We start from the raw sequence: 144179 nt of genomic DNA, 5'->3' as shown, positions 1-144179 counted from the left end.
TTCCAGAGGTTCACCACCCTTTGAGTGAAGAAGTTCCTCCTCAACTCCGTTCTAAACCGCCCCCCCTTTATCTTGAGGCTGTGCCCCCTAGTCCTACTGTCTTTTTTGAGCGGGAAGAGTCTCTCCACCTCTATCCTATCCATCCCATTCATCATCTTATACGTCTCAATGAGATCTCCCCTCATTCTTCTAAACTCTAACGAGTACAAGCCTAGTTTATTCAGCCTCTCCTCATAGCTCAACCCCCTCAACTCCGGTATCAGCCTAGTAAACCTCCTCTGCACTCCCTCCAAGGCCAAAATATCCTTGCGCAGGGGAAAATGGGGCTGAGGTGGAGTTGAGACAGAAGGCCAGCTATGATGTTATGGTGAAATAGGCTTGAGGGGCTGTTTCTACTTTTAATATTCATTCTGGTTGTATCACAGTTTTGTATGGCTCCTGCTCTGCCTAAGAGTGCAAGGAACTACAAAAGGTCATGAATGTAACCCAATGCATCACGCAAACCAGCCTCGACAAAGCAAACAGCATAATTAAGGACCCCGTGCGCCCCAGACATTGTCTCTTTCATCTTCTTTCTTCAGGAAAAAGATACAGAAGTATGAGGTCACATACCAAACTACTCAAGAACAGTTTCTTCCCTGCTTCAGACTTTTGAACGGACTTACCTTTCATTAAGCTGATCTTTCTCTACACCCTAGCTATGACTGTAACACTACATTTTGCACTCCCTCGTTTCCTTCTTTATGAACAGTATGTTTTGTCTGTATAGTTTGCAAGAAACAATACTTTCACTGCATGTTAATACACGTGATAATAATAAATCAAATTATATCAAAATCAGTGTTGTCACTGGTTGAGAAACTATCTATTCTGCTCTGACCACGAAAAGGACAGAAAATAGCACTGGCTTTATTTCAGAATTTTACATCTGTAGAGAACTTGCAGCACATGTTCATTATTACCAGGGAGAACATATTGCTTAGTTTATGATAATGATTGTTTTCAACTGTAGCCATGTCATGTTTAATAAATAAGCTCTCATGGTAGCTTTGACAGAGGCAAATTTGATTTATTTTCCAAAATTAATGCAATGAACCTTTTTTGGTTCATCTATTAACTTGTGCCTCTAGAACTTGACATTATGACGTATTGCCAAGATTATTAACTACAAACAAGGACCGAGTTCAGAGTTGTGAATTATGGTTACCATAGCATAACCCTTACAGAATTGTTGTTACATAGTACATTGGTATAATGCCTCTGATTAATGAACCTACAACTTCTGCATTTCATTTTGCTGAAATTTATATCAAAATTCTGTTATTTCATCTGAAGGGTGGGGAGGATATTACTATTAACTGACAAAATGAATTAATGAAAGCATTCAGAAAATGATGTAATACAGTCTTAAAGTGGGCAATTGGAGTAACTACAGAGGAATTTCCCTGCTGTTGGTCAGAGGGAAGGTCATCACAAGAGTCTCCCTGTGGCTGAAGAGCCCCTCCTAGAATTGCAATGCAGATTCCACCCACTAAGGGACAGTGGACATAATCCTCCCTGCATCACAACTAGATGAGAAATACAGGGAACATCACCAACCCTTGTACATGGTCTTATTTGACCTCACGGACCCTTAGGGCTGTGATTCACAGACACCCTCAATGCTTCCTTGAAAAAGTGGAACGTCCCCACTGATACCTGGGAATCCTTGGCCCAAGCTGCCCAGAGTGACGGATCAGCATCTAGGGAAGGGCTGAACACCTTGTGTTTCATCACCTTAAGCGAGCTGAAACCAAGTCAATGAGAGGAGCATGTGGCAACTTGGGCACCCTACCCACCCGGGCATCCACCCTCCCATTCCTCCAACATCATCTGCCCACTCATGACAGAGACTATAGATCGTGCATTGGACTTGGTCACCAATGTGAATTCATTTTTAATGTATATGCAAGTCTTCCTCGAGTCCAAGGAATTGCCTAAGCGGAAGGACAAATGAACTTAAGTACCCAATGTCAAGTTCTTACCGTTGATTCTTATCTATGTATTTTCTTTTAATCCAAATAGTCTAAATCACTTTTGTTAAATGGATAGTCAAAAAAGTATGGTACCCAAGGTTGGGACAACACAAGCTTACCTGAGGAGATACAGTAAAGGAAAGCATTGGGACAGATATGTTGATTGAAGGAGCCTTGATTGATGGAAGTTTCCATGAGGTAAAAATTGATAAGTTCTTTAACAAGACACTGAAAAGTTTTAGATTGGATTAAACCAACTGTCATTATTTATGGAATATAAAATTGCAGAAATAAGACACGAACAAGGACATATTAGAGAACTCAAAAAATGCAAACATAATTTGAAAGCAAGTTTGTTTAAAAAAAATTGAACTATTTAAAATTGTAAGAAAAGCTAATGATAAAGCTGGGTCCAGTTCATTCACAAATGCCGAATCATTTTGCTTTATTCGATTTTATTGAAACACTTGCATTAATATAGCACTTTTCATAACCATCGGATATCTCACGGCACTTTACCGCCAAGGAAATACTTTTTGAAGTGTAGTCACTGTCGAAATGTAGGAGATATGACAGCCAATTTCCACACAGCAAACTCCCACAAATCGCATTGCGACAATAACCAAATCATCTGGGTTTTTTTTGTGATATTGATTGAAGGGTGAATATTGGCGAGTATAACTGGGATAATTCCCTGCTCTTCCTTGAAAGGCTGCTATGGAATCTTTTTTATCCACTCAAGTAGACACATGGGGCTTTGAACCAAAACATTGTGACTTAGAGGTTAGTGTGCTGCCAGCTGAACAATGGTTGACACCAAGGAAGCAAAAGCAGATGAAGAAGAGACCCTCATGTCAGAAGGAGAAGGTCAAGATAAGACTGACGTCGACTTAATGTTAATGAAGTCTATGCCCAAAACATAAATGTGACAAACGCTATGCCACCATCAAGATACAGTGATTAGTGACAGAGCACACAAAGCAGATACATCTAGGGGGCAATCTTATCAGTTCATCCTGCCGGTCGATTGGCAAGGTGAGCCAGTAAGATCGAGCGAGAGGCAAAAAATCTCTTGTGATGTTACTGGCCCTGTTTTGCTGGTGAAATCTTAAAGGGAGTGAAGCTGATTCAATATTTTTCAGATCAGTTAAATGTAATTAGTGAGTTCTGGACAACTTCATCCAGGTTCACTTAACCACACCTGGTTGTTGGTCGAGGTCCTCACCGGCGAGGACTACCAATAGGGACCAGACGTGGTGGCCTCGCTGGTGGACTGGAGGCCATTGAAGCCCTCGGGTGGTCAGGGACTGGGCTGGGCCATGAGGTTCCAGCCTGGCACTGCCAGCCTGACATCTTTGGCAGTGCCCACCAGGAAGCCTGGCACTGCCTGCCTACCACCCCTCCCCCCCACACCGCTGGTCCCAAACATCACTGCTCAGATGCCCTATGACTAGCACCCTCACCATGCTCCCCCTACTTCCCCTGCACCACACACGCAGGCACCCCTGCCATCCCGAAATACAACATTGTTTCTTTGGTGAACGCCCCATCTTCCCCCCAAAATTGAACATTGTTGCTTGGTGAAGCCCCCACCTCCCCCTAACCCACAACATGGCAGATGGTCAGAGAGACCTACCTCTTTTCTCCCCTTTGATACAGCTATGCCTGCAGCAGGTTTTTATGGAGCAGTTATTTTACTCGCCAGCATGATGCTCCCCGATGAGGTTGTTAAGGTAAAATGGTTGGGGGTGGGGGCGGAATAATTGTGAGTATTACATGTTCATTATACTGAGATGCATGGAAATTCATGCAAATTGATATCTTCTCCAATCCTGGGTGTGCTCTCCTCATTGCAATAACACAGTGAGATGGGAATCAACACAAAAATGGGTGTGATTGCCCTTTTCTGTTGCTCTCCTGCTCTTACAACCTCACCTCGCCGAAAAACTGGCACAATGAAGTCCTAAGATTGCCCCCCTCCTTGTCCTCTTTGCTTCATTGAAATAGTCTCAATATTCCAAATCTCTCCTCATGGGTGGCATAATGGCACAGTGGTTGGCATTGCTGCCTCACAGTGCCAGAGACTGGAGTTTAACTGCGTCTTTGGATAGCTGTGTGGAGTTTGCACGTTCTCCTCATGTCTGCGTAAGTTTCCTCTGGTTTCTGCCCATAGTCCAAAGATGTGCATGTTAGGTGGATTACCCATGCTAAATTGTCCCATAGTGTCTCAACATGTGTAGGTTAGGGGAATTAGCGGGGTTATAGTGATAGGGTCTCGGTAAGATGCTCTGTCAGGGAGTCAGTGCAGACTTGATAGGCTGAAAGGCCTCCTTCTGCACTGTAAGAATTCTATAATTCTACAATTCTCTATCTGTCATCAGTGTATCAGATATAAGAACATAAGAACATAAGAAATAGGAGCAGGAGTAGGCCATCTAGCCCTTCGAGCCTGCCCCGCCATTCAATAAGATCATGGCTGATCTGTCGTGGCTCAGTTCCACATTCCCGCCCTCTCCCCATAACCCTTAATCCCCTCTCTTATCAAAAACCCATCAACCCGCGTCTTAAAAATATTTAGCGAGGCAGCCTCCACCACTTCAACGGGCAGAGAATTCCAGAGATTCACCACCCTTTGAGTGAAGAAGTTCCTCCTCAACATGCAAACAAAATGTGCAGGGAAGGGCAGCATCAGGGGTAGAAGCCTTACAGTCACATTGTCTTCATTCAGAGCTGACAGATTTGCTGCAATTGGTGTAGATGCCAACATTCATGTGATAGAGAGGGACCTTTTAAGTAACTTGTCAATGCTCATGTCATTCAGCAGAGTCAAGATTGTCCACCCATTGAACAGGGGTCATGTCTTGAAGTGGAGTAATTAAATCATAAATCCACCAAAAACAGCACAGATAACAACGCATAAGCCTCAAAAATATGGAATTCAAACAGGTAAAATAAATGCAGCAAAAGCCCATTGTCATCTATCTGTTCCTTCACCATTGCAAAGTCAAAATCCTGGGCTACACCTCCCCCTCCTGCTGTACTTCAAGAAGGCAGATCACCATCTCAGAGGTAATTTGGGGTGTTAAATGAATGGTTTATTAATTTATTTCTTAGTGTCATAAGTAGCCTTACATTAGCATTACATGAATGAAGTTAGCGTGAAAATCCCCGAGTCGCCACACACCAAAGCCTGTTTGGGAACACTGAGGGAGAATTTAGCATGGCCAATGCTCTTAACCAGCACGTCTTTCAAACTGTAGGAGGAAACCAGAACACCCAGAGGAAATCCATGCAGACACGGGGACGATGTGCAGATTCTGCACAGACAGTGAGCCAAGCTGGAAATTGAGACTGGGTACCTGGCACTGTAATGCAGCAGTGCTAACCACTGTGCCACTCCTGCACCTTGCCAGTGACAATCACGTCCCATGAATGAATAAAAACATAAGAACATAAGAAATAGGAGCAGGAGTAGGCCATCCAGCCCTTCGAGCCTGCCCTGCCATTCAATAAGATCATGGCTGATCTGTCGTGGCTCAGTTCCACATTCCCGCCCTCTCCCCATAACCCTTAATCCCCTCTCTTATCAAAAACCCATCAACCCGCGTCTTAAAAATATTTAGCGAGGCAGCCTCCACCACCTCAACGGGCAGAGAATTCCAGAGATTCACCACCCTTTGAGTGAAGAAGTTCCTTCTCAACTCTGTTCTAAACCGCCCCCCCTTTATCTTGAGGCTGTGCCCCCTAGTCCTACTGTCCTTTCTGAGTGGGAAGTGTCTCTCCACCTCTATCCTATCCATCCCATTTATCATCTTATATGTCTCAATGAGATCTCCCCTCATTCTTCTAAACTCCAACGAGTACAAGCCTAGTTTATTCAGCCTCTCCTCTTGGCTCAACCCCCTCAACTCCGGAATCAGCCTAGTAAACCTCCTCTGCACTCCCTCCAAGGCCAAAATATCCTTGAGTAAGTGCGGCGACCAAAACTGCACACAGTACTCCAGCTGCGGCCTCACCAATGCCCTATACAGCTGCAGCAAGACCTCCCTACTTTTATATTCAATCCCCCTCGCTATGAAGGCCAGCATCCCATTCGCCTTCCTGACCACCTGCTGTACCTGCAGGCTGGGTTTTTGCGACTCATGCACAAGGACCCTGAGGTCCCTCTGCACCGTCGCCTGCTGCAGTTTTTCGCCACGTAAGTAATAGCCCTTCCTACCATTATTCCTACCAAAGTGGACCACCTCGCACTTGCCAACATTAAATTCCATTTGCCAGTTCCTGGCCCATTCGCCCAGCCTATCTAGATCCTTCTGCAGACTCTCCACACCCTCCGCGCAATTTGCTGTTCCACCAATCTTGGTGTCATCAGCAAATTTCGACACCATACACTCGGTTCCCTCCTCCAGATCATCTATATAAATGGTAAATAGCTGAGGCCCCAGCACCGACCCCTGGGGCACTCCACTAGTCACCAACCGCCAATCCGAATAGCACCCATTAACCCCCACTCTCTGCCTCCTATTTGACAACCAATCCTCTATCCACGCTAACACCCTACCCCCAACTCCATGCCCCCTTACCTTCTGCAATAACCTCTTGTGAGGTACCTTGTCAAACGCCTTCTGAAAATCAAGAAAGACCACATCCACCGGCTCTCCTCTATCCACCGCCCTAGACACATCCTCATAGAACTCCAATAAATTTGTCAGACATGACTTCCCCTTAACGAAACTGCTGTGTCTGCTCTATCAAGCAATTCCCCTCAAGATGCCTCGCTATTTCCTCCTTGATGACGGATTCTAACATTTTACCTGCAACAGACGTTAAACTAACCGGCCTATAATTCCCTGCCTTTTGCCTGCCACCCTTCTTAAACAACGACGTAACATTAGCCGTTTTCCAATCTTCCGGCACTTCCCCAGAATCCAGCGACATTTGGAAAATAACCACCAAGGCATCCACTATCACCTCCACTATTTCTTTCAGAACCCTTGGATGCATTCCATCCGGTCCTGGGGACTTGTCCACAATCAGCCCCTCCAGTCTGTCGAGCACCGCCTCTCTAGTAACAATAATGTCACTGAGACCCTCCAGTCCTACCACCTTTCCATCACTAACATCCGGCAAATTATTCACGTCCTCCTCCGTGAAGACCGAAACAAAAAAGTTATTCAAGACCTCAGCCATTTCCCCATCCCCTACCACTAAGTCCCCCCTCTCATCCTCTAAGGGACCAACGTTCACCCTAGCCAACCTCTTCCTTTTTATATATTTATAAAAACTCTTGCTATCCTTTTTTATATTAAGCGCTAGCCCAGCTTCATAGTTTCTCCACCCTTCTTTATCAACTTCTTTGTCAATCTTTGTTGACATTTAAACCTCTCCCAATCCTCTTCTCGCCCACTACTCTTAGCTACTCTAAACGCCTCCGCTTTTAATTTAACACTTTCCTTCACCTCCTTCGTTATCCACAGCTTATTACCTCTCCTCCTACGGTCTTTTTTAACCATCGGAATAAATTTCTGCTGAGCATCAAGAAAGATCTCCTTAAAGATCCTCCACTGCTCCTCAGCAGACCTACCTTCCAACACGCTCACCCAATCAACATTCGCCAATTCCTCTCTCATCCTACCATACTCCCCTCTGTTCAAACAAAGGACGCACGTCCAGGAACCCACTTTCTCCTCCTCCATCTGCACCAGAAACTCCACCATACAATGATCACTCTCCCCAAGAGGATCCTTCACCACAACATTGAAGATTAAAATCAAAGGTGGAGTTTCATGGTTCTGTCCTGGTGGGGGTGGAGCTGGAAAATGCAACAAGCCATTCAAAACCTCATTGACAGCGACAGAACCAGATGATCCCGTTGGTGGGAGGGACTGTAAAAATCAAACCTGATTTGCAACAGGATCCTTAATATATGTCGGTTCTCAATTTTCTTTTTATAATATTCTCCGGTTAACTAATAAATTAATTTTAATTCCTGAGAACAAACGCTTGTCACTTAAGCATGTAAGTAGCTATTAAATTTTAGCATTTAAAAGCTTTCTTGTCTGCCAATTGGTCAGCCCCATCATTCCCTGCTGTCCCTTGCCTTGTTTGACCTGCTGGAAACCCAGCAAATCCGTGTGCCCAGAGATGAAGTTAGAGTCCAGTTCAATTGCTCTTTAACATATTTAAATCATACTTAAGTAGCAGACCCACTTGTCCTGTAAAGGTTTCCCATACACTAACAAATGCACATGATTTAAATGAGAGAGTGGGCAGGTTCCTGCAGGTTTCCCAACAAGCTGACACTCTTGGCAATTTTAAACTGCTGCTCCCCTAGAAAGCCATCCATTTCATCAGATGTACTCCCCACAGTCTCCGTCTTCACTCACTTTTTTAACAATTTGACAGTGAAAATGTTCTTCGACATTAAAAATGCCAGCTTTGCTAATTGATTGACCATGGTTATAATTTTGAATAAATACTCATGCAACAATTACATGTTCCAGGTTGATACTAAATAAGTGTCCACTAGATGGCATAATGTCATGTATCTTTCACCTTACCTCCAGTAATGGGGAAGGCAAAACAAAGTCCAATTTCAGCAAAATATCTGGAGAATTCCTTTGCTTTTCATAAAGTAGTCAAATGAACTTCAGGGGACTACTGCAGCTGATGACGCATCACTAGCTTCATTTATTTCAACCCTCTCCCAGGGATTTACCATTTATATAGATGATCTGGAGGAGGGAACCGAGTGTATGGTGTCGAAATTTGCTGATGACACCAAGATTGGTGGAACGGCAAATTGCGCGGAGGGTGTGGAGAGTCTGCAGAAGGATCTAGATAGGCTGGGCGAATGGGCCAGGAACTGGCAAATGGAATTTAATGTTGGCAAGTGCGAGGTGGTCCACTTTGGTAGGAATAATGGTAGGAAGGACTATTACTTACGTGGCGAAAAACTGCAGCAGGCGACGGCGCAGAGGGACCTCGGGGTCCTTGTGCATGAGTCGCAAAAACCCAGCCTGCAGGTGCGGCATGTGGTCAGGAAGGCGAATGGGATGCTGGCCTTCATAGCGAGGGGGATTGAATATAAAAGTAGGGAGGTCTTGCTGCAGCTGTATAGGGCATTGGTGAGGCCGCAGCTGGAGTACTGTGTGCAGTTTTGGTCGCCGCACTTACGCAAGGATATTTTGGCCTTGGAGGGAGTGCAGAGGAGGTTTACTAGGCTGATTCCGGAGTTGAGGGGGTTGAGCTATGAGGAGAGGCTGAATAAACTAGGCTTGTACTCGTTGGAGTTTAGAAGAATGAGGGGAGATCTCATTGAGACATATAAGATGATAAATGGGATGGATAGGATAGAGGTGGAGAGACACTTCCCACTCAGAAAGGATAGTAGGACTAGGGGGCACAGCCTCAAGATAAAGGGGGGGCGGTTTAGAACAGAGTTGAGAAGGAACTTCTTCACTCAAAGGGTGGTGAATCTCTGGAATTCTCTGCCCGTTGAAGTGGTGGAGGCTACCTCGCTAAATATTTTTAAGACGCGGGTTGATGGGTTTTTGATAAGAGAGGGGATTAAGGGTTATGGGGAGAGGGTGGGAATGTGGAACTGAGCCACGACAGATCAGCCATGATCTTATTGAATGGCGGGGCAGGCTTGAAGGGCTGGATGGCCTACTCCTGCTCCTATTTCTTATGTTCTTATGTTCTTATATTTCATGGTGTCTAACACTGTGAGGAACATCCATTACAGTGTTTTCAGAATAAGTATTTTTTCTCACTTTAATGAAACAATTTATTCAATTTGTAGTTTCACATCTTCTACAATGCAAACAACTCAACTTTATTGTACCAACGTATTGCCCATTGTTTTGCACCATCATCACCATTGTACTCGACTTCCATACCTACTCTAGGAGTGAAGTTACTCCATGCAATAGTACTAATGCAAGTTTCAGGTCTGCATTACATCTACTGCAAGAACGTTAAGGAACTATTGGCATACTTTTACTCATGTGCCTAAAATTCATGCCAGGACTGAACCAGTTTAAACAGGTGGACGTTAATACATGTGTTAATACAAAGGGAGGTGATGGGGCAGTGGTATTGTCATTGGACTAGGAATCCAGACCTGTGTAGATGGTGAAATTTGGGTTAAATTAAGAGAAACTGATGATCATTGTCAAAAACCCAGGTTCCGCATGTCTTCTCAGTGAACACAATAGATCCCATGCATTATTTTGAAGAAGATCAGAAGAGTCTCCCCTGCTAAGTTGGTCAATATTTATCCCTCAATTCACATCATTAAAATATGATTTAGTCATTAGTTACTTGGTGTTGTTTGCAAATTGGTTGCCACATTTTCCACATTATAACAGAGATTGCACATCAAAAAAGTGCTCAATTGACTGTAAAGTGTTTTGGGATGTCTGAGATTGTGAAAAATACTGGGGGTAATTTTGAGCTTAACTTAACCAGGAGCTTAAATGGCGACACAGGCCCAAAGCATCTCACCGGCAAGATCTTGTTCTCTGATTTCCCCAAATCTTTTTGGGTGGGAGCCTCATTTAACATTATTTAAATAAGTTTACATGTAGTTATCAGGGAACCTGCTGGGGATACAAAGGTAAATATAGCCTTCAGTGGGAGAGGGACGTGCCTGGGCATTGTCCTTACACCCTGGCAATGCTAATCTGGCACTGCCAACCCAGAAATGCCAGGGCAAGCTCTCTTGGGTTGCAAACAGACTAACTTAATCTCAGTCTATTACCAGGCAGAGAGATAGAGTTGCTTGCCACCCGGCCTTTCGGGCCTGCTCCACCATGAGTAAGATCATAGCTGATCTGATTTTAACCTCAACTCTACATTACTGTCTATCCTGGTAACCTTTCACCCCTTTTCAGGACACTATCCACCTCTTATTTAAAAAATAAGAGGTGGATATCCTTTTGAGGGAAATCTTTTGATGAAGAGAGATCCAAAGACTCACAGCTCTCTGAGAAAAAAAATCCTCATTTCTGTCTTAATTGAGAATCCCTTATTTTAAACAGTGACCTCTAGTTCTAATTCTCCCACATGAGCAATCATGTTAATTAGCCAATCTTCAATCCATGCCAATAAATTACTCCCTACACGGTGAAATTTATCTTTGCAATAATCTTTGATGTGGCACTTTGTTAAATGCCTTCTGCAAATCTATGTATGATACATCCACCAGTTTTCTTTTATCCACCGCACATGTGACTCCTCTTACCTAATGGTTACTGTTAGACGTCCTGTATACCCACTCCCACAAGTGACTTCTTGCCTTCTGTCCTCAGGGACAGAGGAGGGGAACTATGCTTGGAGCCTGGGGGAATGGGGGAGATCCTGAATGAATACTTTGCGTCAGTATTCACGCAGGAGAGGGGCCTGATGTCTGGTGCTGTGCTTGAGGAGTTTGAGGATCCGTTGAGGGATATAGTCATCACGAGGGAAGAAGTGTTGGGACTCTTAGACAGTATAAAGACGGATAAATCTCCAGGGCCTGATGGCATCTATCCCAGGCTGTTAAGGGACGTGAGGGATGAAATTGCTGGGCCTCTGACGCAAATCTTTGTCTCTTCTTTGGACACAGGTGAGGTCCCAGAGGATTGGCGCATTGCAAATGTAGTACCGTTGTTTAAGAAGGGTCAGAGGGATAACCCAGGGAATTATAGGTCGGTGAGCTTGACTTCAGTTATAGGCAAGCTAATGGAGAGGATCCTCAAGGATAGGATGTATGAACATCTGGAGCGCTGCAATCTGATCAGGGATACGCAGCATGGCTTCGTTACAGGGAGGTCGTGCCTTACGAATCTAGTGGAATTTTTTGAAGAGGTGACAAAAACGGTTGACGAAGGACAAGCCGTTGATGTTGTCTATATGGATTTCAGTAAGGCGTTTGACAAGGTCCCTCATGGTAGGCTGATAGAAAAGGTGAAGGCTCATGGGATACAAGGCCAGGTATGTAGATGGGTGGAGAACTGGCTTGGGAGGAGGAGACAGCGAGTAGTAGTGGAAGGCTCCTTTTCCGATTGGAGGCCTGTCACCAGTGGTGTGCCGCAGGGCTCGGTACTTGGACCTCTTCTATTTGTGGTATATATTAATGACTTGGAAGAGGGGGTAGGTGGTGTGATCAGCAAATTTGCTGATGACACCAAGATGGTTGGATTGGCGGGTACTGAGGAGCAGTGCCTGGCAATGCAACAGGACATAGACAGGCTGGTAGATTGGGCAGATAGATGGCAAATGGAATTTAATCCGGAGAAATGCGAGGTGATGCACTTTGGCCGGAATAATGTGGAGGGGAGTTATACGATAAAAGGTAGAACTATCCGGAGTATAGATACGCAGAGAGACCTGGGGGTGCAAGTGCATAAGTCCCTGAAGGTGTCGGTACAGGTGCAGAATGTGATGAGGAAAGCGTATGGTATGTTAGCCTTCATAGGAAGAGGTATAGAATATAAGAGTAGGAGTTTGATGTTGCAGTTGTATAGAACATTGGTTAGGCCTCACTTGGAGTACTGTGTCCAGTTCTGGTCGCCGTACTACCGGAAGGATGTAGAGATCCTGGAGAGAGTGCAGAGGAGATTTACCAGGATGTTGCCTGGTATGGAAGGGCTGTCTTACGAGGAAAGATTGGATGAACTTGGGCTGTTTTCCCTTGAGAGACGTCGGCTGAGGGGGGATCTAATAGAGGTTTATAAGATTATGAAGGGGATAGATAGAGTAAATGGTGGTAAGCTTTTTCCGCTACAAGAAATGGATAGAACGAGGGGTCACGGGCTTAGGGTGAGGGGGGCTAGGTATAAGACAAATATTAGAGGGCAGTTTTTCACGCAAAGGGTAGTGGGGGTGTGGAATGCACTGCCGAGTAAGGTGGTGGAAGCAGGCACGCTAGGGTTGTTTAAGAGTCACTTAGACAGCCATATGAGCGGGCTACATATAGGGGGATATAGTAGGCCTTACTGAACATTGTAGGCTTGGGAATACGTTTTGCCTCAGGAATGTTAGTCTTTGCCTGTTTAATAATGAATTTTTTTGTCTCCACAGGCATTTAAGTCCAGCAAGGGGCATGCAGGCGGCAGGTTGTAGTGGGCTGCTCTTGGATGTTGCTTCGGGAGTTGCCTATTGCTTCATGTCGTTAGTGTGCTTAAACTGGACCATCTCAAGGGCAACATGACAGCTCAGAGACTATCTCTGTTGCTGTGCGGACACATGGATTTGGGCCTGTGTCTGTGGGAGTTTGCACGTTCTCCCCGTGGTTGCGTGGGTTTCCTCCGGGTGCTCCGGTTTCCTCCCACATCCCCCAAAGATGTGCTTTTAGGCTGATTGATTGGGTACTAAAATTGTCCCTAAATTGGACCTCCCTGATCCTCGCACGTTAGGCGTAGACTAAAATCATGAATAGGTCACTGAGATAGTAGGACGGCGGCGCGGGCTCGTTGGGCCGAAGGGCCTGTTTCCCGTGCTGTGTTGTTCTTTGTTCTTTGTTATTATCATTCTTCACCTCTACTCAAAATGCTTTTACATCCTGGTTTCTTGAACTTAAATCAAGCCTCTCAATTGTGCTAATACCATTTTAATTAATTCATTGCACCCTTCAACCTTTTTCTAACTTCCTACCCTTCCTAAATATCACATACCTTATAATATTGCGATCTCAATCTATGCCGTTCTGCAACTCTGTGACTGCTTTTAGGTTATACTTATTTACCTGTATTTGTATTATCAGTTAATATGTTCTGTTTCAAATACTACATGCATTCAGGTACAGAACCTTAAATGTCGTCCTTTTGTTATTTTTATGACCCCCAGCCTTATGTGCTGATTTACTCTCAGATTTCTGCCCCTTCCCTCACAGTCTGTTAATCATTTCTCGGATTCCCAATATCTTCTTCTCGTCTTAGTCTCTAATCTTTTAAAATTACATTATCCCACATTTGATCCCCTGGCCCCACTATCTAGTTCAAAACTCTTTCCTCATCCCTCTTAATTTTTTCTATCCTTATCATTCTAAATTATTTTGGTTATTGTGCCTTAGTTTACTCTCAGAAATGAGTGCTAATTCTAAGTTGCTGAACTCTGAATCTTAATTCAAGATTACCTGTTATTACCATGAGATCTAATTGCATTTTCAGTAACATGTTGAAGAATGAAAGGATAGACAGAGACCTGACAGCAATTTCTAAAAGAGGGAGAGAGGACGTCCTGGAGACGTAGAGCAGCATTTTAATCTCTGGAGAAAATGCAACAATTATTGCATGTTGCTGTTATAATAATTTAAAATGTTTTTGTAATGTGTCTTTCAGAGATTTTATGAATAAAGTACACTTTTGGAAAAAAAAATCTTTCAGAGAAAAATCAAAGTGGTCATCACTGGAAATCTGGTTAGTTGTTGAGTATTTTATTCCATTTTCTTTGAAAACTTGGGTAAATTTATTAATTGTAAGGTATTATTGACAGTGTTAAGTATTACTAATTATGCTAAAGTTTGTTAGATTGGCTGGTGAGTATTTCCTATTTATTTCAGTTGGGATAATAGGACATTTATTGAAATAATAAGAACATAAGCCAGGACTAGATGCATTAATTAAAATTTCATCAAGAAAATAATTAGTTAATAAACCATTATAAAGATGGCGAGGCAGGTGATGTTTGGCAGCTGCAGAATATCCAAGCTCATGGACAGTTGTGTGGTCTAAGGCAAACACATCTGCAGTGAGTGGAGGAACATCAGCTCATGGTCATTAACCTGGAGCCCAAGCTTAAAATCCTGTGTCACATCAAGGAAGAGAATGTTACCTGGACACTTAGTTCCAGGAGATGGCCCACTCTTTAAGATGGAATTATTTGATTTGATCTGTGGGCAGAGACAGAAGGATGTGACTGTGAGTGAGGCAAGCAGGGGGATCAAGAAGTTAGACATGGAGGAGCCTCAGCCTTTGCATTTGTCCAACAAGTTTGAGGTTCTAGTAGCCAATATTGTGAAAGCGAGGGCTGCAAAGTTGTTGAGTAAACCAATTATGGCACTGTAGTACAGAATGCCATTCAAGTGGGGAGAATTATTACGAATGTAATGGTAGCGGGGGGCAGTCAGGAGGGTCAACACACTTCTCTGCAGTTGAGAGTGAGAGTTCCAGATGGTTGTACTGTCTGCTTGAAGGGTTCGAGACATCTGCTCTTGGCAGGAGAGGAATCTAGAGTGGGAGGGGGAGGATCCAGTTGTTGTGATTCATGTAGGTACCAACAACATACATAAAAGGGTCTATATGGAGAGCAGGGGCAGCTAGGGCCAGAGCATACAAATTTAACAACATGCTGGTAAATAAATTAAGAGGTGAAAAAGTAATGAAAAAAATCAGCAATTAAAGACAATCTGTCTGAAGGAACACGGCATTCAATATTCTTGTTCTGATTGGCAGGATGGAACAATTACACAGCAGACAGGAGGTTTCATTTCATCTTTTCTAACATTACAGTTAGGAACAAAACCAACTACTCGAGATGCATTGGTGAAAAGAGAAACGAACAATGCTCCTGTCTGATGTGTAATTGATCCAACCTGTTAACCAAAGGCTAATTACAGGTATTGGAGCATGAATGAACCCAAAGCTGTCCAGGCATTTGAGCTTTCCAGGAAGACTCAGAGACCTAAACAAAGGCAGTGTTAAAAGAATGGGGTTGAATGAACAGGTCTGGTGAAATGAGAAGTTTCCTGAGGCTTACTGGATTTTATCAATAATGAACTGTGTGATCTGCTCTGGAGTTGTCAATCAGACCAGTTCAAATTGGCCAGGCTGCACCTTTTGCTCATTCAGGGACTCTGTCAAGTAAAACTGACATCTCCTGTCAGTCAGAGGACTTCAAAACTGTCTTCTCACACCTGGGGCTTCTGAGAGAGAGCAAAGGCAATCCCTTCCATAGAATTGAATGCTGCTGTGATTTTGCAAGCTTCCAGATGTCCAAGAGACATGGATGTTAAAGTTATCAGGCCACTTCAAAAGTTTTACAGTACACAGACAAGATCTCCACTTTTCCCAGAGCTGGAAGGGACAGTCCAGCCACGGAACCTCCATCCTGGGTGAAAGTCCCGAGGTCAACACTTTCACCACAGCCTAAGCCTACTGAACTCTCAGGTCCCTTGGAGGACCCTCCCTCAATAGTTTGACAGCAGCAGAGGGGCACTTGGACTAAATGCTTAACTTCTTGCCCCTCCTCAAAGTCCAAGATGCCAGGCCAGGGTGTCAGTCCCAGGGCTCCAGAGGGCAATGTAGGGTTGGCATATAGGCTCTGGAATTACAATTATGATACAGTGCATGAACATTTTTCAGACATACCATGTGCAAAGCTCTTACTAAACTGATTCATTTTACTTCCCTCTCCACCTTTTAGAAACATGCTCAAAATTCGTCTTTTCCATTAAGTTTTTGATTTTTCTCTAACAGCTTGGTGTCCATCTTATTCTTGCCTATTCTTTTCTTTTTCTCTTCTCCTTTGTAAAGCACTTCAAGCTTCCTACACTAAAGGAATTAATATTAGTTGTCAGAATTTTTTTTTGTTGGGGTGTTAACCCATTTATTTTAAGGACTTATTATCACTAAAACAGCAGCAAGAGTCTGTTCAGGTTAAAATATTCATAAGATATTCTACGTTGTAACTTCAAGGCCACAGGATTTTGAATCCATAGTTTGTAATGTAAGCATATACTGCAAATTGTGAATTGTTTAATGATACAAATGGCTGATGTTTATCAAGGCTGACATTTTTCCCTCATTTAACCAAATGATAATTATTCAACAGTTTGCCCATGCAAGAATGCATTTCTGGTCTGCAATATCTAAATCACTTGTGTTTCATACTTCTAACAACATTCTGAACTGTTGCAACAATTGTTTGGACTGGAGTATGAATTATGTGAATTGTCTTTGATTGGAGTGTTGAAATGGGATAGTAAGGTTCTCTGCCCAACAGCGCCATAATCTTCACCACAGGTAGGACAAGAAGGAAGGCCCAACTCCATCCAGCTAGAACAGTGATTGAAACCCTTGCCATTTGCACCAATCTGATCCACAATGGCAGTCCAGGCAACTACCACTCACCAGCCTTCTGGCCCCCACAGACATTGCCTGACCCCCACAACATAACTGACCCCCTTATCCTCCCACACCCCACTACCGAGATTGGTCGCAACTCCCTGCCCCACTTCTCCCCCACTGACTGCCCACAGAGTGGCAGCGGACATCCCTGCCCTCCCCCCTCCCCACCAGAGACCCATCTGGCCTGCCTCCCTCCTCCTGTCCCCGTTCCATCAGCGAACAAGCGGGCCTCCCTCCTCCTCCCCGCCAGAGAATGATCTGGCCTCCGCCCGCCCCACTCCCCCCACCAGAGAATTACCTGGCTTCCCTCCTCCTCCCCTCCCACCAGAGAACGATCTGGCCTCACTCGTCCTCCCACCCCCCGCCCCTCTCCTCCACCACCAGAGAACGATCGGGCCTCTCACCTCCTCCCCCCTCCACCAGAGAAAATCGGGCCTCTCTCCTGCTCCCCCCTCCACCAGAGAATCATCTGGCCTCACTCTTCCTCCCTGCCTCCCCCTGCAAAAATGATGGGGCCTCCCCGCTCCCAGCGAACGATCTGACCCACCTCCCTACGCCCCCCTCCCCCACCAGAGATACATCTGGCCCATCTCCCTGCCTCACCAAACACTGATGTGAGTCAGAGAGCCGCTGGAAGCTCTGAACTTACTTCCTCAGAAGCTGGAGCATCCAAATTGGAATTTTGAGGATCATGTCTGTTTCATGCCAAATCTGGACAGGCGAACGCGGTGGTAAAGGGGGAAGTGACAGTAAGGTTGGGCATCCAGTTCATTCAGCCAATTTAAATGCATGCAAATGCATTTACATTGTCGTTGCGCCTGTTTCGGGCACAGTCACAATCACATCCATTTTCAAAGGGGAACTGACGCAGACGCAGATGCGGATTACGCTATTCGCCTCATGCCCTAATTTACCAAATTTTTACAGCCAAAAATGGGCACAACGCAATGATAAAATCTGGCCCATTGTGCTACAAGACTTCCATGTAGATTAGGGTGGGCAATTGGTCTAAATCTCCTCCCACTGGTTGGTTAGCTGCATGTTGTTCCTAATAGCTGTCGATGTGATACTGCCAATGGTATGCCACAACTTTCTCCTTCATTAACCAATAGGTGTGGAGAACAAAAACTGAGGCTCCTTAGTTTCTACTTCTGAAAAGAGGGAAAGGCAATTACAGTGTGTTCTTCAAAAGACTGCAGCCAGTTAAAGCGCACTATCACTGATCAGCAAGATAGCAGAAGCAGCAGCAGCCTGGGGGTGTCAGTAGCTGGAAGACGCTCCAACAGCCCTAATTCTCCCAAGTCAATTTGCCCAGTATTGAGGCTCTATTCACTGCTTCATAGGTAGGATAGGTAAATCAGTAAGGGTAGGCAACAACGCCTCCGCCATGATCATCCCCAACACTAATGCCACACAAGGCTGTGTTCTCAGCCCTCTACTATACTCTGCACACATGTATGACTGCATGGCCAAATTCCCCTCCAACTCAATTTTCAAGTTTGCTGATGACACCACCGAAGTGGATTGGATCTCAAACAATGACGAGACGGAGTGTAGGAATGAGATAGAGAATCTGGTGAACTGGTGCAACGACAATAATCTCTCCCTCAATGTCAACAAATGAAGATTGTCATCGACTTCAGGAAACGTAGTGGAGAACATGCTCCTGTCTACACCAATGGAGGACAACTTAGAAATGGTTGAAAGCTCCAAGCTTTTAGGTGTCCTGGTCCCCCCATGCCGACACGCTACTTAATAAAGCATACAAAAGCCTCTACTTTCTCAGAAGACTAAGGAAATTTGGCATGCCAGCTACGACTCTCACCAACTTTTACAGATGCACCATAGAAAACATTCTTTCTGATTGTATCACAGCTTGGTATGTCTCCTGCTCTGCTTAAGACCACAAAAAACTACAAAAAGTCGTGAATGTAGCCCAATCCATCATGCAAACCAGCCTCCCAACCATTGACTCTGTCTACATTTCCCACTATCTCGGCAAAGCAGCCAGCATAATTCAGGACCACAAGTACCCTGGACATACTCTCTTCCACCTTCTTCCATTGGAAGAAAAATACAGAAGTGGTCACGGACCAACCGACTCAAGAATAGCTTCTTCTGTGCAGTCATCAGACTTGTGAATGGACTATCTTGCATTAAGTTGATCTTTCTCTACACCTAGCTGTGACTGTAACACAACAATCTACACTCTCTTGTTTCCTTCTCTATGAATGGTATGCTTTGTCTGTATAGTGCGTAAGAAACAACACTTTTCACTGTAATACTTGTGACAATAATAAACCAAATCAAATTAAATTTCATACAAACACCCGATACCAGACTCCTAAAGCAACTGTTCTACTCAGAATTCATATGTGGCAGGAAACTCTTCGGAGAGAAGCAATAAATCTTCAAAGATGTCCTAAAACCATTCCCAAGGGGTCAAACATATGCACTGACTGGGAGACCCTCATTAATGACCAACCAAAATAGAGAAGATTGATTTGGAAGGGCTTTAAATGATTCAAAATGCATCATTTGGAAAGTGTAGAAGTGAATTTGAGGTGTCAGAGACACCTCTAAACCATGTAACAAACCCCTGTCCTGCACGTGATAGGAATCTGAAGATTTTGCATTAGATTCACCAGGCATTTCAGAGCCCACCTAACCAAAGTGGAAGCAAGTCAACCCGAGGGCATGCCTAAGGAGGAGCAGATACATGACAGTTGCTATTCTATAATTTTGGGCATTTACAGATCCACATTGTCATGAACTCTGACAGTATCAGCACATGGTGCCCACTTGAGAAGAATTCTTTTCAGTCAGAGTGGTTGTCACTGAGCACCAGTAAGGATGAAGATCTGGGAGTGGATGAGAAGGAGAGGACTGTTGAAACTAGGGACCCAGATCGTCGGGGTCCAGTCTTTAAAAGAACTATGATGTGGGAGCATTGATCTAAAGTGCAGAGTTAAAGTGCAGAATATATCAGGTTCCCACCTCTACCACCTTTCAAGTAACAGTCTCAGCATCAAAATTAATACAAAAATTGTCCCTCTGACTCCTGGACTGGAAGCTAAGTATTAGTGGAAAGCGAGATCGTCTCACTTTTCTTTCATCTGCCTTATGTTTTTTATTAACAAATGCCATAGTATGAGAAAATATCTATGGCATTTCATTATTTTGACATAAACAATGATATTAGTACATTCTATTCTCAGTTGAAATATAATCACGCTCATTAATTTTGACATCAACTATAGCAGGAATGTGGAGTGTGGGGTGTAGGTTGATCATGCACAGAATGAAAACTGATTCATTATGTACACACCCACTAAGGGATTAATTTATTGAAACAAAAAGTTCCATTTTTATTCAATACAAAAACATGCTGCAAAAATCTATCATCTAAAGCCAAGCTAAAAGTTATTATCGAGTCACACGAAGTACCACATTCAACACAAAGAACTCTCTTTTACTTGAGTAATAAATTATTGAGAGCCGTATAAAAACTAGTTAGGGTCACATCTACACCAAAAACATACAAAGTTATCACACTTAAACTATGGGAATAAGGTAATATTCTGAAAAAAAATTCACAAAAAAGGGATGAAAACAGGCCATGTACATTCTCTTTTCTATATATATATATATGTGTATATTGTGTGTATATATATATATATATATATATATATAGAAAGAATAGCGGCAATAATAAGCATCCCTCAATCTCTTTGTAACTTTAATGAAATGATCATGTTTTTGAACTGTTTTGAAGGGATGGCATTTTTAAACAATCACAGTACAGGTTAAAGTGTCTTGTTTTTCATTTGGAAGTACTCTATGCCAAAAAAGGTCTGCCAATGTACTATGACACCAATTGTGTTGAAAAACATAATTAAGTTACTTGTGTGCAATGTCATCAAGATGAAACCATTCACATTTTTTAGTTCTCACCAAACATAGAGACAGTTAAACATTTTTTAAATAAAGATAGCTTTTCCTTTCAACACCAGACAAATTTCTATCTACACAAATTGCAATGAGTATGGTCTAATGGAAAATCAGTTTAGAAATTACACTTATTCCTGATACCTTATTCCCATAGTTTAAGTGTCTTGTTCAATATTGTTATACAAATGTTTATTCTGTTTGTCTGACACTGCCACTATAATTGATGCATTAATGTTTCAATAATAAATGGAATAAACTACCATTAAAATAACAAAGGAATGTATTAAAGAGTATATTTTCCACTGGTGGATTTCAAGTACAGATGGAAAACACATTCAGGGCATTCATGTATGTGCTATTTTTAAAATAAACAAGCTAATGCCTGGTTAAAAATACTGCACAGATTCAAGTATTACAAACTAGCAAATACAGGAACATGATGTGGAGATGCCGGCGTTGGACTATGATAGGCACAATAAGAAGTTTCACAATCCAACAAGTTTATTTGGCATTGCGAGCTTTTGGAGCACTGTTCCTTCATCAGCACTCACCTGATGGAGGAACAGTGTTCTGAAAGCTCATGATTCCAAATAAACCTGCTGGACTTTAATCTGGTGTTGTGAGACTCCTTACAGTACATGAACTTAATTGATAGGGAAGAAACACTGTCTACATACTGATACATCATTTGGAGAGTGTAGAAGTGAATTTGAAGTGTCAGAGATACCTCTAAACCACATGGGGTTTTTCAGTTACTGTAATACGGAGCTGTAGCATGTTTGAAGCTTTACAAGACTTGCAATCAAATAAATTGGATGGTCTCACGGGTTTTCCTTAGGATTACCAAACCCACCACTGCCTCGCTGCAGAACCAATATCAAGCAAAATTGCAGAGGTGCAACTAGTTCCACACATTAGAGAAATTCAAATATACTCACGTTTTAATTAGCATTAGTCAATTAAAATCAGATCTACAGCTGACATATCCAAAAACTCACAACTGCATGAATCTTCAATTAGAAATTAAATACATAAAGTTCAGCAAAATGACTTCAGACCACCCAGCAATGTAGGTTTGTACAAAGCCTGATATTGTTCCCACCCCATCACCCTCCCACTCCCAAATGGATCAGTTGCTGAACAGTTTCTTGGTTGTTGAGAACAGGAGTCCAGTTGCCCTTTTCAAAAACTAATAAGGATTACTTTGGGTGCCCCAGGATTATTAATACATAACCAATTCTGACTGTGTTCCCCCTTCTGTAAAAAAAAGGCATAACTAATAAAAGAACTTAATAACAAAAGAAATGCTCAACAAAGCAAGGTAAACTCATAAAACTAAATGATAGTATTATCTATGAGACATACCAACTAGTCTCAGAAAGTCTCGAGAGCGCAGGTGGGCACTACATGGATCGTCTCTAGGGCCACCCAGACATGGACAGGAACACAGAAGAGGCAGGAATCAGTATGTGACACTGTCTCATGGGCTACATCAATTCTGGATGCATAAATGGCTACATCGGCCAAGTCCAGAAGCAGGCCCATAAAAAAATTTCCTCTGGCTTGCCTGTTCCCTCTACACCATGTCATGTAAGTCATTTAAACGAATGGATTATCTAAAAATGAAAAATCATCCAGCATTATTCCAGAGGCGAAAAAAAGCAATAGTGCAATTACTTTGTAACAGCTTGAGGAACTGCGGCAATTTTGTGAATGACACTCACAATTTGAGTGGTCACCACTCAAAGTTTCTCCATTTTGTTTATGACATGCAGCTGTACAGAAGCAACAAATCAGCCTATCAGAAAAATGAGCGTAGTATTGGTTACTTAAATATCAAGCCAAAAAATCTAACATTTCTTTCATCAATTCAAACTGTTTCCCCACTTTTCTCCTGAAGGTGATGATTCATTTTCAAAAACAGATCCATGGTTATCAGCCAGATTCCAGAACCTCTCTCAACTGGTAATTATCTCTGTACTAGAGATGAAACAGTGTTAGCAATTAGGTATTTGACTGAGCACTACATCTAAATCCATATGGCACTTTCTAACAGGATTTATTGGATCAGAACTGGGAAATGAGGCTTGTTTTGACCTCCTTCTAATTGGCTTGATTGAGACTAACTACCTCAGCTCAGGCCAAAGCTTGGATCTTGTTTAATAACCCCCTGTTTTAATTATACAGGCTCTATTAAAATACTGAATTCTTCAGATTTTGATCTGAAAAAGAGTAGATTTTATATTTACTTAGTGCATTTGTTACACTAGATAACCACACCCTTGATTAATCTACATGATTGCTAACTCATAATAATTGTACTTTAAAAAAAAAGCTCAGAGTTAATCTCTAAGCAGGAACCATATGTGCAGTGGATGAAGTGGGTTACGATGCGCAGAGAGTGATGCCTATTCAGTATTCCTGCTTCTCCTAGCACACAAGAAATACACTCAGAATTTCCAAAAAACCTGACCTTGGTCTGCTGTGTATCTCAATGCATTCTTCAAGGTTCTACTACTGGCTTTGGCATTGTGCATGCCTCCTAATTTCTTGAATTAAAATTACATTGTAACTGCATTGATGACAAGATCAACTTTAGCGTGTTAGTAGGAGTCCACCAGTCTGGGATAGCTAGTTGGCCCTCCTGTGCCAAAATTCTGCTTGGTTAAAATAGATAGAGGGAATAGTCATGTCATTAAGTCAGACTTTTACACTAAAGAAAGAGACCATTTGGCCTATTCTGTCTGTGCCAGCCATCAAGCACCTATCTATTCTAATCCCTTTTTTTAGCACATGGTCTGTAGTCTTTTATGCTATGGCATTTCAAGCGCTAATCTTAATGCTCCTTCAAATATATCAGGTTCCCACCTCTACCACCTTTCAAGCAGTGAGTTCCAGTTTCCCATCACCCACTAGGAAAATGGTGCAACTAAGCCCACGCCTCTACCCCACCTCAATTTTAGTAACCTATCTGTCTTGTTAATGCCAGGCATGGCTCAAAAGCAGTAAGTAGCCTGTACTGCAAGCAAATGTTGAGGTAACACAATGTGTTACTGACTACCTTGCAGTGCAAAATGAGTTTAAGAGGCATTGACAGGCATAGTGAATTTCGTAGAATCATAGAATCCTACAGTACCAAAGGAGGCCAATTGGCTCACAAAGTCTGCACTAACCACAATCCCACCCAGGCCCTATCCCCATAATGCCATGCATTTACCCTAGCTAGTCTCCCTAACGTTAAGGGGCAATTTAGTATGACCAATCTACTGCACATCTTTAGACTGTGGGAGGAAACCGGAGCACCTGGAGGAAACCGGAGCACCCAGAGGAAACCTACACAGACACGAGGAAAATGTGCAAACTCGTTATAGACAGTAATCCAATCCAGGAATTGAACCCGAGTCCCTGGTACTGTGAGGCAGCAGTGCTAACCACTGTGCTGCCCCCATAGATTTCTAGAAATAATTTATATTGCATCAGATCTAAATCTACAAAAACCTTTAATCACAGAGCTTTAAACTGGAGCAATTCAATGAATATTTTTTAAAAGATCTCTGGTATTTCTTGTCTGCTTCACCAAAGGGAAACAGGAGCGGTTCCTTCATTCTCCACTTCTGGGCAAAATAATCTTAAGATATAAATAAAAAAAATAATTTTGCATATTTCGTTATCTGTATTATGAGAAAGGTACTGGTTGATTGTTGCACTCTAGGTAAGATGTATTCTCTGAGGTGAGATTCTTTGTTTAGTTTGACAAAAACATACAAAGCTTTTCTCAGTTGAAAAAGATCCCTAAAAATCTCAGATGGAGTAGTTTAACATTTTAAGATGATCAAAATATTTGTAGCTTTGATGGAGTCATTTGTTGTTATTGACTAACCAGGCTCCAATTTAACAAAGAGGTATCCACGTCATTTAACTGTGTCCATATTCTTCATTTTCTTGAATGCAATGAACATGTAAATCTCAGGGTGGTAGAGGTTATGGCTTGCCTGTTCACCTTCCTTGCTTGGAGATACTTAGGTCTTCTTGTAATCAGAAGATGAATGGTGAGGGCAGTAGCTCATTCAAGCAATTTAAAGCATGTCCTTCAGATTATAATTAATAATGTGAATCATAATAAAACAACAGATGGTGATTGCAACCAATGTAAAAGACTGATGATTAAATAATACTAGTAAAAACTGCGCCTGTAGTCACTTAGTTGAATATTTAAGTTATATTTCTCTGTTTGAGGCAAACTGTTCACTCAGCAGTTACAAGATAGTTTTTATCACCTTCACTTTGCAGGTGATATACTTAAATACATTCAACATGAAAAGCTGAAATCTATTATTACAAAAAGAAAATATCAGTGTTTATGCTAATGAGTAAGAAATACTTAATGAATCAGACATTTTGAGCTGCTACCATTGTAAGAAAATTGGTCCTTTTTTACCTCCAATTTTGGGCAAAATAGTGTGGTGATGCACAAAAGCTAAAGGGGAGAATTCAGCCTTCGGTCTCACTGTCATTCTGCTCTGTGCCATTTCGGTTAGAGGTTACAGAGTAGGCAGCCAAAGATCCCTCCAGAGACAGTAGGAAACACCATTATCGAATACAATTCAGGGTGCTATGATCATTGGATGGGGCTTGGTCTTCTGTTTATTGGTAGAGGATGTGGAGCAGCACAACCAATGGCCTTAAAGGGACTTCATGAGGCCATTCTAAAAACAAGGAGGTAGGTTTTAGTGGCATTAATGCTCCTTTAGGCCCCACAAAATTGGTCCCATCTGGTGCACAATTCATTGAAACCCTCTCCCATCATTAAATTAATAACTCTGATGAGTCACCAGTTTTCCAAACAATGAAAATCTGGACAGCTCATGAAACTCTGGAAATTAGCCAACCATCAGAATGGTTCTGGTCTCTGACTGCTCTCATCATGCGGGTAACTGGCCTGCTTCTCCTGCTGCCTGCCTGATAAAAAAGGTTTGCATTAAAATTAGTCCATATAATTCTTACAATTAACTGAACGCCAGAAAAGATAAAAAATAGTTTTGAATTTTGCATGTCATAGCATAAACATGTACATCAATCTTTAAGATAATAATAATTAAACAGCGGTGCTAAAATACTGACAAACCTATTTACTTTGAAATAACAAATAGTCAAGTGAATTTTAGCTGCAGTTTTGTGACTATGTATAGGAATTGTTTGAACATTACTTAGGCCAATCAAAATCTAGATGATTCAATAATTCTTTGTATGAAGTACAGTTTAGTTAGCTGTCAGAGCCTCGAGTGACAATCCATTGATTACTAATGCTCAATGTGGTGCTGGTACCATAGGTTAAACTCCCGGATTTCCTTCTCATGTAAACGACGTGACTTGCTGGAACGGCTCGACTTGGTAGACTGCGCCGACTTAGAGCTTTGACAGCGGGACGATGTTCTCCTCATCAAGTTCTGAGAGATTGATCGGTGGAGGTTTTTCATAGAGGACGAAGCTGCCATTGTCACAACCCACGGATGTTTCAAAGCTTGTGCAGCTGCCATTCTCTCATTAGGATCTAGTGTGATTAGCCTATCAATGAAGTCCTTTGCCAGGTTAGAGACATTTGGCCATGGCTGTAAGGAAAGTAGAAAGTAAGGAAAAATCAGTACTAATGCAGAATGTGACGTGAGATAACAATTCATTAAATATAAAAAAGGACCTGAGCATCTATAGCAATGGCATCTCGTCCTTCCCTTGCATGCCACCCTGGGAGTTTGCCAAGTAATCAATCCTTGGTCTCCTCCTCTTCCTACCTGCATGTTATCCTTTAACATTGTCATTGCAGACATATGTAGTAATGACATTCAGACTTACCTCCACTCATACAAATGTGAACTTTTCTTTTGTTCTTTTCAGAGCTCCTCTTTGCTTCACTGCTTCTGTTACGTAAGACTGCTTGCTGAACAGCAAGACTCAGACAAGCTGGAATTTCCTCCAGCTAAATATGGGAAAAACTGAAACCATTGACTTCACCGTAAACTCTACGTCCTCATCAATAGCTTCATTCCATTTTTAAAGTTTTGGGTTCAGCCTTTAAGCTCATGTTTTCTTTATTACAAAGAATATCTATTTCCATAAAAGCAAAATACTTCAGATGCTTGAAATCTGAAATAATGTGTGTTCATTTATTGAGACTAGACACACAAGGACAGATGTTTATGGGTGTAAAACCTGTAAAAAACCAGCAGGAAAGCTGTCAGCGTGTGCTCGGCTTAAAAGTAAAAGTGAAACTAAAGCTGGGTTGCATTTCTGGTGACTTGATATGTTAACTCTCCACAGATGCTGCGAGGCATGCTGAGTTTTTCTAGAGTTTTCTGTTTTCATGATCCACCTATTTCCACCTCTGTATCACTGCTCATCTCCACCCTAACATCAATCCAACTGCTGTTGAAATGTCATAACATGCTGCTAAGGGTTGCAGTATGACATGAAAGCAAATGTGTCGTGCAATCCAGCTTTAGTTTCACTTTCACTTTTAAGCAGAGCACACGCTGATAGCTCTCCTGCTGGTGTTTGTTCACCCATGATTATCAGTTCGTATATGGCAAATCTCAGTCTTTAAATGCAACCAATCCATTACCGTCAGGGCTCATGTTTGGCAGAACAGTACTTACCAATATAACTACTCTTACCCATTCTACACACAGACACCAGAGAGCAAATTTTAAATCCACAAGCAGAGGTGTCCAACGTGCATGATAAAAATGCAGGTACAGAACTGCCACATTTATGGTTGGGACAAGTTCACATCCTGATCCCAAAGAAAGCAAGTGGCAACCAGTCAAGGTGATAAGGATTATTTTGAACCAATGTCCTATGAAGTCAGTACATACAAAGGCATAATGGTGACAGGTAACCTAGGTCAAACTAGATCCTCAATCATTGTACCATCCTATTATATCTAGGACAAATTCCCAAGCGCAACCAGGAACAACATCCAAGAATGACAATTCCACAGATCACTGTGAGCAAGAAGCCCCCAGACAAGGCTACCAACACAAGATCTGAGCATACCAGCAGTTTACTTTTCAGTGTAGAGACGCACAGATTAATCAGTTCTATACACTGATGTAATGGTAACTAAGCATGAATGTATACTATAAATCATTGTACTTCTTTGGAAAGGAGGAAGTATCTTTATAAAGAAAGGGTGATTTTTAAAATTCATTCACAGGATGTTGGTGTCGCTGGCTAGACCAGTATTTATTACCCATTCCTAACTGTACTTGAGAAGATTGTGATGAGCCACGTTCTCAAACTACTGCAGACCATTTGGTATAGATGTACCCACCATCTTGTTACAGAGGAAGTTCCATGATTTTGATCCAGTGACAGTAAAGGAATGATGATATATTTCCAAGTCAGGATGATGAGTGACTTGGAGGGGACTTTGCAACTGGTGGCGTTCCCGTGTGCCGGCTGTCCTTTCCTTCTGGATAGTCGTGGTCACGGATTTGGAAGGTGCTGCCTTGGTGAGTTCCATGTTGTGGAGATGCCGGCGTTAGACTGGGGTAAACACAGTAAGAAGTCTCACAACACCAGGTTAAAGTCCAACAGGTTTATCTGGTAGTAAAAGCTATCAGTCTCTGCTCAGCGACTCTGCGCTGTCATGTGTCATGAAGGCCACCTTGGAGAATGCTTACCCGAAGATCAGATTTGCCGAGCAGAGACTGATAGCCAAGTTCCGCACACATGAGGACGGCCTCAGTCGGGATCTTGGGTTCATGTCACACTATCTGTACCCCACGACTTGCCTGGGCTTGCAAAATCTCACAAACTGTCCTGTCTGCAGACAATACATATCTCTTAACCTGTGCTTAACCCTCTCTCCACTCACATTGTCTGTACCTTTAAGACTTGATTACCAATAAAGACTCGCATTCCGACCATTATTTTGTAAATTGACTTTGTGTCTTTATTTGCCCTGTTTGTGAACTGAAATCCCACTCACCTGATGAAAGAGCAGCCCTTCGAAAGCAAGTGGCTTTTGTTACCAAATAAATCCATTGGATTTATGAGACTTCTTACTGATGAGTTCTTGCAGTGCATTCTGTAGATGATACACACTATTGCTACTGTTAGGTGGTGGTCGAGGATATGAATGTTTCTGGATGGATTGCCATCCTGCTTAGTCCTGGACGGTGTCAAGCTCCTTGAACGTTATTGGAGCTGCACTCATTGGAACAAGTGGAGAGTATTCCATCACACATCTGACACGTATCTTATAGATTGTGAATAGGCTGCAGGCAGTCAGGAGCTGAGTTACTCACCATACTCTGACCAGCTGTTACAGCCACAGTATCTGGTCAATGGATGTTGTTAGTGGGAGATTCAACAATGGTAGTGTCATGAATGTCAAGAGGAGATGGTTATGTTCTCTCTTGTTGGAAATGGATATTGCTTGGCACTTGTGTGGCATGAATGTTAATTGTTCCTTGTCAGCCCAAGTCTGGATATTGTCCAAGTATTGCTGCATTTGGACATGAACTGCTTTGTGGATTGCAGCATGACATCACCTGAAATGTCATTCAATCCAGCTTTAGGCCAGGACTTTCTGGCCTTGTTGTGGTAGGACCTGCTGCAAGAGATTGACTTTCAGAGGAACGAGACAATACTGGTGGCAAGTGGGGCTGGAAAAGTCCACCCTTGGTTTCACTTTTACTTTTTAGCAGAGCACATACAAGACAGCTCTGCTCCTGGCATCTTCATGATTTATACTATGTAGACATATTCTTATGTGCTTAGTCTCATGGGGGAAGGTGATGGCATTGTATGTTGTCATTGGACTAGTAATCCAGAGACCCAGTGTCATGCTCTGGGCACCTGGGTTCAAATTCCATCATGGCAGATTTAAATTCAATAAACATCTGGAATTAAAAGTCTAACAATGACCATGAAACCATTGTTGATTATTGTAAAAATCCATTTAGTTCACTAAAATCTGCTGTGGAAATACATACCTGGTCTGACCTACATGTGACTCTATAGTGATGTGGTTGACCTTTAAATGCCCTCTGAAATGGCCTAGCAAGTTAGTCAGTTCAAGGGCAAGTAAGGATGGGCAACATTTGCTGGCACATTCTTTGAACATAAGAACATAAGAAATAGGAGCAGGGGTAGGCCATCTAGCCCTTCGAGCCTGCCCCGCCATTCAATAAGATCATGGCTGATCTGTCGTGGCTCAGTTCCACTTTCCCGCCCTCTCCCCATAACCCTTAATCCCCTCTCTTATCAAAAACCCATCAACCCGCGTCTTAAAAATATTTAGCGAGGCAGCCTCCACCACTTCAACGGGCAGAGAATTCCAGAGATTCACCACCCTTTGAGTGAAGAAGTTCCTCCTCAACTCCGTTCTAAACCGCCCCCCCTTTATCTTGAGGCTGTGCCCCCTAGTCCTACTGTCTTTTTTGAGCGGGAAGAGTCTCTCCACCTCTATCCTATCCATCCCATTCATCATCTTATACGTCTCAATGCGATCTCCCTTCAGTCTTCTAAACTCTAACGAGTACAAGCCTAGTTTATTCAGCCTCTCCTCATAGCTCAACCCCCTCAACTCTGGAATCATAACCCATGAAAGAATAAAAACAAATGATCACACAATGTGGTTATGCTTGTAAAAGATTGGTACTTTTATATCATAATAAAAACATGACACCTTCATCAATGACTGTCACATTCAGAATTGATTATTCACGTGCTGTCCTGGTTTGGCCTCCCATTCTGCATTCTCTGTAGATTTCACCACATTCAGAATTCTGCTACCCACCCTATCCCATACCAGGTCCAAATCATCCAGCATCTTTGTTGTTGATTCGTGATTTCCCACAACATCAAAATTTTGATAATTGTTTTTACTCCTTTGGAGTAAGGTCACCTTTAGTCCCCTTTATAACCCCTGCAACCCTAAAACTCTCCCATCCCCAAACTCTCCATTATTTGGACGTGGATTCTTATATATCCCCTCTTCAATTCCAACCCCTCTCACTGCCGTTGGTAACCACACCTTCAGCCACCTAGGTGCCTCTGTTTTCACCTTCCTCTCACTGTTCAAGAATCTCTTTAAAACTCTGCTTTCCAACTAAGTTTTGGTTGCCCTTCATAATGTCTCTTTCTTTGATGCCAAAAATCATTCCAATGAGTTTAGTAAGCAGAAAATTTAGGTTAATATTTTTAGTGGTACATTTAACTAAAACTTTAATGGAGAGCTAGTCCCAAAGTGCTATTCTCCCTTCGTTCTTTCTGATGTTGAATGATTAGCTGTGCATTTTCCCTTTATTTAATTAGTTTGCTGATTTGACATAGAAGCATTTCAACATTCATCAAAAAAAACTATGGACGGGACTTTCTGACCACGCTCGCATCAAAACCATAAAATCTCATCCAAGGTCAACAGATCTTTGCACGGTCCACCAACCCCCTCACCCCCCAAACTACGGTTCTCATGGCAGACAGGGCAGCAAAATTCCTCCAAGCTTGTTGCTTAGTTTCAACATATTTGCATTTGTTAATAGATCTCTATTAACAATAACAGATTTTTAAGAAAACTAAACAAATCATTGTTTTGATAATAGTCATAATGACGACTGAAGTGAACACTTATTTTGGATGGTACAGTGATGCACTGAATGGTGGAATGTGAGTTTTGACCCATGATTTCCAATTTAAGAAGGCAATTACAGGAATGATGTGGCCTTTTATAAATAGTCTTAAAAATAACAATAATTTCAATTTGAACTGTAAGGCCAGTAGCATTGTTTAATCTTAATCAGTTTAAAACATGAAGAATTATAGTATTAGTTGAACATAATATAGAATATAATCCATAAGTGAATTAAGTTCATGCAGTGAGTCCATCATAGATGTATTGTTGAACTAAGAATTGGCGACATTGGCGGCTTGTATCGTAACTTCCTTTGGGTATTATGTGCAAAGAAATCCTAAACCCATTCTTTACAAACCATTTTACATATTAGGTACATCACACAAAAGAAATCTTCTCTTGCAGTTTTAATATAAAGTCTTGGTAAAATAATATCATGTTAATGTTGTAATGTTGCAATATCAGAAGCAAGTGCTTTTCTGAAACAGGATATGAAATACAGTCAGGAGATTACTTTAGATAAACAAAGATGAGGAGAAAACAAGCAATGTGTTCCCAGGCTACATGGGGTGATTTAGGCAGAACTCCAATTCATCAGTATCATACCCTTTGTTACATTCTTCTGTGTGTATGTGTGTGTGTGTGTGTGTCTGTCCTGTCTGTGTGTGAAGGAAATAGGTGGGGGTTGGAGAGGAATGCTGACAGGATGAGTTTCAGATTTTTATCTTTGAGAGCTATTCTAGCCACACTGCTGACACTGTCATGGATTACACACAATAATCATTATATGAATAATAAGGGACTTTTTAAATGCTCCCAATATTTTGGAATAATATTACATAAGGAGTAGAGAAAAGGGAACAAATGGTGTGTGGTTCTTCTTTGTATAATACAGGATGGGCAGAACCTTGTGAAGACCCTGGAAACAGAAAATGAGCTTGATGGTCGCACTTTATTGTGTGGGAGGCAAAATGTTAGCTTCCCAATGGCAAGATGAAAGTTGGGTATTACATTGGCAGCAGATTGATGTTGGATCTTCTGTTCTGATGGCAATTGGCAGGAACCTAATTTTAATACATTTGCATGTCGTGCATACTCACTAAAAGACAACTTCACCAGATTAAATTGTACCTTTGGAATTAAGAATGCAGCAAATGAAAAATATGTGCCCTCAAGTTCATGGCTGGTTAAAGCTATAGCTGGTGAAGTAGTCTTCCTGATAGATTTGAACTGAATAGGGGCTGTTTTTTCTTGTATGGGGAGCTCTGTTGAACCAGGAATGCACTGAGGTCAGGTGAAAGTGGCTGACCAAGGTAGGGAGCGAGCTGGCTATGAAGGAGGAATGAAGTATGCTTTATTAATGGATGGATGGAGGTTGCAGTCCGACAAAGACTCAGAGGCAGAGGGAAGAATCTGGACTACACAGCGAAAGCCAATGTCTACAGATGGTATGTCAAGTATGATTGTGGGGAGATCAAGGGTTACAGACAGCAGATCAATGGTAAGGTCCTAAGGACAGTAGTGGGGATGTTTGCTGATGATTGCACAATGTTCGGCATCATTCATGATTCATCAGATTCTGAAGCAGTCCATATTCAAATGCAACAAGATCTGGACAATATACATGCTTGGACTGACAAGTGGCAAGTAACATTAGCGCCATACAAATGCTAGGCAATGACCATCACCAATAAGAGACACTCTAACCACCGCTCCTGGTCAAAAGTGCTCAGGACAGGAGAGAGGGAATTAAAGATGATGCTGGCCAAACATTTGCTTGCTTTTTGTTCACAATTGCTCTCAAGCAGGAAAAATGGCTCAAATGCACCCATTGCTTTTGATAGTTCTGATGCAGCTGGCGAGAACCCACAGAGAATAGCCCTTGGGCAGGAGCAACAAAGACCAGAGTATCAGCAAGGGATGGCAGAAGAGATTCAGGCAGCTCAGGATGCTGGCAACCAGAGGCTACTGAGATGCCGAGTATTGGCATGTAATAGAACATACTGTAGGCATCTGTAAATATCAGAAGGGCAACATCAGAGATAGCTGAGGATGTCAAAGGCTTCCATCACTCACCTTCTGGAAGATTTAGAAATTTGTGGACAGGGAAGCAATCCAGTGGCTTTAAAAGTCACCATGGCATTGAATTTCCCTGCCACTGGATCATTCCAGGTTTCCACTGGCAATATGTCTGGCATCTCACAGTCATCCATTCACAAATGCATCAGAGGGGTCACAACTACCTGTTCGGAACAGCCAATAATTTTAAACCAGGCAGTCAGAGCTGTGGGGTTTGGCACCATTGCTGGATTTCCACAGGTACAAGGGGCAATTGATTCCACATAAATAGGGCTGAGAATTACCTGGGAGCAGCTAGTGGCTTTCATAAACTGAAACGGTTTTCACTCTCTGTGTTCAGCTGGTCTGTGACCAACACAAGCAAATCCTTCAGGTGTGAGCTCACTTCCCAGAGAGTTCTCTGACTCTTACATCCTCACTCACTCATTGGTGCCATACCTGTTTGCACTCCCTCAGCAAATGCTGGGGTGGCCCATGGATGATAGGGGGATATCCATAGAAGATCCGGCTCACGACACTTGTGTGGAACCCAGAAAGCCTGGCAGAGGATAGGTACAATGCAACCATGCCTCAACAAGGGCAACAATAGAGCAGACCATTAGCCTGCTGAGATGAGGTTCTGTTGCCTGGATTGCTTAGGTGGAGCGCTTCAGTAGCTGCCACAGAGAGTCTCAAGGATCACTATGTTCTGCTGTGCCCTGTGTAGCCTTGTACAGTAAAGGTCCTGAGGAATTTGTTGACTGTGAGATGGAGGAGCTCAATTTCCTCTCAGATGAGGAAGACGTAGAAAAAGCCCATGTTCATGAGAGAGAGGACAGCATGGTCCCAGCTGCAGATGTCAGGGTGAGGAGGCAATGAATAAGCCTGTGACATCCTCACTGCATCCAGCTACTAGCCTGAATGAAGCCCTTAAAAGATCACTTGATCTCCCAAAATACCAGTGTGTAAGTGTCACTTCATTCCCCTCAGACCAACATACAAGCCTGTGCCACCTAGAAAGGAAAGTGCTGTAGGCTCTCGTTATGACCAAGCCCATCTGCATGTTTCAATCAAATTCAAGGAGATCACCTATTTCTCAATGACACACTCCAAGTCCTGGCAAGGTCTTGCTAAGAACTCTTTCATGCACTTGCAACACATGGAATGTTTTAACTTCAGATGATAATCCATCAAGCAAAGCAGTCTCCCATCCATTGACTCTGTCTACACATTCATTGCCTAGGAAAAGCAGCAACAAGGACCCCACGCACCCTGGACATTCTCTTTTCCACCTTCCTCCGTTAGGAAAAAGATATACCAAAGTCTGAGGACGCGTACCAACTGACTCAAGAACAAATTCTTCCTTGCGCCATCAGACATTTGAATGGACCTACCTTGTATTAAGTTGATCTTTCTCGACACACTAGCTATGACTGTAACACTACATTCTGTGCTTCTCCTTTCCTCTCTATGCACGGTATGCTTTTGTCTGTATAGCGTGCGAGAAACAATACTTTTCATGTATACTAATACAAGTGGCAATAATAAATCAAATCAAATGATGAGACAACAGTCTATGATGGATGAAAAGGGAGTGAACATTACACGCTGGTTTACCAATCAAATTCCAAACCCCTGAATCAACAAGGGACAAACATAGAAAATTAGAAATTATATGGTTTGACAAAGGGTCATTTGGACTTGAAACATTAGTTCTTTTCTCTTCTTAGAGATGCTGCCAGACCTGTTGAAATTTTCCAGCATTTTCTCTTTTGGTTATAGAAAAGTACACACATTAAGAGACTCTAAGATGCCACTTCTTTTGAGACTCCATAATAAATAGTATTTGCTTAGCCCCACATCACCATCATCGATATCTAATGTAATGCAACCCCTTTAAAAAGCCCCATCAGTAAGCAAAGCTTGAAAAATCATGAACATTCAACACGTAAGAATAAAATGATTTGATATTTTCAACATGATTGAACACATTCATGAGATGCACAGATGCATTGCCTTCGGCCCCATCTGCTGGAGGTACTGAGGTCACTGGCAGAGGAGAGGAGGAACGCCCTGAGGTGATGTCCTTGGGGCAACCCGTTGGCACTCCTCTTCCTTGTGGAATGGTACCTCCCTGAATCCTGGAGGAGAAGGGGCACCCGGAAGTCATGTGGTTTGCATGCCCAAGCCACGACAGAACCTAGGTCATAGAAACTATTGTTCACTCAAATCTGCATGTGGCCCTGGACATCTCTGTTAGATATTTCCTTGCTTGTTTCTGCACCACCATCTCGTTTCTTATGAGTGATTTTCGCAGCACATCGTCAGCATGGAGCTCAGCATAGGTCTGGTCCCGAACAGTCCTCTGACTTTCAGAGGTCTTAGCTGCCACATCAATCGCTGCAATATACCTGTGACATGATCTCCAGATGTGGACTTGAGCCTGATCATAAACAAGTACCCATCAAGATGAATTTCTCTATGCTGGTGGAGGGTGTGGGGACATGATGTGATGGTGCATCCTCTGAGTGGTCAGTGTCATCCTCAGAGACGGAGGACGGATTTGCTGAAGATTGGTTTGGGTGTTTCACCTTGCTGTGAGGATCTGCACTGGAGAACACAAGGAGTAAGTTCATGGTTGTACATGGTAGTCCATCAATATATCATATCTATCTTCTTTTGCCCAGTTCTCAAAACCAGACAAGAGGCATCTCATTCTGGTGTCTTGAGACTCCTGCCTCTCCATCTCCACAGATTTTTCCAGCTTCCTCTTCAGCAGGGATCAATATGTGCTCAGGTACTCTGCCACATGTCTTTGACTGCTCCCTGGTATTATGCATTCTTTTGTCCTCGAGGCAAACAGAAAGATTAAGCGTCCTCTCAATGGGCACAAAACCCCTTTAATGAGCAAGCATGGCTATGACAGCTCCTGTGCCCTTCCTAGTTACTGTTCTGCATATGCACTCCCCTGCAGTTAGTACAACTTGCACAGCTTGAACAGACTGCCACCATATGTTCATCTGATGCTGAGATCCAAAATCCAAACTCCTGTCTGACATACTTCTCTACAAACACATTTACTATGCTTGATATCATTATGAGTGTCACTTTCCAGCGACTATACTGTGCCACTTACAGTGGGGAGTTGCACAATGGTTTTAGTCTGAGCCTGAGAAAAGAGGTACATCTTACCTACTGAGTGTTTCCAACATTTTCTGGTTGAGGTTTAGTTTGATGCCACTTACACCCGCTGAAGACAGGGGAGCCAATAGCTCCCTCCAGCACTAAAACAGTTTACAATTCACTTCCGGAACAGAGGCTCATTTTGGAGTACAGCCAAGAATGTGCAACCTGCAATCTGCTGTCAACTCCACTGTTGTAAAAGTGGAATGGAGCAGAGATTGATTTTTAGTACAACAAAATACCTGTCTCCATTATTGCAACATGCATGCTTATTATCTGTATTCCAGAAAAATCTAGAAATGTCGGACTTGTTAGTAAAGGCTATGCTAATTGTATTGAATACAGATACCAGTTAAAAGCTCTGTAATTACCAGCGTAGTTAAATACTTGAGATGAGCTTGTAATATCACAACTCATTTTATTGCCAGTTTTAATAGATGGAAACATATTTCTGACCATTGATGACTCAGGTTAGAACATTCCAATCATGAATCCTCTTTGGATTTGCTATTTTATAAAACTATATTTTTGCTCCTCTCACTTTTCGATTTGTATTAATATATTTGTTTGCCTTTAATTTTCCAGCTTTGAAGAAGGTTTTTCACTTGCGAGGTTAACAGGTTTACTGTTTTCATAGATGTTGACTGACTTGCCATGTGTTTCTTGTATGTTCTGTCTTCATTTTACAATTCGAGCTTCTGCAGTATTTTGCTTTTTACTTAATCTGGTCAAGTTTTCACTTCACTGCTCTGTTGCTGCAGTGTAAATAACACAGTGTACCGCTCATGCAATGGGTCCACTAGCAAAACCATTGTATAACACAATGCATTGTCAGGCTCCTAAATTAGCATCTTAATCTTCTTCCTTTACTGAAGGATTACAATGCCTTCCTGTTTACCAAGGTTGTACAGTGACTCCATTCACATTTCATATCACCACTAACATCAAATATATTTGAATTCTGCAAATATTTCATGTTCAAGCAGTGATAAAGTCATACTCCCCAGTGATATAAAGTCGAAACAGTTTCTGTGAATAATTAGTTAGGAAAGGAAGAATGTCTGAAGTCTAAAGTTCTAAAGTTTATTTATTAGTCACAAGTAGGCTTACATTCACACTGCAATAATAATGCTGATTTCTTTGCCTATTACCCTTAGACTAAGCAACCGATCATTTGTATAGATGACAGCACCAAATTTTGTCCATTCATGGGATAGCATCCAGTACTAAAGTTTTGGTGGAAGAGGGCACTATCGAAAGTAAAAACTGGATATTGTTGGAAACACTTTGAGGAGAATAAAAACGCACAAAGATTTGGCTTACTGTGAAGTAAAAGTTTCAAACCAGAGCCCAGATCGCCTTGAACTTGACCATGTTGGCACTGGGACTGGTGATCAACCTAATCCCAGGAGGTAGGTACCTCATTTAAATACTTTAATGAAACCCCACAGGCAGAGTTCTCTAGTGGTTTTGATGGTGAACATGGGAGCAGGGTGCAGAATATGGCAGGAGATTAGTCTCTGGCTGGTGTCAAACCTGTGTGAAATTAATTTGCATTCCACTAATTAGATGCACATGAAAGCCCCACTGGAAACTTCCACCCATACCCGATTCTCCATGACAACGGCGATAAAACGCGTGGGCATGAAACACATTTGGAACAAGGTGGTGCGCCATTGTCAGGAGTCACCTGAACAATGTTTGGGGCTGCCTCTGGAGTTCGAGATGGAGGCTGCCCATAGCCCTGGAACTCAGAACACTGCAACAGTGGTCTGGAGGAGCATCTGCTGGTGGACCTTCCAGATTCAACTTCTAGGAGGAGGCCCATCTTCTAGCCTCAGAATGTTCAATTCTGCCCCGATTTAATCAGCATCCCCTTCTGACCCCCGATCTCCCCGCCCATCATCCATACTACAATACTGTTGTTTGGTGTTGTAGGATTATCTGCCAGACGGCCAGTCAGTCTCTCAATTCAGTAGGCTGGGGCCAAGAAAAGGATTTCAAAAGTGGTAGACAAGTTCTAGTGACAACATTGTTTACCACAAAACTGCAGTCCCACCTTACTTCCTCCCCGCTTCTCCATAAATATTGGAGCATTTGGCTTTGCATTCAGCATGTCATATGGGAATCTCTGTCAGGGGTGGTAAAGGTATCAGTACTAATGACCTGACCAAATAAAGGAAGAAACACTGAGAGTCACATACCCATCTATTTTCCTCACAGCTTCCACCTACTGAATGTCCAATAAGCTGAATGCTGGATGGACACTGATAAGGTAAAATGCAGGGATCTCCAGACCTTGGTCTTGGCTTGCTTACCTCGCTGAAAAATAAATACTTCTTCATGAAGACCTCAAGATCAGTCTAGAAAATGTTTGGGTTTGCATCCTTTACTTCCTGTTACATTGCCTTCCTGTTTCCTTCAGACAGCAACAGTGAAATTGGTGAGGGTGGGAAGAGGTCAATAGAGTGGGAGGAAGCTGGTATAGAATACAAACATCGACACAGCTCAGTTGGGTGAATGACTTGGAGATTTTCTGTAATTATGAAGGGGACATCAGGCCTTATCAGCTGGTCCCAGCAGCTTCTCACCCTAGCAACTCACCTGAAATATTATAATAACTTGACCCAACCTTCAGATACTTTGACGGGGTCCACTCTGGGTGATTGTAAGCCTTGTTCTATCATAGTAGTGACAGCAGAGCAGGATTGTGGAATTTCAACCTCGTAGTATTTGCCAGAAGTGAAGTGAAGTATAACAGGTTGCAATAGAGAACAGAAGGGGCAAAGACAAAGATTTGGAGGCTGAACTGAGATTTATGTAAAGGAAAATGTATTTGATGTGTTTCCAGTGCTGCCGTTTACAGTATGTAAGGGACCTACATTTTGAGAATATTTAACAAGAAAACATAAATGAGAACAAATGGCTCAGTGTTGTCTGTCATTAAATACATTGTGGGATTTTACAGCCTTGCTCGGGTGAAACCAGAAATTCCTGCCTGAGGTCAACGGTGATTTCCGTTGTTGAACCCTTGCCCGCTCCAACACCGTGGCAGGCGAGGTGGTGGAGTTCTAGCTATTAAGCAAAAAACATTTTGATAATATTTCAATGAATTATCCATAATGTCACAAACAAAGTCCGTATTGGTCTGCACAATACATATCTAGATAACTGAAACGAAGAGTGTTGGACCCAAAATTCTGATGGGTGGAAATGGAACCGAGGCAGTGCAAGATTGCCACTGACTATAACATTGTGGCATTTACTCCACCATAATCAATAGGGTTAGCTAAATCACGTGGAGAAAGGTATTCAGACTATCTAAATCTAGCCTGCAATATCTTAAATACTTTATGGATAGGCAGCAAAAATCTGGGGAAGGAGTTTAGTGGACCAATTGGAGATAATGATGGAAAGGGATACTTAATAGCTATGGTTCACTATTTCTCAGGTTATGTACCATCAAGGCTGACTCTTTGCTGATCAGTGGGTTCTCGGATGCAGTGTCAGTAAAAATGACATGGCTAGAGTTCACCTTTACGATGCTGTCCCCTCAGTCAGTTCATTCAACCTTTCTGGACAAGATATTTCCCCATATTAGAGCATGTGTGTTATTGCTATGGCAATGAGAGATCTCTTGAAGTTCTGTTACGGTCAACTTGGTTCAAAGAAGCTGACAATATCAGAGCACAGCCAATTATCACTGTTAACACAGCCATCAGCTAATTACCTAAGCACAACACCAGAAAAGGTTTATGATCAACATAGAGAGTCACCAGAGATAGATGCAGTGGTGTTTAGAAACAGTGGTAGTAAAAATACACAGTCACAATAAAGCTATTTTATGAAATCCAATGTTCCAAGGGATAGCAGTTCTTTGTTTTTCTGCATTTGTAAAAATGCTTGGAGATCAGCTTGCCAACAAAAAAATGATCCTCATGTTCTTCCATACTGAAGTGTTCTTCTCTTCAGCAGACCAGTTCTCATACAGTCTTAGAGAGCAATGTGGTTTGTAGGCTCTGGTGGAAGGTACTTCCTAGTTGGTCTTTTCTCCTTGCCTGTGGCCTTGTCAAATATATGAGAATACCAGAGTAAATCCCAGGATAATAGCTCTGCGGAGGAGTCGTGCTGTCACCCGGACTTTTGTGCGCTTGCTGCATGGGTGAGAGGTGTTATAATTCAGATCAGAAACTCCATAGCACTTTATGAAGCCTGCCTGGATCATAAGTTTTGCATTTTGAATTTAGCTAGGATAAGCACGATATATTTCACCTCAGGTATGATTCAAATGACCCAAGAGGGAGCTTTTATCAAAGTATATTTAAGAATACAGTTAATATGTGTAGAAAGAAAACTAGCAATAACTTTTATCAATTACAAGCAAAAAACCATAATAAAAAAAAACCAATCTTGAACAAATATATCTAAAATGTTCTAATCAAAAAAACTTTCCAAAAACCCTTTCTACAAGTCTAACACAGCAAAGGCTAATGCTCATTTGATACTGGAATTGAGTCATTTGGTTGGAGAATTGAATCACTGAATTCTCAGCCTTGTAACTTCTAGCAGCCTCTGGTTACACACAGAACAGTCTGAAGTCAGAACAATTTCCCAGAATGCCAGCGAGAGAGAGAGAGACTCTAATCAAGCCAACCACCAACATTAGATTTTCCACTCTAGGCATACAAGAAGCCTTGCTTTCAGCTAACCAGTAGAATTTCCAAAACAAGGGAGAGAGAGAAAGAGAGAAACACTTCCTTTCAGCTTGATGCCCACCTCCTTCTAAACTAAAACGGCTGCCAGCCAAACAGAAAATGAAACCTTAAATTCACTAGGAAACAAAATCAGTCCCGAACACATGACCTACCAACCAGTCTTCCTCCTAACAATGTAATGTCATAAAATAATCCTAGAAAGTACCTGAGGCCCATAGTAAAAACAAACAAAACCCCATTTAAGCCATTGAAGGAGCAATAAGAGGACTTCTGGCAGATGGTCCAGCAACAATGAGGAAACACACTGAAAAGGTCTGCTTACAACTGCAGAGAACCTGATTTTTTAAAAAGTCTTAAAGGTACACTAATGTCACAAAGGGCACGGGGTGAGAAGAAATTTCTGCACTGGCATTTTCTAAGGATATTTGGGAAGAGTTTTGGTGGCCTTGTGAGAGGGTAGAACACATGCCATGAACTCGGGCAGAGAGTATGGCCAGCTTTTTACTATTTGACTCTGGAATTGGGATCTCAACTGTCAGAGTTTTTGTCTCCTTAAGGTGACAATTTTTTTACTCAATTGGTTCTAAATTTTTTTTTACTTAAATACCTTCTAAACCTCAGTGAGTAAAGGCCCAATCTGTCCAACCTTCCCTCATGATGTAACCCTTCAATCCCAGGAATGAATTGAGTGAATATTCTCCAAACTGCTTCGAATGCATTTATGTCTCTACTTAAATAAGGAGACCAAAATTGCACACTACTCTAAATATTGGCTCACCACCACTCTATACAATGTAATAAAACATCTCTACTTTTATATTCCACTCCCCTTACAATATATGATAACATTGCATTTGCCTTTCTAATCATTTGCTGTACCTGCATACTAATGTTTTGTGATTTTTGTATTAGGGTCTTCTCCTAGTTAACCAGATGTCTTCTCCAAGTTAACACAAGCTATTCCCACCTATCATCAGAAGGCATTAACTATAGCTTCAGTGTTCCATGCAGAACGCACAGTGACCAAGGATGCAACGTTGAGAGCAAGGTCACAGAGAATCCTTTCGAGGCTTATTGTATTGTCAGGTGTAACCCTGTCACCAAGTGCCAGTAGTAGTGGGCGGTACAGTGTGAGTAGATCATTTCTGTGCCCAGCTCTCTCAGGACTTTTTTGGGAGCAATTTTGTTGGGCTGGAGAGGGGACAAAGCCAGTGCCATGGATGGGAGCTCTCTACTGTTTGACTTTGCAGCTGGGCTCTCAACTGTTTGATATTTTTGTCTCCATAACTGTTTTGCTGAATAGGTTTGGTGTCAGTGAAGTGTCACTGAATTGGAATCTTCATGCGTTCAGTGTGCTTTTTCCTGCATTACAGTCCCACAACAGAGGGTGTTTAATAAAAAAAATGCTGAATGGGTAACCTTTAGAGTCCTTGCTTAGCAAGACAGTTAACGCACTTCGGTCAAAGCTAATGTTGCTGACAAGGTTTGTGGACAAAATCTGTAAACTTAGCCACCTCCTAGCTTAAGGCAAGTCATGCATCTAAATTATCTCTCTTTCAGGTTTAAATCAGGTGAAATTCTGGCATAAATGGCAGAGTTTCTGGGTCAGCAGCTTTTGGTTTCATTTGCGTTCACACATCACTTTGGGGGTGGATGCATCTATTGCCAGCACGCAGTTCTACTGGAATTTAGCGCGTATTTTAGAACAGGTGTAATTCTCGGGTAACTAACACAATAAATTCTGTATCTCTTACATTCCCAAGATACAAAATCAAAATATTTTGTATCTTGTGTCAATATAAAATCTGAAAAACAATGTGAAGATCTAAAATGACAACATGCAAAACTTAGCAACAGGGCTACTGACTGTGCTTGAATTATTATGAAGACTACAAGTTTGGAAACGATTTTGGATTTTACTGGTGGCCTTCTGTATTACTGCATTCACTCTTATAAATTATCCCTTTCTCCTGCGATTTCAGCCATCTATTCTACTGGACTTGCTGGGATCACATTTCTTCTTTGTCTCACATTTTATAATTAAAATCCATCAGGGCATGAAATTGACAAATGTGAGCATATTGCTTTCAATGACTGGTAAGTGCAGGTTTCACTCTTTCTGCACGCCAACAGAACAAAGAGGACACACAACAAAGACACAAACTAATGCTAGATGATACCAATAGCAAGCAGGTAAAACAATACCTGTCTGGAGGATATAGCCCTTATCACCCTATCAGCTCTGCTGCAACACAAAGGAATACAGTCTCTGACCGATTTCACAGCTAGGTTTTCGAATGCACTGAATAAGAAACAGAGCTTTGTTGATTTAAAGGCTGGAGAAACTTGAGCAAGTGCGAAGATGGGCAATAAGAACTTTGTGGGGGTAGTGGTGGTTCCAGCGGTGGGGTGGAGTGGTGGTTGGGGGCGTGGGGCTTGGAATTAAAATGAGCCAGCTGTTCTCATGTATTGGCAAAATACACTGTAACAATAACTTCAGTGTTCCCTTGTTTAAGAGTCAGCTCTATTCATTAAGTAGTTATTCTATTTTGATATTCTACATACCTAGGCTGTCAGATCACCTCATGGATCTTCAGGATGTCCTTAATAAATTCTTTATCCTGCAGAAGACACCTTTAATATGGACTCTTCATCACACTTCATTCTGGGTCCTCCTGTATATTGATTAAATTGCCTGGTGGCACTTTGACTACCAAGACTTTTATAATGAAACCCAATGGAATCAACAAACACTGCATCCCATTTATTAAAAATCTCTATTTCTATGTTAAAATGCAATAAAATTTAAATTTATATTTGATATACTTTGGGAAAACTATAGTATTCCATACAATGGGTGAAATTTAATGAAGGCCATTTGCACAAAACTTAAGGTGGGGGGGGTGTTGACGGTTGCATTAGAATCATATCAAAACATGCTGTTGTACTGCAGCTGACAGACTGTGGATCGATTGCGATTCTTGCCATTATGACACTTGGGGAGCTTGAAGGGGTGGGGGGGTGGATTCTCTGGGCTAGCTAGCCCTGATCGCAAATTGTGATGGCCTGGAGAATCAGGAGTCGGTGAGAAAGCGAATTTTGCACTGGTTGCCAAACCCACTGTGACCTTCCCATGCAATGCTACCACCACCGCCAATTAGGCTCCTGGCCAGGGCGGGCAGGAAACCTATAAATATTCAAATACACACATTTCAGTATAATTAGCAGGCTTGCAGCCTGAGTTAACTTTTATTAAAGTAAAGATTTTAAAGTTTACTTATTAGTCACAAGTAAGGCTTACAAGTAACATTGCAATGAAGTTACTGTGAAATTCCCCTAGTCACCTCAGTCTGGGGCCTGTTCGGGTCAATTCAACTAACCAGCACTTCTTTCAGAATGTGGGAGGAAACCGAAGCACCCGGAGGAAACTCATACAGACACGGAGAGAATGTGCAATCTCCACACAGACAATGACCCAAGCCGGGAATCAAACCAGGTCCCTGGTGCTGTGAAGCAGCAGTACTGGCCTTCATTATTCACCCACTACCCCAGCAGGATCTGCACTTGGGACGCCTTTCATCCAGGTCCTCACAAGCAAAGATCTGGCACGTTGAACCACAAAGGTCGAGGAAGCACCACCAACCCCTCAGCAATGAGAGGCATCTCCCCTACCCCCCCACGCCATGCAGGCCTGAGGTTTATCCAACCTGACCCCTCACTCAGCCTCCTCCCTTCCTCCTCAGACTACCCGCGTCAGACCACCACTCAGGCCCCCTCACCCCTCAGACTCCCCACTCAGCTTCCCTACACGCCAAACACCTTGGCAGTGCCAACAGTTCACTGTCCCAGGCATCCTAACACTGACACCCTGGCCTGGCACTGTGGAGACTCAAGGGGGTAAATCCATTATTCCATCTGCCCCTCTGCTGTTGCCAGGCTGCAGAGGAAGGGTCCCTCAGGGGTCTTGGACTAGTGGTGAAGGGTTGATCTCATCATTCTTTGTTGGGATGGGGTGTCATGTCTGAAATGCCCCGTCTGGCCTTGGCAGACCTTTCTTCTTATCAACTGACACCAGGATCGCTGCCATCCTGCCTGCCCACATCATATAAGTGCATAGGACCCATGCTTCCATTATGCTAATTAGCAGGCGATCATGTGACTGCATTTAGCTGGCTGCTTTATTCTATCAATAACACTCATTTCTGCTGCTACAGCAATTAAATTACCTCCCAATGGATAAGAATTCCTTAACCATCATCTAAAATTACATTTGTGAGAATCTATCTGACCACTATTCGGATTTCTGACGAAAAGGAATCCTTCTGTTAGTACTTTATGTGAAATTTTAAGGTTTTTAAAATACCTTCACAGCTTTGTTGGACATCTTCACAAATGCATTTGCAGTGCTACAAGATCCAACTATCAGGCAATCCTTCCCTCGAAGGATAGCTTTGGGCTGTCAACTGGAGGTCTAGAATTCTAACTGACATTTAAATTCACACTATATGACGCTATAATGTTTTAGGGAAGGAGAAAATTTTTGTTCACCAGCCTTCCCCTCAAGTCACCCACCAGATTCTTAGCTGTGATTTTGATCTAATATTACTCATTGATTAATCCAAGTTTCAAGCGCTTTATTTGGGTTGACTCAATCCACACTATTACCACACTGTGGCGCAGCACGGTGGCACAAGGGTTAGCACTGCTGCCTTAACAGCACCAGGGACCCAGATTCGATTCGAATCTTAGGTGACTGACCATGTGGAGTTTGCACATCCTCCCTGTGTCTGTGTGGGTTTCTTCTGGGTTCTTTGGTTTCCTCCCACAGTCACTGGCCATGTTAAATTGCTCCTTAGCATTCAAAGATGTGCAGGTTAGGTGGATTAGCCATGGTAAATGTGTGGGGTTACAGGGCAGGGTAGAAGGCCTGGGTAAAATACTTAGTCAGAGAGTTGGTGAGTCAGTGCAAACAGACACCTAGGCACTCAGAGTCGGTGCAGACTCAATGGGCTGAATGGCCTTCTTCTGCACTGTAGAAATTCTATATTTGAAAAGCTAAATACAGTGGTTTCCCCTCCAGCCCTTTGAATTTCTTAAAGATATCTTTTGCCCTCCTACAGTAGGCTGCAGGCCCCCTACCTGCTGCAGCAGCAGCTAATCTTCCAGATGGCACAGCAGAGGCTGCTGAGTTGCCAGCTCTCTGCTAGGGCCAGCAATTCTCAGGGACGGACTGCCATCCTGAATAGGGCAGCAACCCCAGCATTTAATTGGTTGCTGCATGCAAGTCCCACAACGGTGGGCTATCTGCTTGGTTGGTAAAACTCTATCCAAATGTTCAGATCCTCCATTAGAATTGTTCCCTCAGCTATTCAGCTGGAGTACTGTGTCAAATTCTTATTTTAGAAAGAATGTCAAGGCTTTTGAGGAGATTTACTGGAATCTACCAGGGAAGAGGTGTTTCAGTTATGTGGCGATACAGTTGAAACTGGGATTGTTCTCTCTTTAGAACAACAAAGATTAAGGGCAGATTTAGCAGAAGTGTTCAAAATGCTGCAGGATTTGATAAAGCAGACAGGGAGTTTAGTTTAATAGTTTAGTTGTTTATTCAGTTTAATAGTTTAAAAATAATTGGCAAAAAAGGGACTGGAGTAGATGAGAGTCATCATTTGGAATGATGTGGAGATGGCAGCATTGGACTGGGGTGGGCAGAGTCAGAAGTCTCACAATATCAGATTAAAGTCCAACATTCCAAATAAACCTGATTCCAAATAAACCTGTTGAACTTTAACCTGACGTTGTGAGACTTCATAATTTGGAATGCATTGCCTGAAAATCAGTGGAAGGAGATTCAATCATAACAATCAAAAGGGAATTTAATCTCTACTTAAAAAGGAAACATTTGCAGGACTATGGGGAAAGATGGGGGAGGGGGATTAATTGGTGGCACTTCAGATTTAATGACCGCTTTCTGTTCTGATTACCTCTAATATTATTGGAGGTCAGGTAGCCAGTTATCTTTCCTGAAATATATAGGTGAACTAGCTGCATTTTTATGATACGGTGAACAAGGTGCCTGCTGAGTAGGGTGGTGGGGTGTGGGATGGCAGGGTGGAAAGATGGCAGAGCGGTCAGGTGGCAGAGTGACAGGGTGGTAGGGTGGCAGGGTAGTGAGGTTGGGTTATGGTCGGGGGAGTGGAGAGTTGCGGGGGAGGGGAGGATGTTGGAGAGGGTGGCAGGTCAAGATGGAAGTCAGAAGGTTGGCGTGAAGTCAGGGGCATCTAGTTACCCAGTAGTTAAACATGGTTGTTTCAGTCTAACATTTCCTGGGTAACTACTTAGGTAACTGAGTCAGAATCCTTCAAAGTCTCCAACTCTAACTCAGAGTTGGAGATCTTTGTGGCGGGTTCTGAATGCAACGGAATTGCCCATCAGAAGTTAAAAGTTCCCAGGCAATTTTCAGAGAGTCCTTGCACTGGAACGTCCGAGATGACCCCCAATGCATCTTCCAGGTTACCTCCTGGGTGTGATCATCTAGATGGAAACTGAGAGATCTGGACCATTGTACTACTTCGGCATGAATCACCCAGAATTTTACTCCAGCAACATGATATTTAATGGGGCTCTACATGTTCTGTTGAACTGACATGAACTGGTTTTATCATTTTTTAAATAACAACAATGAATTGTATGAAAAACATAAATAGCAGGAATTGCTGAAAAGGAAAGCTTCACACTGAAAGAAAATTGTCAGTGCTTTCACGCTAGGAGATGTCTCACATTTCATTGACATTTCTGCACTGTGATGTCATGCTTATGCACATGAGAACAAACACAGTCTCCAAACCCCTTCGTGTAGGATTACAGCAAAGCAATGGTGTAATTGTAAAAGAACTTGAAGATGTTGTGATACAAACAATCGATCATTTAAAATGAGAAAGCAAAGAGATTAGTGAAGACACAATGGCCTTCGAAATGGGATCGTATGATCAGCCATCAGAAACCCTGGAACAGAACATGAACCTCAAGGAGTCAATTCAGGAAGAAAGTTTGAATTTGGGGTTGCTATAGTGATGGTAGGTCAGCCAGGCCTTGGGAGAAGGGGGACAACTAGGAAAGGGAAAAAAAAATGAAGGTTAAGGAAGCGATCAGGAAGATGGTGGTTCGGATGAGATGGGATAGGTTGAAGGTGGTGGTGGTGGGGGAGATGGCATGGATCAAAGGATGGCCAGTTGGCAAACGCATGGTTTTAATACGGAGCGGGGCAAAATTCTCCTGCACTTCTTAGCCCCAGGTAAGTATTTTTTAAAAAAACTTACCATCATAGTGTAGATAAGTTAAAGTTATTAGTGTCACAAGTAGGCTTATATTAACACTGCAATCAAGTTACTGTGAAAATCCCCTAGTGGCCACACTCTGGTGCCTGTTTGGGTACACTGAGGGACAATTTAGCATGGCCAATGCACCTAGCCAGCACTTCTTTTGGTCTGAGAGGAAAGCAAAGTTCCCAGAGGAAACCCATGCAGACACAGGGAAAATGCGCAGGCTTCACACAGACAGTGATTCAAGCTGGGAATCGAACCTGGCTCCCTGGCACTGTGAAACAGCAGTGCTAACCACTGTGCCACCGTGCCGTTCAAAGGGAGCAAACAAAGGGCTGTTTCAGGATTTGAATCTGGGACCTCTCGCACGCTCATGACCTGATACCCCTAAGTGAGGATCATATCCCTAGACCAACGAGCCCGCATTAAAAAGTGATAAAAGGTGATGGATGGAATATGGAGATTGAAGTTCATCGCTAGCAAAGGTTGTTTAATGGTTTCAAGCAGAGCGGCAAGGGAACAGAGTTTATGACAAGGTGACACTGCCTGAGTCTCTGTACAATTTCACTGAAGGAAAGTTTAATCCATTCTTGAATTAATAGCAGACAGCCTGGTGGCAGTGAGATGAAGGGTAGGGGTGGAGAAATAGGGCTTGGTTTCAGGAGAAAAGAATTGAAGCTGATCCCATAATTGCAGATGAAGTCAACACGGAGTAAGATTGAGGTCACTCCATCTGTCTAGGAATACAATAAAGCTATTGCTGAGATGTATTGGGTGCATTGGGACAGGTGGGATTGGAATCATACAAACATAGCAATGAACAAGCATTTCCAAGTAAACCTTAGTTGTTTTATATTTCACAGGATTAACCCCAAAATTATGAGAAGTGAAATGATAGTGCTACATAGGTGTCATGCAACAGCTTAGCTTAGTGTCTATGTTAAATGTTAAAGTTCTTATTGTAATCCAAGTCCTACATTAACAAATCTAAACAGATAATAGCTAAGAGAATCAAGTTGAAAAAAAAATTCACTCGATGCAATCATTTTCTTTGAATTATTAAAAGGCTTCTGAAATCCTTCTATCAAGAAGGCCATTTTCATAAATCAGCTGGCACACTAACCTTGGCATTGAGTTTCCCTGAAAGGTTGCACGCACCTGAAGATGTTGTGTGCCGCAATACAGCAGCACAGCACGCAAGAGACTGCCTTTGTCCAAAAATGGTCATAGGAATGATGATTGGAACAATGCACTATTTTTGGCAGGTGATAGCAGCAATTGGCAGTTTACCTGCAGAGCAGCCATTGACTGAGCCACAGAACCACTTGCTAGAGTACACAAAAAAATGTACAGTGGGCAATTTTTTCAGAAAATCCATTTTCAAGGGGTATGCCTGCTCCAAATAGAAAACCTCACCACATGAAAGCTTTCATTAAAATGTCTAAATGTAATTAAGAAGATAATCTGAGAACCTGCATAAATCATTTGTAAAAGAAAAATACTTTCCCTTTCTAGATTTCCATTAGAAATGAGGTCATCTCCCTGACTGCTGCTCCTGGTCTACAACTTAGGCTGCAAGAATAAAGAGAAGGTTTGGAGATTGGAAGAAGAGTGGATATAAGTGAGCAACTGAGTATCTACATGGAAAATCAGGAGGAAAAGAACAGGGAACTTCAGTAAGTGCTGCTTATTGGCACCATATCTGATCCTCCCCATATCTGGTTAAGGCAAGCCATGTTGGTAAACCCATTCAGGATAAAACATTTATCTTAAAAATTTGCACTTGATTTCAAAAGCTTGAAAGAAACAGGGCAGAATTTTCTTATCTCACCCATCACGGGAACCAGAGTGGATGGGACAGGGACCATGCAAAGGTCCACTGACTTTAGGTGGGATTTTCTGGTCTTGGGGTGAGCGCAGCCGAAAAATCCTGTGCACAGTTCTACAGCGCCTTTCACAGCCTTAGGTATGTCCCAAAGTGCTTTTAAACCAACGATGTACATTTGAAGTATAGCCCCTGTTGGAAGAAATTCAATGGCTAATTTGAACACATTGATTTCACAGATAGCAATGTGATAATACAAATTGGAGCAGAAGTAGGCCATTCAACCCCTTGAAAAATCATCAGATAATCTGTCTTTATAGAATCATAGAATCCCTACAGTACAGAAAGAGGCCCTTCAGCCCATCGAGTCTGCACTGAACATGATCCCACCTAGGCCCTAACCCCATATATTGTACCCGCTAATCCCTCTAACCTTCGCATCCCTGGGCACTAAGGGGCAATTTCTTAGCATGGCCAATCAACCTAACCCACACATCTTTGGACTGTGGGAGGAAGCCGGAGTACCCGGAGGAAACACACACCGACACAAGGAGAATGTGCAAACTCCACACAGACAGGGACCCGAGCTGGGAATTGAACCCAGGACCCTGGAGCTGTGAAGCAGCAGTGCTAACCACTGTGCCACCGTGTTGCCCACTGTCTGGTGGTGCTTGTTGACAAATAAATATTGGCTAGAACACTTTGGAGAATTTCTTGCTCATTATTGAATTAATGTCATGGTATCTATGGCAGGATATATAGACATAGTTTGACATCTCATCACCTCCAGCAGGGCAGCATTCCCTCTGTGCTATATTTGAGCAGCAGCATTGATATTTTCTCTGGAGTGGAACTTGAACATACAAACCTCTAATTCAGAGCCTAGAGAACCATTTTCCTAGTCAATTGGAATTGGGTATGCATGTGTGTAGGAAGTCAAACCCCCTGAAATTGATGTCTGGTTGGTATCCTGACATCATAGAATCTCTACAGTGCAGAGGGAGACCTTTAGGCTATCAGGCCATTGAATCTGCCCCAATTCTCCAACAAAGCATTTTGCCCAGGCCTGAACTCCGTAATGCCAACAATCCCCTAATTTATACGTCTTGGGACACTAAGGGCCAATTCAGCTAACCTGTACATCTGTGGAAGGAAACTGGAACACTTGGAGGAAACCGACGTAGACATGGGGAGGACATGCAAATTCGACACAGAATCACCCAAGACTGGAATCGAACCTGAGTCCCTGACGCTGTGAGACAGCAATGCTAACCTTTGCACCACTGTGCTGCCCATCATCCTCTCCTCTTTTGGATTCTGGTGGTGTGGGATTGAAAGCAATTGGGGAACTTCCATGGATCTGCAGTTAAGTTACTGAAGTAATTAAAAGCCAATTAAGAACTTTTTGAACACTCATTTCTGAATTTTTCAGCCAGGATGCCTGTATCCTAAGCTGTCAACAACTCATCAGGAAGCTGAATGAACAGCAGGAAGATATTCTTCAGTGAAACTGACAGGCTGGGAAGGCTTTGATGAGTCACACTGAAGAGTTCAAGTCGTGGTCTTTGGAAGACCATTGTTGAAAGTACTCCTCACTATTCACTCAGAAAGTGTTCTCACTATTTGCCAATTTGTTAAAAGTCACTTTATTTGTTCTGCACTTCACTGATCTCCAACTGCATTTCTCCACTGCCTGAACAAAGAACAATATGGCATAGGAACAGGCCCTTCGGTCATCAAGTCTGTGCCGGCACAGATGCTTCTCTAATATTTTCTTGCCTCAACGTGGTCCATATCCCTCCATTCCTTGTCTATTCATGTATCTACCCAGATGCCTTTTGAACGTTGTGATAGAATCTGTTTCCACGACCTTCTCCGGCAGCGCATTCCAAGCGTTCACCACTGTCTTTATGAAAAACTTGCCTCTTATGTCTCTTTTAAACTTTTCCTCTCTCACTTTCAGCCTATGCCCCCAAGTAATTGATCCTTTGACCCTAGGAAAAAGACTCTGACTATCCACTCTATCCAAACCTATCATAATTTTGTAAACCTTCATCCTCCGATACTCTAATGAAAACAGTTTGTTCAACCGTTCCTCATAGTCCACATCCTCCAAACTAGGCAATATCCTGGTAAATCTCTTCTGCACCCTTTCCAATGCACCAACATCCTTCCAGTAGTGTGACCAGGATCGTACACAGTATTTCAAATGTGGTCTTATACAGCTGCAACATGATTTTCCAACTCCTTCACTTAACACCCCAACCAATAAAGGCCAGTATGCCATATGCCTTCTTGATCACCTTGTCCACCTGAGTTGCCACCTTCAGGGAACTATGGATCTGCATACCTAGATCCCTCTGCTTGCTAATATTTCTACTGTTTACTCTATCATTTCCCTCTGCAGTTGACTTTCCAAATCACATCACCTCACATTTTTCAGGGTTAAATTCTATCTGCCATCTTTCAGCCCAGTTCTCCAGCCAATTTATATCTTGCTATAACCTCTGACAATCCTGCTCACTATCCGCTCTTCCCCTAATTTTTGTATCATCTGCAAATTTACTAATCAGACCACTCACATTGTCCTCCAAATCATTTATATATTACAAACAACAGAGGCTGCATCACTGATCCTTGTGGACACCACTTGTCACAAACCTCAATGCTACTCTCTGCTTTCTATGCCTAAGTCAGTTTTGTATCCATCTTACCAGCTCACCTTGGATACCATATGACTTCACCTTCTGTATCAGTCTGCCATGAGGAATCTTATCGAAGGCTTTACTAAAGTCCATGTATACAACATCCATTGCCCAGCCCTAGGCAATTTTTCTTGTCACTGCCTCAAAGAACTCAATCAAATATGTGAGACACAGCCTTCTCTTCACAAAACCATGTTGCCTATTGTTAATAAAGCTGTTCTTTTCCAGATGTGATTCTTGCCCCTAAGACCAACTCACTGATTGTATTATCCGTGACTTCCTCAGTATCATGTATGCCCCAAAGTGAATTCATCTGCAGTTCCAGAGCCATCAAGTGGTCTAAAAGGAGCTGCAGTTAGACACACTTCTTGCATGTGAAGGAGCCTGGGACACTGGAAAGGTCCCCGAGTTCCCACATTGCACAAGAGGAGCATGATACAGGTCTGGGATCTCCTGTCATGACTTAACCCTTGAGTTAACTTACAAAAGCAACCACAATGCCAGGAGGAAAAAGAGAAAACAGAAAGGAAAAACTACTTACCATTCACCAGCCAATTACTTCCCTGCTCACTGTGATGCCACGGTTTGACTTCTTTCTACCTCTCACTTGCCCTCAAGTCTCCCTCGCACGTCCACCTCTCCACTCCTCCTGAAGATAAGCACCTCTCTCCCCTCGGCACCAAATTCCCACAGAGTTCCAAATTTCCGATACCCTCATTCTGACTGAATCTCACTGCCTGCCTTCACCATGTGATGGGAGCAGCCTATTCAGCTGCACTTTCCACCCCGGGCAAGGGGAATGAACAGAAGCCACTGCATTGCCAACAGCAGCAGTAATATCAGCTGTCTTTTCTTCAGCTGCACGCCACTCCATGGAACACATGGTTTGGACAATCAAGGTCCAGCTGAAAGAAGGTGGGACCTCAGCGCCTCAGGAGTCTGTATGGGTATGTCGGCCTTCCAAGGCCTCCTCTACACTCCTGCAGTTGCTGCAGCCTCAGAACTCTAAATGCAGTAAGTACCTAGTGGAGTGCCCCAGGGGTCGGTGCTGGGGCCTCAGCTATTTACCATTTATATAGATGATCTGGAGGAGGGAACCGAGTGTAGGGTGTCGAAATTTGCTGATGACACCAAGATTGGTGGAACGGCAAATTGTGCGGAGGGTGTGGAGAGTCTGCAGAAGGATCTAGATAGGCTGGGCGAATGGGCCAGGAACTGGCAAATGGAATTTAATGTTGGCAAGTGCAAGGTGGTCCACTTTGGTAGGAATAATGGTAGGAAAGACTATTACTTACGTGGCGAAAAACTGCAGCACGCGACGGTGCAGAGGGACCTTGGGGTCCTTGTGCATGAGTCGCAAAAACCCAGCCTGCAGGTGCAGCAGGTGGTCAGGAAGGCGAATGGGATGCTGGCCTTCATAGCAAGGGGGATTGAATATAAAAGTAGGGAGGTCTTGCTGCAGCTGTATAGGGCATTGGTGAGGCCGCAGCTGGAGTACTGTGTGCAGTTTTGGGCGCCGTACTTACGCAAGGATATTTTGGCCTTGGAGGGAGTGCAGAGGAGGTTTACTAGGCTGATGCCGGAGTTGAGGAGGTTGAGCTATGAGGAGAGGCTGAATAAATTAGGCTTGTACTCGTTAGAGTTTAGAAGAATGAGGGGAGATCTCATTGAGACATATAAGATGATGAATAGGATGGATAGGATAGAGGTGGAGAGACTCTTCCCGCTCAGAAAGGACAGTAGGACTAGGGGGCACAGCCTCAAGATAAGGGGGGGGGGGGGCGGTTTAGAACGGAGTTGAGGAGGAATTTCTTCACTCAAAGGGTGGTGAATCTCTGGAATTCTCTGCCCGTTGAGGTGGTGGAGGCTGCCTCGCTAAATATTTTTAAGACGCGGTTGATGGGTTTTTGATAATCGAGGGGATTAAGGGTTATGGGGAGAGGGCGGGAGTGTGGAACTGAGCCACGACAGATCAGCCATGATCTTATTGAATGGCGGGGCAGGCTCGAAGGGCTAGATGGCCTACTCCTGCTCCTATTTCTTATGTTCTTATGTAATTGGAACCCATGCTGAGGACCCTTGAATGTGAAATCCTTCCTTTGACAGAATAGATAGTGGTCCCACCTGCCTTCTCTGATTAGGTGGGCAACCCAGAGCTGGGATGTGAATAGCATGGCTGAGTTAAAGAGCCAAATCAACAATTCGCAAATTTGGTTACTGACCTGGGAATGATCCCACCATTCTGGCAAGGACTAAGTCTAGAAGATCCTACCCATTGAATCACACCTGACACTAGTATTTCATTTGTTACTTCATAAAGGTTAATAAAGTGAAGACATTCAATAATGCTATAATCTCTTATGTGTTACAGAGGGTTTATGTTTGCTGCACTACAGTGTGATTGGTTTAGTTACAAAAGTGGACAATTATACACGAACCACCAGTAACTGACACTTTGAAAACCAGGGTCATGGGAGACAAATGTGTTCCTCCTAGCAACCGATCAGACTATGCACTGGCAAAGACTAGAGAACATTGTTCTCTATTGTTCTGTGTTACTGGAGTAAGTAACATGGTATTTGAGTTTGATCATGGGCTGCTCCAACAAAGTATAAAATGATCATCCTCGTAGGTGCTATTGTTTTCATCACAAAAAAACTTTGTTTCTAACTTAACCAACAGGAATTTAAGGATTAAAATTAAAGAGAAAAGGAGCAGATTCATCACAATTACAAAATAAACAATTTATCAGTTCTTATGCCAAAGATGACAGGACAGTCCTTATTTCATGAACAGTTTTACTGGCATGGGTCCAAAGTGGGCAAAGAGATGGCAATTAAAGAGGTTTTGGTTTTCATCACTCTCTTATATTTCTTCATTGCATGAACTCCCCAGTGCACCTGAATCTTACTGTAACAGTTAGCATAGCAAGTTATAATTGGTTGGGCAAGATGGGCCAAGTCTGTTGCTTAAGGTTACCTCAGGAAGAATAATAATTTTGATTAATACTAATAATGAAGCAGCCATAATGGGTAAACCACATAGATTACTAGGTATAAACTGAAGCAATAAATGCTCAGAAATTGAGAAAATAAAAAGCCTTGATTTAATTTAGAAGCTCAATAATAGTAGCATTCTCACTACTTTAAGGTACGTTATTAAAGTTTTTCAGATTAAATGTTTGCATCAAGGATGATGTGTCTCCATATGTTGTGGCTCTATAGCTTAAACCCTTCCTTAAAACTTTTTACGTAGCAAAAAGATGTAAGATCTTTTGCGTCCAATGCAACTGAATATATCCAAATGGATTTGCAGTGCATTGCCATTAGATATTTAAGTACTTTGGAAGCTGAGAATGCTGTCACAGTGCCAGGAATGCTCAGATTCCAGGTGCAAAGGGGAGGGGGACAAAAGCTGTAATGCATTCCCAGGCAAAGAATGTTGGTCTATCTTGAGACTCAAAGATAAAGGAGTTCAGTGACGCAACAAAATAATTTTTAAAACAAATGCATTTACATTTGCTTAAATGAAGCCGATAGAGCTGATGGAGAAACAGAATCTGAAATATCATTTGCCTTTCCAGTAAATATTAGAAATTATTTGTTCTTCAAAGAAAGTGGACACTCATTGAGAACAATGTTGCAGGTTTTTAATGTCACTATTTAACAATATACTTCCCGAAGCAAATCTACTGCTATTTTGTAATACAAGCATCAATTTATTTAGTGCCAGGCATTGTAATATCACATAAATAACTTTATTCTGTGAATTTATTTATATATCTTATAAACTGTCAATTAGTAACAAACATGAAGTCTTTGCCTCAAATCACATACTACTGCCCAGCTCGCAGTTCAGATCACAGGTTTTGTCTCATTTTGGGATATTTACCTTATCTTTGCACATTATGGCAGCACAGAATACGGCATTGCTGGAATTCTACTGCCCCACCCACCATGGGAATTGGAGTGGGCGAGGGCGGACAATGGGAAGGTCCATCGATCTCGGGTGGGATTTTCCAGCCTCAGGTCGGGTGAGGCCGTAAAATTCCACCCCTTAGGCTGAACAGATTACACTGGTGTTTATTAAGACTTTTCCATCCTCTTTCATCTAACCCCACCAACATATCTTCTTTTCTCCCTCATAGGTCTTTCCAGTTTCCCGAACTGAAGAACAGAATGGAGTCGGGGCCATGAATTGCCACCAATTCCAAAATAATTCCTGACATTTTCTCTGACTCCTGCAGCAATGCAGTGAAGTGAGTGGATACCAATCTCTTAGACTGTACACAAAGATTTTGCTTCTCAGGCATAATGTTTGTGTGTTTTGTGTTTGCCTTGAATATCTGAGAGTTCAAACCTCCTGTGGTATGTGGATTAATGCTTCACGATGCACCTTGCCTTAAACAGAAAGGAATCTGACATGAAACTTAAAACATCAAACCAAAATGTGATTTAGGGGTTCAAGAAGGTACCCTGGCAAGGAAGGCCTTGACAGTGCCAGTGGAATCTACGTGCAAAATTTTCCACCCTTAGTCATTATCGTGGTGTCGAAAAGGCAGCAAACAATTTCCACACAGTAAATTCCCACACACAGATATTTGATTATTTGCATTAGTGATTCAGATTAGGGGTAAATGCCTGTCAGGAGACCAGAAATAACTCCCTTGCTGTTATTTGAAATAACGTCCCAAAATCTCTTCTGATTACCTGAGAGTCTTTATCCGAGATCAGGATCCCAAAGGGTAAATTCTCAGAGGACCATTTGAGCCTCGGTTTACTGCCTTAGACAAAACATGGGAACTGTGAAAGTACTGCATTGGAGCGTCAGCTAGATTTTTGTTTTTAAGTCTCGAGTGGAACTTGAAGCCAGAATGTTTTGACACAGACACAAGAATGTTTTCAGCTGAGTCAGGGCTGACTCTAGCTGTTGTGAGAACAACAAACAAATATATTCACAGGATTCATATATTTAACACAGAACTGCATACTTGTGTACTTCACATAGGAATAATGTGTATAGCTGCAAATTTTTAAAGCATATCTTCATAAACACACTTTGTTTTCCTATGGGGAATAGTGGGGATGTGGTGGAAGTATTATTGAGCTGATCATCAGCCTGTTGAACGTTTCTTTCATGGCCAGCAAGTCCTGGTGTTGGACTTGAACCCGGAGCACCTGGTGTAGAGGTCGGAACACTACAAATTGTGCCACAAGACTTCCTCCCAGCTGCAGCTTAGCCATGGAAAGATCATGTCCCACTTACTTCTGTAACTGTCTTCATATGCCATGTTCACTTTTCACAGTGTGATAAACTGGATGATTTAATGTGAGTTCAAAATACCAATAAGGTAGTGAAATCTAATAAATTAAGTGGAAATTCACCTTGAAGTAATGATAGTTAACTTGGTTTGGGCTTCACCAGGTCTTTTGAAATTGTTTGCCAACTTTTCTAGGTTTGCATACTTAACTGCAGACAAATGCACAACATTTATTTGTGTACAACACAAGAAGTTGGGGTGGGATTTTCCAGCCGTGCTCGCCTCAAGGCTGGAAGATCCTGCCTGATGTCAACATTTTGCATGGTCTGAGTCCCATCCGCTACAATACTTGTGGCGGGTGGGACAAGAATGCCCTTGATGTCAAATCTTAAATAGCTTTACTTTCTGGACTTTTATTTGTTCTTGGAATGGGAGGCACTGGCAAGGTTAGCATTTACTACCTATCTGCAATTGCCCTTGACAAGTTGACAATTGACAATTTGTTTATACTGATGGTATGATAGTCATATTACTGAGGATCAAGAAATGAAAGAGATGGCAGCACATGATGTTCGCAACACTGGAGCATGTGTTCATGTTTGTATACTTCTCATGTTGATTTCTTGATGTTGCTGCACAAGAATGTCAAGCAGAGGTGCTTTTCCATCAAGACAAAATGAGAGCATGTAGGACTGAATTAATTTCCAAATCATTCTTGCAACCCATCAATGACATTGAACAAGATCTGAGAGGAAGCTGCCCCTTGCACACTTGTCCATAGGTGGTGAATGGCATGGAAAGGAAGCAAATGGGGAAGAAAACAGACACTAAAAGAATAATAATCTGGAATGCAAAATCCTCCTGCACCAAGTATCCTTGAACATATTCTATAAGGCTGCAAAATCAGCCATGATCTATTCCAAATTCTGAGTAATTTTCTGCTTTAGTGTGACATTATTTATTTAGAACCTTTGCTATCATCAGGGCGGTAAAGTTGGCAGCCAATGCTTTTGTATGTAAGAAGAATATTAAAGAAGTGAGGAATAAGATAAATTTGCTCCATCAAAAACTTATCCCTCAGGCATGATGGCTTTCTCATCATGTTATCTAGTTGTATTCTGAATAACTCAAAGAGTTATTTTATCTCCATTATCACAAACATTTATCACTCCTGGCATTTTATCTTGCAATCTGGTGTAAATTTACTTTCCATTAAATTCCACTTTTCTTCTTTATATTTTGTTCGTTCAATTTGAAGAAATAATCTGAGTATACTGTATTTAATGTTAATGTTTCTAGATGAGAATCCCGATGATGGATCAGACATCCATCAAGAAGAAGATTTCTCTGTAAACTTTGGCAGACTCCTTTATAAATGAGCTAATTGCATTACAACTTTCCTATTTATTCCTCAGGGATCCAGTCCACATGTGGATGAATAACCATTGGCAGAATTGATTGCAATGATACCAGGATGTTGCCTGACCTTCGCCAGGATGTTGCTTGGCCGCAAGGGTGTTGACTATGAGGAGAGGTTGAATAAACTAGGACTGTTTTCACTGGAAAGATGGAGGGGAGACCTATTAGAGGTTTACAAAATTATGAGAGGCATAGACAGGGTGGATGGTCAGAGGCTTTTGCCCAGGGTGGAAGTGTCATTTACAACGGGGCACAAGTTCAAGGTGGGAGGGGGAAAGTTCAAGGGAGATGTGTGGGGGAGGTTTTTCACGCAAAAAATGGTGGGTGCCTGAAATGTGCTGCCAGAGGAGGTGGTGGGAACAGGCACATTAGTGACATTTAAGAGGCATCTGGATGAGTACATGAATAGGAAAGGGAGGGATGGGGGCTGAGTAAGGACAGAGGGGTTTTCTTTAGTTTATTTAGGACATTATAATCAGCACATACTTGGAAGGCCAGAGGGCTAGTTTCTGAGCTGTACTTTGTCCTTTGATACCCTTTTTCCTCATGTTTACTTTTTTAGTTAAAATTATCAGATAACTCCTTGTTTCAATGGACTTGAATTTTGTCTTACACGTGCTGAAAGAACTTACTCTTGATAACATGATGAAATCAGCATTTCATTTGTCCTTTCAGAACTTACTTAAGTCTCTAGTCTGGGATAATTGTGTGAGAACTAGTTGTGACCAATACTGTATTCAGGAGATGCTATTCAATGGTTTTGAAGTCTGTAAATGCAGTATAATTACTAAATCGATGTCAAGCTCTGCAGTACCCTCCACACTTATTACAATCTCAGAATCGCTGGCTTTTAATACATTGTTTAAATGCAGCCATTCTTCTCCAGAACCTAAAAGGTCAATTAGCTCCTTAGGGAATCAGCATTGCTCATTCTCTGATTAATACATTTCAGAACAGTACTGTGGGAAACTAAGAAGAATACATTGCAGTCGGCTTTTTCTAATCCTATTAACCAAACTCACTGTTTTTTCTTCATTTATCATGACAGCCTCTCTACAAGTATTCTCAGTAGGTAGCTTGTGAAAATAAGTGGCGCTTTATTGTGAAATTTTCTCCTATTGTACTGAACACCAAAGAGCATAAAATCTGTACACAGATGGGGTTTATTAAAAGTGGCCTATATTAAACAGCCAGAAAACGTAACATTTTAGGAGTGCTTTGTGTGGCTTCATGCTGTTTTATACATAAATTGACAGGTCAGCCTTCAACACCATTATTCCTACAAAACTCATCTCCAAACTCCACGGCCTGTGGCTTGGTTCTTCCCTCTGCAACTGGATCCTACTTCTAACTCACAGACCACAATCAGTTGGAATAGGCAACAATACGTCCTCCGTGATCATCCTCAACACCGGTTCCCCACAAAGCTGTGTCCTCAGCCCCTTGCCATGCTCCTTATACACCAATGATTGTGTGGACAAATTCCCCTCCAATTTGATTTTCAACTTTGCTGATGAAACCTCCATAGTGGGTTGGATCTCAAACAATGATGAGACAGAGTACAGGAAAGAGATAGGGAATCTTGTGAACTGGTGCGGTGACAATAATCTCTCCCTTGTAACAAAACAAAGGAATCATAGTCAACATGCCCCTGTCTACATCAATGGGGATGAGGTGGAAATGGTCGAGAGCTTCAAGTTTCTAGGTGTCCAGATCACCAACAACCTGTCCTGGTCCTTCCATGCCGACACTATAGTTAAGAAAGTCCACCAATGTCTCTACATTCTCAGGAGGCTAAAGAAATTTGGCATGTCTGCTACAACTCTCACCATCTTTTACAAATGCATCACAGAAAGAACTCTTTCTGGTTGTATCACAGCTTGGTATGACTCCTGCTCTGTCCAAGACAGCAAAAAACTACAAAGGGTCATAAATGAAGCCCAGTTCATCACGCAAACCAGCCTCCCATCCATTGACTGTCAAAACTTCCTGTTACCTCAGAAAAGCAGCCAGCATAATCAAGGATCCCACGCATGTCGGACATTCTCTCTTCCACCTTTTTCCATTTGGAAAAAGATTCAAAAGTCTGAGGACACGTACCAACAGTTTCTTCCCTGCTGCCATCAGACTTTTGAATGGACCTATGTTGCACTAAGTTGATCTTTCTCTATACTCTAGCTATGACTGTAACACTACACTCTGCACACTGACCTTTCCTTCTTTATGAACGGTATGCTTTGTCTGTTTTGCATGCAAGAAACAATCCTTTTCACTGTATACTAATACATGTGGCAATAATAAATCAAATCAAATCAGCTCTTCTTTGCAAATAACTTTGTTAACCTGACTTTTATTGGGCAGTAATATGGTCAGTTCACCATATAATAACTAGACAAGTTGCACCTTATTTAATCCTTTAGCAAATGAATTATCATATAATCCATTTGTCTTCCAGTTGTTTTAAAATGCTTTGGGGGTAATTTTGATCTTGTGCAATGATGTACAATGAGCAATATCAATTCCGTTACCTGTTGTATACCTATCCAAATTTTCATTTCTATTGAAGGCAGACATATTTCAGGTACGCTGGCCCAGGTTATAATTAAGAAGGTCCTTGAGGGAGGGGATACCCTTTCCCAACATCAGCAGGTGTGTCCCTAGAGCAACAGTGGGCTTGGCCTGAACAGAGATAGTAGACAGTCATTGCCACCAGAATCATGCTTTGCGACGTTGGAAGAAGTTTAAAGATCCCCGAGAACACAACTCCTTTACTTTCCTCCACTTTTCTCAGCAGCATTTCAATTCCTCCCCCACTAACAGTGCCACCCTTAGCTGCTTCAATTTTCTGTCACAACTTTTTTTCTTATGAAGCAATTTCCTATCACAAATAAGCAGTGCAGGCGGTAGTACAAAGGGGCATTACAAAGGGATAATAAAAATGGAAAATGCTGGAAAACCCAGCAGCTCTGGCAGCATTTGTTGAGAGAGTAACATTTTCATTTCAGACTTTGTGATATTTTGCTTTTAAATTACAAAGGGATATTAATGGATAAAGTGAATGGGAAAACTCTGTGACAATGAATTTCAATGTAGGTAAATGAAAGATCTTCCAATCTGGACCTAAGAAAGATAGAATATTACTTTTTAGATGGTGAGAAGTTAGAAATAAATGGAGGTCCAAAGACACTTGGAGATCCAGGTATATAGGTCACTGAAATGTCATGAACAATACGGGAATAATCAATAAGGCTAGTAGAAAGCTGATCTGTGCATCTGCAAGTCTAGAACACAAAGAGTAGAAGTTATGCCACAGATATATTTAAGGGGAGGTGATGGCCTAGTGGTATTATCACCAGACAATTAATCCAGAAACTCAGCTATTGTGCTGGGACACAGGTATGAATCCCACCATGGCAAATGATGGAATTTGAATTCAATAAAAAAAGATCTGGATTAAGAATCTAATGATGACCCTGAAACCATTATCGATTGTTGGAAAAAAACATCTTGTTCACTAATGTCCTTTAGGGAAGGAAATCTACTGTCCTTACCTGGCTTACCAGTGACTCCAGAACCACAGCAATGTGATTGACTCTCAATTGCCTTCAGGCAACTAGGGATAGGGCATTAACTACTAGTCACACAACTCCCACAAATGAATAAAGAAAGTTACAAAGACCAGTTGGACCACATCAGGAGTAGTGTGAGCAATTCAAGACACAACACCTTTGGAATATCTTAGCCTTGGAGACAGACTAGCGGAGTCTCGATTCACCAAAATGAGACTGAACCCCAAGATAATTTGTAATCCCTGGAAGTTGGAGCAGTGTTTTAATCAAAAATTTCAAGATATTAAGAGGAACACATAGGCAGGAATTTTCCAGCTGTTCTTGGCAGTGGGATCTTCTTGTTCTGCGTACAGTACATTCCCGCTGTAGGTTTCCTGGCAGCAGAGGGTGCCGCAGACGGTGCATAGAACAGGAAACCCCATTGACAGTGGTGTAGAAGAACCACTGTAGGCCAATGTCAGGCCACCCCGGCCACATTGAAACACATTGCCGGAGGCGCGCAAAATCAAACCCATAGGGTGGATAGAGAGAAACTATTTCTATTGTTGGGGAATTTAGGACTGGGGGCAAAGTCCAAAAATTAGAACTAGACCTTTCAGGAGTGAAATTATCAAACATTTCTATACTCAGTGGCAGAAATTTGGAATCCTTTCTGAAAACTGCAATTGATGCAAGATCAATTGCTATTTTTAACTTTGAGATTGAACCAAACATATGAAGGGATATGAGACAAAGGCCCAGGTCAGCCTTGATTTTGTTTAATGATGAAGCAGACTATTTTTGCTCCAATGTTCCTACAAGGGCACATTATAACACCACTGTGTCTCAGTAGAAATACACTCAGCTCTTCCATTCTTCTCCTCATACCAAGGATTTTGGATCTTGTGGTTTCTGTTTAATGAGGTTGTTGGCCTTATTCTTTTCAGCTGCAGTAGTAAATGCAATTTGTGTCAGTGTCAGACACCTAGTGGACAGTGGGCATATGATTAGCAATTAAGCTCTACCCCAATGTGCCCTCCCACCCTATTACTGCCAAGAAACCAACTGATAAAAGATTCGAGTGTACCAGAATGATATAAGACATGTGGAGTTGGAAACTGAATTACAAAATAAATTGCAAATTAAAAATTTTTCCTTAGGCCTTAAAAACTTGAAAAGTGAATGTTACAGCTTTAAACAAGTTATTCGATAAGTTTCACCTACCTCACCTACATAACTGTATTTGCATTTGAGAATCATTCTGTAAAGCCTTGTCCGATTTTCATCCTCGAATGGCATAGTTCCACTGAGCAAAATATAGGAGATCACACCTAAAGCCCACATATCTACTGCATTGGTGTAAGGTTTTCGCAACAGGACTTCAGGTGCAATGTACTCTGGTGTGCCACATGTGGTCCTCATGGACCAGTCTCCACCTTTATTCCCAGAATTGGCAAGTCCAAAATCAGTGACAAGGATCTTGGAGTCTGATCCTGGGTGATAGTAGAGAAGATTTTCTGGTTTCAAATCTCTGTGTGTAATCCCTAAAGTATGTAAGTACTTGACTCCATCTAGAACCATCTGTAGTACCCTCGTGGCATCTCTCTCTGTAAATGATCCTTTGGCAATGACACGGTCAAAAAGTTCTCCACCAGTAGCCAGTTCCATTACCATGTAGATACGATCTTGCGTCTCAAAGACCTCGATCAACTGGATGATATTGCGATGGCTCACTCTTCTCAGCACGTTAAGCTCAGACTCGCACACCTCCTTTCCTTCCTTAGCCTTGGTTTCAATCATTTTGATGGCAAAGGGCTGTTTGGTGGCCCTATGTTCAACTCTCACCACCCTGCTGAAGCTTCCTCTTCCAATGAGAGCCTTGATGTCATATCTGATGAAAACGAACAGTACAGACTTGTCAAAATTAGTCACCGATACAGGTAGAGTGCCTTTAAAACGTAGTAATTCCAAAATTCCAAGTGGCACAATACCACTGAAGGTAAACTTAAATGCAAACATCATAGCCAAGCTATGTTTATAGTAGTAGACCACTGCATGTAATAATTAAGAAGACAAAAACAAAATCAAAGGTGCAAGTTTTTCATGTTAGGGAACGTAATTATTTAATCATAAATATAACTATTTTTATCCATAAACTTAATCCCTCCTGATCACATTTACTTATCCAATCAGCCTCCATAGTATTGGAAAACAGCAAATCAGTCACAGAAGAAAGTACCTTAAATATCAGAAGGAGAGTATTAGTTACCCTACAAAATAAACTGCACCTTATTTTGCACACTAAAAAAAGGAAAATGATTTAGAGTTATGTGTATAAATATGTAAAGGCAAACAAGATTTTTATTTTGTTTTCCATTGTCACTGTCAGCATTACAGGAAGTGCAAGATCACAGATTTACTTTCATAAAAATTGAAGTATTTTGTGCTTCAATATTGATTGTAATTTTAATTGTTTGTTGGCTAATCAACTGTAAGCATGACTCTGCTGTGTATCTGAATAGCTCAGGCATTCAATTAAAGAAACTGCCACAAAAGTTTGAACTGATTCCAATATCAAACACCAGATATGTCACCTGGAGCCATCTTGGCTGCAATAGGCTCCACTCCCTTCCTGTTTGTCCAAGTGACAGTCACTTGTTGGACAACTAACAGGAATGAGTTTGAATTCTCTGTGGATAAATGCAGGTGCTAGGTATTCATCATTCGTAGTACAATTCACCAAAAAAATATATAAATGTGTTCCTATTACCCTCTTAGCCTTCTTCATCACCTCCTTAGGCACAAGGCTGACTTCAATACATAAATTCTATGATAAATAGAATTTAAATATTATAAGTGATCCTGGCACGGAATCATCTGGGCTCACTTGCCTTTGTGGCCTCACCGGTGAAGGTCATCACCGGCAAGGATCATGTTTGATCTCCACCAATGGGGACCTGTCGTGATAGCCTCGCTTTAATGACCAGAGGCCCGTTGGGGGGGGGGGGGGGGGGGATGCCCCTTGCAGGGGGCTAGCCTAGCATTGCCAACCTAGCACACTGACAGTGCAAACCGAGCATTGAGTAGTGCCAAGGGTGTGGGATCTGAGGGGCAGGGGCCTATTTGGGAGGCATGGGGCCTGAAGGGGTGGAGCCTAAGGGAAGGGGAGATGTTGAGCCCTCTGCAACTAGTGACCAACTGGGGAGAGGGAGATCAGCCAGTCAGTTCAGGGGGGTGTCTATCATCCATGGAGGCCAGCGATAGGTGGGGAGGCAGTTAAAGATCACGTGCAATTGCTGTGTAAGCTGCCGGCTTTTAGGTGAGCTTAGGCCCTGCCCCTTCCCTTGCTGACAGGAAATAGATCTTGCTTCATTTTTTGCTCAGAGCGTGATAAGATTGAATTTTTAACTTGCCCAAAAACTTGGTGCTATTCTCTCCCGTTTTCACGCTTGATCAACACTTAGATTTTGTTTTGGTAAGATCACCCCTTCACAGTACTTGCTTTGGAGGCAGAACAGTAATGGTTCACTAAATTGCTCCCTGGGATGAGGGTGTTGTCCTCTAATGAGAAGCTCAGAAGGCTTTCATTGTCTGGAGTTTAGAAGAATGAGAGGTGACCTCATTGCAGCATACAAGATCCTGTTGAGACTTGCTAAGGTGGATACTGAGAGATACTGGTTGATGAATCCAAAACACTCAGACACACTTTCAGGATAAGCAACCAATCATTAGGACTGAGACGAGGAGAAATTACTTCACTCAAATGTTTGTGAATTTGTGGAATTCTCTATCCCAGAGAGCTCCATCATTGAATAAATTTAAGGCTGGATCAGACAGCTTTTTGATCTCTCAAGGAATCAAGAGATATGGAGACCAGATGGGAAGATGGAGTTGAAGCCTCAGGTCAACCACGATCATATTCAATGGTGGAATAGATTCAACAAGCCATTTGGTCCACTCCTGCTTCTGTTTTTTGTGTTCACATGTTCTTGTGGATAAATGAGTTGTTTGTAGGCCTTTATGCTTTGTCTAATGCTTTGATTTTGCATGGGAAAATTCCCAACAAATTCTCAATGTATTTGGTGCCTTCCCACATAAACTTTCTCCATTTGTCGTTGTAGTACATGTGGGTGCCGGCGACGTAGGCAAAGTGCGGACTGAGGATCTGGGGAGGGAGTATGAGAAGCTGGGAATGGAATTAAAAAGTAGAACCGACAAGGTGGTCGTCTCTGGGCTACTGCCTGAACTGAGTGCAGACGGGCGTAGGATTGACAGGATAAAGGAAGTGAATGGGTGGCTCAGGGATTGGTGTGGGAGGAATGGGTACGAATTTATGGGGCATTGGCACCAGTATTGGGGTAGGTGGGACTTGTTCGGGCGGGATGGGGTTGGTCTGAATCGTGCTGGGACCAGAGTGTTGGCGAATCGAGTAAAGAGGACTGTAGACAGGGCTTTAAACTAATTAGCGGGGGGGAGGGTGCGAGGGTAGGTGACGCTACGAGGTCTAAAGTTAAGGATAGGGTACAGGTAAGGGAAGAGGCCGAGGATGTCCCAATTGGTGGCGTTACGGCAAATAGGGTCCAGGTGAAGGCTGGGATGAAAGCGCTTTATCTGAATGCACGAAGCATTCGGAATAAAGTGGATGAGCTGGTGGCGCAGATCGACACAAATGGATACGATCTGGTGGCCATTACAGAGACGTGGCTGCAAGGTGACAGGGACTGGGAGATGAATGTACAGGGCTATCAAGTGTTTAGGAAGGATAGGCAGGAGGAAAGAGGGGGTGGCGTAGCTCTGCTGATTAAGGATAGTATCAAGGTGGTAGCAAGGGATGATATCGGAGCCAAAGAGCAGAACGTGGAATCGTTGTGGGTGGAGATTAGGAACAGCAAAGGGAGGAAGACGCTGGTGGGTGTCGTCTATAGGCCCCCGAATAATGATCTGGAGGTGGGGCGGGCTGTTAACACGCAAATAAGTGCGGCGTGCAGGAATGGGACGGCAGTAGTTATGGGAGATTTCAATCTGCATATTGATTGGTCGACCCATGTTGGACGAGGTGGGCTCGAGGAGGAGTTCTTGGAATGCTGCCGGGATAATTTCCTCGAACAGTGTGTGTTGGAGCCGACGAGGGAGCGAGCTATCTTGGATCTGGTGCTATGTAATGAGGCGGGTAGAATTAGGGACCTTGCGGTGAAGGATCCTCTTGGAGAGAGTGATCATTGTATGGTGGAGTTTCTGGTGCAGATGGAGGAGGAGAAAGTGGGTTCCCGGACACGTGTCCTTTGTTTGAATAGAGGGGAGTATGGTAGGATGAGAGAAGAATTGGTGAATGTGGACTGGGGGAGTGCGTTGGAAGGTAGGTCTGCTGAGGAGCAGTGGAGGATCTTTAAGGAGATCTTTCTTGGTGCTCAGCAGAAATTTATTCCGATGGTCAAAAAGGACAGTAGGAAGAGAGGTAATAAGCCGTGGATAACGAAGGAGGTGAAGGAAAGTGTTAAATTAAAAGCGGAGGAATTTAGAGTAGCTAAGAGTAGTGGGCGAGAAGAGGATTGGGAAAGGTTTAAATGTCAACAAAGATTGACAAAGAAGTTGATAAAGGAGGGTAGGAGAAGCTATGAGGCTGGGCTAGCACTTAATATAAAAAAGGATAGCAAGAGTTTTTATAAATATATAAAAAGGAAGAGGCTGGCTAGGGTGAACGTTGGTCCTTTAGAGGATGAGAAAGGGGAGCTAGTGGTAGGGGATGGGGATATGGCTAAGGTCTTGAATAACTTTTTTGTTTCTGTCTTCACGGAGGAGGACGTGAATAATTTGCCGGGTGTTAGCGATGGAAAGGTGGTAGGAATGGAGGGTCTTAATGACATTACTGTTACTAGAGAGGTGGTGCTCGACAGACTGGAGGGGCTGATTGTGGACAAGTCCCCAGGACCGGATGGAATGCATCCGAGGGTTCTGAAAGAAATGGCGGAGGTGATAGTGGATGCCTTGGTGGTTATTTTCCAGACGTCGCTGGATTCCGGGGAAGTGCCGGAAGATTGGAAAACGGCTAATGTTACGCCGTTGTTTAAGAAGGGTGCCAGGCAAAAGGCGGGGAATTATAGGCCGGTTAGTTTAACGTCTGTGGTAGGTAAAATGTTAGAATCCGTCATTAAGCAGGAAATTGCGAGGCATCTTGAAGGGAATTGCTTGATAGGGCGGACGCAACACGGTTTCATTAAAGGGAAGTCGTGTCTGACAAATTTACTGGAGTTCTATGAGGATGTGTCTAGGGCAGTGGATAGAGGAGAGCCGGTGGATGTGGTCTTTCTGGATTTTCAGAAGGCGTTTGACAAGGTACCTCACAAGAGGTTATTGCAGAAGGTCAGGGGACATGGAGTTGGGGGTAGGGTGTTAGCGTGGATAGAGGATTGGTTGTCAACTAGGAGGCAGAGAGTGGGGGTCAATGGGTGCTATTCGGATTGGCGGTTGGTGACTAGTGGGGTGCCCCAGGGGTCGGTGCTGGGGCCTCAGCTATTTACCATTTATATAGATGATCTGGAGGAGGGAACCGAGTGCAGGGTGTCGAAATTTGCTGATGACACCAAGATTGGGGGAACGGCAAATTGTGCGGAGGGTGTGGAGAGTCTGCAGAAGGATCTAGATAGGCTGGGCGAATGGGCCAGGAAATGGCAAATGGAATTTAATGTTGGCAAGTGTGAGGTGGTCCACTTTGGTAGGAAGAATGGTAGGAAGGACTTTTACTTACGTGGCGAAAAACTGCAGCAGGCGACGGTGCAGAGGGACCTCGGGGTCCTTGTGCATGAGTCGCAAAAACCCAGCTTGCAGGTGCAGCAGGTGGTCAGGAAGGCGAATGGGATGCTGGCCTTCATAGCGAGGGGGATTGAATATAAAAGTAGGGAGGTCTTGCTGCAGCTGTATAGGGCATTGGTGAGGCCGCAGCTGGAGTACTGTGTGCAGTTTTGGGCGCCGCACCTGCGCAAGGATATTTTGGCCCTGGAGGGAGTGCAGAGGAGGTTTACTAGGCTGATACCGGAGTTGAGGGGATTGAGCTATGAGGAGAGGCTGAATAAACTAGGCTTGTACTCGTTAGAGTTTAGAAGAATGAGGGGAGATCTCATTGAGACGTATAAGATGATGAATGGGATGGATAGGATAGAGGTGGAGAGACTCTTCCCGCTCAAAAAAGACAGTAGGACTAGGGGGCACAGCCTCAAGATAAAGGGGAGGCGGTTTAGAACGGAGTTGAGGAGGAACTTCTTCACTCAAAGGGTGGTGAATCTCTGGAATTCTCTGCCCGTTGAAGTGGTGGAGGCTGCCTCGCTAAATATTTTTAAGAAGCGGGTTGATGGGTTCTTGATAAGAGAGGGGATTAAGGGTTATGGGGAGAGGGCCGGAAAGTGGAACTGAGCCACAACAGATCAGCCATGATCTTATTGAATGGCGGGGCAGGCTCGAAGGGCTAGATGGCCTACTCCTGCTCCTATTTCTTATGTTCTTATGTTCTTATTTTGCTTAGTCAGAAGCCAGGGACTTTCATGAGTTGGTGGGGAAGTTGGATCTCTTCAGAGATGATTTGCGGACATCCATGAAGTGTTTCTTCTATCCTTCTGGGTTGTTCCTTGCACAGCTATGTTACGAATAGAACAGTTGTTTCAAAAGTTCAATAGCAGGCATTTGAACATGTCCCACCCTAGTGTGGCTTGTTTTGAGTGATCACTGGATTTGAAGGGTCTCGTAAAGGCGTTGCTTGTGGCAATTCCCCAGTGCTTTGAGGTGCAGTTACGTATTGTCCAAGTCCAGGACTCGCTACTGCCTGGTAAACTGTGACCTACTCTTGGGTTTGAGATCCTGGTTCTCAAATGCAAGAACAAAAGAACACAAGAAATAGGAGCAGGAGTAGACCATATGGTCCTTTGAGCTTGCTGCATTATCCAACAAGATTACAGCTGATCTTAAAACTTCAACTGCATTTGCCTGCCCATTCCCCATATTCTTGATGCCCTGAGAGATTAAAAATACATCTAACCCAGCCTTGTATGTATTCAATGTTCGAGCATCCACAATACTTTGAGGCAGAGAATTCCAAAGATTTACAACCCTTTGCTGGAAGTAATTTCCTCCCATCTCAGTGTTAAACAATTGGCCTCTTATCCTGAGACTATGTCCTATGTTTTGGATTCTCAGCCAGCAGAAGAAACCTCTCAGGATTTACCCTATCATGCCTCTTCAAAATGTTATACATTTCAGTGAGATTGTCTCTCATTATTCTAAACTCCAGAGAAAAGAGACCTAATTTTCTCAGATTCTTTTGAGTCCATTTATAACCCAAAGTTTCAGGTCCATTGTACAACTATATCTAAGTGATATAACAGATGCTTCACCATGGTGGAAGGACCTCTGAACAACATACCAGCTATCCTTATGTTCCAGTTATCCATGTCTATTGCCTTCACGTTTATTCATCACCAGCTGCTTGATCTAGCTTCTCATGTGACATGGTTTAGTAACCATTTATGCCCATGGTAAGACTAACTGCCCTGCCTCGGTACATAGTGACAAACTGGAGTGGGCTAGATTCCTCTGCAACCAGATATGCTTTGTCCCAAAAATCCAGCTTAGTTTAGTCCTGGATATTCAGTAAAGCCAAGAGAAACACTTCTACTATATACCACGGAGATCTGACCAATGAAAGGAATAGTTTAGACACATCTTACAAGACACAAAATTAACCTGCATCAGGATTTAGTATTGATGAAGAACAGTATCCTATATTTATATAACTCCTTCTCTTGGCAATCTATCCAAAGGCGCTTCACAGAAGCGATACGAGTCAAAAATAGATGTCAGCCAGATTTGAAAATATTCAGAGAGATGTGCTTTTAAACAGACTTTCCAGGGAAGATGAGAAAATAGACAAGTCAAAATTAAATTCCAAGTATGGGGTTTAAATGGCTGAAGGTGCCACAATCAATGAAGAGACACCGAGAGAAGGGGGATGCACAACAGGTTAGAACCAGCGAATTGGGGGACTTTGGGTGTGGGGCTGGAAGGTGGTGCCAAGAATGCAGGGAATTACAAAGAAAGTGAAGTGCAATATCAGAAATGTTTTAAACCAAGTGGTGAAAATTTAATTTAGAACCATTAGGACTCCACTAGGAGTTGAAGTAGGCCAGGAAGGACTGGAGTGATGGGTGAGAAAGATCAGGTACATAAGAATATGAGAAATAGGCGGAAGATTAAGCCGCTGATTGCTGTTCTGACTGTGGCTTCAACTCCACTTTTCTGCCTGAGTCTCCCCCTAACCTCAGCCCTTGATTCACTTATCGATCAAAAATATTTTTAACTTGGCCTTGAATATATTCAATGATCCAGCCTCCACTGCTCTCTGATGTAGAGAATTTCAAATACTCACAGCCCTCTGAGGGAAGAAATTTTTCCTCTTTCCAACTTTCCATCTTATGCAACAATTTATCACATGGTAGGTTGTTGCATAAGGTTAAATCTCATGGGATCCAGGGTGAGGTATCTAAATGGATACAAAGTTGGCTTCTTGACAGAAGCCAGAGGGTGGTTGTTGACAGTTTTTCAAACTGGAGGCCTGTGACCAGAGGTGTGCCTCAAAGATCAGTGCTGGGCCCACTGTTATTTGTCATTTTTATTATTGATTTGGATGAGAATATAGGAGGCATGATTAGTAAGTTTCCAGATGACACCAAGATTGGTGGCATAGTGGACAGTGAAGAAAGTTATCTCCAATTGCAACAGGATCTTGATCAATTGGGCCAGTGGGCTGACGAATGGCAGATGAAGTTTAACTTAGATAAATGCGAGGTGATGCATTTTGGTTGACTGAACCAGGACAGGACTTACTCAGTTAATGGTGGAGGGTTGGGGAGAGTTACAGAACAAAGAGATCTAGGGATACATGTTCATAGCTCCTTGAAAGTGGAGTCACATTTGGACAGAATGGTGAAGAAGGCATTCGGCATGCTTGGTTTCATCGGTCAGGAATACAAGAGTTGGGACATCTTGTTGAAGTTGTACAAGACATTGGTAAGGCCACGCTTGGAATACGGTGTGCAGTTCTGGTCACCCTATTAAAGAAAGAATATTATTAAACTAGAAAGTGTGCAGAGAAGATTTACTAGGATGCTACCGGGACTTGATGGTTTGAGTTATAAGGAGAGGCTGGAGAGACTGGGACTTTTTCCTCTGGAGGCTGAGGAGTGACCTTATAGAGGTCTATAAAATAATGAGGGGCATAGATATGGTAAATAGTCAATACATTTTCCCAAAGGTAGGGGAATCTAAACCTAGAGGGCATAGGTTTAAGGTGAGCGGGGAGAGATACAAAAGTGTTCAGAGGGGCAATTGGTTCATATAGAGGGTGGTGAGCGTCTGGGACAAGCTGCCAGAGGTAGTCATAGAGGAGGGTACAATTTTGTTTTTTAAAAAGCATTTAGATAGTTACATGGATAAGATGGGTATAGAGGGATATGGGCCAAATGCGGGCAATTGGGATTGGCTTAGGGGCTGAAGGGCCTGTTTCCATGCTCTAAACCTCTATGACTCTAAATGGGCCATCTCTTATTGGAATGCTGCCGGGATAATTTCCTTGAACAGTGTGTGTTGGAGCCGACGAGGGAGCGAGCTATCTTGGATCTGGTGCTATGTAATGAGGCGGGTAGAATTAGGGACCTTGCGGTGAAGGATCCTCTTGGAGAGAGTGATCATTGTATGGTGGAGTTTCTGGTGCAGATGGAGGAGGAGAAAGTGGGTTCCCGGACACGCGTCCTTTGTTTGAATAGAGGGGAGTATGGTAGGATGAGAGAAGAATTGGCGAATGTGGACTGGGGGAGCGTGTTGGAAGGTAGGTCTGCTGAGGAGCAGTGGAGGATCTTTAAGGAGATCTTTCTTGGTGCTCAGCAGAAATTTATTCCGATGGTTAAAAAGGACAGTAGGAAGAGAGGTAATAAGCCGTGGATAACGAAGGAGGTGAAGGAAAGTGTTAAATTAAAAGCGGAGGAATTTAGAGTAGCTAAGAGTAGTGGGCGAGAAGAGGATTGGGAAAGGTTTAAATGTCAACAAAGATTGACAAAGAAGTTGATAAAGGAGGGGAGGAGAAGCTATGAAGCTGGGCTAGCACTTAATATAAAAAAGGATAGCAAGAGTTTTTATAAATATATAAAAAGGAAGAGGCTGGCTAGGGTGAACGTTGGTCCTTTAGAGGATGAGAAAGGGGAGCTAGTGGTAGGGGATGGGGATATGGCTAAGGTCTTGAATAACTTTTTTGTTTCTGTCTTCACGGAGGAGGACGTGAATAATTTGCCGGGTGTTAGCGATGGAAAGGTGGTAGGAATGGAGGGTCTTAATGACATTACTGTTACTAGAGAGGTGGTGCTCGACAGACTGGAGGGGCTGATTGTGGACAAGTCCCCAGGACCGGATGGAATGCATCCGAGGGTTCTGAAAGAAATGGCGGAGGTGATAGTGAATGCCTTGGTGGTTATTTTCCAGACGTCGCTGGATTCCGGGGAAGTGCCGGAAGATTGGAAAACGGCTAATGTTACGCCGTTGTTTAAGAAGGGTGCCAGGCAAAAGGCGGGGAATTATAGGCCGGTTAGTTTAACGTCTGTGGTAGGTAAAATGTTAGAATCCGTCATTAAGGAGGAAATTGCGAGGCATCTTGAAGGGAATTGCTTGATAGGGCGGACGCAACACGGTTTCATTAAAGGGAAGTCGTGTCTGACAAGTTTACTGGAGTTCTATGAGGATGTGTCTAGGGCAGTGGATAGAGGAGAGCCGGTGGATGTGGTCTTTCTGGATTTTCAGAAGGCGTTTGACAAGGTACCTCACAAGAGGTTATTGCAGAAGGTCAGGGGACATGGAGTTGGGGGTAGGGTGTTAGCGTGGATAGAGGATTGGTTGTCAAATAGGAGGCAGAGAGTGGGGGTCAATGGGTGCTATTCGGATTGGCGGTTGGTGACTAGTGGGGTGCCCCAGGGGTCGGTGCTGGGGCCTCAGCTATTTACCATTTATATAGATGATCTGGAGGAGGGAACCGAGTGCAGGGTGTCGAAATTTGCTGATGACACCAAGATTGGGGGAAAGGCAAATTGTGCGGAGGGTGTGGAGAGTCTGCAGAAGGATCTAGATAGGCTGGGCGAATGGGCCAGGAAATGGCAAATGGAATTTAATGTTGGCAAGTGTGAGGTGGTCCACTTTGGTAGGAAGAATGGTAGGAAGGACTATTACTTACAGGGCGAAAAACTGCAGCAGGCGACGGTGCAGAGGGACCTCGGGGTCCTTGTGCATGAGTCGCAAAAACCCAGCTTGCAGGTGCAGCAGGTGGTCAGGAAGGCAAATGGGATGCTGGCCTTCATAGCGAGGGGGATTGAATATAAAAGTAGGGAGGTCTTGCTGCAGCTGTATAGGGCATTGGTGAGGCCGCAGCTGGAGTACTGTGTGCAGTTTTGGGCGCTGCACCTGCGCAAGGATATTTTGGCCCTGGAGGGAGTGCAGAGGAGGTTTACTAGGCTGATACCGGAGTTGAGGGGATTGAGCTATGAGGAGAGGCTGAATAAACTAGGCTTGTATTCGTTAGAGTTTAGAAGAATGAGGGGAGATCTCATTGAGACGTATAAGATGATGAATGGGATGGATAGGATAGAGGTGGAGAGACTCTTCCCGCTCAAAAAAGACAGTAGGACTAGGGGGCACGGCCTCAAGATAAAGGGGAGGCGGTTTAGAACGGAGTTGAGGAGGAACTTCTTCACTCAAAGGGTGGTGAATCTCTGGAATTCTCTGCCCGTTGAAGTGGTGGAGGCTGCCTCGCTAAATATTTTTAAGAAGCGGGTTGATGGGTTCTTGATAAGAGAGGGGATTAAGGGTTATGGGGAGAGGGCGGGAAAGTGGAACTGAGCCACGACAGATCAGCCATGATCTTATTGAATGGCGGGGCAGGCTCGAAGGGCTAGATGGCCTACTCCTGCTCCTATTTCTTATGTTCTTATGTTCTTATGAAACTATGCTCTCTAGATCTAGGTTTTCCCACAAGGTAAAAGAATCCTCTCAGCACCCATGCAAAAACAGAAAATGCTGGAACATCTCAGCTGGTCTGACAGCGCCTGTGGGAGAGAATAGACCCAACATTTCGCGTCTGAATGACCCCTCATCAGAGCTGAAAACAGAAGAAAATAGGGTGATATTTCTGTTGGATTGGTGAGGGGAAGGATTGACAAAGATGTCACAGACAAAAAGACAAGGGGACTATAAATGGCGTGATCATGGCTAAGAAGGGTGCGAATAGCAGCCATTGAGATCAGAATGTGTAAATGACAGGACCAAGGTATGCAGAGTGTTAAAGGACAACTTGAGACATGTGACTGATGTCCTTAGTGGAGTGGAGGGTGCAGGTGAGGGGGAGAGAGAGAGAGAGAGAGAGAGAGAGAGAGAGACCATAGTGGATAGAAAAAGATGGAAAGTGAAATTTAAAAATGAAGAAGTGGAAGAAATGAATTTTTTAAGAATTAATTAGCTAAAATTAAAAGGAATAACATAAGCAGAAATGGGATGAAGGTGGAGGAGTGTGTGCATGCTCTCAACATCTATCTTGTAACATGAGAATGTTTCAATAAGATCACCTCACATTCTTCTAAACTTTAATGAGTTGTTGGCCTTGTAGCTTATAGTTAGAGCACGTAGCCTTGTAAACCAATAGTCATGAGTTCAGTTCTCACTGGAGCTGCAGGTGAAAATTTAGCGACGTTAGATGGTAAACTGAGCGTCAGACAAATTTGAATAGGCAAGAAGATTTCATTGCAGAAGGCGAGAATACCTTTGTTCCTGGAGTAGAATGGACAAAGCTTATTTGAAAAAGGTGAGAAAGTTATAAATGTTGATGTTCAAACTTGTGCATGGACATTTCAGTCTTTATTACCAGGGGATTGAAGTAGGGGGAGGCAGTGGTATGGTCGCTGGACTAGTAATCCAAAGACCCAAGGTAATGTTTGGGAGCCAGGGTTCAAATTTCAGCATGGCAGATGGTGAAATTTGAATTAGATTTAAAAGGAAAAATCTGGAATTATAAATCTGGGGCTGCACAGTGACACAGTTGTTAGCACTGCTGTTTCACAGCGCAAAGGACCCGGATTCAATCCTAACCTCGGGCACTGTCTGTGTGGAGTTTGCATGTTCTCCCTCTGCATGGGTTTCCTCTCACAGTTCAAAGGTGTGTGGGTTAGGTTGATTAGACATGATAAGTTGACCCTGTGTCAAAAGGTTGGCATGGGTAACCATGTGGAGTTACATGACTGGAGCCTGGGTTGTGGTCGGTGTGGACTTGATGGGCCAAGTGGCCTGCTTCTGCACTGTAGGGATTCTATGATTCAGTGATTCCATGAGTACAGGCCCAACTGCCTCAAAATTTTCTCATAAGATTAACCCTTCATCTCAGGAAGACCACTAACACTTCTACATTCTCAGGAACCGAAGGAAATTCAGTATGTCCACTATGAATCTCACCAATTTCTGTAGATGCACCATAGAAAGCATCTTATCTGGATGTATCACAGCTTGGTATGGCTCCTGCTCTGACCAAGACCTCAACAAACCGCAAAGGGCTGTGAATGTAGCCCAGTCTATCACTCAAACCAATCTCCCATCCATCAACTCTGTCTACATTTCCTGTTGCCTCGTAAAAGCAGCCAGCATAATCAAGGAACCCATGCACCCTGGGCATACTCTCTTCCACCTTCTTCTGTCAGGAAAATATACAAAAGTCGGAGAACACCCACCAAGGTGTTCAAGAACAGTTTTCTCCCTGCTGCCATCAGACATTTGAATGGTCCGACCATATATTAAGCTGATCTTTCTCAATACCCTATCTTTGACTACAACATTTTGGGCAGGAATCTCCTGCAATGCTCGCCTCAAAACTGGAGGATCCCGGCTGAGGTCAATTAACCTTTTCATCGACTGCCCCCAACTGCTACAATTCCTGTGGCGGGCAGGATGGGAGAATTCCAACATATATTCTACACTCTCTCCTTTCCTTCTCCCCTACATACTCAACGAATGACATGTTTTGTCAGCAGAGCGTGTGAGTAACAATATTTTTCTCTGTATCCCAATACATGGGACAATAATACATCAAATCAAAAGGAATCACTCCAGTGAACCTTCTCTGAACTGCCTCCAATGCAAGTGTACACCTCCTTAGCTAAGGAGAACAAAACTGCACACAATACTGCAGGTAATCTCTCACAATGGCCTGCACAGTTGTAGCAAGACTTCTCTATTTTATACTCCATCCCTCTTGCAATAAAAACCAATGTTCCATTTGAACAATGGATGAATGAACACCACTCGACAATCACCAGCCAAGATTGTTCCCTTCCTGTTGGCGAACACTTCAGTGGTCATGGGCATTCAGCCTCTAATATTCAGGTAAGCGATCTCCAAGGCAGCCTTCACGACACACAACAGAGTCGCTGAGCAGAGGCTGATAGCCAAGTTCCCCACACGTGTGGACGGCCTCAATCAGGATCTTGGGTTCATGTCACACAATCTGTAACCCCCACAACTTGCCTGGAGGTGCAAAATCTCACTAACTTTCCTGTCTGGACACAATACATATCCTTTTAACCTGTGCTTAATGCTCTCTCCACTCACATTGTCTGTACCTTTAAGACTTGATTAGCTGTAAAGAGTCACATTCCAATCGTTATTCATGTAAATTGAGTTGGTGTCTTTGTGCCTTGTTTGTGATCAGAATTCCCACCCACCTGACAAAGGGACAGACTGTTCCAAAAGCTTGTGGCGTTTGCTACAAATAAACCTGTTGGATTTTAAGCTGGTATTGTGAGACTTCTTTTTGTTTTTACCCCAGTCCAATGCTGGCATCTTCACATAATACCTATTAAAACACGGGCCTGCCAGATTAAATTGCGCTTTTGCAATTAACTCTGCAGCAAATAAGAAGCATGTGCCTTCAGACTCATGACTGGTTAAAGGTGGTGTGTAGCTTGCGAGATAGTCATCCTGGTAGCTTTGGACTGATTAGGAGCTGTCTTTCTTGTATGGGGAACTTTGTTGAACCTTTAAAAAGCTTTGATGTATTGTGATCCAGAGAGGAGCAGTAAAAAGGAATGGAGCATGACTGACCAAGAAAGGGAGGATGGCACTGACCCCTGGGAGGTTGGCAGAGGACAGAGGGAAGAAGCTGGACTACACATGGAAGGTCTTTCTCTGCAGGCAATAAGTCAAGCATGATTGTAAGGGGATGAAGGGTTAGAGAGGGCAGGTCAGTGGTGAGATTCTGAGATTGGAGGATAACAGAGCTTACCCTCAATTGTGTTGGCAAAGCTGATCAATGATGAATGGGAACAGCTCTTTGGTGAATGACAGTTGGTGGGTGGGTTGATGGTCACTTAAGGCTGGGGAAGGGTTATGGAGTGAGGATCGAGGGTGATGGAGGGAAGGTGACTGAGGGAGGGTACCGGATAATGGCTTCCAGATTAATGTTCAATATGGGAATATGCAGGGAAATAGCTACAACAACATAATGAGGGCTCTGATGTACCAGTCAAGAATGGAATTGTCCACAGCAGAGTGGATGGAGACTAGTGTGTGGCTGATGCAAAGTATAGGGCCCCCCAACAATCAAATGTCTTCAGTTTAGGAAGGAGGCCCATGAAGATTATTGCCTGATCTTTGCCTGATTTTTGTTCAAGTCTTCCTCAGGCAGCTAAGATGGGTTAAATCCACCCAATCATGTTGCCAGCACAGCTGGAGAGGAAATGACAGAGTGACCCAGGGAGAGGTATCACAATGGCCCAATTGGAACAAGGGGTATTAGCAGGCAGTAAGGCAGCTCAGGATGATGGCAACCAGAGGCCAGTGTAATACCAAGCAATAGTATGTAACCCTGGCTATACCACAGGCCGTGTAACCACTGACAAATATCAGAAACTGCAAAGGGTGTCATGAGATTCTGTCACTTACCTATGTCAGCTTCTTCAGGAAGACCTACATTCTTGTATAAGGGGAAGCAATCCAATGCCAGTAGCTTTAAAAGTCACCTTGGAATTGAATTTCCCCACCACTAGATCATTCCAAAACTCCATTAGGAACATATGTGGCATCACGCTGTCAGCCATTCCCAAGTGCATCAGGGAGGTTTTCAATGCCCTATTTAGGAGGTGCTAATGACTTTTTATGATTCCCCAGACACTCAAAGTGCCAGGCAGTAGGAGCAGTGGGATTCAGTGCCATTGCTGGATTTCCACAGCTACAATAGGGAAATGATTGCACAGATGTGGTGCTGAGATCATGCTGCAGCCTTCACAAACCAAAAAGATTTTCACTTTCTCAATGTGCCTCTTACCTGTGACCACAAGTGAATTCTTCATGTTCACATACCATGGAAGTGAAAGTCCTTATGACTCTGACATTCTCATGCTCTCCCAGTTACCAGAACTGTTTGTTCTCTGCCAGTGACTTTTCAGTGACGACACCATGCCAATTACCCTTGCAAAGTGTAGGAGGTAGTTCGTCCTTTGGTGGCATTACGCATAGATTAGCTTCTGCAACATATGGCTGCTAACCTCAACCCAGGCCAGCTTGGTCAGGATGGCCTGGCCTGCTGCTGCTGCCATCATTGAGAAGCGGAGCCTCCCGCTGTTACCTGGACAGCCTGGAGGAGAACTTACAGGGAGACATTGCTGAACAGTGCTGTCAATGCTAGGACATTACTAACTCACCGGGTACTAACTGCAGGTAATAATGTGGAGATGCCGGCATTGGACTTGGGTAAACACAGTAAGAAGTCTCACGACACCAGGTTAAAGTCCAACAGGTTTATTTGGTTGTAAATGCCACAAGCTGTTGGAACACTGTTCCTTCATCAGCTGAGTGGAGAGTTCTGCTCTATATATGTATGTATATATATATGTGTGTATATGATATATGCCTTGTTTGTGAGCAGAACTCTCCTCTCACCTGACGAAGGAACAGCATTCCGAAAGCTTGTGGCATTTACTACCAAATAAACCTGTTAGACTTCAACCTGGTGTCGTGAGACTTCTTACTGTGTTTACTGCAGGTGGCCAGGAATAACAAGGTGGGGAGTGGTGAAGTAGCAATAGATCCAGGCATTTGGGGAACAGATGACAACACTTATCGGAAGGAAAACCTGCAGAATGACTGATATTGTTGGGTGTTGTTTAAATATGGCACCCAGACCTTTGACTCTGAAAGGCATCCTGTCCATCCTGCTGCACAATTGGCCGGGCCCCTCAATTCTGCATAGATAATTGGCAGGCTGTCACATGCTTGTGTGTAGACAGCTGTTCTGATTCTGAGTAGATGTGATGTATGCTTTCTGTCCTGTCATCAGTCCACTCATTGCTACAATAAGGTTAGGCCCTTTGAGTCTTCTTCACAGCTTGCTTTCCCACTTAATTCTATATTGTCTTATTTGTAACTTATCCCAAGTCCTGATTAAACCATATTTATTAATATTTAATTTTAATATATCAAGCAACGTTTTGCAGTTAAAAGACAAAAAAAATCGAAGTGGCATTTATCTCACCACTGTGCAGTGTGAAGCTGCCATCTGAAGTTCCTCATTTCTTCAAATCTATTCCCTTAATATCCTAATATTATTTTGCACAATGCCATGGAGAAGAAGCCAATTTGATCAGTTCAGACACGGGAGACAATCAGCATAAGTGCTTGCTGATAGCAGCCCACAGATTTAATGTGCAGTCTTGAGAGCACTCTTGCTTTTACCAGCTCCACAATAGTGCAAACAAAAAACATGCCTCCCTGTGGCAGCATACAATGGTCCAATTAAGGGCATGACCTGGAGATGCTGGCGTTGGACTGGGGTAAACACAGTATGAAGTCTCACAACACCAGGTTAAAGTCCAACAGGTTTATTTGATAGCAAAAGCCATTAGCTTTTGGAGCGCTTGCTGCTCCTTTGTCAGGTGAGTGGGATTTCAGTTCACAAACACGACATATAAAGACACAAACTCAATTTACAAAATAATGGTTGGAATGCAAGTTTTACAGGTAATCAAGGATTAATTAAAGGCCACAGGCTTGGTTGCTAGGTGCTATTAGAAATTGATTGAAGTAAAGCGACTTCACTAAGGTGACATTAGATAGATTTTAGGCCCCTAAACCGCACACAAAGTTCTTAATGCCAGTTTCCGGCAGACACTCTTGGATCCTTCAAAAGAATATCAACTGATCTGACAGATGCTGCACTTCTGTTACAGAATACCTATTCATTGCTTGCCACACAGGACTCCTAGCTTCCCGTTTTACAACTATAAAATGGGTGCATCATTATTGGATTACTAGGCCAATGAATTTTGCTGACATTTCTGATTTTTCTTTTCTTAAGTCAATATGAGTAAGATCGAAAATCTCATGGCCCCAGGCAATATAGGCAGCAAAATATTAAAGAATCTCCTTCAGGGAGTAGCATGCTGATTATAAACAGCAAGATGACGGATCAGGAAAGTCATTCTGCATGGGACATCAAGTGAATTTTTTTTTACACTAAATAGCTACATATTGAAGAAAATGAAAATGTAACAGTGCATTGGTGATGAAGAACATGTTATTCAGTACATTTTCAAAACAAAATAAAGCAAATCATTTAAAATGTATTTATTATTAGTCACAAGTAGGCTTACATTAACACTGCAATAAGTTATCCCCCAGTTGCCATGCTCCGGCACACTGACAGAGAACATAGCATAGCCAAAGCACCTAAACAGCATGTCTTCCTGACTGTGGGAAGATACCAGAGCACCGGGAGGAAACCCATGCAGACACGGGGAGAATGTGCAGACTCTGCACAGAGAGTGACCCGAGCCAGGAATCAAACCGGGTTCCTTTATATCAAGATTAAGAAAATGATTCTTCACAGGAATATAAAATTGGTCAGGGATGATGAAAGATTATTCATTCCATTAAAGAACATTGCTCTAATGTTTTAGCTTTCACTTCTTATAATCAGTTATATTGTGAATAATAGACTTCATTGTCAAACACATTGTGAAGGAAAAACCTTCCAGCACAGAGTTTTACCTGAATGAATTTGGCATGCGTCCACACAGTTTTCCATCCATTAATTCTGGATGACGAAAATCAGGTGGAATGCATACATGTCAATTTCTAACGTGTAGTGAGTAAAGCTCATAAATGGGTACAATTAACCCCAAACATGCCTGCTTTTGAATCAAATGAAAGTGAGGTAGGCCTTAGAATGAAATGCATACTAAAAATATTGGCACCTTGCTGATTCCTGAATCCCACCAGACTGGCTATTAGATCCATCCAAGGAATTTTCACTGGGTTTATCACTATGAACTCCTTGAGAAGCGCGACTCATTTTATAACAGGGTAATAATGACAATAACTTGCAGTTATATAGCACCTTAGTAACATAATCAAACTTGCCAATGCACTACATAGGAGTGTTATCAGACGGAATTTGACACTGTGCCAGACAAGGTGATATTCAGACAACTGTCCAAAAGCTTGGATACAGAGTTGCATTTTACGGAGTGTCTTAAAGGAAGAACATGAGGTAGAGTTGTAGAGAGGTTTAGGCAGGAAATTTCGGTCCTTTGGGTCCACATAGCTGAAAGCATAGTCGCCAATGTACTTAGCAAATTGAATATTTAGCAAAAGTGCTCAGTTTATTGATGCAAATTTGTTGCAAGAAAATAATTATTAATATGTTCATATATGCCTTCAGAACATACCTGGCCCACTTCCACTGTTTTTGGATGTTGAGGTGGGGGAGAGGTGGATTCTGACCAACTACTGACCACTTTCCTAGTGATCTCTTACAGATTGAATCCTGTATCCTTTTATGAGTTGAATCTAGAGCAGGTAACTGCCCTCCCTGCCTCCTCTTCCCTTCATTTCTTTTGAGCTTTATATTATTCTTGGGATGTTGGCTTTTGATGTCATCTTTTGGTTTTTTTCTCAGAATGACTGAACTTCACTTTCTCCTTCTCAGAAACCACAACTGATTCATAACCTTAAAAGATATGTGTGAGGTGGAACCTGGATATGACAACAATCATATCTGTGAAAGTATGAATGCAGCAATTATAAAAATCAAATTTATAATTTAAAGCATTTCTGAAGTTTGGGGTCATTTGATTCATAAATCTGATTTCTGTTCAAATTTGTTTTGTTAGCAATTCAAAGATAAAAATACTTATGTTGTGTGTCTCATGTCTTGTTTTTTCCCTGGTTTTCCTCAAATCTCCCTCAGTCCACATCTCAATTTTATCCATCTATCCAATTTTTCTTCTGCCTCTTCTGCTTTTACCCACAATTTCTCCTTCAATTGGTGCCAGAACAAGGCTGTCAGGTCTTTGTTTCCAACGCCCATACTTCACTCACTTTCCCTTTCTAACTGTACTAACTATTAAAACTCTAGAGTGACTGGATCAGGTATAAAGATGAATTGTGAATAAATAAGTTTAATAATGAGACCAACAAAAGAGTTGTTTATTACTTGAGGGATTTATGAGGGGTATGGACAGGGTGAATAGGAGGCAGCGAGGATCAACCACGAGGGGACATAGTTTTAAGGTGAGGGGCAGGAGATTCAGAGAGAATTTGAGAAAACACCTTTTCATAGAGTGGTAGGAATCTAGAATGCATTGCCTGGGAAGGTAGTGGAGACTGAAAACCTTACAACCTTTAAAACGTATTTGGATGAGCACTTGAAACATTAAAGGATATGGTATAACTGCTGGAGAATTGGATTAGTGTGACTTTAATGATATTTATTGTTAGTACAGGTTCAATGGGCTGAAGGGCCTATTCGGCACTGTATGATTCTATGGCTCGACTCAAACAGAACTAATCAATCTACAGCAGTCCTAACTATAGGACATTATTAAAAATTTGTTCCTGTGATTTGAGAATTCACTGGCATGGTCAGATTTTGTTGTCCATCCTTAATTACATACAAAGACTAAGGAAATTTGGCATATCACCTACAACTGTCACCAACTTTTACAGATGCATCATAGAAAGCATTCTTTCTGGTTTTACCACAGCTTGGTATGACTCCTGCTCTGCTCAAGACTGCAAGAAACTACAAAAGGTTGTGAATGTAGCCCAATCCATCATGCAAACCAGCCTCCCATCCACTGACACCATCTACACTTCCTGCTGCTCAGCAAAGCAGCCAGCATAATTAAGGACCGCATGCACCCTGGACATTCTCTCTTCCAACTTCTTCCAACGGGAAAAAGATCCAAAAGTCTGAGGTCACATACCAACTAAGTCAAGAACAGCTTCTTCCCTGCTGCTCTCAGACTTTTGAATGGACTTACCTTGCATTAAGTTGATCAATCTCTACACCCTAGCTATGACTGTAACACTACATTCTGCAGTCTCATTTCTTTCTCTATGAATGGTATGTTTCGGCTGTATAGTGCGCAAAGAGCAAAACTTTTCACTGTATATTAACAGGTGACAATAATAAATCAAATCAAAATCAAATCCAAAGGTGTGTTGCTTTCTTGAATTACTGCAGTCTATCCAGTGTTGGTACACAAACTATGCTACTAAGGAGAAAATTTCAGGATTTTGACCCAGTAACAGTGAAGGAACAGCTATATAGCTCCTACTCAGAATGATATGTGGCTAGGAGGTGAATTTGCAGGTGGTGGTGTCCCCTTGTCCTTCTAGGTGGCAGAGATTATAGGTTTGGAAGGTGCTGTCAAAGGAGTCTGAGTGAGTTGTGAATCTCATAGATGGTACACACTGCTGCCACTGTGCATCTGTGGTGGAGGGAGTGATTGTTTAAGATGATGAATGGGGTTCCAATCAAATGGAAGCTTTATTCTGGATGATGTAGTGCTTGAGTGTTACCAGAGCTGCACTTACCCAGACAAGTGGATAGTATTCCAGAACACTCCTTATTTATGTCTTGTAGATGGTGGACAGACTTTAGGAATCAGAAGATGAATAATTTGCTGCAGAATTTCCAGCCTCTGACCTGCTCTTGCATTCACAATATTTATATGGATAGTCCAGTGAAGTTTCTGGTTAATAGTAACCCCCAGGTGTTGATGCTGAGGTAATTGGCAATGGTAATGCCATTGAACATCAAGACAAGATTCTCGCTTGTTGTAGATGGTCATTGCATGAATGTTATTTGCCAATTATTAGCCAAGCCTGAATGCCACCCTGTTGTTGCTCTAAGCAGGACATGTGTCATGGAAAACAATGAACATTGTGCAATTATCAATGAACATCCCCACTTAATTCTGACCTTATGATTATAAAAAGATCATTGTTGAAGCAGCTGAAAATAGTTGGGCCTTGGAGATTACCCGGTGACATCCTGGGACTGAGGCAATTGCCTCCAAAAATCACAACCACCTTGCTTTGATGGCAAGATAAAGATTCCGCATGCTTGTAGTTTATTTCATTATTTAAAATGTCAACCATGCATTTCCCATTTACATTTTCAGTTACTCTCTCACCTTCTCCCAATTCCCCCACTGCCTGGCTGACTGATCCTTCTGCAGTTGAGAGATTGAGCAAGAAAATTCCTGCCAGTGTTCTGCCACTTCTGCTGGGGGAGGGGGAGGTGTATAAAGTGAAGTTGACTGACTCTCATTAAGTTTTTCTCCACAAAATGCCTTCCACACTTTCCCAATCAGTAACTCACCAAACTGCTCATTCTTATTGGTTTGGCCTTGGTGGGTATCCTGCATTTAAGGGGGCTTTTAGAGATCCAGGGAATGGAGCAATATTTTCACATCAAGTCTATATAAGAGTTCACAGATTGGACTTAGAACAATATCAGAGAATCAAATCAAGTTTCAATTACACTAGAGACCAGAGAAACAAACCATAGAAACCTACAGTGCACAATGAGGCCATTCAGCCCATCAAGGCTGCATCTACAACAACCCCACACAGGCTCTATTCCCGTAACCCCACATATTTACCCTCCTAATCCCTTTAACCTAAGTATCCCAGGACGCTAAGGGGTAATTTAGTATGGCCAATCAACCTAACCCGTACATCTTTGGACAGCTCAATCTTTCTTTTTACTCACTAAAGGGCAGATGCAGCACAGACCTGTGCGGCTTCATTCTGACTTTGTAACATGTATCCCCCTCCTTGTGTTAATTTTATTCACAACACGGATGTGAGTTCAGGGTAGACACATGGAGCCGGGATGTGTGAATATGAAGGAGCCTTTTACGGGTAACATTTAGAAAATATTACTCAAACGTGATCATTTGTTCAAAGTGACGGGTTCTCCTTTCACTGTCCAACTCAAAACTATTGTTGTAATGTTATTGATGAGATAACAGTAATTGTTATAAAAGAAAATGGATAAATTAAAGTTATATCCTCGGTATAAATCAATAGCCCCCACCCCCCGCCCCCCCAACAATAAGTGAGGGATGGATTCAGAATAGTTTGCCCCACTGTGTGAGTTACCTTGCTGTCACTTTCGGGTCGAACTTGGCTCTATACTTGGCCACTCTGGTTCTTCTTGTTCCATCGGGGCAGCCCGCATCACTTTGCCCACTGCCCACTCCCCTGGACCCCGGCTTCAGCGGCCCCTCATCGCACACCTTGGGCTTGCACTTGACCACCGTCTTCACAAAGTCCACGTAGCAGTTCCTCGGCGGCTCTGGCAGCACTTTACTCGTCCCGCAGCCCATCACTCGGACATGGTGCAGGCAGCGAGCTGCATCTGGCCGCTGCAAACCCAGAGCTACTAACCCTGTGACCGCACTCTCTCCCAGTAAGGGAACAGCACACTGACACTCTGCATTGCACTATTGCACTGCCCCCAAGCGAGCCGAAAGAGAGTGGGGGGAGGCGGTGGAAAGAGGGAGAGAGAGAGAACTGCCAGCGACCCTACAGGTATTTACAGCATTCACCTGAAGAGAAACACAACCACAGGAGAGTGGGTGTGCCGAGTGATCTGCTGGAAGGAAGCTCCGGAAGGATATTTCCAACTTAGAAATGGAAGGACCTGATGCCACCTTTATCACAACATGTGCAGCGAATCCCTGAGCGGTTCCAGGCCATGATAACAGCAGGGCTTTTAGCATTTTGTTCTCATTTCAGATTTTCAGTACTTGTGATATTTCTGCTTTTATAATAGCAGCACCTAGTACAAATTACATTGGCTCCTTTACCTTCCCGCCCCAACATGTCAATATGCACAAACTGCAGTCTCAACCGCTACCAATCAATACTGACCCAACTTTCGCATTGCTGCCGAATGTGCAGACTGCCCCTTCAGTGAGTCACTCTTTTCAGATGTGCAGTAGAAGGGTCTGGTACTTACAGGGTTACTGTGGAACAGTACAGTACCAGCCACATAGCAATGTCAGAGGGTACATGGTCTAGACCAAGTATCGGTGTGACAAGACCTAAGATGCAGATAACTCCATATCTGCACAGTTGTATATTGTTATGTATGGTCTATTGTTAGGGTCCCTGACCAGAACCCCAAGTTATATTATGAAACCAGGTTAGAAACCCCAACAATTTTCCATTTTGGCATAAATGTGAGGGTAGGATGTTTTGCCCCAGGAGTAATTCCACTGACAAATTAGGGATTTTTTTCTAAAAACATGCTTTATTCATATTACAGTTTAAGTACAACTCTAACAGATGAAGCAGCTTAACTCTCAACAGTTGAACAGTCTATAAAAATGAAAAGAAATAACTCTAATTTCTAAATGATCACTATTCCCATTCCAAATAAGCAACATTCTTCTTACAATCTTATTACCACTTTGAATGTAGTTAACAGTCACAAATATACTTGCTATAATGAGTGTCGACAGCCTTGGTGTTTTCAGTGAGATATAGCGCCTTCAGAAATCTGGAAAATTCTCCTACCTTCAACCAGAACAGGCAAACTCCGATCCCTTTCTTCAAAAACATTTTTCTCTGTCACAGACAAGGATAGTACATAAACCACGACATAACATGACATAAGAACATAAGAAATAGGAGCAGAAGTAGGCCATCTAGCCCTTCGAGCCTGCCCCGCCATTCAATAAGATCATGGCTGATCTGTCATGGCTCAGTTCCACATTCCCGCCCTCTTCCCATAACCCTTAATCCCCTCGCTTATCAAAAACCCATCAACCTGCGTCTTAAAAATATTTAGCGAGGCAGCCTCCACCACTTCAACGGGCAGAGAATTCCAGAGATTCACCACCCTTTGAGTGAAGAAGTTCCTCCTCAACTCTGTTCTAAACCACCCCCCCTTTATCTTGAGGCTGTGCCCCCTAGTCCTACTATCCTTTCTGAGCGGGAAGAGTCTCTCCACCTCTATCCTATCCATCCCATTCATCATCTTATATGTCTCAATGAGATCTCCCCTCATTCTTCTAAACTCTAACGAGTACAAGCCTAGTTTATTCAGCCTCTTCTCATAGCTCAACCCCCTCAACTCCGGTAGCAGCCTAGTAAACCTCCTCTGCACTCCCTCCAAGGCCAAAATATCCTTGCGTAAGTGCGGCGACCAAAACTGCACACAGTACTCCAGCTGCGGCCTCACCAATGCCCTATACAGCTGCAGCAATCACTCTGTCAATCACTCTAATCTGAAATTCCAGGGGAACTTAGGTAAACAAAAGTCCATTCATTCTACTTAACATAGCCACTGGCAAGGTTGTAATGAGTAATTATTCTTTGCTCCCAGCAGCTGAGCTCTACTCCTACCAGACTTGTAGAAAAAAAGCTGAATGTTAAAACATTCTCCTGAAATATGACAAAGCAATATACATATTTGCGCACACTTTCATCACACCATAAAGACATTGAAAATTGTTTTAACAGGCATGACATGTTCTGCAATCAACACCACTCCAACAAGATGGACCACTGAATTTGAGTTAATTGCCAAGAAAGAAGTCTCACAACATCAGGTTAAAATCCAACAGGTTTATTTGTAGCAAAGACCACTAGCTTTTGGAACTGGCTGTTCCTTCGTCAGGTGGACAGGAGTTAGAACATAAAAAAAGAACAGTACAGGCCCTTCAGCCCTCTATGTTGTGCTGAGTTATGTTCAAACCCAAGATCAAGCTATCCCACTCCCTATCAATCTGGTGTGCTTCACCTGCCTATCCAATAACCGCTTGAAAGTTCCTAAAGTGTCTGACTCCACTATCACAGCAGGCAGTGCATTCCACACCCCAACCACTCTCTGAGTAAAGAATATACCTCGGACATCCTTCCTATATCTCCCACCACAAACCTTATAGTCTTTGCACATCCAGTCTATCTATCCCCCTCATCATCTTATAAACCTCTATGAAGTTGCCTCTCATCCTCCTCTGCTCTAAAGAGAAAAGCCCCAGCTCCTTCAACCTTTCCTCATAAGACACACCCTCCAAACCAGGCAGCATCCTGGTAAATCTCCTCTGCACTCTCTCCAATGCTTCCACATCCTTCTAGTGAGGTGACCAGAACTGCACAAAATATTCCAAATGTGGTCTCACCAAGGTCCCGTATAGTTGCAGCATAACCCCACAGCTCTTAAACTCATACCCCCTGTTAGTAACCGCTCCCACCTGACTTGTTACTGTGATTACCCCAATCCAACGCCGGCATCTCCACATCTTAATTGTTAATTGAAACAAAAGAAGCTTAATGTAGATCATTGGGATGGAAGTAGTTGATCATTTGTGATTGATAGCCACATTTGGGGATCATGTTAGTCAGGTTCCTGCAGGTTGCCTTTGTTTTTAGAGAGGATTTGTGGCTGCAGACCAGTTTTCAGTTGCCTTTGAACCTGACGCGATTAGCAGGTGTATTTCTTTGTCGATACATTTTTATAATATCCCTTTGTTTCAATTTAGATTTAAAAACAGAACTGAAAGGCATTACTGCTACTCATATATAGCATTCTTGGAAAATGTTTGTGTTGCCAAATAGTTGACAGCGTGGGCCCAGTGAAATCACTGTGAAGATCCAGCATCACATTTAAGGTTTTAAGGATTGGTCAGATGTAATAAATGCTCTTACTCTGGGATTTGTACTTAAACCTTAAATTTCATTATATGTCTAATGACTTGTATAAAGGAGTGGAATTTTGAATATATTACATAGAATGCACTGGAAGTTGTGCGATGAGGATGAAGAACTAATGAAAAAAGATCCAGTGACTGAACAAATCTAGGGCAGATAGATTTCAAAGTGGGGATGTGTGCTCATCCACAGTGTTTCTGTAAGGGGAATTTCTCATGGTGTTCCACTGGGGGGGGTCTTGTATTCAGCTGGTTTTAGCAAACACAAAACTTGTGAAAGACAGCATGTGGTTAAAGACGTTCTTTATTTGACCAATGCGTATTGAGAGAGAAATGGTCAGAGGATTCTAACCTCTCTTTGACATTACATCACATGAACAAACAGATATACACTTCCAAAGATTTGATCTTCCCACCCCACCTGTCATCCTAACTGGATGGTCCAGTTACAATTAATGGACTTTATTTACTTTGGCCTATAGCATTTTACCTTCTGGAAGAATTATGAATTCATTAGTCGACCAAATCCATAGATTCTCGCCCCTGTTGTTTAGTAATGTCACCTATGCAAATCCAGTAGGTTCAAGGACCGCTCCTAACACCTGCAGACCTGGGAACGAGAAGGGAGTTAATTTATCTGGTCTGTTTTCCAGTCCCCTTATCAGTGGAGGCTGAATAGCAGCTATTCATTACAGCTAGAAGCTGAATCCTTCTATTCATCTCAGTAACCATGGTAGCTTGCAGCTGCTTGGCCTGATAATAGAGTACATGCTCTATGCTTCATTATTCCAAAAGGATGTGGTCTGTCTAATTAAACCTATTTCCCATTATGCCAAGTGATAAACTGCTTGTTGGCCAAAGCTCACAAGAAAATACAAAGATACAGTTTACAGTTTATCTGTTCAAAAATAATTATTTATATGCTTATATAGACAATATCTTCATACAGCATATAAGTAAGGCACATTGTGATACATTTCGTATATATATCATATATATATATATATAAGACACACTGTGGTCCCTATTTGAAACTAATCTATGTTGTTTTAAAAGTCTCAGAAAGCAAGGGTTTCTGTCTCCTCCGCTATAGTATCTAAGAAAGTTAAATTGAGATAAAAACAGAAAGTGCTGCAAATACTCAGCAGGTCTGGTAGGATAAAAGTTAATGTTTCAGGCCAATCATCCTTCTTCAGCCATTGAAACACTAATTGCATACCTCTCCATGGATGCTGCCCCACCAGCTGAGCATTTCCTGCATTTTCGGTTTTGCTTTCAGGTTTCCAACATCTACAGTGTTTCTAAATGGCTAGACCAAGAATGATTGAGGTGCAAAGAGATTTAGGGCCTCCAGTTTCCACACAAGTGCCCTACTTTTCAGTGTAATTCCTCTGCTATTGGCATAGGTTAAACTAAAAGTCGTAGAATTTTTGGCAATCATTTGCATTAGTATTAAAAACATCAACCTAGAAACTCACTCCACCCATAAAGCTGCCCGTGTGTTCAGAGTAAATTAAATATCAAGGGAAAATGGGACTTTCTATCAGCCACAGCGAACTAATTCACCTTTCCAGGAAGCTTCAAAAGTCCAGCTTAATTCAGGCTGAAAATACATTAATAGGTTTATTTCAAAAACTTTTGCTTGCTTTATCTTTAATTTATGAAGGAATTGGCTACTAAGCCCCAATTTAACTAGAGAATAGATCTGAATTTTTTAAAAGTCATTTCATTAGGTTAAAATTGAGTAACTCGCCAGTGTCGGATTGAGAAAATGATTTAAAAGGCTTAGAGGGAAATCTTACCAAAAAAATCCAGAATGAGTGTGAAAATGGAAGAGTTTCATAGAACATAGAACATAGAACATTACAGCGCAGAACAGGCCCTTCGGCCCACGATGTTGCGCCGACCAGTTACAAAAACAATGACCCACTAGCCTATACCAATCCCTTTTCGTCCATAAACCTATCCAGAGATCTCTTAAACGCCCCCAAACTAGACGCATTTACAACTGCAGCAGGCAGGGCATTCCAATCCCTCACCACCCGCTGGGTAAAGAACCTACCCCTGACATCCGTCCTGTAGCTACCCCCCCTTAATTTAAAGCCATGCCCCCTCGTGCTAGCTTTCTCCATCCGAGGAAAAAGGCTATCACTATCCACCCTATCTAAACCTCTAATCATCTTATATGTTTCAATAAGATCCCCTCTTAGCCGCCTTCTTTCCAACGAAAACAACCCTAAATCCCTCAGTCTCTCCTCATAGGACCTCCCCACCATACCAGGCAACATCCTAGTAAACCTCCTCTGCACCCTCTCCAACGCCTCCACATCCTTCTTGTAATGCGGGGACCAGAACTGCACACAGTACTCCAAGTGCGGCCGCACTAGAGTAGTGTACAGTTGCAACATTACACTGCGACTCCTAAATTCAATCCCCCTACCAATAAACGCCAAGACACCGTACGCCTTCTTAACAACCTTATCTACTTGATTCCCAACTTTCAGGGATCTATGTACACACACACCTAGATCCCTCTGTTCATCCACACTATTCAAAGTCCTCCCGTTAGCCCTATACTCGACACATCTGTTGCTCCTACCAAAGTGAATTACCTCACACTTCTCCGCATTAAATTCCATCCGCCACCTCTCGGCCCAGCTCTGCAACCTATCTAAGTCTCCCTGCAGACTATGACACCCTTCTTCACAATCTACCACACCTCCAATTTTGGTGTCATCAGCAAATTTACTAATCCACCCAACTATACCCTCATCCAGATCATTAATAAAAATTACAAACAACAGTGGCCCCAAAACAGATCCCTGAGGCACACCACTCGTAACTGTACTCCATGATGAATATTTACCATCCACCACCACCCTCTGTCTCCTATCTGATAGCCAATTCCTGATCCAACTTCCTAGATTACCCACAATCCCATACATCTGCATTTTCTGCAGAAGCCTACCATGGTGAACCTTATCGAACGCCTTACTAAAATCCATGTATACCACGTCAACTGCCTTGCCCCCATCCACCTCTTTGGTCACCTTCTCAAAAAACTCAATAAGGTTAGTAAGGCACGACCTACCCGCTACAAAACCATGCTGACTATTTCTAATCAATTCGTTACACTCCAAATAACTATAAATCCTATCCCTAATAATTTTTTCTAAAACCTTGCCCACAACAGAAGTAAGACTCACCGGTCTATAATTCCCGGCAAAGCCTCTGTTCCCCTTCTTAAACAATGGGACAACATTCGCTATCCTCCAATCCTCCGGGACTACACCAGAGACCAATGACGACCTGAAGATCTGAGCCAGAGGCTCTGCAATCACCTCTCTAGCCTCCCAGAGAATCCTAGGGTAGATCCCATCCGGACCAGGGGACTTATCTATTTTCAGCCCCTCAAGAATTTCCAGCACATCCCCTTTATCAACCGTAATACTGTCTATTTTACACCCCTGCAACCCAATGTCCTCCTCAGCTATATTCATGTCCCCCTGCGTGAACACCGAAGAGAAATATTGGTTCAATACTTCTCCAATCTCCTCCGGTTCCACACACAACTTCCCCCTGCTGTCTGTAACTGGCCCTAATCTTGCCCTGACCAACCTTCTGTTCTTGACATACCTATAGAACGCCTTAGGATTCTCCTTAATCCTATCAGCCAAAGTCTTCTCATGTCCTCTTTTAGCCCTTCTCAACTCACTCTTCAACTCCCTCCTAGCCAATCTAAAGCTTTCTAGTGCACTATCTGAGCCCTCCAATCTCATCCGAACATAAGCCTCCTTTTTCTTTTTAACCATCGACTCAACTCTTTTAGTGCACCACGGTTCCCTAGATCTACCAAATCCACCATGCCTGACAGGGACATACCTATCAAGGACTCGCAGTAGCTGCTCCTTGAAAAAACTCCACATTTCAGACGTTCCCAGTCCCTGTAATCCCCTAATCCAATCCATGCTTCCTAATTCACTCCTGATAGCCTCATAATCGCCCTTACCCCAGCTAAAATTGCTGACCCGAGGTTCATGCCTATCTCTTCCCATCTATCTCTTCAGATCTGTTTTTTTGGTGAGACTACCAATCGAATCTTATGACACAATAAAAAATCCTCGATCTGTTTTCACCCAGTATGGGAAGAGGGCAGAGTCTAAATTGTCTGAAAGCCAGCTGAAAGCAGCAAAGGGCGCCATTGAGCATGCGCAGGTTTCTGTGCTTTGAGAGCAGCAGAGACTGTCATTGGCTTCCATGGCGTAAACAACACCTCCCCCAATACCATGGGGCCCTGTGGCCAGTCGTGAGCCCTTTCCCATTCAGAACGATCGTGCCCCCCCTCCCCCACCTGATTTCATTAATTACAAATCTGGGATTTGACACCATGTTCTGTGGCGGGGAGGGTTTGTTTGCATGCATTCTGATGCTATAACTTGGTGCCATATTGAAAAGACATCTAACATCACTGAGCCACTGTTGAAGAAGGAAGATGGACCTCCTGAAAAGGAAAATTGAGTTCCAAGAACACTCTGACGCTAGAGGATGGACCACTTTGAAGACCCTGAAGTTGGAAGACCCACCTGATAGATGCTCCACCATTCATTGCTATGTCTTCCAGGGACCAGGGTTGCTGGTAGCCTCTATCCCAAACTCTGGAGGCAACCCCAAATAAGTCCTGACTTTTGTACACCACATTTTTCCAGATGTGTCCTTGACTGGTATATTTTCTCTTTGGCATTGTAGAGAGTTACACGTGGTGAGGAGTTTCCAGTTGGACCTGCATCTGCATCCCATTTGTGGGAGGTAAATCAGTTTCACTCCGACCTTCAGCAGGTCTCCTGTTCTGCTATGGTGGGAAGTAAAGGAAGATCCTGCAGGAAATTCACGCCAGTGTGAAACTAATGTTTGGACTCCCGCCAAATTCTCATTTGCCATTGAACCTACTAGTGGATGCATGGGAGAATTCTGCCCTGTGCCTGTGCACATAAATCATTAAAAACTAGTGTATAGTTAAAAACAAAAAAAAATACAAGAAGACTTGAAGGGGAATGGGTTTCCAAAGTGAGGATCTGATGCTTAGGTTGTACAGAGTCTTGGTCAGACCCCATCTGGAGTACTGAACATGGTTTTGGGCATGGGACATCAGGAAGAATATATTGATTGGACTTTAAAAGTGTATGGCTCATATTCATCAGAATAATGCCCGGATTTAAAAAGGCTAATATATCAGAATGCATTGTATAAACATAGATGTAGAATTTCATCTGTATATCTCCTTTCACAACCATTGGATAAGTTCATTATCTCAGCAACACACTCTCTGAAGCTATCTGCAGTGATGATGCAACGCATGAAAGAATTACTAAATCAAGTCTAACCTTTGGCAGACTTCAAACATGTTTGAGTTAAACATGGTTGAGGTGGGATGTCAGCTCGTCAGCTTACACTGTGGTTGGGAAAGCTGAATTTTTTTTATTCGTGGGGCATGGGTGTCGCTGGCTGGCCAGCATTTATTGCACATCCCCCATTGCCCGAGGGCAGTTGACAGTCAACCACATTGCTGTGTCTCTGGAGACCAGGTAAGGATGGCAGATTTCCTTCTCCAAAGTGGATTAGCTGACAAATGACAATGGCTTCATGGACATCAGTAGATTCTTAATTCCAGATTTTTTTAATTGAATTCAGATTCCACAATCTGCTGTGACAGGATTCGAACACAGGTCCTCAGAACTTTAGCTGAGATTAATAGTCTAGTGATAATACTACTAGGCCATCACCTCCCCTTATGATATAACAATTCAGTGGATAGATAAAATTGCATGGTCAAATGTATTGTACTTACTCCCAGGTTTCCCATGCGTTACTGGACCCTGTCCCACACTTCACTGCTTTCAGCACACCATAAAGCAAAAATCTAAATGTTTCTTTCTTCCTGTTACACTATCCTCCATGCTTTGCCTCCTTCCAGAATCTTTACTTCATTGAAATGAAGGACAATTATTCTTTCCCTTATACTAAATTGTTCATTCTTATGTCTTTGAATGATGCACCTCCAGATTGTCCTCATTCTGGAAGGGTTTGACTTTTATACTCCATGCCCAACATCACCTAAAGGTATATTTCTCTGCATAAAGTTTAAAAAATATATTTTACTCAACTGCCATTGTAAACTAGTCACCTGATTTAGCTTATTCACAGAATACTACAGTGTAGAAGAGGCCCTTTGGCCCATCGAATCTGCACTGATGCATGAAAGGCCCTGATCTGCCCACCTAATCCCACTTGCCTGCACTTGGCTCATAGCCTTAACATAAGAAATAGGAGCAGGAGTAGGCCATCTAGCCCTTCGAGCCTGCCCCGCCATTCAACAAGATCATGGCTGATCTGAAGTGGATCAGTTCCACTTTCCTGCTTTCTCCCCATAACCCTTAATTCCCTTGTCTATCAGAAACTTTGAATGTTATGGCATGCCAAGTATTCATCCAGGTACTTTTTAAAGGATGTGAGACTTCCCGCCTCCATCACCCTCCCAGGCAGTGCATTCCAAACCATCACCACTCTCTGGGTAAAAGAGGTTTTCCTCAAATCTTCCCTAAATTTCCCACCCCTCACTTTTAACTTGTGTCCCCTCATGACTAAACCTTCAACTAAAGGGAACAGCTGCTCCCTTTCCACTTTGTCCATGCCGCTCATAATCTTGAACACCTCAATCTTCTCTGCTCCAGAGAAAACAACCCAAGATTATCCAACCTCTCTTTATAACTTAAATGTTCCACCCCAGCTAACATCCTGGTGAATCTCCTCTGCACCCCCTCCAGTACGTTCATGTCTTTCCTATAATGTGATGACCAAAACTGCACACAGTACTCCAGCTGTAGCCTTACCAAAGTTCTGTACATCCATCATAACCTCTCTACTTTTGTAATCTATACCCTGATTAATAAAGGTGAGTGCACCATATGCCTTTCTCACCATGCTTTTAACCTGCCTTTCCACCTTCCGAAATCTCTGGACAAACACACCAAAGTCCCTTTATAATGTCTTGTGGGAAAAGGTGATGTTGGATCTTGTCAGATGTTTCCTTGAGCAGACTCTCAAAGTCACTTGGCAGAATACATCATTATCAAGGCTTTCAAATAAGCACCGAGATGTAGTTTGGTCGGTGGTGAGAAGGACCTTTCCTATCGGATCCTCCCTGTGTGCCTGGAGTCTCACCTCCCTCCATGTCTTTCCCTCGTGAGGAATAGACTACTGCAGCTTAGTGAAAGGCAATACTTGACCTGTCTAAAACTTGCTGATCTTCCAGAAAGTGCAAACAGTTGTCAGTGATTGTGTTGTTTCAGGTTAGCACATTCCAAAGTCCAGAACTACATGCTGAAGGATGCATGAAAGCTCAGGCCAAACCCCCAGAAAGGCTGTATGGAGAAAGGACACTGTCTAAAACCCTTCTGTCATAGTACATGGTGGGGATGGAAACTATGTAAAACTCCTCAGACCCATAAAGCATCAGAAAATGTTTAGCATGAAATATAAATGTTAGTTTTAAATATATTCTGTAAGTGTAGTAAGTTTATCTCATTTACTGTACTGAAAGAATTGAATTTTTATGGTATTTTACATAATGTGTACCTTTACAAACTTTATGACAAATATATTTTTGCGGAGAAAGAATTATTTTGCTGTCTCCTTTAAATCTTTACAACCATCGGAGGTAAATTATGTGCATTGGCTCCTCCTTCAACTTGGTTTTTCAACGTTTAAGAAATTACTGGCCTTATTTGAGTGACCATTATTACACTTAGTAATTGCTTCTCAATAAACTTGCATAATATTTTATAACCTCGGAAGCTTCAAATTAAGGACCTTGGGCTTTACCGATATCCAAAAATGTTGCAATTGAGGAAGAGCATTTATTTTGAAATGCAGGCCATTTGCTTGCTTGAATATTTTTACATACCAGGCTACCGCCACCCAATGGCCAATGTCATTAGTTCCGGTAAGTAGCAGAATTAAAACTGACGACAAACCCCAATCTTTGGAAACTCAATTAGGCCGAGTTAAATAAAGTTTTGTTTGATTAGATGTTCCCTGCCAGCAGCACAATCTTGGGGAAAAAAAGCTAGTGAAAGTGTTGTGAAATGATTGCATGATTCAGAGACATGATCTGTACACTATCAAGAGAGAAATCCTCTAGGGGTGAGAATAGAAATCTTCTTATTTCTCATCTTACACATCACTAAAGGAATTCTTCACTCCCCTGCACTTCATTACTTGAAGGGAGACTTTACATAGGCCGGAATTTTACCATCCCGCCCGCCATGGGAATCAGAGCCGGGTGAGGCGGCAGACCCCAGAACTATCTGTTGACCTCGGGTGCGATTTTACGGTTTCGGGATGAACAAGGTTGTACATGTATTTATAAGTAAAAAAAAACTGTACAGTAAAAAAAGGCATTAATCGCCTTGACCAATACTTGTAGACTGGTAACTAACTGTTCAACATTGGTTATAAATGCAAACAGAAACTGCTGGAAAGACTCAGCAGATCTGGCAACATCTTTGAGGAAGAGTCATACAGACTTGTAACGTTCACTCTGTTCCTCTCTCCACAGATGCTGCCAGACCTGTTGAGTCTTTCCAGCACTCTCTGTTTGTATTTCAGATTTCCAGCATCTTGCTTTTATATTGGTTATAATTGTCCGCAATTGGATCCTATATGTTGAAATTTGAGCAGAAATGAATGCTGAAATGGGTATAAGCACATTTTATTGTCGGAATAATGGAGTTTGTTGCCTGTGGCTGACTTTATAGCTCAGATGTGGATATGCTGGCATTGGACTGGGGTAAACACAGTAAAAAGTCTGACAACACCAGGTTTCAGTCCAACCAATTTATTTGATAGTAAATTCACTAGCTTTCGGGTTAGCCCCTTCGTCAGGTGAGTGGAGAGTTCTGGCCTCAGACAGAGCATATAAAGCACAGACAGTTTACAGATTATTGATTAGAATGCGAATCTTTACACCTAACCTGCTGTTCAAGTCTTAAAGTGGCTAACAATGTGTGTGGAAGGAGCACTGATCACAGGTTAAAGAGATGTGTATTGTCTCCAGACAGTACAGTAAGTGAGGTTTTGCAAACCTAGGCAAGTCACGGGGGTTACAGATAGTGCGACATGAACCCAAGATCCCTGTTGAGACTGTCCTCATGTGTGCGGAACTTGGCTATCAGTCTCTGCTCAGCGACTCTGCGCTGTCGTGTGTCGTGAAGGCTGCCTTGGAGAATGCTTACCTGAAGGTCAGAGGCTGAATGCCCGTGACCACTGAAGTGTTCGCCAACAGGAAGGGAACAGTCTTGCCTGTAAACTGTAAACTGTTTGTGCTTTATATGCTCTGTCTGAGGCCAGAACTCTCCACTCACCTGACGAAGGGGCTAACCCGAAAGCTAGTGAATTTACTATCAAATAAATTGGTTGGACTGAAACCTGGCATTGTCAGACTCTTTACTGTGTTTATAGCTCAGGACAAAGGGGTTGCCAATTTTTTTTCTATTTTACTGATTTTCTTTATGGATGTTTTACATTAAATATCACAATGTACTAATGTTCCATAATACATGTCCATTGTTGCTCATCTGGGGTTTCCCTTACATAATGTCTGGGCAAATTAACTGATAGAGATTGCTCACTATGGTTACCACTCCATCATCATGGCGTAATGCAGCCAGAAGGAATGATGGAAGGACTTTGGTCTTCTCCCATCTAGCAATCATTCATGTGTTACTTTCCATTCTTTCCCCACCACATTAATTACTTGGCTGAGGACATAACTATTGTGAAAAATGTTTCTTTAATATATGCACCCGACCGTTTATTTTCCTTTCATGTCCTTTTATTTATGATGTTCCTGAATCTATTGTTTCACTGTATTGTCATATGATATTGTTTGATGCATTTATGATTAAGTTCCTTACCTATGTACTTAAAATAAATATTTAATAGATAAAGGTTTTCCTTCAGTTAATTTAATCATTTAGGTCTCGGCTGCTGCCACATATTTTCTTATATAATCATTCATTTCATTTATTTTCTCTTCCCATGGGAATAAACCATTCTGGATTTAAGGATGATCAAATCAACGTGTTCAAGGATATCCCATCTTCCAAATTTCCCGTTATTTCAAGCTCTCTGTTAAATATCAGGTAAGTGTGACCACTTCCCTCCTTCCCTGTTAATAGTGCTGAACTTTCTTCATGTATTCAGCCTTACCGCTGCAAGGCACTCCTTCTATTCCAATTGCCATTTTTCTTTCTTCAGATATTTGCTTGATTCCTATTGCCTCTATAGCTGACGAGACAAACGCCTTGGCTTCTTCCTTCACTGAAAGATGCAGAATGCCTCTAGAGGAGGTGATGGTCGAGTGATATTATCGCTAAACTTTTAATCCAGAAACTCAGCTTATATTCTGGGTACCTGAGTTCGAATTCCACCATGGCAGGTGGTGGAATTTGAATTCAATAAAAAATATCTGGAATTAAGAAGCAACCGATGACCGTGAAACCATTGTTGATTGTCGGAAAAACCCATCTGGTTCACTAACGTCCTTTAGGGAAGGAAATCTGCCATCCTTACCTGGTCTCGCTAACGTGTGACTCCAGAGCCTCAACAACGTGGTTGAGCCTCAACTGCCCTCGAAGGGCAATTAGGGATGGACAATAAATGCTGGCCAGCCAACAATGCCCATGTCATATGAATGAATTTAAAAAAATTCTGAATTCTAAATCTGAATTGATCTGAATGATTTTAATACTGCTTTCATTTAAAAAATATTAGGTTCTGCTCAGCAGATGGTTACCAAAACTGCAACTTGTATTGTGAGAAAAGTCAGCTTAATTTTAGGAATAATGGAATCTGTACTGTAAAGGCAATAGAGTTAATGCAGTAGCATATTTTAGCCACCAGTGGTCATGTTTCTCAAATATATTAATAGGATCAAGAGAAACTAGAGTGTATTAATGTCAGATCCCCTAGAAATTTAGTATTAATAGAATCAGAAAACAGGAAAACGATTGATTGAAATGCTTGCTGTCATTTCACATTATTCTAAACATTTCTGCTTGTAGAAGCAGAAGATATTAACCGACTGCTCATTAATGTCAATTAAAAACTCGACAGACACTGTTAATCCGTTTCCCTGCTGGCTGCAGTATTTGCAGTCTTTTCAGTCATTTGAATATGGAAGGTCAGTGGAGTTTGTGCCTCACTGTTATTGCAATATTGAAATTAATGGCATAAGGGTTGATGAGAATTTTCCCATTCTTTCTATCATGAGTTCGGATATGTCGTTTTTATCTGGTTTTGATGATGGTCCTCTCCCTTTGGTTATTCACCCACTTCCCTTAAAACCTGCCATCATCACCTGCTCCTCAAACAAAATCTTTGACCCCCGTTGTCCCTGTGTCAGGGTGGCTCATTGATGAGATCTTGAGGCTTGTGTGCTTAAACATTAACGCTTCATTGGTAGGTTTTAACTATTTACATGACCATGGTGTGGTCATGCATGGTACTGCTCCACCATGCAGGCCAGTTGCTTACAACACTAGAGTATTGTTTCTAGACTGTTCCCTGAGAATCTTTCAGCATGTAATCGTGCATCATAGAGTCATAGAGGTTTACAGCATGGAAACAAGCCCTGGGGCCCAATTTGTCCATGCCGCTCCTTTTGTTTTAAATCCTTAAGCTAATTCCAATTGCCCACATTTGGCCCATATTCCTCTATACCCATGTGCCCATGTAATTATCTAAATGCTTTTTAAAAGGCAAAGTTGTACCCGCCTCTACTACTACCTCCAACAACTTGTTCCAGACACTCACCACTCTATGTGTGAAAAAAATTGCCCCTCTGGACACTTTTGTATCTCTCTCCTCTCACCCTAAATCTATGCCCTCTAGTTTTAGACTCCCCTACCTTTGGGGAAAGATATTGACTATCTAGCTGATCTATGCCCCTCATTAGTTTATAGACCTCTATATGATCACCCCTCAGCCTCCTACACTCCAGAGAAAAAAGTCCCAGTCTATCAAGTCTCTCATAACTCAATCCATCAAGCCCCGGTAGCATCCTAGTAAATCTTTTCTGCACTCTTTCTAGTTTAATTATACCCTTTCTATAATAAGGTGAGCAGAACTGTACAAACTATTCCAAGTGTGTCCTTCCCAATATCTTGTACAACTTCAACAAGATGTCCCAACTCCTATATTTAATGTTCTGACCAATTCCTTCCACCTGTGATTCCACTTTCAAGGAGCTATGAACATGTACCCCTAGATCTCTTTGTTCTGTAACTCTCCCCAGTGCCCTACCATAAACTGAATAAGTCCTGCCCTGGTTCAATTTACCAAAATGCATCACCTTGCATTTATCTAAATTAAACTCCATCTGCCATTCGTCAACCCGCTGGCTCAATTGATCAAGATCCTGTTGCAATCCGAGATAGCTTTCTTCACTGTCCACTATGCCACCAATCTTGGTGTCATCTGTAAACTTACTAACCATGCCTCCTATATTCTCATCCAAATCATTAATATAAATGACAAATAACAGTGAACCCAGAAGATATTATGATTCCTGAGGCACACTGCTGGTCACAGGCCTCCAATTTGAAAATCCTCTACAACCACTCTTTGGCTTCTGTCAAGAGCCAATTTTGTATCCATTTAGATACCTCAGCCTGGATCCCATGAGATTTAACCTTAGGCAGCAACCCTATCATGCAATATCTTGTCAAAGACCTTGCTAAAGTCCATGTAGACAACATCAACTGCACTGCCCTCATCTACCTTCTTGGTTAACCATTCAAAGAACGCAATCCAATTTGTGAGATATGATTTTCCACTCACAAAGCCATGCTGACTGCCCATAATCAGTCTTTGTGTCTCTAAATGCCTGTAGATCCTATATCTCAAAACACCTTCCAACAATTTACCCACCAGATGTGAGGTTCACTGGCCTGTAGTTCCCAGGCTTTTCCCTGCAGCCTTTTTTAATCAAAGGCACATTTGCCACTCACCAATCTTCAGGCACCTCACCCATGACTACCAATGATTCAAATATCTTGGATAGGGGACCTGCAATTCCTTCCCTAGCCACCCACAGTACATTGGATACACTTCATCAGGTCCCGTGGATTTATCTACCTGGATACACTTTAAGACTTCCAGCACCTCTTTCTCTGTAATATGTACACTCCTCAAGATATCAATATTTATTTCCCCAAGTTTCCTGAAAGTTTTCTGAAAGAAATGGCGGAGGTGATAGTGGATGCCTTGGTGGTTATTTTCCAGACGTCGCTGGATTCCGGGGAAGTGCCGGAAGATTGGAAAACGGCTAATGTTACGCCGTTGTTTAAGAAGGGTGCCAGGCAAAAGGCAGGGAATTATAGGCCGGTTAGTTTAACGTCTGTGGTAGGTAAAATGTTAGAATCCGTCATTAAGGAGGAAATTGCGAGGCATCTTGAAGGCAATTGCTTGATAGAGCAGACGCAGCACGGTTTCATTAAAGGGAAGTCGTGTCTGACAAATTTACTGGAGTTCTATGAGGATGTGTCTAGGGCGGTCGATAGAGGAGAGCCGGTGGATGTGGTCTTTCTGGATTTTCAGAAGGCGTTTGACAAAGTACCTCATAAGAGGTTATTGCAGAAGGTCAGGGGACTTGGAGTTGGGGGTAGGGTGTTAGCGTGGATAGAGGATTGGTTGTCAAATAGGAGGCAGAGAGTGGGGGTCAACGGGTGCTATTCGGATTGGCGGATGGTGACTAGTGGAGTGCCCCAGGGGTCGGTGCTGGGGCCTCAGCTTTTTACCATTTATATAGATGATCTGGAGGAGGGAACCAAGTGTAGGGTGTCGAAATTTGCGGATGACACCAAGATTGGGGGAACGGCAAATTGTGTGGAGGGTGTGGAGAGTCTGCAGAAGGATCTAGATAGGCTGGGCGAATGGGCCAGGAAATGGCAAATGGAATTTAATGTTGGCAAGTGTGAGGTGGTCCACTTTGGTAGGAAGAATGGTAGGAAGGACTATTACTTACGTGGCGAAAAACTGCAGCAGGCGACGGTGCAGAGGGACCTCGGGGTCCTTGTGCATGAGTCGCAAAAACCCAGCTTGCAGGTGCAGCAGGTGGTCAGGAAGGCGAATGGGATGCTGGCCTTCATAGCGAAGGGGATTGAATATAAAAGTAGGGAGGTCTTGCTGCAGCTGTATAGGGCATTGGTGAGGCCGCAGCTGGAGTACTGTGTGCAGTTTTGGGCGCCGCACCTGCGCAAAGATATTTTGGCCTTGGAGGGAGTGCAGAGGAGGTTTACTAGGCTGATACCGGAGTTGAGGGGGTTGAACTATGAGGAGAGGCTGAATAAACTAGGCTTGTACTCGTTAGAGTTTAGAATAATGAGGGGAGATCTCATTGAGACGTATAAGATGATGAATGGGATGGATAGGATAGAGGTGGAGAGACTCTTCCCACTGAAAAAAGACAGTAGGACTAGGGGGCACAGCCTCAAGATAAAGGGGGGGCATTTTAGAACGGAGTTGAGGAGGAACTTCTTCACTCAAAGGGTGGTGAATCTCTGGAATTCTCTACCCGTTGAAGTGGTGGAGGCTGCCTCGCTAAATATTTTCAAGAAGCGGGTTGATGGGTTTTTGATAAGAGAGGGGATTAAGGGTTATGGGGAGAGGGCCGGAAAGTGGAACTGAGCCACGACAGATCATCCATGATCTTATTGAATGGCGGGGCAGGCTCGAAGGGCCAGATGGCCTACTCCTGCTCCTATTTCTTATGTTCTTATGTTCTTATGTTCAAGTTCCCTAACATCCACATTTTGTCAATGGTAAATACTGATGAGAAATATTCATTTAGGATCTCACCCATCCCTTGTGGATCCACACAAACATGACCTTGTTGATCCCTAAGAGGCCCTACTCCCTCCCTTGTTACTCTTTTGCCCTTTATGTATTTGTAGAAGCTTTTTGGATTCTCCTTTGCCTTATCTGCCTTATCATGCTGTGGGCAATGCTGTTCTTCAGTCCCACATTAACCCTTGCTCTGCTGAGCCTCTTTTCATTATAGTGCACAGATGCACAATTCACCACATCAATCTACAACCTCCCTTTCCTTTCCTTTCCTTTCCAAACTCCTTGATAGTCTTGCCACTTCCAAAATCCATTCCCATGTTTCCTGGAACTCTATGTCAGAATCCCTCCAATTAGGTTTTCATTCCTAACACAATTCAGAAGGGCCTATTATCAAAGTCACAATGACCATGACAAATCTAAACTTTTTCTCCTCATCCCCCATCATACTATCCTCCTCAAACACTTCCAGATTTTTCATTGTCTTCAACTGGGTGGGACTTCTGTCATCTGATTTCAATTTGATCTCTCTAAATGTAGCCAGACAATCATTAGCAATGACTTCTCCTCCTGATCCTGCACTATTACTGCTGATGTTCCCCAAGGATCTTGCACCTTCTTATTTCACATCTGCATGATGTCCCTTGGTAATGATTCTGAAGGCACAGTGTTAGTTTCACATGTACATAAATGAACCCAGCTCTACCTCACCACCACCTGTTTTAATTCCTCTTCCATTGTTGCTAACTAATCAGATGTTTTATCTAAGATTCTGTACTTGAGCAGAATGCACCCCAATTAAATATTGGGAAGACTGAAACCATTACTGTCAGACCCTGTTCCATACTCCATTCCCCAGCTCCCAACTCCATCCCTCTCACTTGCAGCTGTCTGAGACTAAACTAGACTGCTCACAACCTCAGTGTCATATTTGACCCCAAGATGAGCTTCTGATCATTAGTTCAAGCCATCATTAACAATGCCAATCCCACCTCTATAACATTAACTGACCTACCCCCGTTATTCTCTGTTTTCTGTTGCTGAAATATTCATTCATGCCTTTGTTACAATTAGACACGATTATTCCAATGCTTTCATGGTTGGTCTCCCACATTCCCTTGGTGGGATTTGGGGGGGGGTCTCTCTGTCCATGGTGGGGGATGACATGGTGGGGGACTCAGGAGGAGGGGAAAGGATTTAAAAAAAAATGTTTTGTAGTGATCGCTTGAAATAAGCCTGACCCACTTGCATGTGGGATCCACCTCCTGGATTTCTTTTGATCAAAATGGCAAAAAATATGCCAGGAAAAGCTGGCACTGGAGGGGACTGCTGATCTTAGCCTTGGGTCTGAGATCCTAGTTGTCTGCTACTCCTTTCCTTAGCAATCAAAGACTGAATGGTCATATTGGCAATAATGATAAATTTTGATGTCCATTTGGGTGGCATGGTGGCCCAATGGTTAGTACTGCTGCCTCACAGTGCCAGGGACCCAGGTTCAATTCCAGCCTTAGGTCACTATCTGTTTGGAGTCTTGATTTTAGTGTGGGTTTCCTCTGGGTGCTCCAGTTTCCTCCCACAGTCCAAAGGTACGAGGGTTAGATTGATTGGCCAAGATAAATTGACCTTAATGTCAAGGGTAAATGAGGGTTATGGGTATAGGGCCTAGGTGGGATTGTGGTTGGTACAGACTTGATAGGCCAAATGGCCTCCTTCTGTACTGTAGGGATTCTTTGATAAGAACATAAGAAATAGGAGCAGGAGTAGGCCAACTAGCCCTTTGAGCCTGCCCCGCCATTCAATAAGATCATGGCTGATCTGTCTTGGCTCAGTTCCACATTCCCGCCCTCTCCCCATAACCCTTAATCCCCTCTCTTATCAAAAACCCATCAACCCGCGTCTTAAAAAGATTTAGCGAGGTAGCCTCCACCACTTCAACGGGCAGAGAATTCCAGAGATTCACCACCCTTTGAGTGAAGAAGTTCCTCCTCAACTCCGTTTTAAACTGCCCCCCCTTTATCTTGAGGCTGTGCCCCCTAGTCCTACTATCCTTTCTGAGCAGGATGATGACTGCCTTCATGGAAAGGAAGCTCCCAGAACACAGAAAGTGATCCACATTTTCCAGAATCTTGCCATTGATCCCTTCCAAGATTAGGCGCTTGATGGAATACACCATTGATGTGATTGATCTGTTCCTTCCTTTCTCTCCATTTTGATTCTGTTTTTATTTTTATCTTATCAAAAAAGGTTAATCCTTTTTTCTATGGCTATTATGTTGTCTTTAATAGCTAACCCAATCCCTTCCTATTTCCCTATCCTTCCTAAATGTGTTATATCATGCAATATTTAACTACCAATCCTGTTCTTTAAGTAGCCATGCATAGTTTTCACTACTATATATCTGGCTGTATTATGAGTTATTGGTCCCATGTTCCCCTGTATCATTTAAGATGTTGTGCATATTGCTGTACAGATTACCAATTTTGCTTTTATTACTTGTTCTTCACACTTCATTTTTTAAGTAATTTTTAACTTTTGTCCCATAACTCGATTTGTTTCCTGACTATTTATGTTATCCTTGTTCCTTTACTTGTTTAACCTTTAGTTGTTAACAGTACACAGGAAATGGACACAAAAAAAGGGCTTATAGTTGGTCAGAAACACGGAGAGAAATGTTGGTCAAAGATGAATCAGGAGCTGGAACCCTGATGATTTGCAGAAATTCCAATTCAATTTTTTGTTGTGAAAACCACCATGAGGTAAATGAACGCTGGGCAATGAAACATTTTCTCACTTTTGCAGCCAAACTCAGCATCAGTAAATCCAAAGTCTGAGAAATACTGAGTGTAGGATAAAGCATTCTCTTGGTTGTCTGCCAACAGCAAAATCTCTGCAGTTCCTGTGCTGACATTTCTAAGGGAATCCCTGGCTAGATTTTTCTACATTTTGGAAATTTCAAAAAGTTGTGTGTGGGTTGGGAGACGGGACAGGAGCATTGGCAATTTTATACATTTTTCATGAAGATATTTGCAGATGCTTATCCCGGAGCATCCAAACTTTGACTCTATCGACCTGACTCTTGCAGCCTTGAGAAACGTGTTTTACATTTTGACAAACGTATTTTACATTTTCCAGTTTTGTGCTGTTACACGTAGGAGTAAATGAAAAGATGGAATGTCTCAAAGGTGACACACTCTGGTGGTGATAAACAGGATATAATCAGGAGCAGATGTCTAACTGGTGGTTTAGTGAGTAGAGTCATTTAAACTCATAGAGTCACTGAGGTCTGTAGCACAGAAAAAGGCCCTTTGGCTCATCACAATTGCACTGGTCAAAGACAAACCACTGAACTATTCTAATCCTATTTTCCAGCACTTGGCCTATAGCCTTGTATGCCTTGACATCACAACGTCCATCTCAATACTTCATAGAAGAATCATAGAATCCCTACAGTGCAGAAGAAGAGCATTCAGTCCATCGGGTCTGCACTGACAACAATCCCATACAGGCCCTACCTCCGTGACCCTACATATTTACCCTGCTGGTCCCCCTGATACTAAAGGGCAATTTAGTGTAGCAATCAACCTAACCCACACATCTTCAGAGCAAGGGAAGAAATGCATGCAGACACAGGGAGAATGTGCAGACACCACGCAGACAGTGACCCAAGGCCAGAATTGAACCAGGGTCCCTAGCACTTTGAGGCAGCAGTGCCGCCCTTCTTAAATGTTAGAGGGTCTTTGTCTCCAACTCCATTTCAGGCAGACTCCCACCACTCTCTAGGTGAAAAGGCTTTTTCCTTATATCCTCTCTAAACCTCCTGCCCCTTACCTTAAGTCTACGTCCCCTAGTCATTGATTATTCCTCCAAGGGGGAAATTTCTTCATGTCTATGCTTCTCATCATTCTATTATTAGTAGGCCAAATTTCCTTCCAATTCACATGGATTAACATACAGTGAAAAGTATTGTTACTTGCATGCTATGCAGACAAAATATACCTTCATAGAGAAGGAAACGAGAGAGTGCAGAATGTAGTGTTACAGTCATAGCTAGGGTGCAGAGAAAGATCAACTTAATGCAAGGTAAGTCCATTCAAAAGTCTGACAGCAGCAGGGAAGAAGCTGTGGTTGAGTTGGTGTTTTCTTCCCAGTGGAAGAAGGTGGAAGAGAGAATGTCCGGGGTGTGTGGGGTCCTTAATTATACTGGCTGCTTTGCCGAGGCAGTGGGAAGTGTAGACAGAATCAATGGATGGGAGGCTGGTTTGTGTGATGAATTGGGCTACATTCACGATTTTTTGTAGTTCCTTGCAGTCTTGAGCAGAGCAGGAGCCATACCAAGCTGTGATACAACCAGAAAGAATGCTTTCTATGGCACATCTGTAAAAGTTGGTAAGAGTCGTAGCTGACATGCTAAATTCCCTTACTCTTCTGAGAAAGTAGAGGCATTGGTGGGTTTTCTTAACTATAGTGTCAGCATGGGGGGACCAGGACAGATTGTTGATGATTTGGACACCTAGAAACTTGAAGCTCTCAACCCTTTATACTTTGTCCCCATTGTTGTAGACGGACATGTTCTCCTTTACGCTTCCAGAAATCAATGACAACCTTCTTCATTTTGTTGACATTGAGGGAGAGATTATTGTCAATGAAGCAGTTCACCAGATTCTCTATCTCATTCCTGTACTCTGTCTCATCAGTAGTGTTGCCTGCAAACTTTATAATCACATTGGAGGGGAATTTGGCCACACAGTCATAGGTGTATAAGGAGTATAGCAGAGGGCTGAGAACACAGCCTTGTGGGGCACTAGAGTTGAGGATGATCGTGGAGGAGATGTTGTTGCCTATCCTTACTGATTGTGGTCTGAGAGTTAGGAAGTTCAGGATCCAGTCGCAGAGGGAAATGCCGAGGCTCAGGCCATGGAGTTTGGAGATGAGTTTCATGGGAATAATAGTGGCTGAACTGTAGTCAATAAAAAGGAGCCTGACATAGGTGTATCTAAGTATACAATCATTCTTTCTTTCTCTTTCTGTACCTGATTTGACACTGAATTTACACCCTCCCCCATTCTTAGTCCTTAAATCTCATGGGTTAAGGAGAAGCATTCTTTGTCTCATTGTTCTCCAAGGTCCCAATGCCTAGTTGCCCTCACTCTACCATTATCATCGCAGGCCTTCAGCAATTCTGTAGGAAAAAATTGTTCAAGCCTAAATTTGCATGAACAGGTCTAGGTAAAGGAGCTCATTGTGAGACACCTTAATCAGCAGACTGTGGACTGTTATGTTAAACTGGTGCCTTGTCTACCATCTCAGATGAATTTTCCCTTTGTGTTCCAAGGTGTGTAGGTTAGGGGGATTAGCAGGGTAAATGCACGGGGTTACAGAGAATAGGGCAGGGGGATGGAGGGGTTAGGGGTTGGGGTGGTGATTCTGGGTAAGATGCTCTTTTGGGAAGTCAGTGCAGACTAAATGGGCCAAATGATCTCCTTCTGCACTGTAGGGATTCTATGATTCTATGAATATGAAAGATCCCTTGTAACTATCAGGTCAGTACATCCGGTGTGATCTGATGGAGCAGACTTCATGGAAGTGCAGGGCGGGACAGGGGCAGATAATAGTGGGGCTGGCTGGATGGATGGGGGCAGTTCAGCCCAGATAATAGCCCTTCCCCCAACAAATAGTAATTAATAAGCATATGTATCTTGATTGGTACCCTTGCACAGTTAGGAGCATTTACCACTGTCAGTATAAATGCATTTATTGTGCACTGGGAGATAAAAACATTAAAATGTGTATTCTTAAAATATGGAATAAATTACTTTTACTCCCTTATTTTTCACCAACAATAATTTTTCATTTATCAAAACTGTTGTTGACATAATGCAGAAATATTTGGGAAAACGCCCTCTGTTAGTGATATTTCTGAGAAATGTTTATGTCAATGCAGGGTGGACCGAAATGTTACTGTAGATAGCCAGTCACCCAAGCCACACCTCCCTACTGCCTGTGCAGCACACTTTGATGATAAATAAAATGTTTACTTTTGAACACTCTCCAGAGCATGTTAACACTTACGCCAGCTACTGTTTGTATAACAGCAAGGTAAAATTATGTTCAGTGATCCAGAATTCAACAATGGTGCAAGGAAAAACATTTCAATTTTTCCCCACCCTCTCCAGTTTCCTCAGCACACCAGTGAGGAAGGAATGGGGATGAGGCTAATTGAAGAAATTATCAGATGTTATTAAAGTTACTGATTTAAAAATACACCAATACTTTCTGCTGTACCACCAGATGAACATCACTCTTCCGTGTAGTGTTGGAACTGCATCTGGTAAATGATTAAAACCATAAGAACCTAAGGTATAGGTGCAGAATTAGGCCATTTGGTCCATTGAGTCTGTTCTGCCATTCGATTACGCCTAATATATTCCTCAACTCTATTCTCCCGCCTTTTCAATCAAGAACCTATGTATCCCTGTCTTAAATACACTCAAGAACCTGGCCCCCCCATCCTTCTGTGGCAATGAATTCCACAGATTTGCCACCCTCTGGCTGAAGAAATTCCTCCTCATCTCGGTTCTAAAGGGTCGTCTCTTTACTCTGAGGCTGTGCCCTTGGATCCTAGTCTCTCCTACTAATGGAAACATCTTCTCCTCATCCACTCTATCCCGGCCTTTCAGTATTCTGTAATTTTAAAAGTGAATAATAGGAGTACTAGGATATAGGACCAGAATAGAATGGGAGATAGGACTAGGATAGTTAGACCTGGATGTTTCAAAGACAGTAAGAAGTCTCACAACACCAGGTTAAAGTCCAACAGGTTTATTTGGTAGCACAAGCCACTAGCTTTTTCAGGATGCTACTCCTTCATTAGGTAAGCGGGAGTACATCCCGCTTACCTTAGGTACTTCATTAGGGAGTACCTAATGAACACTGCTTGACAGTCACCAGGCAAGAGTGTTCTCTTCCTGTTGGGGAACACTTCAGCAGTCACAGGCATTTGGCCTCTGATCTTTGGGTAAGCGTTCTCCAAGGCAGCCTTCTCGACACACGACAACACAGAATCGCTGAGCAGAGACTGATAGCCAAGTTCTGCACATATGAGGATGGCCTCAACTGGGATCTTGGGTTCATGTCACACTATCTGTAACCCCCACAACTTGCCTGGGCTTACAAAATCTCACTAGCTGTCCTGTCTGGAGGCAATACACATCTCTTTAACCTGTGTTTAACGCTTTGTCCACTCATATTGTCTGTAGCTTTAAGACTTGATTACCTGTAAAGACTCGTATTCCAACCATTATTTTGTAAATTGAGTTTGTGTTTTTATATGCCCTGTTTATGAACAGAACTCCCATTTACCTGACGAAGGATCAGTGCTCCGAAAGCGAGTGGGTTGTGCTACCAAATAAACCTGTTGGACTTTAACCTGATGTTGTGAGACTTCATACTGTGTTTATCCCAGTCTAACGCCGGCATCTCCACATCATGTTTCAAAGATGCAGATGAGAATTCAATCTGAAGACAACCTAGGTTGTACACAGTAAAACATGAAAATCAAGAAGTTGCTGTCCACGGTGCCTTCCTTCTCTACAAACTTCACCACACCCCACTAGAAAACCAAATGTTGAAACACATACAACTGCAAAAGGTTGTGATATGTGCAGAGAAATCGGAGCAGGAATAGACGAATTGGCTGCGCAAGCCTGATCCACCATTCAGTAAGATCACGGGCTGATATTCTGCCACAGCCCCATCTTCCCCGTTGGCAGAGGCAAAGGTGATTAAGTATATAGGAATGATTTGACTTTGGGAGGAAGATGTCTGAGACTTCCTGGACTGTCATCCTGCTTGGGTTTTACACCATGTGGGGCATGTTCCCAATGGGATGTCAAATAGCGTATGAAACAACATGTTTAGAGTGTGTTCCTTAAGTGAACGGTCAAGCAAAATTGCAGTTTACAACCAGACAGTGTGAATGGGAATTTAAACAGGAAATGCTGGAAATACTCAGCACGTCAAGCAGCATATGTGTTTAGACAAAAGGGATGGTCCTGGCTAGAACCCAAACTGCAGCTACCAGCTCCAACTGAAGTATTAATTCAAAATAATTTCACAAATGGATGTGCAGTACAACTTTGCTTTATTTCACAGTATCAGGAATTAGATTAATACACTGTCACCCCAAGGCTACAAATGGTGTTCATTACAAGAGCATCACAGGCTGGTAGGTGCACAACGACACAAAATCTGAGTATAACTCTAACCTGAGATTGCCAATGTAAGTAAAGTTTAACCATCAGTGCAAGATAAATTGAAGACCTAAGCCCACATTTCTTGGGCATTAAAGCATAAATTGCACTGGATGACACCATCTGTAAGTTAACAATGTCTGCTGGAATGCCTTCATATTTTTCATTTTAGTAAAAGACCGACACAATGCTTGCTTCCTTCTGAATTGAAACTATTTAACCAGCAATCTGAGAGCTGTTCTGGAAGTGGGCTTCAATATGTGTGAGTTGTGGCTCAGTTGTAGCATTCTTACTTCTGAATCATAAGATTCTGGGTTCAAATCCTGATTCAAGGCTGATACTCCAGTGTAGTACTGAGTGAGTGCTGCACTGACTGAGGTACATGTTTGGATAAAACATTAAATTGAAGCCCTATCTGCCCCTGTTGGTTATAAAAGATCCCATGGCACTATTTGAAAAAAACTATAAAGTATTGCTGTTGCCGACCAATATTTATTGCTCCAACTGTATCACAAAGACAGATAGTTTGGTCATTAACACATTTGCTGTAGGATTTTGCTGAGTGAAAATTTGCTGCCATTTTTCCTACAGTGCAAATGTGAATAAATTGCATTTAATTGGCTCTATGAGCCTTCAAATGGGTGGTGATCATGAAACTGGAGGCCTGTGACCAGTGGTGTGCCTCAGGCATCAGTGCTGGGTCCACTGTTGTTAGTCATTTATATTAATGATTTGGATGAGAATATAGAAGACATAGAACATAGAACATAGAACATAGAACATTACAGCGCAGAACAGGCCCTTCGGCCCACGATGTTGCGCCGACCAGTTACAAAAACAATGACCCACTAGCCTATACCAATCCCTTTTCATCCATAAACCTATCCAGAGATCTCTTAAACGCCCCCAAACTAGACGCATCTACAACTGCAGCAGGCAGGGCATTCCAATCCCTCACCACCCGCTGGGTAAAGAACCTACCCCTGACATCCGTCCTGTAGCTACCCCCCCTTAATTTAAAGTCATGCCCCCTCGTGCTAGCTTTCTCCATCCGAGGAAAAAGGCTATCACTATCCACCCTATCTAAACCTCTAATCATCTTATATGTTTCAATAAGATCCCCTCTTAGCCGCCTTCTTCCCAACGAAAACAACCCTAGATCCCTCAGTCTCTCCTCATAGGACTTCCCCACCATACCAGGCAACATCCTAGTAAACCTCCTCTGCACCCTCTCCAACGCCTCCACATCCTTCTTGTAATGCGGGGACCAGAACTGCACACAGTACTCCAAGTGCGGCCGCACTAGAGTAGTGTACAGTTGCAACATTACACTGCGACTCCTAAATTCAATCCCCCTACCAATAAACGCCAAGACACCGTACGCCTTCTTGACAACCTTATCTACTTGATTCCCAACTTTCAGGGATCTATGTACACACACACCTAGATCCCTCTGTTCATCCACACTATTCAAAGTCCTCCCGTTAGCCCTATACTCGACACATCTGTTGCTCCTACCAAAGTGAATTACCTCACACTTCTCCGCATTAAATTCCATCCGCCACCTCTCGGCCCAGCTCTGCAACCTATCTAAGTCTCCCTGCAGACTATGACACCCTTCCTCACAATCTACCACACCTCCAACTTTGGTGTCATCAGCAAATTTACTAATCCACCCAACTATACCCTCATCCAGATCATTAATAAAAATTACAAACAACAGTGGCCCCAAAACAGATCCCTGAGGCACACCACTCGTAACTGCACTCCATGATGAATATTTACCATCCACCACCACCCTCTGTCTCCTATCTGATAGCCAATTCCTGATCCAACTTCCTAGATTACCCACAATCCCATACATCTGCATTTTCTGCAGAAGCCTACCATGGTGAACCTTATCGAACGCCTTACTAAAATCCATGTATACCACGTCAACTGCCTTACCCCCATCCACCTCTTTGGTCACCTTCTCAAAAAACTCAATAAGGTTAGTAAGGCACGACCTACCTGCTACAAAACCATGCTGACTATTTCTAATCAATTCATTACACTCCAAATAACTATAAATCCTATCCCTAATAATTTTTTCTAAGACCTTGCCCACAACAGAAGTAAGACTCACCGGTCTATAATTCCCGGCAAAGTCTCTGTTCCCCTTCTTAAACAATGGGACAACATTCGCTATCCTCCAATCCTCCGGGACTACACCAGAGACCAATGACGACCTGACATGGTTAGTAGGTATGCAGATGACACCAAAATTAATGGCATAGTGGACAGTGAAGAAAGTCATCTTGGATTGCAAGAGGATCTTGATCAATTGGGCCAGTGGGCTGACGAATGGCAGGTGGCATTTAATTTAGATAAATGTGAGGTGATGCATTTTGGTCGATCAAACCAGGGCAGCGCTTACTCAGTTAATGGTGGAGGGTTGGAGAGAATTACAGAACAAAGAGATCTAGGGGTACAGGTTCATAGCTCCTTCAAAGTGGAGTCACAGGTGGACAGAGAGTGAAGAAGGCATTCGGCATGCTTGGCTTCATTGGTCAGAACATTGAACACAGGAGTTGGGACATCTTGTTGAAGTTGTATAAGACATTGGTAAGGTCACACTTTGAATACTGAGTACAATTCTGATCACCTTATTGTAAAAAGGATATTATTAAACTAGGAAGAGTGCAGAAGAGATTTACTAGGATGCTACTGGGACATAATGGTTTGAGTTATAACGAGAGGCTGGATAGATTGGGACGTTTTTCTCTGGAGCATAGGAGATTGGGGGGTAATCTTATAGAGGTCAATAAAATAACGAGGGGCATAGATCAGCTAGGTAGTCAATATTTTTTCCCAAAGGTAGAGGAGTCTAAAATTAGAGGGCATAGGTTTAAGGTGAGATACAAAAGTGTACAGAGGGGCAATTTTTTCACACAGAGGGTGGTGAGTGTCTGGAACAAACTGCCAGATGTAGTAATAGAGATGGGTACAATTTTGTCTTTTAAAAAGCATTTAGACAGTTACATGGGTACGATGGGTATAGAGGGATATGGGTCAAATGCGGGCAATTGGGACTAGCTTAGCAGTTTAAAAAAAAGGGCAGTGTGGACAAGTTGTCCAAAGGGCCTGTTTCCATGTTGTAAACTTTGATGACTCTATGAAAAGAGCTAAATAAATGTAAGTCTTTCTTTTAATGCACACATATACAGACAAGACAGGTCTTAATGCACACGTAATGGACAAAGCAGGAGTGGTGTTTACTTGTGGAGCTCTTAAGCAAAGTTTTGATCTTGTGCCCCTATGCATACTATCTTGCTGTCGAGACCAGAAATGTTCGCCTGCCATTCGTCCCAGTTTTTATCATTCTGGTTTTGGATCTAAGACTCTTCCCTTCATCACCACAAGGGGGCAGCCAAGATGTATTTTTGAAGCACCAACAGATGGCACCCAGTCAGTCACTACTAGGGAGTGGTAGCAAAAAGTGACAGCAGGGTTCATCAATAAAATAACTTCTTTCTGCCTGTCTGGTATCTTGTAGGACATTTTACCAGAATAATTCATAATTTTGCTAAAGTGTGCCTTTTTTATTCTGGTGTTGTATTTTACTGTTGAAATGCCATTGACCCTTCACCAGAGAGTTTTCTTCAGTCTTAGTTGCAGGAACTTGTGAACACAAAGAAAATTTCCATTGATGAACCTTTCATCTATCACATGCAAATATTGAAATATTTTGTACTTAGTTACACATTAAATAGAAGGATATTTTGAGGTGACATTTATCTTCAAAGGCTTCTGTCAGTATTGTCTGAAAAATACCATAGAATCCCTACAGCACAGGAGGCCATTCAGCCCATCGAGACTGCAACAATTCTCCCAAAACAGCATCTTACCCAGGGCCACCACCTACCCTATCCCAGTAATCCCACCTTGCTAATCTCCCTAACCTTCACATCTTGGGACACTATGGGACAATTTAACATGGTCAATCCCCCAACCTAACCTGCACATTGTTGAACTGTGGGAGGAAACTGGAGCACCCAGAGGAGATCCATGCAGACACGGGGAGAATGTGCAAGCTCCACACAGTTACTCAAGGTTGGAATTGAACCTGGGTTCCTGACGTTGTGTGATTGCAGTACTAACCACTGCGGTACCATGCCGTGTTAAGGTATATGTATATAATGGAGATTCATCCTTTCTCTTTGCAATCATTTTGCCGGGCTCACAGCGGGGAGGGCTGCATGCATTCTGAAACAACTCCATTAATTTCAATGCGTTTTGGCGTCTTTAAGTGGCCTGGAACCATTGGCCTGGACTTGTGATAAGAATATTGGTAAGACGATTGGTACTGACCATTATTAAGGAGTAAATAAGATAGTGACTTCCAGCAATTGCATGTGCACAGTAAAACATGGAAATCAAGAATGTGCCTTTCTTCTCTACATGCCTCACTACGCCTCACTGGAAAATCAGATATTGGAACACATGCAACTGCAAAAGGTTGTCATACATGCAGAGAACATCAGAAACAGGACCAATTGGCCAAGCAAACCTGATCCATCATTTAGTAAGATTAAACATCCATAGAATGTTTATGGGCAAGGTGGCATAAGGGCAGCATAGTACACAGTGGTTAGCACGGCACCAGGAACCCAGGTTGGATTCCTGGCTTGGGTCATAGTTGATGTGGATTTTGTACGTTCTCCATGTCTGTGTGAGTTTTCTCCGGGTGCTCACGTTTCCTCACACAAAGATGTGCGAGTTAGGTGGATTGGATTGGTGCAGTCTTGATGGGCCAAATGGCCTCCTTCTGCCCTGTAGGATTCTTTGTGAGTGTAACGAACGGTGAGTGCCATCCACTAGCCACTTGATACAGCCATTAGGTGCCCTGACTCTTGTAATCAATGGATGTAAGCCATGTTCAGTACAAACTGGGCAAAACATGTGATGTGCAATCTTCATTCAGTGTTTCAGGATCTACAACGGTTTAACAAGCAGGCCTTAAAGGAGCCACAGGATCTGCATTAACATTATTACCTATGTTAAAATAATACCAAGAACAGCAAGAATTGTCCCTCTAGCTCCACGACAATATTGTGAGCTGCTATCAGCCCCTTCCATATTGTTTCCTTATCAAAGAACAAAGAACAAAAACAGCCCGGGAAACAGGCCCTTCGGCCCAACGAGCCCGCGCTGCCATCTCAACACCACCAGTCCACCTCTCTACCCATGACCCCTGTCTAATGTTTTATGGCCATCCAGATTGAGGGAAACTGATTTAGGGACAATTTATTCCTGCCAATCAGCCTAACAGCTGATCTTTGGGGTATTGGGAGGAAACCGGAGCACCCGGAGAAAACCCATGCAAGCACGGGGAGAATGCGCAAACTCCCACAGACACCGGCCCAAATCCATGTGTCTGCACAGCAATCAGCGATAGTCACTGAGCTGTTGTCTTGCCCAGTATCTTGTCCAGTTTAGGCACACACTAACGACATGAAGCACTAGGCCAATCTCGAACAACCAAGAGCAGCCCCAGTACGACCCATCGCGTGTATGCCCCTCGTTGGACACAAGGTGGACCGACTTAAAACCTGTGAATGAAAAGAGAAAAAACATTAATATCATACCATACCCATTTACATTACCAGGGACACCCCAATGCTAATGACCCTTATTTAAAAGGACCTCCTATATCCACCCATCTCCAACTCAGTCATGTGCCTGTCTAAGTTACTCTTAAAGGACTCTAGTGTGTTTGCCTCCACCACCTTACTTGGCAGAGCATTCCATACCCCCACTACCCTCTGTGTGAAAAACCTCCCTCTAATATCTGTGTTGTACCTCTCCCCCCCCACCTTAAGTCCATGGCCCCTTGTCCTACGTGTCTCTATCATAGGAAATAGCTTACCTCTGTTTACTCTATCTGTACCCTTCATGATCTTATATACCTCTATTAGATCCCCCCTCAGTCGGCGTCTTTCAAGGGAAAAGAGCCCCAATTTCTTCAATCTTTCCTCATACCCCAGTCCTTCCATACCAGGCAACATCCTGGTAAACCTCCTCTGCACTGTCTCCAGAGTCTCCATGTCTTTCCAGTAGTAAGGCGACCAGAACTGGACGCAGTACTCCAAATGCGGCCTAACCAACGTTCCGTACAACTGCAACATTAAACTCCAGCTCTTATATTCTATACCCCTTCCTATAAAGGCTAACATACCATAGGCCTTCTTCACCACACTCTCCACTAGCACTGCCACCTTCGTTGGTGCCATTGGTGACCCAATCACATTGGCTTTATGGAGATAGGCCCGAGAATTGTTGAAAATGTCATTATTAGCAGTCTTCAAGCTGATGTAATCAGCTGAACTTTCAAGGCTTGAACTGTCCACTTCACACTGGTTTCCGGAGCCTGAAGAATTTCTTCCCAAATGTGTTTCTTCCAGGGTGAAGCAATTCACCTGACTGGTGCCCTTATTACTGGACTTAATATCTACCCTAATATAAAGGCAAAATACTACGGAAGCTGGAATCTGAAACAAACTAGGAAATGCTGGAAAATCTCAGCAGGTCTGACAGCATCTGTGGAGAGAACACAGAGCCAACATTTGTAGTCTGGATGACCCGGTCTCACCCTGCCTGCTGTGGTTGCAGAATGTGCAGTCTACAAGACACACTCACCAAATGTACTTTTCCTCCCTCCCCTGCAACTTCTAATAATCCAAGATCAACAAGAGCAGGGATATCATGAAATACCATCATGTCCAATTTCCCAAAGGTAATACACTATCTTACTTGAACGTACATCACTCTTAATGTCATTGGCTCACCATCCTGGAATTTCCTCATGTCTGCAGTGATTTAAAGACAAGGCTCACCACTACCTTCTCAGAGAAACCAGGGTTGAGCAATAGATGTTCCAAGCCTATGTAGCCTACATTGTGCAAACTGATATTTTCTAAAAAATTACCACTAAAAACAATTTCCACTCAAAGTTTCCAGCCCATAATGAATCATCACTGCTGGTAGATTTTTTCTGACGGACAAGTTATACAAAAAGCAGAAATGTCAATGTCAATAGAAACCTCAGTTGATGCTGTATAGCATCAAATGTCTTTAAATCTAAATAATATAGGCAGAATATGTAACAGTGAATTTATTTACATTCAATCAATCAACTAGACCATCTTATTGCGAACAGAAACCTGAACAATCATTCTCACAACTGCTTGCCATGCCATCCAACTCACAGAAGTACTCACACTGAAGCCTCTCTCCTGTTAACAAGGGCATCATCTGTGATGACTTCAGCCAGGTTAATGAGGCTGGCTTGCTAGAGTAAGAACAACTTGATGAGTCCTTATCTTGGAGACCTGGGTGGAAGGTGTTGCATGCAGCAGTGCTGTACAATTGTAGGTTTTTCTGGTTCATGGGCTTCCAAGACTGCCCCTTCTGTGACCTTGTGGAGTCCGTGGACCATGTCTATGTTCTGTGTTATAGACTGCACACCCTTTTTGGTTTCCTTAAACATCTTTTGCTGATGTTTTGCTTGCCTTTCAGTCCCACTCTCCTAATCTGTGGGCACCTGATGTGGAGAGGGGCCGGTCGGGATGCCGACCTCCTCGTGAACCTGTTCCTGGGCCTGGCAAGATGTGCCATCAGTAGGTCCAGGCAGTGGGCAATCGACGGGGCTGTCCATGCTGACTGTCTGCCCCTTTACCGTGGCTACATTCACGACCAGGTGTCCCTGGAGAGGGAGCATGCGGTGTCCACGGACGCAGTTGACGCCTTCCATGCCTACTGGGCACCGCAGGGACTAGGGTGTATTATAGACCCCGACAATCGCATTTTAATTTCATGTTTTAAGTTTCCTTTGGACTTTGGTTTCTGTTTGGGCCGTCCCCCCCGCTTCCTTTTTGGGGGGCTGCCCCTCTTAATTTGTCCCTAAGTTAATTTGAGTTAGTTTTGCTCGTTTGGCTAACAAGAACTATCTGATGAGTCCTAATTGGTGGTTAAATCAGGGAGCCTCATGCTCCCTATTTAAAGCAGGTGTGTCAGACTCTCAGCCTGCATTCAGCAGGGAGTAACTGGAGAGCTGGCTGTGTACAGATGTGTGGTGTAAATAAAGTAACTTGGTGATGGGACCTTTGTCTCCATGGAGTTATTACATCATCCCATTCCAATATCCTAAATTACATAGACAGTCTCCTCACCAAAAACACTCTACTTCACAGAGTAATACCGCTCTCTATACTTCCCATTTCACAGGTATTGCACAATTCACATGGGCCCCTGATAATAATCTCATTCTAACCTATCGCTGGTACAGCTGCTTTGCTCTGGCAGGCATTCTGTACTTCATGGTCACTCCTGATCAGTCACTTTGAAGCTTCTTTATTTTTCACTGTTTGATTTTGAGAGTCTGGATACAATTCATTATCATGCCCGGTTGAGCAGGTTGATAACACTGAGTAGCTCTGTTCAGACGTAGTACATCAATCAGCTTTGAGGTGTTCTCTGGAACAAAGATCAAAGGAAATTACAGCACAGGAACAGGCCCTTCGGCCCTCTAACCCTGCACCAACCTGCTGCCTGAATCAACTAAAACCCTACAGCTTTCCGGGGACCATATCTCTCTATTCCCATCCTAGTCATGTATTTGTCCAGATACCCCTTGAAAGTCATTAACATATCTGCTTCCACTACCTCACCCAGCAGCCGGTTCCAGGCATCCATCACCCTCTGTGTAAAAAAACTTGCCTCATACATCTCCTTTAAACCTTGTCCCTTGCATCTCAAACTATGCCCCTCAGTAATTGACTCTTCCACCCTGGGAGAAAGCTTCTGACTATCCATTCTGTCCATACCTCTCATAATCTTGTAGACTTCTATCAGTTCGTCCCTCAGCCTCCATTGTTCCAGTGAGAACAAACCAAATTTCTCCAACCTTTCCTCCCTGCTAATGCCCTCCACACCAAGCAACTTCCTGGTAAATCTTTTCTGTATGCTCTCCAAAGCCTCCACATCCTTCTGGTAGTGTGGCGACCAGAATTGAACACCATATTCCAAGTGTGGCATAACTAAGATTCTATAAAGCTGCAACACGACTTGCCAATTTTTAAACTCAATGCCCCAGCCAATGAAGGCAAGTATGCCGTGTGCCTTCTTGACTACCTTCTCCATCTGCATTGCCACTTTCAGTGACCCATGTACCTGTACATCCACATACCTTTGTCTATTAATACTGTGAAGTGTTCTGCCATTTACTGTATATTCTCGACCTTCATTAGATTTTCCAAAATGCATTATCTCACATTTGTCCAGATTATACTCCATCTGCCATTTCTCTGCCCAAATCTCCAACTGATCTATAACCTGCTGTATCCTCTGATGGTCCTCATTGCTATCCACAAATCCACTAACCTTTGTGTCATCCGCAAACCTACTAATTAAACCAGTTACATTTTCCTCCAAATCATTTATATATATTGCAAACAGCAAAGATTCCAGCACTGATCCTTGAGGAACACTACTTGTCACAGCCCTCCATTCAGAAATGCACCCTTCCACTGCTATGCTCTGACTTCGTTGACTGAGCCAGTTGTGTATCCACCTTACCAGCTCACCTCTGACCCTGTGCAGATTCACCTTCTGTAACAGTCTGCCATGAGGGACTTTGTCTAGTATCATAGCATGCCCAAAAGGAGGCTATTTGGCCTGTCACACCCATACTGGTTGTCTGCAAGATCAATCTAATTAGTCCCATGACACTCGCTTTTTCCCCACAGCCCTGCAAACGTTTTGCTACAGGGGCTTATCCAGTTCCCTTTTGGAAGTCATGATTGAATCTGCCTCCAACACCATTTCAGTTAATGTATCGCAGGTCGTAACCATTCACTGCATTAAAATAGTTTTCCTTATGTTGTCTTTAATTCAGTTGCCAATCAGTTTAAATCTCTGCACCCCCCCCCCCGGTTTTCAGTTGTTGCACCAATGGGAACAATTTCTCTTTATCTACTCTATCTAGATGCCTCACGGATGAGGTTCTCTGGTGTCAAAGCCGTGTGTTTCCCGACGGTGGAAAACGGCATGCTGTTTGCTGGCAGCAGGATTCTCCAGTCTGGCTGCTGTCAATAGGATTTCCCATTGATGTCAGCTATGCCACCATGAAAGCTGCGGGCAGGGTTGTGGTGCTGGTGGGACCGGAGGACCCCACCCCACTGGCAATAATGGCTGGAAAATTCTGGCCTACGTCTCTGATATCAATTCATTACAGCAACATAATATGTGATGGCACAAAGTATCTATGTTTCATACTTAGCAGGTACTGAAGGTTCCAAGCTTCACAGGTATAATGTCTGTAACTGGATTTATCTGCCACTTTAAAAAACCTGCTTTGTCCCTCTGTCCTTAGCCTCTAATTTGTAGGCTATTGAAATTTGATCTGTCTCCTGTGCAGATTTGCAATATTTGCTTAAGATGCCAGTACTTCCATCCAGTTATCCTTCCCTTCTCCATTTGCCCAAACTATAACACTAGAGCTAACACTATAGCCACGCCAGTTTTCCCCATTGTGAAGTCTCCAGTGAGCAGCACTTCTAGCGTGCAGTCTGAGAATCTCTGACCGGCTGATTCTGGCTGCTATGTCAAGCTCAGTATCAAAATACCTCACAAACACTACCCCGTCCAGCCCCACTGCAAACATCACTCTCTGCCGGAGACACACAAACCTCATCCCAAATGACAGCCATGGCAAAGGTTATTTAAGAGCCTTATTTATAAAATATTAAATCTATGAATGCTTTAATGTGTTTGCCTAATTGCATCTCTCAATTGTATTTTGTCCAATTGTATGAACTTGTCACTTGGCACAGGGCAATTTGGTGAATTCTAGACATTGCAGTTCCACAAGAAATGGGTGACAAGAACTTACAAGTAGAATCTCATGCACACTGAATTTGTCAACAGAAGCTGGTAATTGTTTTGTTACTTGAAGTTTACTTTCTGCATGGTTATCATGTAAGGTGAGTTGTCAATACTATCTTGATGTTTCAGTCTCACAGAAGAAGGTTGGAAATTTGTGTAATGTAAGTTGCACACACACTCAAGTAAGGGCATGGCCTATGTGTGGGAAACTTCTGCTAAGCAATTTGAAAACTGGTTAACTTTTCTAAAATGGTCTATAGAAATGATCTATATAAATACATTCTTCATGTACTTAATATAGTTTATCTAACATCTTCACAATACTTACAAGGCCACATGAAGAAACAAAATGGTTGCTGAAAAAGTAGTAAGCATTGAATAATGTGACTGTTCATGCTGTGATCCTTAGTTCATTATTTTGATTGGTTCAATTAAATACTTGAGGCAAACCAGTATTGCTACCTTAACAACATATTTATCTGAGCTAATGATTTTTTTAACTGTATGACCTTGCTTTTGATATGTCAATGTCTTTGACACCACTGGCACTGTTACAATTATGAGGTTTATAAGACTGTTACGTTTTGAGACTGTGAATTTAATTTAAGATAAAATGAAGTGGCTCATGCAACCTGTTCTGAAACCTGCCGAACAGCAAGCATGGGTGGCTTGAGCGTTAAAGATTAAAGTGGAACCAAGTTGTTTTCCCAGGAAGAAAGTGCAAGGTGCTCCCACTTGGAGCTAATGACAGAAACTTTTCCGCTAACAGTGAATAAACTGTGAGTCTCCAAAGACTTAGTAAAGTATTGCGAATCTCAGCTTGTAACCAGTTGGGCTTTAAACTGTCCATTTATTTCCAAAAGAGCATTGGATTCTCAAGGGTAGTTGATCAGCATTTCTAATTGGATACAGGACTCATGTGATTCATGTCGCTATGGAGTTGAGCTTTGAGAGGCAAATGGTCCAAGATATTTCTGAAAACTCACAGACTAGGTTAATCTATCAGGATCCAAGAATTGGAGAGCAGCAATAAGCAAAAAGATGCTCTAATGGCTCATCATGTCTGAAATATAGATGGGGGCCTGTGTTTAGATTGAAAAGATTAAATTCATGAGGCATTAAAATGATTTGGGACATTCACGTGGCTTGTGGAAGAATCCTCAAGGGAAAAAAAAACCTCATTGTGAAAGACAGTTCTGAGATTACAAGTTCCCTGATTGAGAAAGGAAAATAGCAGAAGTGAACTCTTAGGCACTAAGAATCACTTTGGACTGGTTCCAGAGAGCACTGACTGTCTAATTAATGAACAATGTAAAGAAGGTCTGTAAAGTGTGTTTTTGGTTGTGCTAAAAGGACAAGGGGACTGTTGTGTCTTGTGGTTTAAAGTACAAGTTGCTTAGTGGGCGGATTTTTCCCAAAATTGCTCAGAGTGCTGGAGCATAGAACATAGAACATAGAACATTACAGCGCAGAACAGGCCCTTCAGCCCACGATGTTGCGCCGACCAGTTAAAAAACAATGACCCTCTAACCTAAACCAATCCCTTTTCATCCATAAACCTATCCACGGATCTCTTAAACGCCCCCAAACTAGGCGCATTTACAACTGCAGCAGGCAGGGCATTCCAATCCCTCACCACCCTCTGGGTAAAGAACCTACCCCGACATCCGTCCTATAATTACTCCCCCTTAATTTAAAGCCATGCCCCCTCGTGCTAGCTTTCTCCATCCGAGGAAAAAGGCTATCACTATCCACCCTATCTAAACCTCTAATCATCTTATATGTTTCAATAAGATCCCCTCTTAGCCGCCTTCTTTCTAGCGAAAACAACCCCAAATCCCTCAGTCTCTCCTCATAGGACCGCCCCTCCATACCAGGCAACATCCTGGTAAAACCTGGAGCATCCTGGAGTTGGTGAGAAAAACTGTGTGAAACTTGCTGGCTTCACAATTGCCTTTTCTCCTCTGATTAAACAGCACCCTGTGCAATTTCAGAGTGCTGGCAAGGATCACACAGTCAGCTGGGGGCAGGAGGGGCCTAAACTCGCAAGCAAAGCTGGGATTCACAAATTGGGATGCCCTTTTTGCTGATCTCAAAGTAAAGTTAAACCTTCCCCCCCAACACAGATATCCCCCTCCCTTTTGCTGCACTTAGGCATTTAATGCAATAATTAAATATCCAAACTTAACTATCCTTCTGCATTAAAAATTGTGTTTCAAAGTGTTTTGTCGCTGGTGTTTTGTTACTATCGTGTTATTCTTTATTTTTAGCAGAACATGCATTATTCTGAATTATATTACTCAACTGTTTAAAGTATTTCAAGATGTTATTCTACCTGTTTGTGCATTTTCCCAAGTGTTCAATCTTTATTTCCCATTTTCATTTCCTAAATATCATTGTTCCCCTGAAGCTATTAGGATTAACTTTGCCTTACATATATCTCCATAAAACATTACTCTATTATACTGTGATTGAAATTATCTTTCTAATATTCTAAATATCTTTCATTTCTAACTTACTTAAAAAATTATTCCAGCGCCTAGGGTTTCATACATCACATTTAAATGCCCCCCCCCTCCTCCCACCACCACACACACATAAGGGGAACCCCCACCAATGGGCCACTGGCAGTGGTGTGCCAGTGCCAGACCACTGCCCTACCATGTCCCTCACTACCTGGGCTATATTCACCTCTGTGTCCCCAGCATCATCATCATGACTGATTTACATTTCCAAAAACCAGCAGTGATTCCCACCAATGTGACATCACACCAGCAGGGTGAAACATTTACTAAATGCAATGTTCCCCCCCCGCTTCCTGGGCGTGCACCTGATTACATCGCCGGGGGTGGGTAGGGGGAGGGAGGTGGGGGTGTGGTGTGTGTGGGGGGAGATGGCAAACCAAGCTTTCACTGTTGCAAATCCTGATATAGCCCTCTCACAAGATTTGGCAGCCATGACAGGATCTACACTATGGCAAATAGGCCCTCAGAATCACACACACTATTTTTAATCAATTGTACTTTTAGTCTTTTGTTACAGTAAAAGTCTTAAAATGTGAAATCTTTCCATGTCACCCTTTCAGCTATTAACTGGAAATTTGAATTTCTTTTTAAATATTTTCCATTTCCATGAAAATTGGAACAGCATGTACTAAAGACAAGGCATCTAACATAGAGACAAATATATATAGTTAGTGCACTAAAGGTTAAAAGCCTCTACAAGTGCTTATTACGCACTAGCGAGCGTGATGGTAGATAATTTTGTTTGTTGAACTGGAAACTTTCCTGATTAATATTGATATTGACATTGCATAGCAGAAATCAAACACAAATAAAGAGTCATTGTTAATATTTGCTTTCTGGTTACATTTAATACAAAGCAGAGTGAGAATCATAGACACAAAAGAACCAAATCCTGGATTTGTGTTAATAAGCTGCCATAGCTGGAAATATTGCTGTTTTACTTTATTGAAATGTGTGAAATATCAATGAGTTTATACAAATTGGGTCTAAATTTCTGATGTTGCAGATGCACCTCAAAATGTGCAAAGGAGGTGAGGAGGAGGGTGGATATTGAATGGGGTGAGAACATGGGAAATATCAGGGGAGAGAAACCTACTGCTCCTTAAAATGAAATTGACAGCACTGGAGCAAGCAAGAAACCTAGAAGATTATAATCATAGTCAGAACTAAAATTAGAACAGCAACTTCACAGGCTAATTTTAGAGTCAGGGAAAGGAAACACATCAAGAATGCATTAATATTTTGTAGAGGAAGGTCACAGTAGTACTAACTGTAACTTCCTGGAATCCAAGGCCTCCTTTCCAACATCACAAGAAGTTCAATTGTTTTGCAAAACTAAGCTACCTGCCCCTCACCCTTTCTTTGAGGCTCATATGTCTGTGTCTTTGATGTAATTCATCAGTCGTGCTTTAGAGCTTGTGACCCCTTTCTCCTGTTAATGATCACCTTTAAATTGCCATGGCTGCTCTATCTTGATGTTTGGTTTGGAAATACAAAAAATACAAAACAGGAGATGATTCGACACTTTCAAATGTCATAGAGGAACTGCAAAAGTGGCCAGATGACATCGTAATGTCTCTTCAGTTTCTTTTCCTCTAGATAATCCAAAGCAAGAATCTGCAGCAAGGAGAAGGAAAAAGGAATCAGAATAATTTCTTTCCAACCAGCCATATTCTTATCACGTTACCTTTGTTAGTCAAGAATCCATGAGCAGGTTATTGCCGAGTAAGCGCCTTGATGGGTAGTGCTGTTGATGACCCTTTCCATCACTCTACTGATGATCAAGAGTAGGCTGATGGGCAGTTATTGGCTGAGTTGGATTAGTCTTGTTTCTTGTGCACAGGACATAGTTGAGTAATTTTCCACACTGCCTGTATTGTAGCTGTACTGGAACAGCTTGACTAGGGGCTGTAGCAAGATCTGGATCATAAGGCTTTAATACTATTACTGGATATTACAAAGACAGTGGGCCCTATTGTCGGAGCTCACTGTCTTTGTAGTATCCGATGCCTTCAGCTGTTTCTTGATTCAATGTGGATCGAATTGAATTGGTTGAACACTGCCACTTGTAATACTGGGGACCTCCAGAGGATGTTGAGATGGATCATGCACTCAGTACTTTTGGCTGAAGATTGTTGTGAGGATGAGGATATTTGTGGATGATGAGGATATTTGTGGATGATAAGGATATTTGTGGAGGATAGGGATATTTATGGAGCCTCTTCCTCCCGTGAATTGTTTAATTGTCCACACTATTCACTGCTGGACGTGGCAGGAATGCAGAGCTTAGATCTGATCCGTTGGTTATAGGATCACTTAACTCTATCTGTCTTTTGCTGCTTATATGGTTTGGCATGCAAGTAGTCCTGTGTTATAAAGTCACCAAGTTGATACTTCATATTTAGGCATGCTTGGTGCCACTCCTGGCATGCCATCTTGCATTCTTCGTTGAAGCAGGGTTGATCCCCTGACTTGGTGGTAATGGTAGAAATGGGGGATATGCTGGGCCATGAGGTTGCAGATTGTAGTTGAATACAATTCTGCTGCTGATGGCCCACAGCACCTCATGAATGTCTCTTGAGTTTCTAGATCCATTGAAATTGAACCCATTTAGCATGATGGTAGTGCCATACAATACGATGATGGGTATCCTTAATTCTCCACAAAGACTCTGTGGCAGTCACTTTTACCAATGCTTACATGAACAAATGCATCTGTGGCAGGCAGGCTACTGAGGACAAGATCAAGTATGTTTTTCCCTATTGTTGGTTCCCTCATCATCTGTTGCAGACTCATTTAAGCAGTTATGTCCTTTGGGACTCGGTCAGCTTGGTTTTGGTGCTATCACCGAGCCAGTCTTGGTGAGGGCTACTGAGGTCCCCCATCCATGGTACATTCTGTGCTCTCACCACTCACAGTGTTTCCTCCAAGTGATGTTCAACATGGAGGAAGGCTGATTCATCAGTTGTGGGGTGTGGCGTGGGGGGGGAGGGTGGTGGTAATCAACTGGAGGTTTCCTTGCCCTTGTTTGACCTAATGCCTTGAGACTTTGTGGGGTTTGGAGTGGCTATTGAAAGCTCCCAGTGGCAGAAGGGCTGAGGATTGGTGTCCTATGTAACAGTTATCAGGAGTGACTTCCTACAATCTGATTCTGTTACTTTATGGATAACACAAAGGTAGATTCTCACATTTGAATAGATAGTCAAATTTAATTTTCCTCCACATCATTTAAAATAACAAGTAGCAGTAGATTTTACACAATAAATTAAATATTGACCATGTGCTGATAAATGAATGCAGAAACTTCAACAATATAACACTTAGCAAATTTTATTAACACGTGAAAATAAAACAGCTAAGACATGTCCTAAAGCAAAATGATGACGCAGTGATAGTGTCACTGGACTTGTAATTCAGAGACTCAGGTTAATGCTCTAGGGACATGGAATCAAATCCCACCATAGCAACTGGTGGAATTTAAATTTAATTAAATCTAGGATCGAAAGCTAGTCTCGGTGTTGATGACCATGAAACTGTCATCAGTTGTAAAACCCCAACTGATTCACTTGCATATCTTAGGGAAGGAAAGCTATTGCCCTTAGCTGGTCTGGCCTACTTGTGACTCCAGACTCTTACCAACTCTTAACTACCCTCTGAAATGGCCTAGTAAGCCACTCAGCTCAAGGGCAATTAGGGATGGACAACAATTTCTGGCCTTGCCAGCAGTGTCAACATTACATAAAAAACAAATAAAACAGAGAAAACTGACAGGTTTTCTTTGTTTGAATAATGTTTGTCATGGATGATTTTTAAAATTTCAACTGCTTGTATACAAGAGATAATAAAAATACACCAGGATATCATAGAACATAGAACACTACAGCACAAACAGGCCCTTTGGCCCACAAGTTGCGCCGATCACATCTATACCTACCAAGCCATAGAACTATCTGTAACTCCCAATGCCATTAGATCCCATATACTCATCCAGAAGTCTTTTAAAAGACCCCGGCAAGTTCGCCTCTACCACCACCAACGGATATCAGATAAGAAGAATCTCTGTGATGCACGTGCTGCTACATAACAAAGATATTATTAGCTTAACCACTAAAACCACAACTGGAATGTTCTACTGAATAGATATATGCTTACAAATGAGCCCATAAGCACCAATAATAGCATTTATGTGATTCCAGTCAGCCATCTCTGCATTATTTTTCTATTATTGTGTGTTGGTGAGCTTTCCAAAGTGAGGACTATCACTGTTCAGTCTCATTCTATTCTCAACTAAATTCTCTGTATAAACATGTTTAGAAAGTGGCCTTTGAATATTTTTTTTCCAGTATAGTCTGCTGTGATGTCTCTACACATTCCTGTTCAAGGTGACCTGCGTTAGACAGTTTATTTGTCCTGTGCCAGGTGCTGCCTTTACTTCTGGTGGAGTAGGAGAATTTTCCACTCTCTCCTCCGTATCAGTGGAAATTATGTCTGGGAAGATCGAGAGTGATCTTATGAATTCCATTTAAAATATCCTAATGAAGCCTCAACAAATTTCTCAACAGTTGGTCTGCGAAGGAAAAGAATACTTTGTAAAACTCAGCAAGTTGCTCTGTTTGAAACAAACAAAAAAAACCCTGCGTATTGTGTTGGGATTCCCTAAACAGTGGCTGTATTATGCTTCACATTTACCAGTGGATTGGGACAGGTGCCTCTGACAGGTACTGAAAACAGATACTGATTAATTTATCACAGACACAATAGTGGAAAAGATGGAAGAGTTCTACTTGATTGCTAATGGATTGGAGTTTCAAGTAAACTTCTCAAATGGGTCTATGCAGGACATGACCAACACATCTAGTACTTTAAACAGAATGACAGAAACTTTATCCGTGGCCTGACAATGTGTGTCTGATCTGCTGGTGTGCAGCAGAATAGTAGGAGTGATGTGACACTGAGGGAGAAGAGGACATGGAAGTTGGAATTCCATTCAAAGGGCTCCCACTTCTTACTTGTTGTTTCCCCTCAACCTTCACCCCTCAGCCAATGCCCAATCTGCTGCTTTGTCTCCTGATGGCCATGTCTGACTTGCAGGTGGAGCAGGCGATTGAGGGGCCCATAGGGCCTCCATGAACAAGAGGTTGTATACTGAGAGCAGCCTGGCTCCACCTCTGCACAAATTTTACCAAATATGCCATATAGAAGCAGCCAAAAGTATAAGCTGAAGAGCTTTTAAGCCACAAAGGATATGTACATGGGTGTTTGACAAGATGTTATGTTGCTCTGCTTCCTTTTCTTATAATGATACATACAATTTAGTGATTAGCCGCTGTTCTGCATCTTGCCCATCATTGTGTCCTGAGCACAAACTCATCTTTTCACTTGTCAGCTGGTTGATAACTGTAAACACATGATGGTTCCCATTGGGCAGATATGTAAATGGTGGGTGGATGGTTGAAGAACTGTTTGGTGCAAAAGGGAGGGGGAGTGATGATCTTGGCACTAAGAATGAACTGCAGGATTTCAATTAAGTAAGACTTCTTGTTCTATTATTCTGATAGCTTACTCAAAGACGCAGCAGCTAGTCAAACAGCATTTATTGTTGTGTTCCCATCATTAATCTCGTTTGAAGTGCATGTCCTTTGTCTCCTACAAATCTTTAAATTTATTTAAAACCTCTTCTTGTGGTTGAACACTAGCTGCGCATTGATAGGTGAATATCCACTGCATAAAGATTTCTGATTGCTGTGATATTGCTTGGATTGCCACTTGTTTGCAGTACCTTTGGGAATTCTGTAGAGAAGTAAATTTGAATGCCCTCTCCACTCTTTCTAACTATTGTCACCACGGGGGATGTTTAGATATTGTTGAGCCTAGCAAACAATCCACCAGTGTCCTCCTAACTTATACATTTATGTGCATAAGAGATCCTGGACATGTCACTGTTAACAACAGCCTGGATGTATGAGAGGCGGAAAAGGTCGAGGGCAATGGTGGATTTGACATCAACTGTATTGTGTGAACACCAAATCCAGCAGGGAACAGGTCTTCATTAGTGGGCTGTAGATGTCTGCCACCACCTGATCTGACACAATCTGCAAGAGCATCACTTCTCTGAGAAGTTAAGGAGGCTGAGTTTTTGTTTGTAAACCAAGTGGTGTGGGCTGCCTCCAGTGAGCCAGACGCTATTACAGAGTACCTCTCTCCTGTGAATGTCACTCTTGTGTACCTCCCCTAGTGTTACTCCCTCTGGTGTAACACTGCCTATTCAACCTTATTTCTGTGCAGGTGCTGAAGCCGCTATAGTCCATCCGTTCCCCCTGACTTCCCAACTGCCTAGATCAGACAACGAATGGCAATTAGATGAGTGACCCTACATCATATATGGCATCAAGAAGATTTTTAAAAACTGGGTTTTGTTTTGACAGGGTGGTTCAGAAAGAATGTTCCCAATGGTGTGAGAGTCCAGAACTAGGGATCATACTCTGAGGATGCGGGGTTAAACTTTTTAGGACGGATGTGAGGATAAATTTCTTCATCCAGAGGGTGGTGCAATTCACTACCACAGAAAGTAGTTGAGGCCAAAACACTGTGTTATTTTAAGAAGGAATTAAATCTAGCTTTTGGGGCTAAAGGGATCAGGGAGGAGGGCAGGTGGGGGACTAGGATATCGAATTTGATGATCAACCATGATCAAAATGAATGGCGGAGCAGGCTTGAAGGATTGAATGGCCCACTTCTGCTTCTATTTTCTATGCTTCTATGTCACTGTACTCGACTATATTACTGGAGAATTAAACTCATATCGCTGGACTGGTAATCCCAGAGAATCACGTGCTCAAATCCTAACAAGCGCTGGTGGAATTAATAAAATCTAGAACTGAAAGTTAATCTCAGCAATAGTGACCATATCAACTACAAATGATTGTTGTAAAAACCCATCTGGTTCACTAATGTCCTGTAGAGAGGGGAAGTCTGCTGTCCTTACCTGGCTTGATCTACATATAAGTCTAGACCCACAGCAGTGTGGCTAATTCTTACCTTCCCATTGTAATGACTGAGTAAGGCACTCAATATAAGGATAATTAGGGAGGGCAACCAGTTCTGGCCTTGTCATTGATGCCCAAATCCCATGGTAGAATAATGGCGAAGTAAGTGAGAGGGTATTCCATTGTTCCAGGTGTTATTGTTTGGGTGAGATGTTAAACTGAGGCTGAGTTGCTTTCTCAGGGGTATATATAATAGATCTTGCTACTATTTTTATGAAGAATCAGGGCATTATTATCCCTGGACTCTTGGCTACCATTTATTCATCAATCAACACAACTAAAATAAATTATCTGCTCGTAATCACACTAATGCTTGTGAGATCTTGCTCTAAACAGGTTAATTGTGATGTTTTCTACATAACAAGAAGTAAAGTTTATATTTACTTATTAGTCACAAGTAAGGCTTACACTGCAATAAAGTTATTGTGAAATTCCCCTAGTCACCACACTCCAGCACCTGTTCAGGTCAAAGCACCTGACCAGCACATCTTTCAAACTGTGGGAGGAAACCAGAGAACCCAGAGGGAACACACACACAGACATGGGGAGGATGTGCAAACTCCACACAGACAGTGGCCCAAGCCAGGAATTGAACCCAGGTTCCTGGCACTGTGAGGCAGCAGTGCTAACCAATGTGCTGCCTCATATATCAACACTTCGGAAAGTGCTTCATTGGTGGTAAAGAGCTTGAGATTTCCTGAGATTGTGAAAGGCATTATAGAATTGGAACTCTTTCTTCTACTGATCATTTTTTCTCATATCTGTACATTTTGATTTTTATCTGCTCAGCAGATGGCACCAAAGATACGCTTTAGCAGAAATTATGTGGGGCAAAGGGAAAGAGATCTGAGATATATGATCAGCGTAAAAAGTCTGACCACACCAGGTTTAAGCCCAACTGATTTATTTGATAGTAGACGCACTAGCTTTCGGGGTTTGCCCCTTCGTCAGGTGAATGGCCATTCACCTCACAAAGGGACTAACCCTGAAAGCTAGTGAGTCTACTATCAAATAAATCAGTTGGACTTAAACCTGGTGTTGTCAGACTTCTTACTGTGTTTACCCCAGTCCAACGCCGGCACATCCACATCATATATGATCAGCAACAGTAAAGCATGAGGAAAACATACTGCAAATTGTCTTGTAATGTCAGCAAAGGACTGCTGGTTAGAATTGCAATCAAGCATCTGAACTCTCCTCTCTCACCATATTTACGCTCTTCCTGCTCTCACTCCCTGTGATAAGAAATTTGCTTTCAGAATGCAAAAGTAGTGGGAGTGACTGGACCGTCAACAACAATCACTGTAGGCGGGGGAACACACATTGGTTGGGAGAGTAGCTAAGGTATTCTTAGATGTAGCACGATGGAAAATAGACATGGAATGAGTGAACAATGGAATCAAATGGAGGAGGGTAAGTGATAAAGACTTAGCCTGAGCATGGAACAGGAAGAATTCAAAAATAAGCGTGAGTTGATACGTGAATTGAGGCTGCACGATGGCACAGTGATTTGCACTGCTGCCTCACAGCGCCAGGGACCTGGGATCAATTCCAGGCTTGGGTCACTGTCTGTGTGGAATTTGCACATTCTCCCTGTGTGTGCATAGGCTTCCTCCAGATGCTCCAGTTTCCTCCCGCAGTACAAATGTGAGTGGGTTAGGTGCGTTGGCCATGCAAATTTGTCCCTTAGTATCGGGAGACTAGCAGGATAAATACATGGAGTTATGGGGATAGGGCCTGGATGGGATTGTTGTCAGTGCATGATGAGCTGAGTAGCCTCCTCCTGATAGTAGAGACTCTATGATACTGCTCTCCATTATTTCTAAAGGTTTACGTTTATTCACAGTTCAGACATGATGGCATGGGTGCACCTCTAATTGCCCTCTGGATGTCGACCTTGCTGTTGGGTGCAAGTGGAACTCAGAGAGAAAATAGCCAAACTGAAAAAAATCTGCCTAGATAAGGCTATCAAAGTGGCCTCGCATTTGTGATACTGGATTAACAACCCCGGGATTGTGAAGTGTACATCCCATCATGTACACTGTAAAAGCGAAATAAATAAAATAAGAACTGTTGTAATTTGTAGGCACCAGAATCAAGGCCATGACAATGGTTTGAAAGTTCTTAACCAGTTCACCAATGGCTTTCAAGGAGAGATGCCTGTTTCCAGTCCCATACCTGCATGATTGACTCTAAATTCCCTCAGGAATCAAGTGTAATAAATACTCCCTCATCAACCCACCCATATCACAGATATGTTACCAAAAAAAAATTTGACACTGAGCCACATAAGAAGACATTAGGGAAGAATGGCCAAGAGTGAAGTTTAAGGAGTGTTTTACCGGAGGGAGGGGAGGTAAAGTGATAGAGGTATTTTGGGAGGGAATTCCAGAGCTTCGGATCTTTGGCAGCTGAAGGCATGGCCTCTAATGGCCAAGTGATTAAAATAGTGAATGCTGAAGAGGCCAGGATTGACAGACCTCAGAGATATCCACGGGATGGGAGGAGCGAGGGAGTGACAGGTAGCAGTAAACCAGGGGAGGTTACAAAGATAGGGAGGGCTGAGGTTACTGACGGGTTTGAAAACAAGATCGAGAATTTTAAAATTAAGCCATTGCTTAACTGGGAATAAACGTAGTCAGTGATCATGGAGGTGATGGTGAGTAAATTGCGGACAATTGTAAAATGCCAAGGTTGCAAAGAAATAAGCCAGTTGTACACAGATTCAGCTGAGCAGCATACTAATTCAATATTGTAACATTTCTTCTTTCAGTTTAATGTATAAAACAGCACAAGAAATCCACTGGATTCAAATTTTTAAAAAATATTTCAGTGTTCACATAGTATCTTTTATTATTGCATATATATGGAAATTCAACTGTGGACAAAGAACAACACAGCACGGGAAACAGGCCCTTCGGCCCAACAAGCCCGCGCCGCCGTCCCATTGTCTCAGTGACCTATTCATGATTTTAGTCTACGCCTAATGTGCGAGGATCAGGGAGGTCCAATATAGGGACAATTTGTTACCCAATCAATCAGCCTAAAAGCGCATCTTTGGGATGTGGGAGGAAACCGGAGCACCCGGAGGAAACCCACGCAACCACGGGGAGAACGCGCAAACTCCCAATTTTCTGAATTAATGGACCCCATTAATTCAGAAAAATTAAATAAAGCAACGAATATTCACTCATTATGAGGTAACGCAAGCATTCAGGCATAGAAAACTTGTTGAGAATTAGTAACCATTGAGTCCTTGTTAGTATGTTTATATCTTCCAACAAACTGCTTCTTCACCTGACGTAGCACAACTTACTTTCCAAAGCAGTTTAACCACTCAGTGTATGAGAACAAACCAGAAATGGACAGGATCAGACCTGGTAAATCAATTGCTGTATTTTTTTTAAGGATAAAATAACATGAGGAATAAACAACCAAGAAAGCTATCACAGCTTTGAGCAACAGCATGACAGGAACTAGGTCACTCAGCGAGTTAGAATATTGACACCAAAGTCCCATGGGTTGTTTATTCAATGTGAGTACCTATCTGTGCTCAGTACAGAAGAGACTTCAAGTTTAAATAATGATGCTGTGGACACAGCAGATAGCTATCTTCCAAAAGTCCTGAAATGGTGGTCCAAAACGCTGGATCAGAGTGAAGCGGAGTTGCAGGAGTGGGCCTTTGACTGCTTATGGAGCCTGTGCTGGAGGTAAATGAGGTGCTCAAATAAGGACAACCCATCTGTAAAGTGGATGTGCCAGCTGCCTCCTCCTGTTCTCATTTTCATCTTCCTTCTCCTGAGATGGTCGTGGAATCTCCATCGGAATGGGCTATTCCCTCATGATGACCATAAATTCGGACGCCCCCTTTGATGACTGCTGGAAGGCTCCTCTAGAGAGGTCAAGGCAGCAGAAGCATTGCTTCAGCACCCCGATATCTGTTTGATGATGTTTCTTGTGGCAGCTTGGCTTGCATTATATACATGCCCACCACTTGTGATGGAGAGAGGTTGTGAAGGGGAGTCAGGAGCCAGGTTTTGATCAGGTAGCTCTTGTTGCCCAGCAGAGATCCTCTGCTTTGAGTTTACTGGCACAGAAGGAAGATACCATGACTGTAGTCAGGATAGTGGCATTTACTAATATGATGTGTTGAGTGTGCTCCCATACCAACTGCACATTTGATAAATGGTACCTTTGTGGCTGGCCTTCTCTTTCTCATTCATATGTCCATATACATTTCAACATTAATGTCACATATGTGCAGTCAATAGCATCCTGCACACGGAGAAGGCCATAATCCTGGCAAAGCCATACGTGCTTTTCAGTTGCTTCTCTCTTTTCAGGGGGAACACAATGAAGTCCTCTCTCCATCATAACGAGCCTCTCTCTCCTCTCTGATGCAGAAATGAAAGGTGCACCAGGGAAACATTGAAACTAGGAGCAGGAGAAGGCCATTCTGCCCTTCAAGCCTGCTCCACCATGCACTCATGACTGATCATCCAATCCAATATCCTAAATGTTACCTATGTCATCTATTCCAGCTTGAAAGGCCCACAATTACTTTCACAGCCACTGGCAGTGCCCATTTCACATGGTGAGAGGCTACAAGTCTGGTTCCAAGGGCATCTCCTTTGTGCATTGCAGACAATGCATACATTGCTGCACTTAGGTGGGTAAAAGAATTGCACATGGAAGACCCGGGGTGAATAAGACCTCCTGCTGGAGCCCAACCTCCCCTCTCGCCTCTCCCTCTGATTAGTATTCCCTCTCCTGTGCTGCCTCTGCTCCATATCTCTCCCATGGCTACAAACCAAAGGGGATGGAAAGTACAGTGTCCATGATTGGGTGCAAGTGATGTGTTCAGAGCTCTTCCAGCCACAACCAAACCTTCTGCATCTGCAGCATCACTGTTGGAACTTGGCCACATCAGATTTAACTAATCCTTTTAGTCTCTTTGCTCTCAAGCTCTGAAATAATTCCAAGTGATAATCCTAACTGATGACAGAGGTTATATTTTATTCATATAAGTGAAACTTGATACATCTTAATATGTGAGGAGCAGTACATCAAAGCACAACAGTAACTGTCTGCGTAGAAGTTTGACCTCCATGCGACTATATCAAATGGTCATACCTCAGCTACCATCTCAGCCATCAGTGGTGATGTAAACTCTCTTCCAGCCCACCCTGCTATTAGGATCCCAAACCCAGTCTGGCCAAATACTTCTTCCACCTCTGTGCACCCTTCTTAAACTTTCTTTACAGAACAAAACCAATGGAGACTGATTTAACTCAGTCATCACCTCATGATTATTTGAAAGGCCCGATTGCAAAAGATATTTGCCAGGAATTTCCATTCCAGGAATTTCCATTCCCACCACAGCAGAAACAATCGTGGGAGGGAATATGAAATTTAGAGAGGCAGCCAAAAAACTTTCAGCGGGAAAGAAAAACCTCAACCGTGGGTGGAAATTCAAAAATTCTGCCCTTCATGTACCACCCATCTGTTTGCACAGGCCAGGTCAGAGTGTCAGGATCTTGGAGTTCCCACTCTCTGACTCCTATTAGCTTATTAATATCTTAATGCCCAGCTTAACTAAAGCAAATAAAACTGTGTGGTCCTGGGACTTGGTTAATTTTTCTCAGCTCTTGTTAGTCTGCTAAGATGTTCCTTTTACTTCTCACACAGCAGCCTGTCTGTTTTAATGTCTGGCTGAAGTTCACTTTTTTAACCACTTGATTCCTTTTAAAACATTCAGGCCAACAAAAACATTTAGTCAATGAAGACCTAAACCACATTTTCCCATCTCTCAGCTGCATTTACTGAAAGCGTATTACAAGCAAGAATAAAAAATATAGTTCAGTGCCGAGGAATTTGGGGTTGGTGAGAAGAAGAACCAGAGGGTGCCAGGGACATGTTGGGGAGAGGCATCTGGGAAGAGGCGCCTGAGGAGCCAAGGGAACCTAGGAAGAGGAGCCAGGTGAACTGAGGGAGCCTGGGAATGGGAGCCGTGTGAGCCAGAGGTGCTATCCAATAATAATTCTAATGATTTACAGTTTTACAGTGCCAGGAATCTATGGGCATAACTTGTCAGTTATCTTGCTGCAATACACCAATAGCTAAAATAACCTTCTCTTCATGGAACTACTGCTGATAAAAAGTGAATTAACAGAAGTAAAAATATATTTTCATATAGATGTTATCTGAATTGATTCACTGGCTTGTTGTATATGTATTTATCACAGAGGAATACGGATATGACTCTAGTACTAAATCGGCAACAGTTTATACATAGAACTTTAAAACATCTCAAAACTTATGGGATTTCAAAACACAGGGTAGCCTAGATGCTTTCTGAAACTTTCTCAGGTATCTTAAATCTTTAGCTCCACCCACAGTCTCAAGAAATCAGGCAAGCACACAAAAATCAGATCAGCATAATCAAACACAAATTCAACAAGCCATTGAACACCACAGCCAGAATTTTACCAGCCTGCCCACCACAGGAATCGGATTGGGCGAGGGGCAGACCAGGGAAAGGTCTGTTGACTTTGGGCAGAATTTTATTGTTTTGGGATGAGTGAGGCCATAAAATCCCGCCCTACGACTCTTTTTTATTTATTTCAGATCTATAATCTGCTTATTTGCATTAAAGAGACATTTCATTTGAGTTGTGTGATTTTTCTATGTAGATTAACTTGTACACAATATAAACAGAAAAGGTGAAAACTTTCAAACCACACATGGCAATTCATGTAGGAAAGATGCTATTGTAAAAATATTTGAATTGGTTTGTAAGTTTAAGAACATTTAGTGAACAATAGAATGTGATTGACTGAGACTGACAGATATCAAAGTATTTGATAACAGTCTATGGATTAAAAAAAAATTCATGGGGCATGTGCCTCATTGACTAGGCCAGCTTGCCTAGGTTATTGCCCATCCTTAATTACCTTTTAAAAGGTGGTGCCTTGTTGAATCGCTGCTGTCCATGTGGTGTAGGTACACCCACATTGCTGATAGGGAGTGAATTCCAGGATTTTGAGCCAGTAGTAGTGTAGGAATGCTGAATTATTTCCAAATCAGGGTGGTGAGTGCCTTGGAGGGGAACATTCAGATGATGGTGCTCCCTTGCATCTTCTGCCCTTGTCCTTCTAGATCAGGGTTTCCAAAACTTTTCCAGTTGTGGAACTATTTTGACCTCCCAAGAATTAACCCCTGAGAATCATCATTGTGTTAAAGCGCCAAACCACAAAAATAGATTGTTTTCGCGCAATAGATACAACCATGCAAAAACCTAATTTGTGAAAGTCCTTTCCTATATGTACTCTCCTACTATAATTAAAATGTTATCTTATTAAAAACATACTTACCTTTTTAACCATTTTAAATTGGAGAAGTATTACTGCCCCTTTAGTTCAAATGAGAAGATTACTGTAGAAATGTTTAATTCACACATACACTCATCTCTCTTACACACTTACGTCTCTCATTCTCACGCTCACTCATCTTTCTTTCACATACACTCATCCCTCTCACACACATACTCATCTCACACACATACTCATCTCACACACATACTCATCTCTCTCTCACACGTTCGCATCTCTTACACATACACTCATCTCTCTCCCACATACACTCACACCTATCTCTCTTGCACAAATTCATATCTCACAAGCACACATATCTCACTTGCACACATCTCGTTCAGACACACACTCACTCATCTTTCTCTCACATACACTCATCTTTCTTTCATGCACACTCATCTTTCTCATACACACTTAGCTCTCACACACACACTTAGCTCTCACACATGCTCATCTTTCTCACACACAGACATCTCTCACATATTCATCTCTCACACACTCATCTCTCACACACTCGTTTCTCAGACACTCATCTTTCTCACCCACACTCATTTCTCACACACACTCATCTTTCTTACCCACACTCATTTCTCACACACACTCATCTCTCACATACACTAATTTCTCACCTTTGGAGTTTTGCTCTTTTATCCAAGTTTGAACCAAGGCTATAATGAAGTCAGAAGTTGAGTGACCCCGGCAGAAGCCAAACTGGGCATCAGTGAGCAGGTTATTGCTGCTTAATATCACTGTTGCTGACCCCTACCATCACTTTACTGAGTAATGGTGACAGTTGGTTTAGAAATGACACTGCCTAGTCCCTTTTAAACCGAACATGTTGAATGAAGAGGAAATTGTAGTAGCACACAGCAGTTGTTTTCAATCTTCAAGTGGCATGCTATGCATGCATTGAAAGTGATTGAAGTAGAAGTTGATAGGGCAAGTGTTTCCCTGAGTAAGCATATTTGAAGGCTTTTCAGGTTATTGACTGAACCATCAGGGCATCTGGAATTTGTCTCTGTGCCAACTTTTGGCTCAATCCAACGTTTATATTACCAGTCATCCTCTTAAAAAGCAAATTGAATTAGTTGTGGCCAGGACAGTTTATTAGTCACAGTGGACCAATATTCATCTCCTTAATATTTGGTTAAATCTTGGTTATCACCCAGTAGATTGGGTTCCATTGCAAACTTGCTAAGCTTGCCATTCAACGTTTGTTAAAATATTCAAAGGTTTTCAAAATATTTTAATCTTTCAAAGTTTGAGAAAGTATTTAAAAGTGATTAAAAGTATTTAAAAGTTTTTAAAAGTTCAATACTGACTATAATCATTATTAGGCACC

At 42.7% G+C, this 144179-nt stretch overlaps 1 protein-coding gene across 1 annotated transcript; it reads right to left on the bottom strand.

The window, feature by feature from the left end:
• Positions 1–26326: 26326 nt before the first annotated feature.
• LOC145347053 (serine/threonine-protein kinase H1-like) lies at positions 26327–88487 on the bottom strand. Its single transcript, XM_080194953.1, has 3 exons — positions 88261–88487; positions 64972–65638; positions 26327–26688 (listed from the first exon to the last, which is right to left on the bottom strand). The coding sequence occupies exons 1-3, from the start codon at positions 88485–88487 to the stop codon at positions 26380–26382; spliced, it is 1203 nt and encodes a 400-aa protein (XP_080051079.1). The 3' UTR covers positions 26327–26379.
• Positions 88488–144179: the final 55692 nt, after the last annotated feature.

This window comes from Carcharhinus amblyrhynchos, chromosome 8 (genome assembly GCF_965287045.1).
Source record: "Carcharhinus amblyrhynchos chromosome 8, sCarAmb.v2.hapA, whole genome shotgun sequence".
NCBI classification, from domain to species: domain Eukaryota; kingdom Metazoa; phylum Chordata; class Chondrichthyes; order Carcharhiniformes; family Carcharhinidae; genus Carcharhinus; species Carcharhinus amblyrhynchos.
The sequence above is the reverse complement of the archived record's forward strand: the minus strand, read 5'-3'. Positions and strand labels throughout refer to the sequence as shown.

Excerpts from the sequence above, each read along its gene's own strand:
- LOC145347053 (XM_080194953.1), bottom strand. The coding sequence starts at position 88,487 with ATGGGCTGCGGGACGAGTAAAGTGCTGCCAGAGCCGCCGAGGAACTGC. Across the intron at positions 65,639-88,260 it reads GACCCGAAAGTGACAGCAAG|ATATGACATCAAGGCTCTCA; the intron begins GTAACTCACACA and ends CGTTTTCATCAG. Across the intron at positions 26,689-64,971 it reads AATACAGTTATGTAGGTGAG|CCATGGCCAAATGTCTCTAA; the intron begins GTAGGTGAAACT and ends CTTTCCTTACAG.